At 45.5% G+C, this 144179-nt stretch overlaps 2 protein-coding genes and 2 non-coding genes across 14 annotated transcripts in view; 2 read left to right on the top strand and 2 right to left on the bottom strand.

Moving 5' to 3' along the window:
* Positions 1-3021, top strand: part of MAPKAP1 (mitogen-activated protein kinase associated protein 1) — a 233883-nt gene extending 230862 nt beyond the window's left edge. For 5 of the 6 annotated variants that reach the window (XM_027556277.1, XM_027556273.1, XM_027556274.1 and 2 more), the window contains one exon: positions 1474-3021. In XM_027556277.1, coding sequence (XP_027412078.1) covers positions 1474-1599 — 126 coding nt within the window. In that variant the 3' untranslated portion in view covers positions 1600-3021. The remainder of the gene's footprint in view (positions 1-1473) is intronic. The other variant, XM_027556275.1, reaches the window with a different exon arrangement.
* Positions 3022-16087: 13066 nt separating this feature from the next.
* LOC113901994 lies at positions 16088-16200 on the bottom strand. The gene has a single exon (XR_003513642.1). It is a non-coding gene; the product is annotated as a U5 spliceosomal RNA (small nuclear RNA).
* A 21123-nt stretch (positions 16201-37323) lies between these two features.
* LOC113902017 lies at positions 37324-37427 on the top strand. The gene has a single exon (XR_003513663.1). It is a non-coding gene; the product is annotated as a U6 spliceosomal RNA (small nuclear RNA).
* Positions 37428-66662: 29235 nt separating this feature from the next.
* Positions 66663-142854, bottom strand: GAPVD1 (GTPase activating protein and VPS9 domains 1). Of its 6 annotated transcripts, none has more exons than XM_027556266.1 (26): positions 142692-142844; positions 111215-111432; positions 109118-109961; positions 107302-107388; positions 106221-106355; positions 105882-106071; positions 103228-103388; positions 102639-102768; positions 101413-101538; positions 99490-99663; positions 97377-97517; positions 95903-96037; positions 95292-95411; positions 91345-91422; positions 90843-91216; positions 89113-89200; positions 88042-88122; positions 84574-84696; positions 83149-83278; positions 81035-81144; positions 79104-79263; positions 77302-77489; positions 76582-76795; positions 74557-74629; positions 73182-73379; positions 66663-71909 (listed from the first exon to the last, which is right to left on the bottom strand). In XM_027556266.1, exons 2-26 carry the CDS (start codon positions 111397-111399, stop codon positions 71769-71771), a joined length of 4386 nt encoding a protein of 1461 aa, XP_027412067.1. In that variant the 5' UTR covers positions 111400-111432; positions 142692-142844; the 3' UTR covers positions 66663-71768. The 6 variants fall into 6 exon arrangements, with proteins under 6 accessions (XP_027412067.1, XP_027412070.1, XP_027412071.1 ...); XM_027556269.1 differs by having other exon boundaries at positions 71396-71909; positions 102702-102768; positions 142692-142829; XM_027556270.1 differs by lacking the exon at positions 142692-142844 and adding an exon at positions 121476-121540 and having other exon boundaries at positions 71396-71909; positions 102702-102768.
* Between the last annotated feature and the right edge of the window lie 1325 nt (positions 142855-144179).

Genomic DNA, 144179 nt, shown 5'->3' with positions numbered 1-144179 from the left:
ACCCAAATTCTTACAAGCTCCGTAACCTCAAGTAAACGGCATTACCATTCTGAGCCTCGGTTTTCTCCTCTGTACAGTGGGGATAACAATAGCAGCCACCTCCTCCTAAGGCCGTTGTTGTTGTTTAGTCGCTAAGTCATGACCGACTCTTCGCGGCCCCATGGACTGCAGCACGCCAGGCCTCCCTGTCCCGCACCATCTCCTGGAGTTTGCCCAGGTCCACGTTCATTGAATCGGTGATGCCATTCAGCCACCTCATCCTCTGCCAGCCTCTTCTCCTAATGCTGTTGTGAGGGTTAAATGAGGTCATCCTTGAAAAGTGCTCCAGTCACTGCTGCTGCCCTGTGCCCCTGCCCAGCCAGGGGCTCACCCTCGCACCGGGCGCAGGTCTGATCACAGCACTGCTGCCCTTCCCTGGCTCCTCCCTGCCTCACTGTGTCTGGCCCCTCAGCTTCTGAATGGCCGTGAACACCCCCTTGCTGTGTCCCACTGTTGTGCCTCGATGCATGCTGGTTCTCCCTATCCCTTGTACACCCCAAACTCCTATTTATCCCTCAAACCCCAGCTCCTTTATCCCCTTGCCCCACATGTTCCCATTAGTTACTGTCCCCGTTCCTTTTTGCTCCTTCTGTATCTGTTGTCACGCTTGTTCTGTTGGTCACTCACTAGGCTGTGAGCTCCTTGGGTCAGGAACCAAGTCTTAATTTTCCCTCTGCAACGTGAGCCAAGCATGGGACGAGGCTCAGACAGGACAGGAACTCAGTGCCAGAGGTGATGGTGGCAGTGGCCACCCAGCATGGGGGGATCTGAAAAGAGCCCAGGAGACCTCAGGGGTAGCAGCAAGGTTGACACTTGGGAGGCAGCCCAGCTGTGCCCCTGCCCAGGGTTCCCACGGTGCCTGTGCCAACTTTGCCCGTGACCTCTTGGTAACCCAGGGCATCTCGGTCCCCTTCTCTGAGCCTCACTTTACTTTTTATCAAATGAGCCACAGCTAGTGGGGCGCTTTTGAGCTTGGAAGTACCCCAACTGCTGGGAGGCTGAACACAGAGCCTTATTTTGGTTTGGTTTTCATCCCTGTGATGTCTTGTCTTTCAGGCAAGCTAAGCGGGGCTCGGGGAAGTTGTGTGTGAGCCCAGGGCCGCACAGCAGGCGGGGACAGAACCAGGGAGGTTCTGGGAGGCAGCACATGGTAAGGAGGGAACTCAGGCTCAGGAATCAGAAAAGCTGCACCAGAGACTCAAAGGCCTGCACAGCCACGTGTCTTCTTCAGACCTGTTCCCCATCGTGCAGTGGGCTTCGAGCCCACCCTTCAGGGTCGTGGTGATGACCAGACTCTGTGCTCAGGGGAGCACCGGACCCAGGGGAGCACCGGACCCAGGGGCTGCCCAGCCCAGGGCCGGGCTCTTCCCTCGCTCGTCCTGGGTGAGCAGAGGGTGGCTGGAAGTGACTGGGCTGTGTCCTCTTGCTTTCTAGGTTAACTACATACTGGAATCGCGAGCAAGCACTGCCCGGGCTGACTATTTCGCTCAAAAACAAAGAAAACTGAACAGACGTACAAGCTTCAGCTTCCAGAAGGAAAAGAAATCAGGGCAGCAGTGACGGCGTTCTCCAGCTTCAGTCTGCTGCCGGAGCTCAGAGCTGCCTGCTGGGCCAGGTGGCTCTCGCCCATCCTGTGCCCTGCGGTCCTCGGGGGGGCCAGGCTCCCGGCTCACGGGGACAGGGCTGGTGGGCTCCAGGGGAAGGGGGGGCACCCCCTCGGACAGAGCTGGGGACGTTTCCACGGGACCGAAGCCTGAGTGACAGCGGCTTCGACGAGCAGTGCCCGGGGCCGGACGACACGGCACGGAGCCATGAGAGGCTCCGCCATCTTCACTGCCTGATGGCCCCGCGCGAGGATGTACATAGCTGCGCCCAGACGTGTCCTTGCAGCTTGATCAAATTTCCTAAAACAAGCAAAGAACAAAAGTGTACATTTCTGTTTTTTTTTCTTCTTCCTTTTAATAAACTCTTTATCATGGTTGGTATGACGGACCATTCTTTGGGGCAGGATTGATTATGTTATTCTCTTTAAAATCTGCTCCCCATATTGAACAGGCAGATTGGAAAAGCTATGGCTCGATTTTTCAGAAGAAATGTTTAGGGTTTAGTCAATAGTTTTAACTATGCCATTTGTTTAAATGAGCGTGTTGCTCTGAGGATAGCATCTTACTGAAGTTCGGGAGGGGACGTAGTGATGTGTGTCCAGGGCTGCGCCACCCACCCCTTCAGAAGCCTTCTCTCCTCAGCTTCTCCAGCACCTCTGACTTCAGGAAGGCAGGGCTGCGCGTCAAGCTCGGGGCGCGGGGAAACGGGGGTCACGCCGAGCTGCTGTTTCCTCAGTAGCCAGGCTGAGTTTGAGCCGACGGTCAGACCCGCACGTGGGCTTGCCCTGGACTCTGAAGACTCTTCTCTCTTCACAATGCCTGCCCCCTGGTCTCAGCGGCAGGAAAGCCACTGCTTTCACTTCATTGGAGGCCTCGGTGTGGGGGAGCTGCTGCCAGAGGTCCCACTCCCGGGGGTGGGGGCAAGGGAACGGGCGTCTGCTGACACCCACCTCTCAGGCCAGCCTGCTGCCTCGGTGGTCCCTCCCAGGGTGACGTCCGTTCGCTCAGTCCCCAGCCAGGGTGGCAGGACCGAGGTTTCACCGAGGAACTGCATTTCAAAAATATTTTTTTTTAACTGTCGAACAGGAAGCGACATGGCTGAAACAGCCTCTGACATTCGAGGGTCCATTTGCACAGGGGCGTCCTAGTGAATTCCGCCTTCATTCTGATATTTGTTCAGCCAACAGAAGCACCCTTTTCTAATGTCTTCCATTGCTACCCACCCCAGAAACAAAAGAAATATTATTTGTAGCTTGCTATCTGTATTTGAATTTTTAGCAATTTTATATTTAGATATCTTTGAAAAATATAAATGACTAATTTGGTCATTAAATCTTGTGACATATTCAATATTAAAATAAAAGTCATAAACACCTTCTTCTGCGTATTGCTTTGAATTCTTGAAGTCTCGAGCACATGTTGGTAAAGAACGGTGACCACCATGGATCACGCTGGGTGGTGACGTTTGCTGACAGTTGATGTACCAAGCGGCTCTGAAACGCTCCATGGGTCTCCTTTAATCCTGAGCAAGACAGGATGATCCTCTTCACTCAAGGCTGACATTGAAATCATCACCTCCTTCCATTACAGAAGCAACACCATTCTAGTATCATGGAATACAGCTCCGTACAGTTGGCACAGCACACACTTGAAGGAGTAATTTAAGAGAAACACAAACCACTGCCCAGGTCCACCGAGACTGGTAAAACTCAGTTTTTCCTCTGCTGCTCTCACAGCCCACACCTGGATTTTAAAGTAATTCTGTGAGCATCTCTTACCTGTCTCCCAGGCTTTACCAAGCAGCTTGGCACACCCGGGTTACACTCAAGTGACCCAACAGGCCCTGCCCCCGCCTTCCAGCGTGTCCCCTGACCTGGCCCCAGGTGCCCCTCACTAACCTGATGGTGACTCGGGACGGGGCCTTTACCGAGTCTGGATGGCTGACAGGCCCAAGCAGTGGTCCCTGGAGCCCCGGCCTCCACGGGTTACTGAGCGGCCCCCATCGTCAGGCAGGCTGTGTGCCGGCCCCTTGTGAATATGCACAGGCCCAGGCGACTGCAGCCAGCCTCAGGCAGGTTCTGTCACCACCACCATTCCAGGGATGAGGACTCGGGGCTCGGAAGGGTCTCGCCTTCCATCCAGGACACAAAAGCGGATGAACGGGAGCTGTGCCCTGAGACTCCGGGCCTGCCCTCCACGGCCACGGGCTGCAGATCTGCTGGGCGCTGCCTCCTAGGGCCTCAGTTTCCTCATCTGTTAGTGCAGGTGCTGGAGTAGGTGGTCCCTGCAGACCCTTCTGGAGAATGTCTTGAATGTCTCAGAATCACAGTGAGCCCAGACTTCCTTCCAGAGGTTTCTGTCCTGCACAACCTGCAGGAGCTGCACTGTGTCTGGACAAGAATCCTAAGAGCTGAGGCTCACTGAGCGCGCTCCATCCAGCCCCTCCCTGGAGCAGCAAGTGGACGGTCCCTCCCAGGCTGTGGTCCTCGGCCTGCAGACAGCACGCTGCCCTCAGGTCAGCACTTGCCCTCGGTGGCCTCTTCGGTCTCCCCTCCCCAGGACTCCTCAGCACCCCACGCCGGGCCTCTCTCCCCACCTGGAGCAGCGGCTCCTCCTGACCCCTCTCCTCCCTGGTCCCCGGGACCAGTGTCCCCACTGCCTTGGGAGGCCCCTCAGCTAGGTGGAGACCACGCTGATACCCCTCCGAGTCTTCTCTCCATGGGTTAAAAAACTGGAAGGGGCTTCCCTCCGCTGTCACGTCCCTCGAACCTGCCAGCTGCCCCCTGGGGTCCCCAGTTCCCCAGCTGAAGGACTGGGAGACCTCAGGATAGAAGGGAGCAGAGACCTGACCTGGTCATCATGACGCTCGCAGCCCGGTGAGGCCAAGGGATGGCGGGTGAACCCCCAGGCTGCCCCGCAGTGAGCACCGTGCGAGCCGCGTGGGGACCAGCCTGGGCCTGGCAGGTGCTAGTGGAGAGAAGAGCAGTGGGATCCACAGGGGGCTGGGGACCTGGGGACATGAGATGTGGGGGGCAGCAGACAGCGCCAGGCCAGGCCATCTCGTCAGGCCCCTTGGCAGCCCTGCTGAGCGGGACAGGGTTGGCTTCTTGAGCCGCTGCAGCTCCCAGGGGAGAAGGAAGCCCCTGCTTCCCAGTGTCCCCGGGAGGAGACGCGGTGGCTTCACCACCCGGCCCAGCGTCAGCAGCGTCTGAGCTTCCTCAACAGCGAGGATGGCGCCACCATGGGGGCCAGAGAAGGGGCCCTGAGACGGGAGAGGAGGCAAGGCGGGGAGGAGGGTCAGTGCCTCTGCCCCCCCCCCGCCCCCGGTCTGCTCCCTTTGCCCACATTGGCGCCCCGAGGGACCACCGCGGCCTCCTGGCAGCCCTGGCAGGACCGTCCCAGCTCCTGGCACGGCTCCCACCACCTCCTCTGGTGCTTCCTAGGCTGTGCGCCTCCTTCCAGGAGAAGCCGCAGGAAAGGAAGGAGAAAGCAGGGGCTTCCTGGCTCGGGGTCAGGGGGCAGAGCCGGGGTCAGAGGGCTCAGGGGGCAGAGCCAGGGGCAGATCCAGCCCCCACACCCGGGCCCGTGAGCTGAGCCTCCTCACTGGGCACAAGCAGCACACTCACCCCAGAGCCTTGCAGGGACCACGGGCCGGGTGTGGGCTGGGTCACAGGCTCCACAGCCTGGCCCCAAACCCGGCCCAAATCCCAGTCCTGTACCCCGCAGCCTCGCTCCTCCAGGTACGAGGCTGGGTCCTCTGTGCCCCGTCTGTATGGTGGGGTGAGACGCCCACTTGCAGCGCTGGAAGCAAGACAGTGAGATGGCACGTGCCCAGCGCATGGTGCGTGAACCCCTGATAAGTGGCCACACGATGTCGGCGTCCGTCATCTCACTTAGTCCAATTGCCCAGATGCCACGTTCTCCTCCAGCAGTGCCCTCCCTGAGAGGGGACCTGGCCAGGCCCGAGCTGTCCCCTCCTGGAGTTCCAGAGTCCAAAGAAGCTGCCATGACAAGTGCCAAGACCAGCTTCCTTGGTGTCTGGAAGGGGGCCACGCAGGAGCCGGGCTTTAGCCCTCTGCCCTGGGGACAGACAGCTGGATCTGGGGGCCCTGCTCTGCAGGCCTGCACCCTGCCCAAGTCCCAGAGCCAGCCCTGGGGGCCCTGCCCTCCTGTCCTTCCTTGCCAACTGATTCCGTGACATGAACGCTCACTGAGCGCCCTCCTATGAAAGCAGCCCCTGGGGTCAGGCAGACAGCGCTCAGATTTCAGTTGTCTCCTGGTCAGTGTGTCCTCGGATGAGCTGCTTTACTTCTTTGAGCCTCAGTCTTCTCTTCTGTAAAATGGGACAATAAAGCCTTCTTCAAAGGAGTCTTGTGAGGACTGGATGAGTTTACTAGGCCAGACGGGCTGGGCTACAGTGACACCAACAGCCCAAAGGCCCCAGTGGCTTTAACACAGCAAAGGCTTATTTCTCGTCAAACAGAGTATGGTCCCGCCATCCTTGGTCTTCCACTGAAGCCTGGGCAGGGGACAGAAGGGCTAGAGAAGGGCAGCAACAATGAGATGCTATGGGTCAAAAGCAACCCTTCCCACCTTCGCTCACATTTCATTGAACAGAATCAGCCACCTGGGGCTGCCTCCTTCAAGGGGACAGAGGGATGTGACCACCCAAGGATGGGGAGTCACAAGTGCTTATAAGCAATTGCAATGTCTGCCACCAAAGATGCCCATTCACAGGCCTCCCCCCAAGATTGCACCTCATCTGCAGTGAAATATTTTCCCTTTAAACTGATCCAGGCTAACACTGTTCTCTACCTTAAAGTGTTAGTTGCTCAGTCGTGTCCAACTCTTTGAGATCCCATGGACTGTAGTGTGCCAGGCTCCTCTATCCTGGGATTTCTCAGGCAAGAATACTGGAGTGGCCATACCCTTCTCCAAGGGATCTTCCCAATCCAGGGATCAATCCCAGGTTTCCCGCATTGCAGGCAGATTCTTGACTGCCTGAGCCACCAAGGAAGCCTTCTCCACCTTAAAGTGAAGGTTGCTCAGCCATGTCCGACTCTTTGTGACCCCATGGACTAAACAGTCCATAGAATTCTCCAGGCCAGAATACTGGAGTGGGTAGCCTTTCCCTTCTTCAGGGGATCTTCCCAACCCAGGAATTGAACATGGGTCTCCCGCATTGCAGATGGATTCTAGGGAAGCCCTAATAAAGCCAGGGAAGTTTCTCTACCTTAAACCTCATCCTGAACAAGAATGGCTGTGGAGTCATGGATTCGATGTGCAGCATGTATGCATGTTGGTGTACATTACAATAAAAACATAACTGGGACTCCCCTGGTGGTCCAGTGGCTAAGACTCCAGGCTCCCAGTGCAGGGGGCCCAGGTTCAATCCCTGGTCAGGAAACTAGATCCCACATGCTACAACTACAGATCCTGTGTGCCTCAACTAGGACCCAACACCACCAAATAAATAACTAAATAATCCATATACACATAACTGTTCAAACTGAAAAATCTCCCCGTACCTACCCCTGAAATCACATGTGGGACCACAGTCACGCCTCCCACGCTGATGAACATAAGCTAATTTCACACTTTGTCAGTGCCCGCCCCCTGCCTCTTATGAGGCTCTCGACCAAGGTTAGCTGCTATTTTATTCACCATTTCTGGGGTCTAGCCTCAGGCCCACCGAATCCCCATTTTCTAGATGAGGAAACTGAGGCAAAGAGAAGCCTCAGCTGAGGCCATGCAGTTGGAAAGTGATGGAGAGGTTTCCCCACCTCCCACCGACCCCGCTTGCTGTCCCCAGCCCTGTTGGGCCTCCATCTGACGCGGCCCAAGTACCCTGGATCCTGAAGTTTCCCCGAGGCCTCATGGAGAGGCCCCTGCTCTCTGGAAAGGCAGGCAGGAGATGGAAAGGGTTAAGCCTGTCACATTGTGTTCCCACCAAACACCTCTGCTTAAACGCAGAATCCCAACAGGGTGGTGTTTGCTGTAAAAGCCCTAAGAGTGATTTGTGAAGTCTCGAAGGCCCGTAATCTCGTCAGCGTAATGGGATTATATTTCAAATCACCACGGCCTGTTCATTACCCATTTAAACTCCTCTGACAGAGGAAAACTTACATAAAACGCACACGGCAGCCCTTGCCGACTTCCCCACTCTCCTTCCTGATTAGACAAACAGATGCTGAGGTCTGGAATGAAAAAATAATGTGCCCATTTATTCATTTTTCTGACAAGTCACAATAGATTTTTAACTGCCAATGAGTGACCTCCCGGAGGGGTGGCAGCTGGGAGGTGGCCGCCGGGCAGCAAGTGGTCATTTCCTGGCCTGGCTGGCGATGTCTCTCGGGATCACAGCTCAGCCAGGCTGAGCCCCATTCCTCGCCCTGTCCCAGTTGGGGTGGGGGACTGCCTGCTGGGCCGCTCAGCTGTCACCACCCAGAAGGGGCTGGGGAGCTCCTGAGGGCAACCAGGACCCAGCCATGGCCTGAAGTCACAGAGCCCAGGCAGGAATCCCAGCCCTGCCTTGATCAGCAGGGTGACTGAGGATACGTGTCATCTCTTGGAACCTCAGTGTTCCTGTCAATAAAATGGAGACAGCAAGACAGCTCATCTCAGAGGTGTGGGCTCTGGGTGCGTGGCTTCCCAGGGACGACATCCAGCTGGCACCGCCGGCTCTGCCTGGCCTGCCTCCACCGTGACCCCTGGCAGATGGGGCTTTGCTGTCACTTGCGGAGTCTGTGTCACTCTGCTCTGAGATGGTGCCTGGAGCAGAGGTGGGCGGGCGGAGGGGCAGCTGAGTCAGGGACCCACCTCTGTCTGCCCCCCTCCTCATTGAGAAGCCGGACGCTGTCTCTGAAGACTGGTGGCCGGGCGGCCACCAGCAAGATGGGACCCTATGGCAGTGAACGGAAAACGTCTCCCTTCCATCTGTCGTTCAAGGCCTCCCGCCCTCTCCCAGGACACTGTGGGCTCAGCCTCAGCTCGATGACCCTCAAGTCACCTGGTGTCTGGTCACTGGTGCCTGCCTCTCACCCTCCCCCAGCTCCTGTCTCCGATGCCCTGACCCCGCAGACCGGTGGGGAGGGCACCAGCGTGGCTAAACAATGTGCCCTTGAGACCCAGGTTCAATCCTGAAGCCTCACACACTTGAACTGTTAAAGGCACAGTCACATCTCCCAGCCCTCTTTTCCTGGCCCTCCAAAGACTCTTTCTGGAAAAAACTCAGTCACAGACTTTCTGAGGGCAAACCCCAGTACTAGGGGATAGGGTAGGCCTGAGTTATCTTTGGGTCCAGCCCAGGGCCTGGCCTGGAGGTGGTAGCAGCAAGCACTCGCTACGTGAACTGACCCTTTCAGCCCACAAACATCTGAGCCCAGGGCCTGGGCAGGGCCTGACCCTCAGGCTGCAGCAGAGACATAGGGGCTGACTCCTCCAAGCCCCCTCGCCTGGCAAGGAGGGTGCACTTTATCTGAGAGGCCTTGGACAGATGAGAGCCAGCAGCTGTAGTGGGAGTGGATTGCAGGCCAGGGCTGGGACCCAGGGAAGCCCTGCTCCACCCACTGGGAGCCACTGAGGGAGGGGGTGGCCAGGTGGGTGAGGGCCAGCCTCAAGACTGAGCTAAGAATCTGCAGAAGAAGGAATGAAAATCTGTTTTCTTGCTGTGTAACCTTGGACTCATGACTCAACCTCTCTGAGCCATCTTCTCATCTGCACAACTGGGACAAAATCTCATCTTCAGGGTCACTGACTTGGTGCACCGTAGGGGATGAGTAACAAGTAGCCAGTTGTCAACGGTCAGAGTTGGACCATTAAGAAAATTGAAAGATGAACTGATGCTTTCGAACTGTGGCACTGGGGAGTCCCTTGGACAGCAAGGCAATCAAACCAGTCAATCTTAAAGGAAATCAACCCTGAATATTTATTGGAAGGACTGATGCTGAAGCTCCAATACTGTGGCCACCTGATGCGAAGAGCCAGCTCATTGGAAAAGACCCTGATACTGGGAAAGATTGAGGGCAGGAGGAGAAGGTGGCGACAGAGGATGAGATGGTTCGATGGCATCACCGACTCAATGGACATGAGTTTGAACAATCTCTGGGAGATAGTGAAGGACAGGGAAGCCTGATGTGCTGCAGTCCATGATCTGCAAACACAGAGAGTCAAACACAACCTTCCAACTATACGACAACAGCAACAAGTAGCCATGGAGATGGTGCCAAGTCACGTACTGGGAACATGTGTGCCAAGGCCTCCCCCTGCCAGTAGGCCTCAGGGGGCATCTCCAGAACCCCAGGGAAGTCCCTTGACCCATCCAGCTGGGGGCCTAGGCCCCCTCCCAGGGCCCTACCACAAGCCCTCTCCCCTCACCGGCACTGCCTGCCTTGCTGAGTAGCCCCGGGCAGGGTTCATATCTTCATGCATTAACTCTATGAATACGTAAGAAATACTGTGAGGCTAATTCTTTTTAAAATGATAAAATTTGTCTATATTATAGCATTCCAGCCCCCAGCTTCCTGAAAGCTAAAAATATTTTAATGTCATATTCCCATGTAAATTTCAGTTTAGAATTTAATACCCTTTTAACATACATTAAATTTTTAGCATTCTTCAAGCCCTTGGTTCTTCTAAGGGCTTAGCTGCTGTGCGTTAGAGGAAAGGGCTGGGGAAGGCTGTAAATTAGGAGAGAAAGTTCTAGAATTAGGTTACCCCCAAACCTCTGTGCCCATCCCCATTGTGGGAGTTATTCCTCTGGGCTGAGGAGTATCTGAGTCAAACCCTGGAGTCCTGGGAGGTGTCAGAAGTCTCAGTTTCCTTGCTGGTGTGGCTGTGATTTTATCAAATAAACACAGGGGTGGCTTTATGGGAGGACTCCTCACAACAGCCCAGGTCAGGGTGCCAGATGGCCTGGAGCCGGCCACAGTTAGAAGCCTGAGCTCTGCAGTCCAGTTGCCCAGCTCAGACCCGACTTCCGCCACTTGCCTGCAGGTGACCTGGACGTGTTCTCTGTGCCTGTTTTCTGGCCCCAAGATGGGGCCATGTCGGAGTCAGTGCACAGACTATGTTATGAAAGGGGAGGTTATCAGCTTTGCAGAGGTGACCGCCAGGATGCACTGGCTGGCCTGGCTAAGGGCTCCAGGGTGATGACGTATGGGAGCCAGAGCAGATCATTTTAACTGATCTGTATCCCCACTCCAGCTCCTAGACTAAGACCTCATCCCCCAGCCATGGAGATGCCCAAGGGTGTCTCTGCAAAGACCCGTGATTGGCCCATGGGCTGTAGCTTCCCACTAGTCCCACCAGTTCCCTCTTGGAGCAAAGCCAAGGACAGCCAGGGGAGGCTCTGAAAATGACAGGGAGGAGTGTTCATGGCAGTCTGGGTGGAAAGCAGGGTGGGGACGTCATGCCTCCCTGGGCTCAAGGGCTGAGGGCTGCCTGGGGCACCCAGCCCACCAGCCTTGAACTCTGGGGTCTCGGGCTGCTCTGGCCTGCCCACACCCCCTGCCATGGGTCACCACGCCAGGCTCCTGAGTGAATCCCTCCATGTCTCTGAGCACCCATCTGTGAAATGGGGTCAGAAATAACAAAGCCTTCCTGGTGAGAAGACCCAGCACAGTAGGAGTCATCACCCACAACTCGATGTGTGGTGAAAGGCTCGCCTGGCCATCCGTCCAAGCAATCATTAACCAGAATGAGAAATTTACAGTATGAAGACCTGAAATCCAGTGAGATGATGGCTCTGCTTTCTAATCACTTTCAGGGGATGATATAATGCATTGATCGAAGGAGAGGAACCACACTTTGGGCTCCGACTGCAATGAAAGCAGTAGGCTTGTTAACCTAGATTTACAAAGTGCATCTCCAACCTGGTGAGAAGGAAGGCCTGGCGGGAGGAAGATGCTGCCAGTGTGTGATACTGGGAGGACCCGGGGTCCAGGTAGGGATCCCCCTTGAGCCTGCCCCAGAAGAGGCCCAAGGGATCCCTCTCCAAGCAGCCACCAATGAGTTGGCTTCCTGGTGCGGAGTGAGTTCCCCGACTCTGAGGAAGGTAAGTGCTCAACCTTCAGTCAGGAAGTGTCCGCCAGTGCCTACCTTGTGCCAAGCCCAGCTCCGGCCAGAAGGTACAGAGATGAGCTGACCCAGAGCCTCCCTTTGGGAACTTGTGGACAGCAGGGCCAAGAGAGTCCCTGGAGCGTGGGTGACCAGAAGTGGAACAAGAGTGGAGGCAGACACCTCCTTCCCCTCATAGAGCCCTTTGCAGCTGGGGGCTGGGAACACTCCTGGATCCGGTGGATCCAACTGGAAGATGGCAAGCTGGTGGACGCCGGGGGAGGTCAGATTCTGAGGTAAGAAACCCCAAGAGGAAGAAATCAAGCAAGTGGAAGGAGAGCAGCCAGAGAGTCCAACCCCATCCGTGTGGATCAGCGTGATTTAGAAAGGGCTCCTCGGGTCCCTGTGGGCTTAGGAGTCCTCGCTGCTGAGGCACCTTGAGGCCCGGGGACTCAGTGTGCACAAAGACCTCTGCCAAATGGCCGTGTTGATCATTACCCAATAAATCCTCCCTGTACTGTGGAAGGTAGGGCTCCTGAGGGCTTCTGCCCAGATCACTGTTCTCTCCCATCCGTGTTAGGAAAGGAAGCCTTTGTCTCTGGGGAGGGTCTAATCTGTGCCCCTCCCTAGGATGCTGTGAGGGGCTCTTGGGAACAGGACCGACGTCCTAGGCTCTCACAGAGCAGTGCTAAGATGACACTCGCCTCCCATAAGACCAGCCTTTCATCAGCGTGCGTGTCAGCAGCAGACAGACCTTCGGCCAATGCCTGCGTCACCCTGATCACCTGCAACTCTGCTGTCCCATGTCTGGACCTCACTCTCTGCCCCAAGAAGGGCATCCTCCAGGTCAGCTCCAGACTGTTCCAGGCTTTGGAACCTCAGAAGGAGGGACTTCTTATCCCCATGCATATACACAGGACAGGACAGGGGTCTGGTTGGCCTGACGGCAGCCACATTTTTATCCTTTGGCCAATCCCTGTGGCCGGGGGCGGGCCGCTGTGAATGGCAGCTCTCCCAGGACACGGGGATCGAGGCTGGACCCCAGTCACCAGAGCAGAGGAAGTGGGGCAGGTAGAGTCCATGGATCTCTTTAGCAGTTGCCGTGTACCAACCACTGTGCTAAATACCTACTCAAACAGTATTCTCAAAATTCCCCTGAAGCAGAAGCTCGTGGCATCCTTCCACAGTAACAAGACCTAAAGGCTAAAGAGGCTTTGCCCCGTGAGGAGGACCCACTTCTGACTCCAACCCCAGTGCTCCCCCTCGTGGGCCACCTCCTCCACATGGGCACGAGGGAGGCGAGGCTTCCCTCCAACCACAGCGTCTCTGGGGAATGGTGGGCTGTGTGAGGGTGTGTGTGTGTGGTGTGAGTGTGTGTGCAGTGCACGTGGTGTGTAAGGCGTGTGTGTGTGGTGCGAGTGAGTGTGGTGTGTGTAACATATGGTGTATGGTGTGTGTGGTGTGAGTGTCTGATGTGAGTGTGCGGGGTGAGTGTGGTGTGAGTGTGTGTGGTGTGTATAACAGGCAGTGAATCATGTGAGTGTGTGTGTGGTGTGGTATGACTGTGTAGTGTGTGTGGTGTTTGTGTATGGCGTGTGTGGCACGAGTTTCTGGTATGTGTGTGTGATATGAGTATGTGTGGTGTACAAGGTGTGTGTGGTATGTGTGGTGTGTACGTGTGTGAGCCGCCTGCCCCTGCCCATCCCTGCTCCCCCCGGGTAGGGCACGCGTCCTCACACACCTGTGCTCGGGGCACAGCAAGCCTGGCGGCGTCTGCTCTCGAAGGAGGCCGTGAGGGTCTCTAAGCAGCCCCTTCCCTACCGCCGAACAGCTGGCCACCATCTTGGCACACATTCGCCTGTCACATCTGATTTGCAAAGTCGTGTCTGTAACAGACCCACAGGAGCGTCCAGTTGGGGCTTTTTCAGGTCAAGGAATATTTTACAGAGTCTCTAGTTCTTCAGAGGAAAAAAAAAAGTGTGAACAGCCCTCCTTCTCCATTGCCAGATTGACACTCTTAGAGGTGGAACGGTCCTCCCAGCCACCCTGGGCTAAAGCCTTGAGAATCACCTGAGGTTCTGGCATGATCCCATTTTACAGATGAGGAAATCGAGGCTCAGAGGAGTCCTGTCATTTCCCCAAGGTCACATAGTGACTAAGAGCAGAGCCAGGATTTGAACAGGGCCCCTTTGGCCCCTCAAGCCACAGCTCATCGCCATCATGTCCACAGCCTCCCTGCAGATTCCTGAGCTGAGCTGTCCTTGCTGGTGTGACTCCAGGACCTCCTCCTCCAGGAAGCTTGCCTGAGCTGTCATGGTCCTCCTTGGCCCTTCGAGCTTTTACCACTGACTACAGTCTCTGTTTTCCAGAGCATTCTGGGAGGGGCCCACCAGAGCTGAGCACTTTGATCCCTTGAAGGCATCAACTTGGCCAAGGTGCTTCCACTGCCTGGAGCAGAAGCCCAGGAGGATGCAGGCTAAGCAGGTTCTTTTCCTGCAGGAACCCCCAGAGCCCTCAATGGGTACCATGTACCATGCGCCAGGAAGGACTGACATATGCAGTGTTTCCCAAACACCATTTTTTTTTTTTTTTTTTTTTTTGCCAGAGCCACATATGGGTCACTCAGAACTTAGAGTGACCATGCTGTTTCAGGCAGCTCAAGGTAAGCAGGGTCAGGTACAGCCTGAGAGCAGACCAACTCTGCCACCTCTTAGCTGTGTGGCCTTAGGCAAGTTGCTTTACCTCTCTGAGCCTGTTACTCTCTACACTTCCACGTGGCTCATCAGGGCCACTCCATCTTCATCCAGGCAGCCATCATCACCATCATCCAGCAAAAGCCTCTTCCCAGGCCTCTCTCGCTCCCGTCTGTCTCTCATTCCCAGGTGTGATCTCTGGGCCTGGAGGACTGAGTTTGCCTTGCTCTGCACTCACAGTAACTCCAGCACCAGAGCAAGCCTGGCACAAAATAATGTTTGTTTAATGGATGGAAGAATGAGTATTCCTACATGAGTGCTTTGAATTTAATACGAGGCAGGCATGGCCCGGCACAGCAGCCCACAGCCACGCCCCTCTCTGACCCCCATCCCTATCCTTCTACAGTTCAGTCTGCTCTGAACCTTAAAGGAAGTCCAAGTCTCATTCAGCAAACATTTATTCAATTTGAATAATTATATCCTGTTGGGAGTTGGCAGATGGCAAAAGATGACTGGGAGAAACTCTTTGTCTTCTAGTATAAAAAACAGCCTCTCTCTCTCTAGAGGAGATGAGAGGCTCCAAGCCTGGGCTCTGCGCCCCCAGGCTTCATGGGCTCCTTGCCTCTACACTACACCACCGTGGCAGGATCATAGCACCTGTGCCCATTGCACTGACGAGGAGAGTAAGACTCAGAGTTCTCAGTAAGTCGCCAAGGTCATACAGCTAGGGGGAAGTGGGGCAAAAAATTTGACCAGGTTTCATCTGATCCCAACCCTGCAATCTCAACCCTTCATAGTTCTTGACTGAGAGGCATGTGACACTGTAAATAATGCCATTCTGTCCTAGGTTGCCTAGCTCTGCTTCACTCCCTATTTTTGTGTGACACTAAGCCAGTCATTTCACCTTGATGAGCCTCAGTTTCCCCATCTGTAAAATGGGGCTAATAATCCCTCCTCTACAGAGTCATGACAATTACATGAGCTAGTAGATGGGAGCAAGATGTCAGAGGTAGAGCCAACTTTGTGACTGTGTATGGTCAGAGGGGCAGAAACAGCTGGGAAGTGTTTGCCTCAAAGATGAAGCTCTTGGCTGAGCCTGAGGAATCAGTGCCAGTGCAGTGGCCAGCATATAACAGGTGATTGATAAACTTTGATGGAATGAATGACTACCTTCTGCTGGTGCTGCCAACTGTCCTGGAACATGGACAGAGGCACAGAGCTTGAACAAGGGTTCCCTTGGCTAGACACTTAGAATACAGGGGATGCAATGGAGCAGGACAGCCAAGACCCATTCTCCAGCCTAGGCCAGGACAGCCTAGACCCATCTTCCAGCTTCATGGGCTCTGCGTGGGCACATGAGCCTCGGTACACATGGCCAAGACAAGTGCCACACAATCAAGATGGCTGCCTCAACACTCAAGATGGCCACCACACCTGAAAAGATGGCTGCCACACAGCTGCCACAGCTGCCCCAAAAACCAGTGTCCACGGGGTACCAAGAGCCCCACTGTGACTGGATTCAAAGCAAAAAAAGCATTAAGTGTTAAATTGTGACCAGACTCCAAATAGAGTGAGTCAAAACTCAGGCAGGGCAGCCTAAACTCTCTCAGGAATAAGAATCCAGTCAGCCCATCCCTGTGCCCCTGAGAATGCTGGGTAATTACTTTTTCCCTTTTGTCTGTTTTCTTTTCGCAGAACCACCAAGAAGCAGCCTCAAAAATCAGTTAAAGCTTCCAAAGTGCTTCTTTCCCCAGAAATCTTTTATAAAAGGTGAAAGATTTACAAGACCTGAAGAGCAAACCAAGCAGAATAATTGTTTTTGGAATGACCCCAATATTTTCACCCTGGCGACCCCGGCTGGGCATCTTGCCCCGTATTTATGGTTCCTGGTCCTCTGCGCACCACCGAGTGACCTTTCTGAGCCCCCTCTGTGAGCCCCCAGTCCCTTATCGGGCCTGTAACTCACCCTGACGCTATCTCTCGGGAGGGTCTTCTGCACTTTAATTTAACTCCCCTCATCGTTATTTCCCGGACTTCAAGGTTTTCTCTTTCGAATTGCCCTTCCTGGGACAAGCATAATCTGTTTGCCATCAAGCCCAATAAATATGTTTGTGCAGGAGATGGAACCATTTGGGGAGAGTGCTCAGGCCCAGGAAGCCGCCTCCGGCTCTCAGCCCCTTCTGGGCAGCGATGGCTGGCGTGTGTGTCCTTGAGCCTTGGTCCTGGCGGGAGCCACTGCCTCAATTCTGAGGCCGAGTGGCCGGCTGTAACAAATAAAGATATAAGACACCTGGTTAAATCGGAATTTCAGATAAACAATGAATTTTTTTAGTATAAGTATGCCCCCATTCAATATATGTTTTAAAAAAATTGTTCACTGTTTATCTGAAATTCCAATTTAACTGGGCATCTGGGTTTTATCTGGTATCAGCTTCTGGGGGCCATCTCTCTCACTCCCCTGAATGTAGATGAATACACTGGAGAGTGTTTATTTACCAGTGTTGCCATAACAAAGTACCAGAGACTGGGTGGCTTAAACAAAAGAAATTGTTTTTCTCATACCTCTGGGGGCTGGAAGTGCAAGATCCAGGTAGCCAAGCAGGGCTGGTTTCTTACAGAGTCTCTCTCCTTGGCTTGCAGATGGCCCCCTTCTCCCTGAGTTCTTACACGGTCCTCCCTCTGTGAGTGTCCTAATACCCCCTGCTGAAACAGTCCTGTTGGGTCAGAGCCCACCCTAGTGACCTCACTGTAACTTAATTACCTTTTCGAAGACCCTGCCTGCAAATAGTCATGTTCTAAGGTACAAGGTTTAGGCCTTCAACACATGAATTTTGTGGGGACACATTTCAGTCCACCACGAAGGGCATTTAACTCCCTCCCACCAGAAAGCTCCAGAGTCTGGGCTTACTTCAGGGCAGCCCTGGAAGCCAAGAACCTTGCCTGTCCATCCACCGTAGGTTCTGCAGAGCCTGCAGGGCCCTGGCTCAGAGCAGGCCCAGCACGAAATCTGTCAGGGTCCTATCAGATTCACCCCCACTCTCTCCTGACCTCATCATCCTGGCAGTACTGAGGGGTGCCCCCATGACCCTGCAAGCAGGCACCGTCAGTCAAGGAGTGCGGAGAAGGGATGAGGCACAGGAGCACAAAGGCAACTTGAAATTATTGAAATTATCCAGCCCTAAAGTGTTCTTGCCTGGAGAATCCTAGGGACAGGGGAGCCTGGTGGGCTGCCATCTATGGGGTCGCACAGAGTCGGACACGACTGAAGCGACTTAGCAGCAGCAGCAGCAAAGTTGTTCAAACCTGCCTACCCTGGTGTTTTGATACTGTATCACAGCCATGAAAGATATTACCTTTGGGGATAGCTTTGGGGGAACGGTATCCCAGACTCTTCATACTATTTCCCAATTTCCTGTAAGTCTATGAACAGTGAATAGTGCGACCCCATAGCCCAAGAATTGAACCAGGGTCTCCTGCGTTGCAGGCAGATTCTTTACCAGCTGAGCTATCAGGGAAGCCCCTGTAAGTCTACAATTAATGTCAAAAAATTTTTTTTTCATTTAGAAAAATTTTAAATGAGAAATGTGTTGAAGAAATCAGAGCCAAATCTATGTTTGCCTGTGTGCGAGCCAAGTCGCTTTGGTCGTGTACAATTCTTTGTGACCCTTTGGACAATAACCTTCCAGGCTTCTCTGTCCATAGGATTCTTCAGGCAAGAATACTGGAGCGGGTTGCCATGTCTTCCTCCAAGGGATCTTCCCAACCTAGGGATCGAACCCGCTTCTCTGATGTCTGCTGCACTGAGGCAGGTTCTTTACCACTAGCATCACCTGGAAAGCCAAATCTATGTTTACATGAAGTTTATTAAACCCCAGTGAGAACAGAAAACATTCTAATGATCCAGGTTGAACTATGAAAATATGATAGATACAATTTATAAACTCAAAGAACTTGAGTGGGAAAGTTAATACATAATAAGTGGGCCGTCTCTGGGGTCACACAGAGTTGGACACGACTGAAGTGACTTAGCAGCAGCAGCAGCAGCAGCAGTGTAAAAGAGGCAACACCAAAACAAAATAGGAAAAATGCATAAATATTGGCTAATTAATGGATACATAATAAAAAATAATTTAGTAAATAAGAAATAGATAATTGGATAAAGCAATCACCTCGTATCTTAATGCTGGCTGATTTTCTCTCCTAACCCCAAGACTGACAGATTTTCTTTGCCTTTATCCAGTCATGTCTCTCTTTGATGTGAAGGTTTATTTTTACTTATTTTTAGAATAGCCCATTAGCTTCTAATATTTCTAAATATTATTAAATTAGTGTCGGCTTCTGTACTAGATAATCCACAAGAAATAAAAAAACAAGTGGAAAAAAGAATGGAACTACGCCTTAGAGAAAATGGTACAAGAGCAGGAAAGTTTAATCAGGCAGTGTGATGAGACAAAGGCTTACCCCAGGAGGAGCGGCTGCCACACAGGAGGGCCTGTCTGTCTGTCTCCTCACCCTCTTATTCTCAGAGCCTGGCACAGAGAAGGCACGCAGTAAATATTTGTGGAGTGACTGACTGACTGAGTGACGTCTTGGTTGGTCGTCTGCTCATGGCTTCCCTGGCTGATGAGCCCCCACAAGCTGGGCCCCTGAGGCCTGGTCTCCAGAAGCAAAGTACAGCCGTTCCACTCCCACCAAGGCCCTGCCTGTGTCCTGCAGCCAGGGGCAGCCACCCCAGTCCCTTCCCCAGTGCCCTGGCACCTGAGCAACCACCTCTCTGGGTACCTGGCTGCAGCAAAGGGAGGGTGCCCAGGGCAGAGAGCCAGCCCGTGCCTGCCCAGGAGGCCCGGCCCAGCTGTTTGGGGAGGCCACGGGCCTGTAAAGACACAGTGCTTCCGCGAGGTTCTCCTGATACAATGAAAGATTATCAGCTAAATAAAACAAGGAGTGACTGGGGCCACTATGCCCTGTTGGATTGAAATCGTGTGAGCAAAGTGGTTTTCTCTGAGAGATTTATTTCCTGCACTGGCTTCAGGCAGCCAGCCCAGCCGGAAAGAACAGGGTTGGTCTCCCTCCATTGGGGTTGGTGGGGAGGACACGCGTTTTTATTTAATCTTCCAATGAGCTGGAACAGTGAAGACAGCGTGAATGGACATTAATTCTGAAACAAATTATTAAAGTGCGATCTGGGATTCCGGGAAAGCCATCTACCCCCTGCCTGTCTGCCATTTCCCCTTACCCAGGCCATAAAATCCCTCCCCTCCACTCAAACCCCAACACAGGGTTTCCCATCCAGAGAAGACAGGCCTGGAAGTGACCTGAGCCCAGGGCCAGTGGAGTATCGGCCTGGCGGGATGGCCTCTGCCCTCCAGCTGACACCATCTTCCTGCTGGGCCTTGGCCCCCCAGAGGGACTCCCTACATTTTGTTCCCTCATTACCTGTATCTGTGATCAAGGATGCCCCAGGCAGAGATAGCCACCACCTCCTTCTCATGGGCTCAACCTTCATCGGCCTCCACCAGCTCTGGCCCCCTTCCTCACACCCAGCCCAGCCCAGGCCAGCAAGGACCTCACTACCATCCTAAACTGTCTGGCATTCCACACTCCACTGCTGGGCACTGCCCGGGCCCTGCTCATCTGAGAGGAAAGTGATCTGGAATTCAAGGAGGGAGCCAGAAAGCATGAGCTGGGCGATCTAAGGCCTCTGGGTGGGTCATGGACACAGAAAATGTCAAGCCCAGCATCCCCTGGTGGCCAGTCTGGGAAAAGGGAGGCAGCCAGTACTGAGTAACCTCTGTGGAGAGGGTACACCAGGCCCAGGGTGGTAGACCAAGGGGCATCTCAAGTCAGTTGAGTGCTGGAGGAGTTCAGAGGGGCTTCCAGAGACAAGACCCCTGACCTGGGCATGGAAGGAGGAGGAGGGGTACAGCACCCAGACCCAGAGGAAGCAAAACTTCAGAAGGTCTGGAGGTAGAAAGAACATCTACTGCTGCATTCAAGACCTATTACAGTAATGATAATCACGATGGTTAAAATGCACGGAGCACTTCCTGTCTGCTGTGTCACATGCTTTACACGTGTTCTCAGATTCTAATCTTCCCAACAACCCTACAAGGATGCTATTGTTGTTTAGTCACTAAGTCTTCCCTGGTGGCTCAGTGGTAAAGAATCTGCCTGCCAAGCAGGAGAGGCAGGTTTCACCTGTGGGTCAGGAAGATCTCCGGGAGAAGGAAATGGCAACCAGTATTCTTGCCTGGGAAATCCCATGGACAGAGAAGCCTGGTGGGCTACAGTCCATGGGGTTGCAAAAGAGTCAGATATGACTTACTGACAAACAACAGGGAGGTAGGAACTACCAATATTCCCATTTTACAGATGAGGAGACTGAGGCTCAGAGAGGCCAGCTGCCCAAAATAGTATGTGGGAGAATTTGAACCTAGGTCTCTCTGACTCCAGAGACAAGGCCCTACCACACCCTGCCTCCCCTGGACCCCATGCAGGCTCCCCCCACTGGTCTATGTTGGGGTGGGCAGGGCAGCATGCAGATCAGCAGGCTTTGAAGCCATGTCTGCACCAGCAAGTCAGAGCATGGTCAAACCCACTTGGCCTGGTCTTCCCTCTTTCCTTCATCCCTTCCTGACTCTAACAACAGAGCCTGTGTCCGTGGGTGACAGGGGTTGGGTGGGAGTGAGAGATCCCGGCCAGGTAAGTTCTCCTGCCTGAACCCATCACAGCCATGTGCATAGACATACCTGCCCAAGACTCACCTTTTTTAATGATCACAAACACATTTTATCATTATTACTATTTTAGTTTTAATATATTTTTCAATTTTTTGGCCACAAGCAGCATACAGGATCTTAGTGCCCCAATCAAGGCTCAAACCCATGCCCCCTGCAGTGGAAGCTGCAGTGGAAGCCTCCAAGGAAGTCCCAGTAATCAGAAATCTCTTGAGGCCCACATAGCCACGTATCTGGGCTCCTGATTCCCAGAGCCTTGCATGGATCAGGGCTGAAGGTTCAGAGGGCTCCTTCAGGCCAGGCTGGGGGCCCCACCTTCTGTTCCTCCCAGCAGCAACGCCTCCATCCACTCAGCTGTACAAAGCTGGAAGGGCCTTCCCACCTCCCGTCCATCACCCCATAACCAATCCATCAGCAAGTGTCTGCGTTATGCTGTGCTTATTTGCTTGGTCGTGTCCGACTCTTTGCAACCCCATGGACTGTAGCCTGCCAGGCTCCTCTGTCCGTGGGATTCTCCAGGCAAGAATACTGGAGTGGATTGCCATGCCCTACTCCAGGGGATCTTCAACACCCCAACACAAAGCACACCCCCAGTCGGTCCACTTCTCCCTGCTCCACCACCTCCTCCCTGGGCCCAGCACCCCATCTCCCACCCTTCCATGACTCCCAACCACACCCTCCTCAGCAACATCTGATGGGTGTCAGCGATGGGATCGCAGACAGAAACGTTATGTGTGTGGAAAATAGATCATTCTCTTGTTCTCTGATGATGGGAAAAGGAGTACATTTTCTATCAGCCTAGACAACAAAAACGATGGAAACCAAGCATTCAGTAAGGATTTAGTTAACAATGACCCTTTAATCATGTCACCTCTCTCCAGCTAATGTCCTGCACACCCCTCTGCCCAAGCTGGTTTGCTCAGGTCAAATTTGCTCACTCAAGACTTAAATGTCTTCCTCCCTTTATCCAGGATGGGATGGGGAGTCTTTCTTGATCACTGCAATTATTTTGAAAATGCTGTCTCTTTATCCTCTGGGTCCCTCTCGGGGATATCTCAGCCCCCAGGGACCAGGTGCTCCATCCTCCCTTCCCCATCCGGTCAGAGCTTCTGGGAGGGGTAGCTGGACCCACAAGCAGCCCCCATGGGTGATGACAGCCCCGCCCCAAAGATTCCAGTCCTTCCACACTTATGGGAACAAAGCCTTGAGGGATGAGGGAAGAGGGGCAGCTAGTCTGGAGGGGAGACTTGGCAAGCCAGAGATTCCTGGAGGGCTGGGTTAAGAGGCTGGGATGACTTCCTTGCACAGACACTGATAATAATAATAATAGAAGCCTGCCATACACGGGTCTGGTCCTTTCCGGTGCTGGGCCCTGTGCTAACACTCTGCGTGCCCACACCTCCCCGCTGAGGTGGATAATTGTGTTATTTTCCTGTAGACTGGGAAGCTGAGATGCAGAGAGGGTGGGCACACAGCTAGCAGAGTCCTGATTCAAATCCCAAAGCCTGGCCCCTCACCACTGTGCTCCAGGCCTGGCGCTCAGCAGTTGGGAGAAGCCAGCACATAAGGATGGGGAGGAGGCCAGTGAGAGGGAAGTGGAGGGGCAGGCTGGGCCCTGAAGGTGGGCCCGGGACCAAGTCAGGACTCGGTCCAAGAGCAACAGGAATTCACGTTTGGGCTTTAAACCGGAGAGGTTCATGGTCCTGTTTGGGTTTGGGTTTAAAGGCTGCTTGACTGTCCTGTGTCAAGTGGATAAGAGAGAAAGAGACTGAGGCTGTGGGGGCAGGAAGGGGAGGGGAGAGAGAGGAGTGAGAGAGAGAAGGGGGAGGAGGGAGAAATGAACAGATCTCACGGATGCCACCACTGTAGTCACTGGAGGAGCTGGTGACCCGAGCTGGCAGGGGCTCTGGGTGTCTAAGGCTCAGAGCCCCCCTGCAGCTACTGCAGCACCCCACTTTACCCCCACCCCCCCACCACCAGTGTCCCCAGTCCAGCCCAGCAACTATTCAGCCTCCTCCTTCTTTCCTGCTGGATCCTCCAAGGGTCCTTGTCCCCCCTGACTCCAGGGAAACTGTCCAGAGTCCCTCAGGGAGAAGCTGCAGAGATGGGGACCCTGAGGTCTGTCTGACTCCCGACCTCAGCTCTTGCACCTGCTCCGTGTGGCTGCTGCCAAGAATGAAGCAACCTGCACACAAAGCAGCCCCTTTTGTATTTCTGAACTGCTCAGGACTTGCCCAATAGCAGAAATAGTGAAAATGCAAGCCTTCTAAAGTCAGTAACAGGTTCAAAAGCCAAGGCAAGAATAAGTGGTGACAATTCCTACAGCCTGTCCTGCGGGAAAGCCTCCGGCCAGGAGTGGGGTCCTGCGCCCATATATGAACCAGTCACAATGCCAGGACGGGGAACCGTGATGTGCTGGGCCTGGAGGGCACCTTCTTCCTTGTACTCAGTGGTGGGTGCTGGGTTTGCCACCACTGGGAAGGGGGAAATAGTGTGCGACCTCAAAATCAAGTTACTGCAAAGCCTGTTTCACGAACATCTCAGAGAGGTTAAGCAACCCGTCAAATCACCCAGCTTCCCCTTCCATTGCTCTGAACCTGTGTTCTGAATCCCCACCTGCAGGGGCGGGGCAGGTTTTGGAGTAGGGACAGGGCACATTGGTGGCCCCTGTGAGAGAAAATCCAGATTTCCTTTTTTCTGGCTCTAAGGTCCTGCGAGGCGACCCCACTTCTCGTTTCCCCCTCTGACCACATCCCTCCTACATGCGCTGCCAACCTTAAGTCCTACCGGCTCCGCTGGACTGCAATGACCTGGCGGGGGCGGGGCCTCAGTCCTCTCTAAATCTCCTCTCCCTTCCCTCACCTTTCCCAGGGCAGAGCCTGGCTCAGGACAAGTGCTTCTGAAAGGTTCTGTGTGGATTCTCAAACGTTCTGTGTGAATGAGCTGGAAAGGACCTATAGATAGTCCCTGGGCTCAAAACCTCCAGACACACAGCTCACCACCTCCAAGGCCCCCTGCTGTTGCTGGTTTCAATTCCACTTCCTCCCAAATCAAGTCTCCCTATCAAGTCTCCAAGTCAAGACTCCCTGGCAAGTCAATTCCATTCCCTCCCAAGGCTCAGGTCCCCACCAGGGCATGCCGGGGGTGAGCCTTCTCCCTGGGACCTGGAGTGATCGAATCCCTAGAGATCAAGAGCTTTCTCCGCCCAAGATTTATGGGTCAAGAGGATACCGGAACACACACACATACACAGCTCCATTTCTTCCAGGAGGAGAGGAAACTCCCATTCAGGTCTTCTCTTTGGGGAAGGAGGCCAGGGAACCTGGAGATGGGAAGGGGAAAGGGAGGAAGAGATCTCCTCCTTCATCTGCCTGCCCTTGTGACCGTCTCCCAGGCCTGCAGATTCCGGCCTGGGACCCCCACCCCTGCTCACCCCCTCCCGGCCTGTGGGGAGGAGGGGCGCCAACAAAGGAAGGGTCCCCAGCCCGCCAGGACCCGGCGCACCCAGCCCGCCACAGCAGGTCTCCCCAAGGACACACACGCTGGACGCGTTCCCGCCCGCGGCCGCTGTCACACGCGGTGGATCCGCAAGGGCTCACACACACACACCCCGGACCCCGCGCACACCCGCTGCCACGCGGAGCCGGACACACGCGGCGGGAAGGCCTTGCGGGGGCCACGGTGCACCGGGTGGGTCGACGATCGGATGCCTGCGCGTCCGTCTGGGCCTGGGCCTCGTTCGGCGGGGGCGCGACCCCAAGCGCCCCAAACACCCGCGGGGGTCCCGGCTGCCCGACGGCGGCGAGGCGGGAAGCTCGGGCTCGGGAGCGGCCGAAACTTCCGCCCCGGCCCCGCGCCGCCCCTCTCCGCCGGGCTGCGGCAGCCGCCAGGGAGGCCCAACCGCGGCCTCGTGGCGCCCCCTGCGGTCGGCACTACGCGGGCTCGGGCCGGGCGCCCGGGGGCGTCGGGGTGGATGGTGGCTTCTACTCTCCCGGGCTCCCCTGTGGCCTCAGACACTCTCCCGGAGCGGCCGCGTGGAAGGACCGGCGGCTGCCGCCGCGCCGGGGCCCGGAAGCCGGGCCAGAGCCCCGCGGCGGCTGCCTGCCCGGCCCGTCCGGCTCGCACCCCAACCCGGCCACGGGCGGGGGCTGCTTCCTCCTTTGACAGAGCGGGTGACCGAGGCGGTGCGCACAGCCGGGACGCGGGGAAACCTGGCTGGGACCTTGACTCTGGGGCATGTGAATGGGGGTCTCCGAACCCGGCCGGCCACCTCTGGGTCGTATTGGTCTCATCCCGGCACTGCCTGCCTCTGCCCGCCCCAGCTCTCCTCTGAGCCCACCCACCCACACCCTGCCCATCTGTCCAGGAACTGCCGGCACCCACTTAACACTCTCCTGGAGTCTTAAAATTAAAAAAATCACATGCGTGTGCGTGCCATGTCGCTTCAGTTGGGTCCGATTCTTTGCAACCCCATGGACTGGAGTGTGTTGCCTTGCTCTCCTCCAGGGGATCTTCCCCACCCAGGGATCAAACCTGCATCCCATGTCTCCTGCATTGGCAGGTGGGTTCTTTACTACTAGCTTTCTGGAGTCTTAAAAATCACACCAAGAAAAAACACCTTAGGAGCCCCAACCTCAGGGTCCACCTTGGGGCCAGGAAACCCATGAGAGCCCCTTAGCTTTGGCCTGGTCTCTGTGAGTCAGTCTGGTTGTCTAACTACACTGAGATCCTTTAGGACCCCCTCTGCCCCCTTCTGTGCCAGCAGGGAGGTGGCACCCAGATTTTTGCACTCATGACACATGTTCTGGGCCAGGCCCTGTGCACCTGTCCTGCGATCCTCACAGCAAATCGACCCTCTGGGGTGGTATTATTGTTACTGCATCCTACAGATGAGATCGAGGCCCATGGGGTGGGAGGCTTGCCTGAGCTCACACATAGCAGGTGAGTGGCAGAGCTGAGATTGCAGCCCTGATTCAAGACTCACTTCAGAGCTCTACAAGCCCCGTCTCCCGTTACCATGTGGAACCCATGCCAGGCACCACCACTGGCTCTTTGATGTGACCCACCCTGACATGGAGAGTGGCCACCCCATCACACCCACCACAAGAGTCACAATCACACTGGTAAGGCTCCAGACCAAGCCTGGCCCTCAGAGTCCCTAAGAGTCAGATGCCTCCAGACTGGCCCTCCCATTTTACAGATGGGCACACTGAGTCCACAGAGACACAGGGTCTTGCTCAGGATCACACAGAGCAGCTGTGGTCTAGGCTGCTCAATACCCCAGGCAAGAAAAGAGTTCAGGTCCCAGGATCTGACCCATCTGTGCTTCAGGGCCGCAGTCCTCATTGTAAGATCAACGGTTTAGCTGGAGTTCTGTCTGGAGGGAGGGATGAAGAGCAGGAGACAGACACTAACACAAAACAAGGACAAACCCAGAGATCAGAGCTGAGATGAGGGCTTGGCTGGGGTTTGGGGAAGCTCAAAGGAGAGACTGGACATGGGAGGGGTCAGTCAGGAAAGGATTCCCAAAAAAAGTGACGTCAAGTGGGCTTTAAAAGGATGCATAAGGGTTTGCCAATGGAAAAATGCAGGCAGAGATATTTCAGGAGAAGACGTGGGGCTCAGAGGCCTGTTCCACCTGGGCCTTGGTAGTGAAGAGTATGGGACTGGGTACTAGACAGTCCTGGGTTGGAGTCCCAGCCCCGCTGTGTGACTTAACCTTTCTGAGCCTCCATTTCCTAGGCTATAAAATGAGAGTGGGGATGATCTTCTCAGTAACGAGGCAGTTGCCGGGTGATCAAGGGGCACGGCACACAGGAAGACAGGGACTAGAGACTATTGTAGGGAGCAGTTGGGGACTGGAGGGAAGCAAGACATGGCTGAGGCGGTCATCTGTCTTCTGAGGACAGACATGTGAGGGACCTTGAATGTCAAGCTAAGGAGCGTGGCTTCGTTCCAAAGGCAGTGGAGAGACATGGAAGGGCTTTGAGTCAAGGAGTTACAACTGTGATTTGTGTTTCAGAGGATGCCCACCCGGAGGTGCTAGGGTGTCCTTGAAGCAGGACAGGGATGAGGCTCCTGATCGCTAAGCCCACCCATGTCCTGGCACCTGGGATCCCTCCAGCCTGCCGCCTTCTCCCTCCCTCAGCTCTACAAGGCTAAGAAGTTGCCCTGCCCCAATTCCAAGGCTGGTCCAGGGCCGAGGAGGCAGGCGGCCTGCAGCCCCTACCCTCACTGCCCTGTGGTCCCAGACACCCCTCCCCAGGAACCCACAGCCTATGTGACCAGTTCTCTGCTTTCCTCGAGCTGCCCTCCCCTCTACACACACACACACAGAGACACACACCACAGTCCCCATTACAGAGAAAGGACGGGCAGCACCGCCATAATTTCTATTTCCTTCTAAATAGATGCTCCCGGACCTGCTCCCACAAAACCAATTAAAGCACCTGCCGAGGACGGGGCTTTGTCAGCAAATTATTTCCAGGCTTCGAGACTCGGGAATAAATCTCAGAAGGATGAAGTGAATGGAATGAGTAGGGGAGCTAGAGATAGGGGGGCTGAGCAGGCGGGGGGAGGAGGGTCACTTTGGGTCCAAGCAACTGCAGGTGGAGTCTTCATTTCTGCCACCAGACCCTCAGCCCAGGTCCCAGTACTGGCTCCCTTTACAGTCCTACCAAAGAAGCGGCCTCTAAAGAGTCGGACATCCTGGCTCCAAGTCAGGAATTCCCCTGGAAAATTGCCTGGAAACAACTTCCAGAACCACGGGGTGGGTGGCATGGCTATCTTTATGTCCTTGTCCCCTCACTGCACCCCTTGGCTGTTTCCCCACCATAAAGGAAATGGTACCATAGCCTCGGTGGGGAAACAGTATGTCTGGGCTCCTAACTTGTCTGTGGGGACCTCAGACAAGTCCTTCTCTGATCTGAGCCTTTGTGTTTCTATCTGCAAAGTAGGGGTGGATGGAAGTTCAGCCAGCCCTCCAGCTTCAACTCTTCAGGTGCCCATGAAACTTCAGAAGGCCTCCTGGTTCAGGCCCAGCTGGCCTTCTGGGATGCCCGTGGACTCTCTCTTTGGGCAGGCAAAGGCCAGGGAGCAAGTAGAGTTCCATCCAATGCAGCCATCATGGCTCCCATCAGCTCTCAGACTGGCAGTGGGGAGCGAGGGGCTGAGTGAGCCCCTGGTGGGCCCACATCCAGCGCTATTACACCCTGCCCGTAGTGTGGCCTCAATAAATGTGGCCGTTCTTACTGTTACTATAGCAACACTTGCCTCTCTAGACTACCAGGTCCTTCGGCTCCAGGTCACATTCCCATCACTCCACCAACACCCACCTTGGTCCAATCAACAGTAAGGACTTGCAGGACTGAGACCTCGAGGTGGGTATCATCAGAACTACCATCTTACCTGAGGAGACAAAGCCTCAGAGAGGTTAAGCCACATGCTCAGAGTCACACAGCTTGCCCAGCAGGACATGATGCCAAAATGGAGCCCAAGCTAATTCCCCAGATGAATCTGAGTTGGGAATCTGAGTTGAACGCACAAAAGGGATCAGACCTGAGAGGTGGAGATGCCAGGCACCAGAGCTACAAGCTTACCAGGAGCCTGCCAACCATCCCAGATTAGAGGCCATTCATAAGGGTTACAAATTAATTAATTAATTCAGAAAAGAATGCCCTGGAGGTCCTGTGGTCAGGACTCTATGCTTCCACTGCAGGGCACCCGGGTTCCATCCCTGGTTGCCGAATTAAAAAATAATAATTAAGGGCTGCAGACTACTTGCCTTCACAGAAGTTAGCTCCACAGAAGTTAGGGTGCCCACCCGTCATCCCAGCACCTGGCCTGGGGCACCTGAGGAGCCCTGGAATCTGGCCTTATACTTCCATAGGCCACAAGGGACCCACTCAGGCCACAGATTGCTGGCAATAATAACAAAACATTAACAAAACAATAATTATAGGTGGTACCTGTCCTCTGGACCTTTGAATTAGTTGAAGGAACCCTGACAATACCCCCGGCATAGGGACTGAGATTACAGGTAAGAAAACTGAGGCCTGTGAGAAGTCACATGTCTGGGATCACTCTGCTAACAGCAGGAGCACAGTTTTCCTGGCCCCTATCATCAATGCCTGAGTGGGCAGTGGCCCATGGGCTCCCAGGAGCATTTTTCCTCTAATAGTTACACGTTTCACTTCATATGTGTCAGGAAAAAAATAGAACCAGCCCTTCAAGCCCAAATAGTTTATGGATATGAAAAATGGACATATTTTTTGAAACAAGAAAAATCCCAAGTCAATGAGAACAGGTGGTACTTGTCCTGGGCAAAGGTGGATCAGTAACTGAAACACAGCATCCACATCCCTCCTCTGCATCCGCACAGCTGGCCGAGGCCCCAGAGGAGGAGGAGATGCAGACACAAGAGCTGAATAGGCTTATCGGGGTGACTGCGCTCCAGGCTACCGGCAGCACTTTGACCACTGTGCAGTCACGTCACCGTTGCTGCCTGAGGTGTGTTCGTGCTGCCTCTTCGGGGATCTGACCTTTAAACTTGACTTCTCTCCCGTAATGAGGAGAGATCTGGGCTCAGAGAGGCTCATGCCCAGGGGCTCTGAGCTCCTAAGTTGAGGCCTGAGATTCCAGGACCAGTCTCTGTGCCGTCCAGGGGCTGAGAGAGGATGGATTTGCCTGAGGGAGTTTTCCAGGCCTGAAGGGCCAATCCAGATCCTCAGGATCTTGCCCAGGATTTGTTTCTTGTTGCTTGTCTTTAATGACTTTTCTTTCTAACTATACGTGCATTCTAAGTTGCTTCAGTCGTGCCCAACTCTTTGTGACCCTATGGACTGTAGCCCACCAGGCTCCTCTGTCCATGGGGTTTTCCTGGCAAGAATACTGGAATGGCTTGCCATTTCCTCCTGCAGGGGATCTTCCCAACCTAGGGATCGAACCCACATCTCTTGTGTCTCCTGCACTGACAGGCAGGTTGTTTACCATTAGCGCCGTCTGGGAAGCCTTCATTGTAACTAACGAGGTGACTGAACACAGCAGCTCAATAGTAAGAGCTCAAAGAGCTTCTGAGCATTGTGACAAGCTGTATGACTTTGGGGTGTGTTACTTAACTTCTCTGAGCATCAGCTTCCTCATTTGCAAAGTGAGGATCCTAATATCTCCCTCAGAGGGGCATTTTGAGAGTAAAATGAGATCATGTGCTTCCGTCAGCATTCAACCATGAAAACAGTACTTCAACAGGTGGAATTTGATACAGGCAATTAACTGCACAGGTAACCGAAATACTGAGATGCCAATAGAAATGGGACAGAGACCCAGAGATCACTGAAGCAGACAGCCACCTTGCCACTGTGTGGGCAGCACAAAAGGAGGAGATGGGGTTCACAAGGGGCCATGGGGGTGGAGCTGCAGAGACAGCATGGTCCCTATCAGAGGCTGCCAGGGCAGGACAACAGGGGGAGAAATACCCTGGCTTCTCCCTTCTCCTGCTCTCCTGTCTCCCCCAGGGCCTCCCACTGGCCATTTGAGGGGCCTGGGAAGCTCAGTTGCAGGGCAGGGCAGACCTTTGCAACACCAGGCAGGGCGGGAATAACCAGGCATGGGTCTGAAACATTTGCACAGGCCCGGGGCCGCACAGTATGCAGTGTCCTGCCCAGTCAGTAAATGACTGTGATCTCTATAGTGTTCACTATATTAGGACTATTTTGGTTCCAACAGAAATCCATTCAAGCCAGATTCAACAGGACAAAAACGGAATTTAACAGAACACTACAGTGAAATCTCCTAAAACCCAAGGGCAGGACCAGGAGAAGGCCTGGCAGGATTGTCAGGTGTCCCCAGAGCATCCCTGCTGTCTCCTGCTTCTCTTTGCGAGGGCTGCTCCGTACTCCTCGTGGCACACAGGTTCCTTAGTCCACTGGGCAGAGGATGCCCAGAAACAGTTACCAGATTCAGACAGCCCTGGGATTCCTTAGTCTCTTTTCCAAATTCCTGGGGCAGCCATTCTGATTGGCCCAGCTTGAGTACCTGTGTCCTCCTGATCCAATCAGCTGTGGCCAAAGGGGTGGAGTCACAGGTGGGGAGCACAGACCCTCCTACCAAACTGTGTAGGAATTACAGAGAGCCTTAAAATGCAATGTATTGTTTTATTTTCGGATTCTTCTATTTCGGTGTCCCTACTCTTATGTTTAGGGCTTCTCTTGTGGCTCAGCTGGTAAAGAATCCGCCTGCAATGCGGGAGACCTGGGTTCGATCCCTGGCTTGGAAAGACCCTCTGGAGAAGGGAAAGGCTACCCGCTCCAGTATTCTGGCCTGGAGAATTCCGTATAGTCCATAGGGTCGCAAAAAGTCGGACATGACCGAGTGACTTTCACTTTACTTTTATGTTTAACATAAATAATGCTGCAGCCCCACCCCCACATTTCTGCGGATGAATTCTTAAGGGTGACTCAGCTAATACCGAGAAGGCCCTTTACTGCCCCCTTCGCATAAATGCGCAGCAGCTGGTGGGACGTCTTTAAATGATTGTTCTTGAGGGTTTCAGAAGCAAAAGACAACCAGGCCCCACTGCAGGCCATCCCCTCCGAGGTTTTATTTGGCTTTCTTACATATTTGTTTAATTAATTATTATTTGATTATCGGATTAATTATTATTCCAGACTCCAGTAATCCATAATGCAAAATCATACAGATGCTGGACTTAATTAAATGGACTTTTTACCTCATTTGGGAGAAAAAGAGTTTATTTAACAAGAAAAGAAGGTAAAGCGGTTCAAGGCAGCCAGTTGGGACGATGTTTTTTCTTTCCAGTTTTTATTATGAGCTTTCAAAACAGGAAAGCTGAAAGGACTGCACACTGAACTCTTGCATGCCCTCCAGCAAGATTCAACAACGATTCATAATTTTCCCACTTATCTCTGTTTCTCTCTCTGGGTCTCTGTCTCCGTCTCCCTCATTCTCACTCTCTCTCTCTATATATATATGTACACACATATATATTATATATATATCATATATTATAAATTATACATATTAAAATATATAGCATTTATATATAAATATATATATGTGCTGAATTGCTTCAGTTGTGTACAACTCTTTGCAACCCTGTGGATTGTAGCCCTCTTTGACTGTGTGGATCACAATAAACTGTGAAAAATTCTGAAAGAGATGGAGACTACCTGACCTGCCTCTTGAGAAATTTGTATGCAGGTCAGGAAGCAACAGTTAGAACTGGACACGGAACAACAGACTGGTTCCAAATAGGAAAAGAAGTACGTCAAGGCTGTATATTGTCACCCTGCTTATTTAACTTATATGCAGAGTACATCATGAGAAATGATGGGCTGGAAGAAGCACAAGCTGGAATCAAGATTGCCAGGAGAAATATCAATAACCTCAGCTATGCAGATGACACCACCCTTATGGCAGAAAGTGAAAAGAAACTAAAAAGCCCCTTGATGAAGGTGAAAGAGGAGAGTGAAAAAGTTGACTTAAAGCTCAACATTCAGAAAACTAAGATCATGGCATCCAGTCCCATCACTTCATGGGATATAGATGGGGAAACAGTGTCAGACTTTATTTTGGGGGGCTCCAAAATCACTGCAGATGGTGACTGCAGCCATGAAATTAAAAGACGCTTACTTCTTGGAAGGAAAGTTATGACCAACCTAGATTGCATATTGAAAAGCAGAGACGTTACTTTGCCAACAAAGGTCTGTCTAGTCAAGGCTATGGTTTTTCCTGTGGCCATGTATGGATGTGAGAGTTGGACTGTGAAGAAGGCTGAGCGCTGAAGAATTGATGCTTTTGAAGTGTGGTGTTGGAGAAGACTCTTGAGAGTCCCTTGGACTGCAAGGAGATCCAACCAGTCCATTATGAAGGAGATCAGACCTGGGATTTCTTTGGAAGGAATGATGCTAAAGCTGTAACTCCAGTACTTTGGCCACCTCATGCGAAGAGTTGACTCTTTGGAAAAGACTCTGATGCTGGGAGGGATTGGGGGCAGGAGGAGAAGGGGACGACAGAGGATGAGATGGCTGGATGGCATCACTGACTCGATGGACGTGAGTCTGAGTGAACTCCAGGAGATGGTGATGGACAGGGAGGCCTGGCGTGCTGCGATTCATGGGGTCGCAAAGAGTCCGACACAACTGAGCGACTGAGCTGACTGAACTGAACTGAGGCTCCTCTGTCCATGGGATTCTCCAGACAAGACTGGGGTGGGTTGCCATTTCCTCCAGCAGGGGATCTTCCTGACCCAAGGATTGAACCCAAGTCTCTTATGTCTCCTGCACTGGCATGGCAAGTGGGTTCTTTACCACTAGCACCACCTGAGAGGAAAAAAAGAGTGTATATATAATATATGTAAATTACTTTCCTGGGCCATTTGCAAGCGAGGGACAGATATCATGACGTTTCACCCACAAATTTCTTTTCATCTCCTAAGAATAAGGACATTCTTCTACGTAACTACAATGCTATTATTATGCCAAGAAAATTAACAATGATTCCATAGTTCCATTAAACATTTCAGAAGGACTAATTCAAATTTCAGGGAGACTAATTGCCATTGATAAGCAATTTCAAGAAATAAATAATATATATAAAAGTACCCGACATAATGTCTGGCACACATAGGAACTTAGTAAATGTCAGCATCCCCTGCCCCCACCCCCTGCCCCCCACACACACGAATTTCCATCACCACCATTTTTAAAACCACTGAGTAACTACAAGCAGCATGGTTCAATGTGATGCGACATCAGAAGAGCATGATCAGACCACCGGAGCCCCAGATGGGGCTCCCCCAACTCTTCCCCGCAGACACTGAAAGCAAGAGGAAAATTGCTGGAGACAAAAGACAGAGTCACAGGGCGCTGAACTTGGTCTCACCAGCCTCCTAGTAATGGCGCCAGGGAGGGGATCGGTGCCAGCCAGTGCTGCTCAGCCACAACGTGGCAGACAGAGCTGGGCTCCTGGCCGGGGTCCCTCCACTTACCAAGGCAAGAGCGGGGTTTTTTTTTTAATTGTTTTCAAAACAGATTTCATGTGGTCCCAAAATGAGACCATGATTGTAAATTAAAGTGTAATTAGCCTTTACGCTTTTATATTCATTAACTCTTCTCTGTTAATGATGCTAGGCTGGAGCAGAAGCCCTGCATTACGAAACCACATCCAGGAAATAAAATAGTGATTTAGATAATGGCCACAATGCATTGCTACTTACACATAATTAAACAAATGCTCCATTTAAACTTGGAAACATGACTGAATGTTGATTAACCCTCGCCCAGCAATTCTGCTCGGAACTGGGGAAGGGGAGGCACCGTGAGCTCATCCATAACAAAGTGTCTGGACCAGTCACGTGTGCCCACTACACTGCCAGCCATGCCCACCAGCCCCACCTGTGCCGGCTGGGTGGCTACAGGTCTCATGCCAGGGACTGTGGCCGTGGATGGAGGTGACCGTGAAAGTTATCCCGGGACCACTTAAGAAACCACAACACTAAGTGAAACAAGCCAGACATAAAAAGACAAATATTGTATGATTCCAAATTTATAGAAACAGAAAGGAGAAAGGTGACCACCCAGGGGCAGAGGCTAGTGCTTAACAGATACAGCATTTCAGCTTGGGGTGGTGAAAGATGTTGAAAGATTCTGGAGATGGATGGTGGTGATGGTTACATAACAATGTGCACACACTTAATGCCACTTAACTGTATCCTTTAGAATGGTTAAATAGTAAATTTCATGTATAATTTACCACAATTTTTTAAAGCTTATTTAAAGCATTAGGAAAAAAGGGAAAAGTCACCACACCCCAACTCTACTGCCCACAAATACGAAAAGTCTGAATCTCACCTTCTCAGAGATCAATTCACATGGTTCATCACGACTCTGATAAGACCTGACTCAAAGTTAGGAAAATGGAAATTTTTTTAGGTTTTAAAAATTATAATGAAGTATTGCTTAACATATAAGCAATAATTCAGACATATAATTCAATAACATATAATTCAGACATGTATTGACTAAAAAGTAAAGTTTCTGATTCTCAAACCCACTCCCAAAAAAGAAGCACCCAATAATTTTTATGTTTGTCCTTTTTCTACATGTAGCTTTTCCACATAATGTGTTGCTCTGCTGGGTCCCCCAGAAGCAGACCCTGGGACAAGAAAGGGAGGGCAGGTGGGAGATGTGGGGGGTGATCCCAGGAGAAATAAGTAGGCAATAAGACAAGGAAAGAGAAGACTAAAAAGTGCATGACCCTATCTATTATTTATTGCTGCTAACAAGTTACTCCAAAATCTAGTCACTTCAAACAATCACCATTACTTGACTGTTGATTCCTGTGGGTCGGGAATGCAGACAGTAGGGAAGAATTGCCCCTACGCCACCAGGGTCTGAGGCCTCAAATGGAAAAGTTCAAGGCTGGGGCTGGAGTCATCACGAAGGATGCCTGCTCACACATCTGATCATTGATGCTGGTTCTCTTTGGGGGACCTAGCTGGGTGGGGAGCTGGAACACCCCAGGTAGCCTCTCCAGGTGGCCTGGGTTCCTGAAACATAGTGGCCAGGTTCTAAGAGCAACCACCATGCAAGTGAGAGAGAGAAAAGGGTGGGGGGCAGCGAGAGACAGAGAGAATGAAAGGCAGAAACCAGACTGTTAGGACCAGTCTTAGGAGTCACATTGTATCACCTCCACCACGTGTGATGAAGGTCTGCCCAGGCTCAAGCAGGCAGGAATGTCAATAACGCATTGTAACAAGAACATGCTGTTGTTTATTCTCTAAGTGGTGTCTGACTATGTTCAACCCCATGGACTGTAGCTCCTCTGTCCGTGCGATTCTCCAGGCAAGAATACTGCAATGGATTGCCATGCCCTCTTCCAGGGGATCCTTCCAACCAAGGGATCAAACCCACATTTTTATGTCTCCTGCATTGGGAAGCAGGGGTTCTTTACCACTAGCGCCACCTGGGAAGCCCAACGAGAGCATGTGGGAAATACGATCTGCCATGGCCAGGCTAAGTACATTTGCAGGCAACTGGTGCTTGATTCCAGTAGGGACCTCTGGGAGGTAGCCTGTCACCCTAATACTTATGGGGTGGTCACTATGGGTCAGGCTTCCCAGGTGGCTCAGTGGTAAAGAATCTGCCTACCAATGCCTGGGTGGGGAAGATCCCCTGGAGAAGGAACTGGCAACCCGCTCCAGTATTCTTGCCTGGGAAATGCCATGGACAAAGGAACCTGGCATGCTACACTCCATGGGGTCGCAGAGAGTCAGACACGACTTAGCAACTAAGCCACACCACCATGAGTCAGGACTGTGCTGAATGCACACACATTCTGTCATTTGCTGTGCAGTGGCTGCTGCCACTGCCCCATAATAAAGATAAGGCAACTGAGGCTCAGAGAACGCCAGGCAGAGACAGCCCATCCATCCACCAACTCCCATCTCTCCTGCTTCCCATACACACGGCTAGAGCACGTCTCCCGGTGTCCTCACGGTTAGGTGTGACCGTATGACTAAGCCGTCTGCAATGAAATATGGGCCAAAGTAAGGGGTACCCCGTCCTGGCCAGGGCCGTAGGTTGTCCCCCATGCGCCTGTGCGCTCTTTCTCCCATCTGGCCAGAATCAACATGCAGCCTTGGAAAAGCACCTGTTGAAGATGTCAGACTTTTTCTCAGTGTGGTTCCCTGAACCGCCTCCTGGAAGAGACCCCCCCCCCCCCATCATTTATCTCATCCCCCTTCAGCCTGTGTTAAGCAACAAACAAACCTCTGTTGTGTTTGCCCATTACATGCTCGGGTCTGTTTGTCACCACAGCGCAATCTAGTCTAACACAGGTGTGTAGTATGAGATGGAATCCTCTAAAACTGCCATGACAACTTTGTAAATCAACAATGGTCAAATGTTAGTAATTCCAGATAATCAACCTCACACACGCAGTTCTTTTCACTTGTTCACTCCTGCATAGTGTTCCACTTATTATTTAACCACTTATTTAACCACTCCCCCTTTGATGAACAGCTGTGTTTTTTCCAGGTATTGTCTTTACAAACAACACTGCAAGGACCATTCTTAAATATTTATCATTATGAGTTTTATGAAGCTGTCCATCAGACAGATTCCACAAAGTAGGACTGCTGAGCAGGTGCTGCACATTAAAAACTTTTATTTGTGTGTGCCCACTTTGGTAGCATAGATACTAAAACTGGAACAATACAGAGATTAGCATGGTCCCTGCGCGAGGAGGACACAAAAATTTGAGAAGCATTGCATATTTTTATCCTGTAATAAACCATGATAAAAGAATATGAAAAAGAATATATATGTATAATATATATTGTATAACTGAATACCTTTACTGTACATCAGAAACTAATACAGCATTGTAAATCCACTATGTTCAATAAAAAAATAAATCTTGGGACTTCCCTGGTAGTTTAATGGTTAAGACTCCAAGCTTCCGCTTTGGGGGCACAGGTTTGATCCCTGGTTTGGGAACTAAGATCCCACATGCCACACAGAGCAGTCAAAAAATAAATAAATAAAATATCTTTAAAAAATAAAATAATAGTCATGTGGCAGTTTAAATAAATAAATCTTAATGGATAACAAGGACCTACTGTATAGCACAGGGAACTCTGCTCGGTATTATGCAACAACCTAAATGGGAAAAGGATTTGAAAAAGGAAAGATACATGTATATGTATAACTCAATCACTTTGCTGTGGGCCTGAAACTATCGCAACATTGTTAACCAACTGTACTGCAATATAAAATAAAAAGTTTAAAACATAATAATATAGGACTTACTATGTGCTAGGCAGTGTTCTATGTTCTTGACAAATAGTACTTAATCCTTACCACAACCCTGTGAGGTAGATACTATTATTATCCCACTTTATGGATGGAGAAACAGGCCAAGAAAGCTAACTTGCTCAAGGTCATGCCCCTGGTACTCGGTGGAGCTGGGATTGGAGCCCAGGCACTGGGCTCTGAGCGGCTATTCAGAAGCACTAAGTCGTCTGCATGTGAGAGTGAGGCCCGCCCTGGAGAGGCCCCTCGGACTACAATGTGGCACCTGGGCCCGCCCAGGAGCCTGCACTCGTCCCTCTAAGGAAACGTGAGCAAACAGCAGCAGGGTCGCTGCTGCCGTGAACACTGGGCCTGCCCTGGGGAAAGGGCTGCACAGAAGTTTTTTTTTTTAATTGCTTAATCATGTCTGACTCTTTCTTTGCAACCCCACGGACTGTAGCCCACTCTCTGTCCATGGGATTCTCCAGGCAAGAATACTGGAGTGGGTTGCCATTCACTTCTCCAGGGGATCGTCCAATTGAACCTGGGTCTCCTGCACTGTAGACAGACTCTTTACCATCTGAGTCACCAGAGAAGCCCCGCATGTGCTTAATAGAAGACAGCTAATAACCTCAGATATGCGGATGACACCACCCTTATGGCAGAAAGCGAAGAAGAATAAAGAGCCTCTTGATAAAAGTGAAAGAGGAGAGTGAAAAAACTGGCTTAAAACTCAACATTCAGAAAACTAAGATCATGGCATCTGGTCCCATCACTTCATGGCAAATAGATGGGGAAACAGTGGAAACAGTGGCTGACTTTATTTTTGGGGGCTCCAAAATCACTGCAGATGGTGACTGCAGCCATGAAATTAAAAGATGCTTACTCCTTGGAAGAAAAGTTATGACCAAACTAGTCAGCAAAAAAAATGTGAGGTTTGGACTATAAAGAAAGCTAGGCACTGAGGAATTGATGTTTTTGAACTGTGGTGTTGGAGAAGACTCTTGAGAGTCCCTTGGACTGCAAGGAGATCAAACCAGTCCATCCTAAAGGAAATCAGTCCTGAATATTTATTGGAAGGACTGATGCTGAAGCTGAAGTTCCAATATTTTGGCCTCCTGATGCAAAGAACTGACTCTTTAGAAAAGACCCTGATGCTGGGTAAGATTGAAGGCGGGAGGAGAAGGGGATGACAGAGGATGAGATGGTTGGATGGCATCACCGACTCTATGGACAGGAGTTTGAGTAAACTCCGGGAGCTGATCATAGACAGGGAGGCCTGGCGTGCTGCAGCCCATGGGGTCACAAAGAGTTGGACATGACTGAGCGACTGAACTGAACTGAATTGAAATCTGAGTAACTCGCAGGAGTCCTCTCCCTGATTTTCTTTATTCTCACTCAGACTCCTGGCTTTATTTGTTTATCGGTCCCTGGAATTAGACCAAGCTGAGCATAGTCAGTAGCTTTGTGCCCTTCTCTGAGCCTTTGTTCTTTTGTCTAAAAAGTGGAGATAAAAAAAGTGGGGATAATAACAGAACTTACCTTAAAGTTTTCAAAAGTAACACAAGAACAAACTAAGTGAAACACCACAATTTCAGCCACTCACTCAAGGATTTCTAGAGCCCCTACTGTGTGCCCTGCAGAGCTGTGGGTCCCTCTACCCCACAGAGAAAAGCTCCCCACACCCCCACCGAGTCCAGCCAGGATAACAAGTTGCCCCAGGAGTCCAGCTCAGGCTGCTGAGCAGGGTTCCGTGGTGAACAGTGATGATCAGGGAGGCCTCTAATGTAACAAACATGATGACTAGTAAGTTGGGGAGTTCGAGGGGATCCCTGGTCCAGGCTGGGACAGGAGAGGCTGCTCTGAGGAGGCAGCATCTAAGGGGTGAGGAGTGTTCTGGGTGGGGGGCAGGGCAGCCCGTGGGAAGATCCAGAGGTGAGAGGATGACTTTGGACTCATCTTAAGGAGGCTGCATCATATCCCAAGGGCAATGGGAAGCCATGGAGGGATTTAGAGGTTTCCCTCTGGCCCCCTTGTAGAGTGTGGACCAGAGAGGCTGAGCTCGGAGACAGGAGTGAACTCAGGAACTAGGTTTCTGTTTGTGTCTCCTGTTTATACCATGAAGATTAATCTTAACATGAACAAGACCATCCTCTTTAACAGCAGAAGTCATCCGAGTGGCTGCACTGGTGGTCCGTGTGAATAAGACTCTGTGCTTGTGATGCAGGGGGTGCTGGTTTGATCCCTGGTCAGGAAACTAAGACCCCACATGCCACATGGCCAAGAGAAAAATGTTAATAAATACTTTTTAACAACTCAAAAAAAATTATCAGGAATCATTCTAGAAATCAAAACCTAGAAACAGCCTGAAGTGAGGGCAAAATAAAAACCTCACTCTCTCAGATGTGTGCCCTGGGTTCGCGTCTGCACAAGCCTTTTCCTCCCTCTGGAAGGCACACCTAACTCCACCTGTTTCAGTCCTCCCTGCTCAGCACCCCCTACAGGAAGTCCTCCAGGATTCACTGGCTGGCGGGGCCTCACTGCCTCTGAGCTCCCTGCTGGGTCTCTTCCTGGGTTCGTTCAAGGGTACTGGACACATTCACCCATGTGTGTTCTGGTCACTCACAGGTTAGCTCATCTCCACCTCCCTCCACCTCCAGCCTCTCCCCCGAGTCATGCAGAGTATAAGTACTCAGTACCGACGGCCGCAGCTAGCCTCCTCCCTGTCTGATTTTTTCTCCCAGCTTTCCTAGAACCCAGCAACTATCATTCATTCATTCGTTTATTCACTCACCCATTTGCAAACGTATATTGAGCGCCGCTCTGTTCCAAGCTTGTGCCAAGTGCTGGTCTGACCATGATGAGTCGGGAGACTCAGCCCAGCATCTCAGAGCTCACAGTCTGCTGGGGGAGGCGGGGCAGGCATCAGGCAGGTGTGGGAGGTGCTGGGACTGGGAAGCCTGGCCTGGGAGAAGGAGACAGGGGAGATGCAGGGATGGAGTGCGCTGATGGTGCTAACGGACGTTTCTCAGGATGCCTTCCTGTATGGTGTCTGTACATGAGGCCGGAAAGCAGAGGTGAAGCAGTGATCTTTACTCTCTCAAGGTCACAGTCGTCAGATGTGGAGACGGGCAGACCCAGAGTCCCGAGGGGTCCCGCTTGTCCTCACTCCCCTCATCTCTGTGTCTAGTTCCGTGTCCTGCCTGCTGGCCCTGCTGACCATCAGCAGCCCCCTGCCCACCTCCAGAGGCTCAGCCAGGAACCCCCAGAGGCCACAACTCCCAACAGGCTCTGGATGTGCCCAGCTTCTCAGATTGCCTGTGGAGGCTCTTTCTCTGACCCTCCAGTTCCCCCTCTGGACCTTCATCTGCCTAGCTCCTCCCACTGTCATGTCAAACCTAATCCCCATGATAAATCCATATCCCATAATACTCACAGAGCTCAGCCTCTCGACCCAGTGCTGCCTGATACAGTGATTAGCGATGGTGATACTTCCAGTGGAGCAGAACTGTAAGGAGGGGAGGCTGGCATCGATGCTCTAATCTGTCGATTTAGGGGCATTTTAAGTACCTGGCTTCTGGGGTAAAGGGGTCACTGGTGGTCCATGGCATGCAATGTGAAGCCGACACTTAAGTGATCACCTTTTGACTGTTGGGGTGATGACCTACAGAAGGCTCTGGGTGACCAAGCAGCTGCTGGCATAGAGCGTACCTGGAAATAAAGAGCATCAGGACCACGGGGCTGCTCCTTTGTTTCTAAGTGCACCAGAAAACTTAGAGGGAAAAGATGAGCTCAAGGGCTTCAATTCCCAAAGTCTGCGTAAAGAGCCAGAGGTTCTCTTTGTGCCTAGAGAAGCTCTAGTGGCCAAGGGATAATGCTTCTCAGACTTAAGACCCAGCAAGTTTCAGGGTATCAGGAACACAGTGTGACCCATGAGGAGGCGTGTGTGTGTGTGTGTGTGTGTGTGTGCTCACTGGCTCAGTTGTGTCTGACTCTTTGTGACCTCATAACTGGAGCCTGTCAGGCTCCTCTCTGTCCATGGGATTTCCCAGGCAAAAATACCGGAGTGGGTTGCCATTTCCTCCTTCAGGGGATCTTCCTGACCTAGGGATCAAAATTGCTTCTTCTGTGACTCCTGCACTGGCAGACGGATTCTTTACCACTGCGCCACCTGGGCAGCCCGGAGAAGGCATAGTACACACCAAAGAGCTGCAAGATGTCTCCAGTGTATATGAGCAGGGAAATGTGTCTGGGAATGGACACTAAGTAGCGCATTATAATGAAAGGAGTATCACGTGTTGAAGTGGGTGGATGCATTAATCATAGATCCTGCATTGCTCCTGTTAGCTCAAACAGCTGGGGATGGCTCTAAAACAGTGGTCCTCAGCATTTTTGGACCAGGGACAGGTTTCATGGAAGACCATTTTCCCATGGACTGGGGGTGGGGATGGTTTCAGGATGATTCCAGGGCATGACATTTATTGTGCACTTCGTTTCTATTATTATTACGTTGTGATATATAGTGAAACAATGATATAACTCACCATAATGCAGAATCAGTGGAAGCCCTGAGCTTGTTTTCTGTAACCAGACGATCCCATCTGGGGGTGCTGAGGGACCAATGGGGAGTGGCTGTAACATGGCCTGGGGCTTGCTCTAAAGGGTTGCTCGGTTGATTCATCGAAGGCTGGTCCCAAGGCAGCCTACACTGAGTGAAGCTGAGAGGCCAGGATTCCTTTAGTAGAGTGTAGAAGGAAGGGTCCAGAAGATTCCAGAGATTGCTCAAATGCTGAGTGGACTTTTTTTTTTTTACTGTGCCATTTGACTTACAGGATTCCCCACCAGGGATTGAACCCAGACCCTCGGCAGTAACAGTGCACCACCAGGGAATTCTCTGAATGAATTTATTTAATTTCTGCTCACCCACCTCACCACCTCACCATTGTTCTCCAGTTGTGGAGGGTGGAATGCAGGGGAATGGAATTATTAGTGATCGACTGATTGATCAACCAATTATGGTGCTCCCAAGACCAAAGTAAGTGGGCAGCCTAATAAAATCTTGATTTGCTGAAGCAGGAAAGTTCTAGGTCTGCTGAACAGAAGTCTGAACTAAAACAGTATAACAGAGAATGTGAGTCAGTGCCCACCCACGCCAGGACCAGGCATTTCATGGACACAGAGCCCCTTGAATGAAAGAGGAGGCTGGAGTCACTTGAGGAAGGACCCTACACAGCCAAGACTATTTACTATACATTCTCCTCCCAGTGTTCCCCTATGGGACCTGAGGCCTGAGTGACTGAGTGGGCTGGAGAAGGCGAAGTGCCAGCTATTTTAGAGATTACTGGATGCTGGTTCTGAGTTGACACTAGTTCCAGGAGACCCACCATGGTCCCGTCAGAGTAAGGGCTTCTGGAGGTATTGTGGACATCTTTTCTGAGTAACAAACCACAGACATTGTCTTATGCCCTATTATCTCATGGGTGAGGAGTTCAGGCAGGCCTCAGTGGGCATTCTCCTCCTTTGGGTGTCAGCTGAGATCACTCAGAGGCACTCAGCTGGCAATGGGCTCTTCTGGAGAGTCTGAGATAATATCTCACATACGCAGTGCTTTGGCTGCCATGGCTGGTGGGCAGGACTCAGCTGGGACTGTTGATGAGGCTTGGCGTGGTGGTCTCAGAGCGGTCGTGATTCTTACTCAGGGACTCTGGGTTCCATGAGCAACAGAACAAAGTCAGCAAACAAAGTGAGAGGTCCATGGCTCAGAGGCCTAGCCTTCAAGGTCCCATAGCAGCATTCCTTTATACTTTATTGGTCAAAGGAGCCGCGAGACCCCCAGGTTCAAGAGGAAGGGACACAGTCTGCACGTCTTGATGGGAGTAATGTTAAGAATGTATGACCGTGTTTTTGTATTGAGTTTGCATTTCTTGTTTCTTTATTTTTTAACAATTTTTATTGGAGTATAGTTGTACAATGTGTTAGTTTCAGGTGTACAGCAAGGTGAATCAGTTACACACACACATATACCCACCCTTTTTCAGATTCTCTTCCCACGTAGGTCATTACAGAGTATTAAGCAGAGGCCCCTGTGCTCTACAGCACTTCCTTATTAGTTACCCATTTGATATACAGTAGCGTGCATACGTCGACCCCAATCTCCCAATTCATCCCTCCCACCGTTCCCACTTGGTAACCCTGTTTATTTTCTACATCTGTGAATCTATTTCTGTTTTGTAAACAAGTTTGTTTGTACCATTCTTTTGGATTCCATACATAAGTGATATCACATGCTATATCTCTGGGTATGGTCATAATTTTAAAATACTCTTGGGTAACCAGGAGAGTTGGGTAACTAGGAGAGTCTTGTTCACATCCAGCTCATTTGGACCCAGTGGATCCCTGCACACAGCTCAGGGATCCTTCCCAGTTCTGAAAGCAGCTGGGAGGAAAGGTGCATTATGGGAGAAAGGCCAGATGGAAGCCCCTCCGAATCGGGTAAACCAGGAGCAGAGCACATTCCTGTTGGTGCCTCCATCGAGGACACCACGTCTCGAGGGGCTGTCCGTTCCTGTCACGTCCCCTTTCAGCTCACCTCCTGGGTCCGCACAGAAGACCTTGGAGAATGGCAGTGGACGATCATCAGCTCCATCACGTGGTGATTCCCACTGCAGCTATTGTTCTGACACCATTTCTTGGCTGGAGCTCACCATCAGTACATCTTGTACCTCTTCTTTTTCAAAAAATGTTTTTTATTTATTTGGCTGGGCCAGGTCTTAGCTGCAGCACCTGGGATCATCAGTCTTCGATGAGACACGCAGGATCTTTAGTTGCAGCGTATGAACTCTTAGTTGCAGCATGTGGGATCTAGTTCTCTGACCAGGGATCGAACCTGGGGCCACCTGCATTGGGAGCTCAGAGTCTTAGCCACTGGACCACCAGGGAAGTCCCTCTTAGCAGCAGTTGTTCACGTCCAGTGGGTGGGGCCAGTAATATACCTTCAGCTTTCCAGTCCTCTTCCATAGTCCAGACCACAGGAACCTTGACTGGCGTTTCTTCCCTAAACCATCACAATAGAGCTCATGCTATGACACCACTCCCCAAGGAGACCAGAGCACCCTGGTAGCAGACAGATTACAGAGCACACACTACCGTCATAGAAGGAGCAGCACTTCGTGCTTCTTGGCATAAACTTCTCCTGAGTATAGATTTGCTTTCCCAGCCCCAAATGCTCTGCTAAAACCACCACCCATGGACTTACAGAATGCCTCATCCACCAACATGGTATTCCACAAAGCTTTGCTTCAACCAGGACATTCACTTTGCAGCAAATCAAGCCTAGAAATTGGCCCATGGGATTCCCTGATCCATGTGGAATTCCCTATCCTGCTAAAGCAGCTGGCTTTGGAGAAGGGTGGGATGGGGCCTTCCCTGATGGTCCAGAGGCTAGGACTCCGAGCTCCCAATGCAGGTGGGTAGGAAGGATGGGATTCAGTCCCTGGTCAGGGAACCAGATCCCATAAGCCACAACTAAAGGTCCTGAATGCTGCAACTAAAGACCCCACATGCCACAACTAAAACCCAGCACAGCCAAATAAATAAATATTAAAAAAAAAAAAAGTGGGCTGATCTTCTGGAGACACTGTTTTTGACACTGGGCATGCGTGCTGTCACTTCAGTCATGTCTGACTCTTTGCGACCCCATGGACTATAGCCTGCCAGGCTTCTCTATGGAGTGTTCCAGGCAAGAATACTGGAGTGGGTTGCCATTTCCTCCTCCAGGGGATCTTCCCAACCCAGAGGTTGAACCCGCATCTCTTATGTCTCCTGCACTGGCAGGTGAGTTCTTTCCTGCTAGTGCCACCTGAGAAGCCTGAAAAATAAATTTTCACTTTTTGGCCTCATGGCATGTGGGCTCTGAGTTCCCCAACCGGAAATTGAACCCATGCCCCCTGCATTGAAAGCACTGAGTCTTAGCCACTGGGCCACTGGGGAAGGCACCAGTGTGGGGCAACACCTCACAGGCTGGGTCAGGATCCTCCAGGGTGCAGGCTGTGATCTGAGTCAGCATTCAGCACACAGGCCGTCTCTCTCACAGTCAGGATTCACGAGTGTAGGAGTCAACGCTGGATAGAAGAGGGAGTAGCTCTTATCATTTCCTCTCGTGGCCCACTAGCAAAGTGTTTGTTTCCCATCCCTGCGATTTTGAATTCCCAAAGGAGAAACATTCACACTGGCGGACATAACAATAGTTTCACTAAATCGCTGCTTCCTTCTGGCTATTTTGGGCTCGTTATGCTGCCAAATCAACAGCCAAAAGGGGGTGATTGGCCCTGTCTGGGGAAATAGGGCTGCTAGATACATAATGGGGGACTTCCCTGGTGGTTCAATTGTTAAGACTCTGTGCTTCCATAGCAGGGGATGCGGGTTGGATCCCCGGTCGGGGAACTAAGATTCTGCATGCCGTGTGGTACAGCCAGATACATGCGTATACATATATACATATTAATACGATGGGAGTGAGGAGGGATATACGCACTCCAGTATTCTTGCCTGGAGAATCCCCATGGACAGAGGTGCCTGACAAGTTGCAGTCCATGGGTCGAAAAAGAGTTGGACAGGACCGAGTGACTAAGCACACAGCGCAAGGAGGGATGTAGTTGGAATGGAAATTACAGCTCAGTATGGGCAGGAACACTGACACATCTTCAGGAGGAAAGGCCTGGCTCCCTCCACCAGTTAGGAACCGCAACCAGCTGGGTGCCTGATGCAGGCAGAGAGAATGTGGAACGGGTGACGGAAGAGGAATTAATGCCAACTGCAGCCCTGAGGCTTCTTGCAGAAACAAGGACTGCAGGAGCCACTGTTACGTCCCCCTTGTCCACCTATGAGCGTGTTGTTTTTGTTGTTCAGTCGCTCAGTTTCATCTGACTCTTTTGCGACCCCATGGTCTGTAGCCTGCCAGGTTCCTCTTGTCCATAGGATTTCCCAGGCAAAAATACTGGAGTAGGTTGTCATTTCCTTCTCCAGGGCATCTTCCTGACCTGGGGATTGAACCTGAGCCTCCTGTATTAGCAGGCAGGTTCTTTACTGCTGAGCCACCAAGGAAAACCACCTGTGAGTGTACTGCATAGGTAATCGATTCTTTTCCTTTTCCCTTTTCTTCCTCTCTCATTGCCCCTCACGTAACAGAGTGCACTAATAGCAGTTACACTTTCGTCAGTGCTCAAGTTCTAGGGTATCAAAGGACAAGTGTGACACAGTTGGGAGAGGAGTTAACAGCCCCTGAGATGGATGGAAGGGACTTTGTGTGCCTTGTGGGTACATGGCTGCAGAGCCAGAGAGGTGGGAGCTACATGCAGACTTCTGGGCACCTCCTTCCCAGTCAGGGGCTGGACGGCCGGCCGGACCTTCCTCCCCAGGTTGGCTGGTTGTGATTCTTGCTCTGATCCCCCAGTTCCTCCCTCAATCATCACTGTCCCAGCTCCTTCCACGACCCCATCAGACCTCATCCTAAACTACCCACCCCCATCCCACAGGACCTGGTGGCTCCAGATGGACACTGATTGGCACAAGGGGTACCTGTGCAAGGGCTTGGAGGTGACTGTGCAGGGGGAGTTCTATGGGTCCTGGAGTTGGGGGGCGGGCAGCAGGGAGTCACTCTAGGAGTGGCTGCAGACAGGAGGGTCTTGGTTCCCCCAGGCCTTGAAACCCACGCCAGTCAGCACATGCTACCAGAGGGAACGGACGAGACATGGCCTCTCACTGGCACAAAGCCCCCCAGCCCTACGGACCCAGGCCTGTCGTTCCTCTCTGTGTGGCCTTGGGACGGGCCTTGCCTGTCTCTGTGTCTGTTTCCCCAATTATACACATGGTGGGAGACTCATCTACGAAAGCTTTGCCAGCTTCCAGACTTGCTGAGTCTCTTACAGGAAGTACTGGTTTGGGAGAACAGTGCTGTTTTTAGTCGCTCAGTCGTGTCCAACTCTTTGAGACCCCGTGGACTGCAGTCCACCAGGCTTCTCTGTCCATGGGGCTTCTCCAGGCAAGAATACTGGAGTGGGTTGCCATTTCCTTCTCCAATTCATGAAAGTGAAAAGTGAGAGTGAAGTCGCTCAGTCGTGTCCAACTCTTCTCGACCCCATGGACTGCAGCCTACCAGGCTCCTCCGTCCATGGGATTTTCCAGGCAAGAGTACTGGAGTGGGGTGTCATCACCTTCTCCAATACCATACGCTAGGTGACTTAAAATCTAAATATACTGTCTCATAGTTTCAGGGGCCAAAAGCTTGAGGTCAAGGTGTCAGCAGGGTTGGTTCCTTTCCAGGGTTGTAAGGGAGAATCCATTCCTCACTTACAGTGGTTTGGGGACAACCTTTGTGTCCCTTGGCTCGTGAAAGCACCACCGCAATCTCTGTCTCCATCTTCACAGGCCATTTCCCTGTACACTCTCTGAGTCCAAATTTCTCCTTTTAATTGGATTCTAGGACTTACCAGGTGACTCAGATGGTAAAGAACCCGCCTACAATTCAGAAGACCTGAGTTCCATCCCTGGGTTGGAAAGATCCCCTGGAAGAGGGCATGGCAACCCACGCCAGTATTCTTGCCTGGAGAATCCCCATGGACAGAGGAGTCTGGAGGACTACAGTCCATGGAGTTACAAAGAGTGGGACAACTGAGCGACTAAGGATACCACACAGCATTAGATACTAGTCCCCACCAGGTGGCGCTAGTGGTAATAACTCACCTGCCAATGCAGGAGATAGAAAAGACATGGGTTGGATCCCTGCCTGAGTCAGGAACATTCCCTGGAGAGGAGAATGGCAACCCACTCCAGTGTTCTTGCCTGGAGAATCCCAGGGACGGGGGAGGCTGGTGGGCTGCCGTCTATGGGGTCGCACAGAGTCGGACACGACTGAAGCGACTTAACAGCAACAGCCGCAGGAAGGACTTCCTTATTTGAAGACAGGCTCTTTAGAGAGAGAATCAGGTTTTTAACTTTACAGAGACAAGGTTTTTGTTTGGTTGGCTTTTGGGGTTTTTCTTTTGCTGCGCGAAGCATGTGGGATCCTAGTTCCCCTATCAGGAACAGAACCCAGGGCCCTGCACTGGAAGTGCAGAGTCCCAACCTGTGGACCTCCAGGGAAGTCCCCAAGGCAATAAAATTTTTGAACTTGGGGTGATGTCCCATCACTCTGTGACTCTGGGGTGAGGCATAGATGAGGGTTGGGGTTTGCGTTGATGGGTAATGTGAGCCAGACTCCTTATTGATGAGTCAGGGATAAGGGGTCTCCAGCACTGGGGCACCCAGGTGTTGCTCATCCCTGACTCCCCTGCTCTGGCCCCTTAGATCATCCAAAATCCCGCAAGACCAGGCTTCCTTGGGGAAGAGTGGTCACAGCCGCAGGGCCTCAGGCCTGGTCCCGCCCTTCTCGAAGCTGCCCCAGGGGCTCAACCTGTCCCAGCCCAGCATTTCCCAACCCCTACCCACTCCACACTTACTTCTCCCTCCCACACACAAAAAGTGTTTTAACTTAATTACTACTGAAAGATCTTGTCTCCAGATGAAGTCACGTTCTGAGGTCCCGGGGGTTAGCACTTCCACATGTGGATTTGGTAAGGGGACAGGATTCAACTTTAACAGTGACTGAGGTTCGGATTTGCTAACCTGACCCTGCTCTGCTCCAAATCTCCCCAGGATGGTTCTCTTACTAAATTCATAGGACGCTGGTCTAACTTCCTTCAGGAGGCAGAGGGCCAGGTTGCCCTGCCTGGATGGAGTATAGTGAGCAGCCACGGGCACCCCCAGGGGGCCTGACAGACCAGCACAGCAACTTCTAGGAAAAGCGGACTCCTCTTCACCCAGCTCTGCCCTTGCCAATGGCCTGGCCCTGTGGGCACCTCACATATCCCCCCATTTGCCCCTCACAACCACCTGCAAGTTAGGGATAAACTATTCCCATTTTACAGATGAGAAAACTGAGGAGGGAATTCACCTCCCTATGGTGTCCCAGCTGATAAATGTCAACACCAGCCAACCTGGCCTCTGAGCCTGAACTCTCACACTCAGCCACACAAGTGGCTCCGTCCCCCTCCTGTGGATCTGCTGGCATGGAGTTGATCTTGGGTGGCCTCGGTCTGCAGTGACTTAAAGCAGGATTTCAGTTCCTGACCAGAGATTGAAGTCAGGCCGTGGCAGTGAGAGCGCTGAGTCATTGCCCTGGACCACCAGGGACTAGTGTCCAGCGACAAGTCCCTGGCCCATCGGCTTTGCAGAAATAAGTTCCACAGAGAGACAGAAATTAGTGAAACAAGTATAGTGTTTATTTAGAGGAAAAGGAGTACGTGTGAATAGGCACACACGAGCAGACTCAGCCAGCCAGGCCTCACAGTAGTTTGAATCACTCATATGGGCCATTTCTTCTGGGTTTCCTTTGGCCAATCATCCTGTTTCTCCTGGTTCTGAGTCCGTATTGGATTTTTCTCAGGGTCCTCCCTGTGTGTGTACATGCATCTCTTAGTCAAGATGGATTCCAGGAAAGAATCCAGGAGGTTGACATCACTCCCTTTTTGACCCCCAGGGAGCTTTTCTGCCCATGTACGGTGGGAAAGGTCTCCACCTCGAGAACAGGAAATATGTGGTCTCCATCTTTTCTCTGGGCAGGGCTCAGCTTCTCCAATTATCCTCCTGCTATTATCTTCATCTTGGAGTATCTGTCCACAGGGACAAACTGCAGCTGTTTAGCCGGGGGTCCATTTATCTCCTGCCTCAGGGTGGTGAGCAAGGTGGAGGGAAGCGGAGGCCCAGTGACTACAGCCCTGGCCACCAGCTCCAGGCAGGGCCCAGCTGCCAGAGGTACCTGGCAAGAGCTGGACCCGGGCCGGAACTGCCTCTGCAGTTCCTAGTGGGCTGGTCTTCCCAGCCAAGCTCAGGCTTGCTACTATACAGTGGAGACCGCAGTTCCCAATGTCTCAGGGGAGTCTCCAGCGAGAGCCACCAGGACAGCCCTATGTCCCAACAGGGCACGTGCTCCGTGTTGTCCCCTTCTGGGCCCAGGGGAGCCTGGCACACTGAAGGCACCGACAAACACACAACACCAGACTTGTGGTTTCCAGAAAGGTGAATAATTAGTCAAAACCCTCAAACTCTGGGTGTGGTATAGAAACACATCCTGGGCGCAGACCCTTAGACCTCACCTGCCATCAGGTGAGCGGCAGGGTCACCAAGATCCAGCTCCTGCCTGTAAAACAACAATGAATGCTCCTCCCCCAGCCAGGCTAACGAGGTGCAGCTAGAGGAGGGGCAAGGCCATGGAAGTTGCAGAGCCAAGTACAGTGGGCAGACCAGAAGCTGAGAGTGGAACAGACACAGAGAAAACTCCTGTGGCAAATCAAGCCCAACCCTTAAAACACAGAAACGCTGAAGGAATGTTAAGCAACCCAATTAAAAAATGGGCGAAAGATTTGAATAGACACTTCATCAAAGAAGATATGCATGCAATAAGAACATGAAATTGATGCTCAGTATTATTAGTGGAGAGGAACTCAAAAGCCTCTTGATGAAAGTGAAAGTGGAGAGTGAAAAAGTTGGCTCAAAGCTCAACATTCAGAAAATGAAGATCATGGCATCTGGTCCCATCACTTCATGGGAAATAGATGGGGAAACAGTGGAAACAGTGTCAGACTTTATTTTGGGGGGCTCCAAAATCACTGCAGATGGTGACTGCAGCCATGAAATTATAAGACGCTTACTCCTTGGAAGGAAAGTTATGACTGACCTAGATAGCATATTCAAAAGCAGAGACGTTACTTTGCCAACAAAGGTCCGTCTGGTCAAGGCTATGGTTTTTCCAGTGGTCATGTATGGATGTGAGAGTTGGACTGTGAAGAAGGCTGAGTGCTGAAGAATTGATGCTTTTGAACTGTGGTGTTGGAGAAGACTCTTGAGAGTCCCTTGGACTGCAAGGAGATCCAACCAGTCCATTCTGAAGGAGATCAGCCCTGGGATTTCTTTGGAGGGAATGATGCTAAAGCTGAAACTCCAGTACTTTGGCCACCTCATGCGAAGAGTTGACTCATTGGAAAAGACTCTGATGCTGGGAGGGATTGGGGGCAGGAGGAGAAGGGGACGACAGCTGGATGGCATCACTGACTCGATGGACGTGAGTGTGAGTGAACTCCAGGAGTTGGTGATGGACAGGGAGGCCTGGCGTGCTGCGATTCATGGGGTCACGAAGAGTCGGACACGACTGAGCGACTGAACTGAACTGAACTGAACTATTAGTGGAGCCAGTAATGCTAGAGGGATGTGAGGGTCGCCATAACAACATGACCCAAACTCAACTCAACTCCTGGTCAGAATGACTCAAATTCCAGAAGAAAGGCCTTGCAAAAGAGGAAATGTGTCCATTTCCAGATTAAATACCATTTACCAGATCAACAGCAATGGTGGAAAGCAGGAGACAATGGAATAAACTCTCAAAATTATCTGGGGATGTGACTTCCTACCTAGAATATCACACCCAGCCAAACCATCAATCACACAAGTGCATGGTGTAAAGCCATTTTCAGAATCACAAGATCTCTATTATACTGCATGGAAAACAGACTCCAGAGGCGTTAAAGAGTTGGGGAAGAATTAACAATTGGGACATTAAAAAAACTAATCAAACGAAAACATGAGGATCCAAAAAGCTACCAGAGAAAGGAAATGTGATCAAAATTTCTTACAAGGCCCAGATGTGAACAAGACTTACATAGATGCTGAGTCCTGATTTAATATTGTTATATACCTACACTGTGAGCAAGGAAAAGAGAAAGGTGAGGGCAGATGAGTAAGAGAATTAAATTTTCATGTTCCGTTGCAGGAAACGAGTAGAAAATGTCTGAAGCTGTTGGAATGAGAAATAGTGGTACAAACGAATTATTGACAAATATTAATTAAGTGCCTGTAAATTATTTAAGGTCTTCCCTTGTAGCTCATTTGGAGCAATTGCCTTTGGGGAAAGGGACTCGGGAAGGAGGCAGGAAGGGGTCAAGGGACAGCTGGCTTTTGTTAGGAGCTGTTAGTACTATTTGACTTTTTTTTTTAACTATGTGCTTATATACTTTGGGAGAAGGGGGATTGAAATAATTAAAATACAATGAAGAAAATGATGAGGTTGCACTGATTGGTCTCAGAAAGACTTTCCAGTTCTGCCAATCTGTGGTTCTACAACTGCCATGGAAAACGAGACCGTGAGGGCCATCAGATCTGGGCCAGCCCTTGACCTCAACATCTGAGAATCCACTCACAAATTCTGCCAATTGTACTAGTATTTGACTAATATTATCATTAATATTTTAATTACATGGATATATTTCAGAAGGTGTTATGGGTTCAAGTGTGTCCCCTAAGAAGGTATATAAATAAGGCTGAGCACCAAAGAATTGATGCTTTCAAACTGTGGTGCTAGAGAAGACTCTTGCTAGTCCCTTGAACAGCAAGAAGATCAAAGCAATCAATCCAAAAGGATATCAACCCTGAATATTCATTGGAAGAACTGATGCTGAAGATGAAGCTTCAATACTTTGGCCACCTAATGTGAAGAGCTGACTCTTTGGGAAAGACCCTGATGCTGGGAAAGATTGAGGGCAGGAGGAGAAGGGGACGACAGAGAATGAGATGGTTGGATGGTATCACTGACTCAATGGACATGAGTTTGAGCAAAATCCAGAAGACACTGGAGGACAGAGAAAGCTGGCATGCTGCAGTCCATGGGGTCGCAAAGAGTTGGACACAACTTAGCAACTGAACAACAGCAAGATACCCTGAAATCCTCTCAGCACTTGTGAATGTGGCATTTTTGGAAACAGTCTTTGCAGATGCAATCAAGTTAAGATGAAGTCATTAGTGTGGAACCTAATCCGATACGACTGATGTCCTTATAAGAAAAAGAGACACACAGAGAGAAGAAAGCCATGTGACAAGAGAGGCAGAGGCCAGAGTGATGAAGTTACAAGCACCACCAGAAGCTGAGAGGCCAGGAAGCATTGACCCAGAGTCTCAGAGGGAGTATGGCCCTGCTAACACCTTGATTTCAGACTTGCGTACTCCAGAACAATGGAACATGCTGAAGCTGAAACTCCGATACTTTGGCCACCTGATGCAAAGAGCCCACTCATTGGGAAAGAGCCTGATGCTTTGGGAAAGGAAAGATTGAAGGCAAGAGGAGCAGGGGGTGGCAGAAGATGAGTCACCGACTCAATGGACATGAATTTGAGCAAACTCTGGCAGATAGTGGAGGACAGAGGAACCCGGCATGCCGGAGCCCGTGGAATTGCAAAAAGTTGGACACGACTTAGCAACTGAACAACGACAATCTTCCAGAACTGTGAGAGGATACCCTTCTGTTGTTTTAAGGCCCCCAGTTTGTGGTACTTACTGATGGGAGCCTTAGGGAACTAATGCAGAAGAAACCAGAATATTAGCAGGAATTTGCCATTAAATCTAAGATCACTGTAGAAAGACTGTATTTTTACTGCAATGCTTATAACATCTGGCACCACAGAGCTTGTTCCTGGAAGTGGCTCAGTTTCCTGCCTTCTAGGCCATGCCTGGCTTTGGGAAACCTGAGGAACTGGGCTCACAAATGTGCCATTTCTTCAGACACTGTGCCACTGACAGGCTTGAATGTGCTCATTCTTTTCTTTTAAAAAAAAATATATACATGCATATATATTTTTTATGTATTTCTTTCTCTTTGGCTGTGCTGGGTCTTTGCTGAGTTTCAGCAAAGACCCTGCTTTCTCTAGTTTGGGCAAGCAGGGGCTATCCTGCAGTCACGGGCTTCTCATTAGGGTGGCTTCTCTCATGGATCAAGGGCTCTAGGGCACACAATCTTCAGGAGTTGCAGCTCATGGGCTCAGTAGTTGCAGTTCGAGCGTTCTAGTAGTGCACAGGCTCAAGAGTTGTGCTTCACGGGCTCAATTGCTCTGCAGCATGTTGGACCCTCCCAGACCAGGGATGGAACCCATGGAACCCATGTCTCCTGCACTGGCAGGTGGATTCTTTACCACTGAGCCACTAGGGAAGCCCTCTTTTTTTTTTAATTAATTTATTTGCAGCCTGTGGGATCAAACACAGGTTCCCTGCATTGGGAGCACAGAGTTTTAGCCACTGGACCATAAGGAAAGTCCCCAAAGAGTTCTTTCTGCTCAAGAACTCCTGCAGCTCAAGAGCTCTGCTCAAAGTGGGGCTCCCGCAGCTCTCAGCCCTGCTCTCTAAGTAGAAGGGCAAGATAAAGGTCAAGAGGGAGGCACTTTTGCAGCCCAAGCAACTGCACACGACCATAGGTTCAGTTCAGTTCAGTCACTCAGTCGTGTCTGACTCTTTGTGACCCCATGGACTGCAGCACGCCAGGCCTCCCTGTCCATCACCAGCTCCCAGAGTTTACTCAAACTCATATCCATTGAGTCAGTGATGCCATCCAACCATCTCATCCTCTGTCATCCCCTTCTCCTCCCACCTTCAATCTTTCCCAGCATCAGGGTCTTTTCCAAAGAGTCAGTTCTTCACATCAGATGGCTGAAGGATTGGAGTTTCAGCTTCAGCATTAGTCCTTCCAATGAACATTCAGGACTGATTTCCTTTAGGATGAAGTGTTGGATCTCCTTGCAGTCCAAGGGACTCTCAAGAGTCTTCTCCAACACCATAGTTCAAAAGCACCAATTCTTCAGTGCTCAACTTTCTTTATGGTCCAGCTCTCACATCCATACATGACTACTGGTAGACTCTCCCTTTATAAAATATATATATATTATTTTTTGGCTGTGCCATGTGGCATGTGGGGTCTCAGCTCCCCAACCAGAGATCAAACCCATGCCCCTAACAGTAACAGCACAGAATCTTAACCACTGGACCACCAGAGAAATCCCATAGGTAGGCTGTCCCTTGAAGAGGTTCTCTTCTCTGTCCCTCCCCCGCCTCCCCCCAGTGTCTTCTGGCCCCTATGCCTCTGATTCAGTGAAATGAGCTCATCTGTCTGGAAGGCAGGCTTACAGAGAGTTCCAGAGCAAGGGATGGTCTGGAAGAGGGTGCAGGCCAATAGGAAAATGGAGCCTGAGGTCATGAGTAGACTCTCTGGAACTTGGCCTGTGTGTGCGTGTGTGTGCATTTGCATGTGTGTCCTATGTGCATGTATGTGAGTGGTTATGTACGTGAGCGTGCATGCACATGTGATTAAGCACATGTCTGTGTGCATGTGCATCCATGCGCCTTGTCTGAGTGTATATCAGGCTGGAGCAGAGAAGCTCTGTAAATCAACCTAGGCCCACCCCAGATGGCTTTCCACTGCCAAACTTTTGGCCCAGGAAGTTCATTTAAACATTCTTCCACCTCCTTTCTTTCCCTCCATCACTATTGATCATGAAGATCCCACCCTCCAGGTCCTCCTTTTGGAAAGTCTTTTTCTGCCTGGTGCTCACCAGCTCGTGACCAACTTCCAGGTAGAGTAAAGGATTAAATGGAAGGCACAATAAGAAGTGAAACAATTAGAATTTCTGCCTCATTATCATGGTAATCTTATCAGTCGGATAATGAGGTATTAATGGAGATTTAATGTGCATCTCATAACAGAATCCCTTGGAGAAAACACACAGGGAAATTGCTGTAAATCCACTTAATGATGGAGAAGTCCCAAAACACCATATTCCAAAGGATGAAAAATGCAGGATGCAAATGAGAAAGAATCAAGGTCAATAACACCACGGGGACAGGCCTAATGGCAGATTTGGAGATATATGTAATAAAAATTGCATGTTGCTTTTAAACCTCACCCTCTGTTGTTTTCAAATGTGCATTCCTCGTAATGAAACACAGAAGTGCAGCCAGAATGATTTGTATGTTTTAGAAACCATAGGGGGGATGGAAACGCGTCTTGCAACCCATCAGTTCCCCTGTGGGGAGCCACGGGAGAAACGGGGTGCTTCACCAAGAGGCCTTGAGAGGAGGGCAGAGGGAGAGCCCCTTGCTTAGCGGAGGGGAAGCAGCCTGCCTGAGTTCAAGGTCATTTGGGAAACACTAACGGAGAGAGCCACATTTATTCATACTTCCACTCCTTCATTCAATCAGCATTTGTCGGGCGCCTGCTGCGTGGCTGACCACAAGCAGCTCAGAAAGCTGAAGGACACAACAGATACAGGCTGAAAATAAAAGCTCTAGTTTGAAGAGCACCTACTAAGAGCCAGGTATTACTGAAATGCCTGATACAAGGATGATCTCATTAATCCCAACAGCAACACCGGAACGGAGGAACTTAATTAAGAGCCCCATTTTCCTGATGAGACACTGAAGCTCAGAGATATTAAGTAAGTTGTCTCCAGTTGCTCATGGCCTGAACTTCACCGCTACTATCTGAGGTTGAACCCTAGGAAAATGATGATACTGGACTGTTGGGGATCCACAGAAAGACTATTTTCATATGGTTCAGGCTAACAGTTTACTTTCTGCCTAGGGACCCTTTCTGGATGTGGATGCCTCTAACAGAGGCAGGAGGGAGGAACAGAAACGTGACCTGAGTTGAGAGTGACAGAATTCAAGGAGCCTCACAAGGGACCGGTGCCCTCCTTTCTTAGCCCCTGATAGCCTGTGTTCCCATACCAGCCCTAGGGGCTCAAGCCGTGGACGCTGAGTAAGTGGAAAGGAAGCCCTGAAACACTCATCCTACAAATTAAAAGCAGTTTGTGGATTAAAAAACACTAAGCAAATGTTGGCTATTTGGTTCTTATAATTTATTGATGATAATAAATAACTCTTGGGCTTTCCACACGTTTGCAAGCATTGAAGGTAAAGTTAGCTCAATTTTTCATTTTAGGGAACTTGGAAAAGCAGAGTTTCATGGGACTTTGAGGGCAAACTGACGGTCCCTGTTTTAGTCCTAAAAAGCCCACATCCTGGGAACATCCTGGGCAAACTGAGACTGTCAGCCGCATCATCCCAGAGGGACACTGGGATGCCCGGGGTCGTGGACAGGAAACACCAGGCCAGTTCCACCCAGCGCTGGGCAAGCAGTCCCTATGTGCCAGGCTCTGTGCTGGGTCCCCATGGTAGCAGCAGATGCAGATTTGCCTTGTTCAGGGCTGTCTGGGGGACCCTGGGGCCTGCGTCTTAATGGCAGCCCAGAATGTAGGGGGTACAGAAGGAATCTTCACCATCCAGTTTCTGACTGGGGCCTAGAAGAGCCGCTGAACACCCATCCCAACAGCCAGAGGATCACAAACCCATTATACAGATGAAGAAACTGAGTCCTTGGTGCTGGTGCTGGCACTTGCTCAGAGTCACAAGCAGTCTGTGAGTGCATAATAGCTGAAGAAGGATGACAAGACCCCACTTGAGGGTAGAAATGGCCTCCAGAGAACAGGTCCGTCTGAGCTAGGACATAAAGGCGGATGGATATTAGGCAACATTTCTGGAGTCTTGCAGCTGTGTTTCGTTTAATCACAGACTGCAAATTGAATGAAGTGAAGACAGTGTTGCCTCTTTGAATTTCCCCCAGGCCCTGTTTAATGAATAAATAGGCATGATTTGTAATCAGCTGATCCGTTGTGCCAACGCTGCGAGAACACCTGAAGCGCGTTAAACATGCCCCCTGCAATCTGGCCGACAATATTAATACGCCCGGCAAACCTTCCCTCCTGGTCCACGGTGCATGTCACCCAATGATCACACGCATTGCTTTGAAGTGGACGTACTGAGGGAAAAAAGGGGGATTTTTTCAGCCTGGAAAGATGAAGACACAGGGTCCTCATGAGCCCTGCCTCCCCATGTGGAATTTTGGAAGCTACAAGTTCAATTTGTTGCCACCCGCAAGTGCTAGACAACCCACAAAGTCATCTCACCTCCGCACTCTCAGCCAGCCTTTCAGAACCCCACGGCTACTCTCAGGAAACCCTTCTGGGCAGGACCCCCTGGTCGAGGGGTCCACGGCTGGGCCGGGATCCTCAGCCGTGCGGGCTGCGTTTCTTTGTGCAAGCTGGCATCTGTTTGCAGGGGCCGTCTGATACCCACCCGCAGCCGCTGAGTCCACAGATTCCTGCCAAACTAACGGGCATCCTGTATCATTTATCCTCTAATTGGGGCTGCTTATCACGAGTTTTGCCTGCTTTCCGTACTAACCATGTGGCTGGTGCTGAAATTCCGAATCCTAACATTTCCCTGCACGGAGCTGGTAGGAGGGCCCCCGGCCCAGGTAGCGTCTTGATTGCCGCCACATTTTCCAGCAAAGGGGTTTCCATTCATCTTCATCATGGGCTCAATCTGTGCGCCGAAAGGAGGCGGCTGCCCCTGTGGGTCCTCTCCACCCAGTCACCTGGAGGCTCGCTCTCATCTGTTCCTCCGCGTTCACAGGCGCATTTATATTCCGCCCGCCCTGCTGCTTTCTCAGGGCCTGCGAGGGATCTCCCGCCACGAAGCCCTCTCCCTCTGGGCCCTGCGTGGGAGTCCAGGTGCCAGCCTATTGCAACCAAGGAGGCAGAGAAGGTCACCCCTTCCTCTGAACGAAGTGAATCAGGAGGCAGAGACTGACTATCCTTGCCTCGACCATGAACACTAGGAAGTGGACCTGGGCCTCGTGGGGATGGGTGCGGAAGTGGGCATTTCCCTGCTCCCCAGACTGCCCACTGGGTACCAGGCTCTGTGTTGGGCCCTGAGGATGCCATGAGCATCCAGCCCTGCCCTCAAAGGGCTCACACGCACAAAGGGAAGTGCACACCAGGAGCAGGATAATAATGCACTGTCAGGGGCCCCGTCCTCTACAGTTCGCAAAGCTCTCTCCACGCCTGCTTGATATGATTCTCCCATAATCCTATGGGGCTGATATGTTGCAGAGAAGCAGACAGGGTCCCCTAGTAGCTAAAAATAAGGACTCAGGGGATTTCCCTGGTGGTCCAGTGGCTAAGACTCCACACTCCCAATGCAGGGGACCCAGGTTCCATCCCTAGTCAGGGAACTAAATCCTACATGAGAGTGCATATTAAGTCGTTTCCAAGTTTGCCACCCCACAGACTGTAGCCCACCAGGCTCCCCTATCCATGTCCATGGGATTTTCAGGCAAGAATACTGGAGTGGGTTGCCATTTTCTCCTCCAGGGAATCTTCCCAACCCAGAATCAAACCCACATCTCCTACATTGGTATGGGTGCTAGTCGGAGGGATTCTTTACCTCTGAGCCACCTGGGAATCCCAGATCTCACCTGTGGCAACTGGAAAAGATCCCTCATGCCTCAACTAAAGATGCCCATGCCACAATGAAGATAGAAGATCTCACATGCCCCAACTAAGAACCAGCACAGCCAAATAAATAAAAATAAATATATATTTTTAAAGATTAATATATTAAAAAAAATAAGGATTTGTGAATCCTCCAGACCTGGATCAGATCCTGGCTCTGCCATTGATTTTCTGGGTGGCTTTAGATGAGCCACTTCACCTCTCTGAGCCTCAAATTCCTCACCTGTAACATGGGGCTCATAATGCTGCCCGGCTCACAGGTGAGGGTTCTGTGAGATACTGTAAAGCACACAGCTCTGTGCTCAGCACCAAAAAATGAACTCAAGGCATTCCTGTGGCCAATAATACTTCCACCCTTGGCAGCACCTCCCTGGACAGTGGGGTACACGACACCTGCGGCTCTCAGCCCTATGTCCGGCAGCATGCTGCAGCCTGACAAAGCTGGGCTCCAGTTCTGCTGTGGTTACTCAGGGCTGCTGCCTCATCTGCAAAATGGGAATAATAACCTGGTCATTGTGTGCTAGTCACTCAGTTGGGTCCAACTCTTTTCGACCCCATGAGGCTCTTTTGTCCATGGAATTCTCCAGGCAAGCATTCTGGAGTGGGTTGCCATTCCCTTCTCCAGGGAATCTTCCTGAGCCAAGGATCACCTGCATTGCAGGCAGATTCTTTACTGTCTAAGCCACCAGGTCACTAGCTTGCTATATAATGCTAATTTGCCCCAATAAGGGGTGGGCCAAGAGGAACCCAGTATATTCCTGTGTCTAGCTCAGGGGACCCAAGTGAGTTTGGGGGTCTGCCTGGGGCTGTCCTAGAAAAGAGTTCAGTGAAAGGGTGGGTGCAAGGGGGCTGGTTGCGGCTTCTGAGTCCGAGAGCCTCTGGCCTCCTCCAGAGGAGCCTGAGGGGGGCCTTCGTTCCGCAGCCTTTGCCGCCGCGGGTCTGTACCCGTCCTTGGCCACAAGATGTCGCCCAAGCAACAGCAAAACAGGGGCCTGGGCTAAACCGGCCAGTTCAGAGTCGACTCGGCGAACAGCGAGGTCCAGCCGCAGCCCTCTCCCACCGCCCCGCAGCTCTGGGACGCCTCAGGGGAGGAACCCCTGCTGCCTTGGGTTCAAATCCCAGGATTTCCTACCCAACACGATACTGCTGCCCCCAGAGAACACCGGTTTGTAGACCCCACCTAAAGTAATAAATAAATAGAGATAATAATTACTCCTACTCCTTCACGGTGTAGGATTAACCCGTGCCTGAGGAACAAGGAGGACCTGGAGGCGGTGCAAACAGACGACCACGTGGCCCGATTCGGGGCTGCAGCCGGGCGGCACTCCGCAGGGCACCGGAGACCCTCCATCCCCGCCCCGTGCCTCACGGGGGTGCGGAGCAGACACCGGACAGGCAACAGTGTGGCACGTCCTCGGACCCCGGGGCGGCCCCAGACGGCCCAGCAGGGCCCACACTTCTGCGTGGCGGCCACCTGGCACCGGGATCTGGGCCTCCAAGCGAGGGAGGCAGGGTGAGACCCCCGGGCTCGGCTCCCCGGAAGCAGCTTGGGCCCCGAGCGCAGCCCCGGGCGCTGGAAGAGCCGTCGAGGGCCGGCTGGAGCTGGAGAACCGCGTGCGTCCTGGACAGCCAGCCTGACCTCCCAAACTCTCCGCCGGCCGTCCGCCCGCCCGCCCTGGACTTGGCGCGGCTGTGCCGGCGCTTCGCTGGGTGGGGGGGCTCCTTATCCGACCCTCCATCAGCTCGAAGGACCACCTCGGTGAACCGGCCTCTCCCGCTGGGGATGCGCGGTCCCAGCAGGGTGAACCGGGGGCGGGCCTAGACACAGGCGCGCGCAGCGGGACGGGGCCGCTGGGAGCCTGTGCTCACCTCCGTCTCCCAGGTAGAGGTCCGGGGCTTGGGGCGCAGTGTCTTCCCCGAGGACAAGCAGAGCTTTCGGCCCCGGACCACGTGAAGGTGGGGGAGAGAGAGCCCCTGTCCCTGCACAGACTGAATCTGGGAGGAAAAAAGAGTGGAATCCCCGCACCCAGGGGCTACTGTCTGACTACCCTCCTCCCCGGCCCCCGACACTTGGGGACACCTGCCAGCTGGTGATCGGACAGTCCCTAAGGAGAGCTCAGGTTCCAGAGAGATCACTACTTCGTAGAGAAGTGTAGGGGGATGAGCCTCCTAGGAGAGGGAGGGAAGGATGGGGACATCTGGGGAGTTGCCCGCCCAGAAGAGCTGCAGAGCCTGCTTAGGGAGAGCACTGAAACCAGAGGGCCCTGCAAAGGCGGAGGCTTGGGGGCAGGTGTTGACTGGAAAAAAGTGCACAATCTGAGGGTTGTGAGTTGTTTTATTTGGGGTCAAATGAGGACTATAGCTTGAGAGATTGCATTTCAGATGGCTCTGAGAAACTGCTTCAAAGAGGGTGGGGTGGGGGGAGGGCAATATGTGATTTTATGCAGGGCAAGTACATGCAATCAGGCACATAATTTTTGCAGAACGTTTCTGCTAGCCACAAGGAGCAGAGGTCACCGTGAAGGAGAGGAGATGCAAGAATTGGGCTCATAAAATCATCTCCTGAAATTATCTGTCTGAAGACTCGTTCCGCCAGTTTTTCACAGAGCTCAGAGGGCCTCATTCCTCCTGATCTCCACCCTGAACTCCCTTCAGGGGGGTGTTGAAGGTCAGCAGCTGCAGTGGTTCATAATCTGATCCTTGCAGAGGTAGAGGGCCAGTGCCAATTTGTGGGTACTGCAGGTAAAGCATGATTTACTTTGAGGGGCAGGAGTGGAGCTAGACGGAAAAAAGGGACAGAGGCATGAGGATGAAAATGCAGGTTGGAAGCAAAATAGAAAATGTTCTGGAGAGAAGAGAAATCTGATCAGACTTGACTGACTCTAGGAGAAAGAAGGGAAGGGAGGCATGGAAATCCACCAGTTGTGATCATGGAGATGAAAAAAAAAGCACATTAGAGCTGTTTCCTAAGGAGACTCTTCAGGGGGTGTGAGTGATCCAGGGATTGGGGCAGTGAGGAATAGGAGAGGTGGGTGGACTAGAGCACTAAAGATTGAAATAGCCAAATGCAGAGAAGAACTGACAACTAAAAAGTCACTCGCCATCTGCTTTTAGGAGGGTTAGGTCATAGCCACTGCAGCTGCTGACCTTCAACACCCCCTGAAAGGAGTTCAGGGTGGAGATCAGGAATGAGGCACTCTTTCGTCTGGAAAAACTGGCAGAGAGATATTTTCAGGAGAAAATGTCTTGAACCCAATATCTTGCATCTCCTCACATCTAGAAAAATCACTAAAATCATTCATGGAGACACCTTCTCATGACTAGCAGAAACCTTTTAGTGAGATGTATGCTTCACTGCATGCACCACCTTCACCAAAATCACGTATGTATCAGCCTTCCCCTTCCTCCAGAGCAGGTCCTCAAAGCTGCTTGAGAACCATCTCCTCAGTAAGTCCCCAAATAAACTTGGACTCACAGCTCTTACGCTGCACTTTTTTTCCAGTCAACAGTATAAAGGGAAGTTTCAGAAGTTGTGTCAGTATTATTCATGACCACAGCAGCACAAGCTTAAGTGCACAAGGGAAGCTTTTAGTTAAAAACAGGTGGAGTGGTTTTTGTGTTCATAGGTCGTTCCGGTGTTCCTGGGATGTCACGACGCAGAACCAATGCTGCCCCTCGGCTCTGCTGGCTGATGTCAGAGAAAAGTGCTTCTCTAGGATTACCCAGCCTGTACCTGGTCACCCACAATACATCAGTCCTGGTTCAAGTTCATTAAACCAGATTAGAAAGAAGCTGGGTGCCTAAACTGGTGTTCACTGGCTGGAGCCTCAAGTCCCTCCTTGAATCAGCTCAGTGGGCAGCCTCTTCCATCAGGGCTTCCAAACACCCATGGTCCATGCTGGCAACCTCCGCAGTGTCACTGCACTCTACTACATCCCTCGGTTAAATGCTGGCACAGGAGAACTATTTCAAGACCATATAAATACACACACACACGTATACACATACACATGTATATACACACATTTATATACACCCACATATGTATATACACACATGCCTGCCTGCCTGCTAAGTTGCTTCAGTCACATCCGACTTTGCGACCCCCTGTAGTCCACCGGGCTCCTCCTCTGTCCATGGGATTCTCCAGGCAAGAATACTGGAGTGGGTTGCTGTACCCTCCTCCAGGGGATCTTCCTGACCCAAGGATCAAACCCTCATCTTCTGCGGCTCCTGCACTGCAGGAGCGGGTCCTTTACCACTGAGCCACTGGGGAAGCCCCATATACACATACATATATGCATATATATACATATTTGTATATCCATGTATAAGTCTGTGTATACATATATATTCACCAAGACTGGATGTCCAGGACCACTGAGGTAGTAGAGCCCAACTCAGGAAAAACCCTTCTAAGAGGTTTTCATTGGCCTTAGAATTGATTAGTGGCAGGTCTAAAACAAGAACCATTTTCAGGCTCCTGGACCTGACATTACAACCACATACCACTTGAAACCAGTGGCTTTCCAGGAAGTAGCAAGAATGATCTGGATGATCCCACTGGTGTGGCCCAGCTTTGCTGTGGAGGAGGTGTTTCGGGGCATCACTGTGACACTGTGCTGTGGGATGATGGCCTTAGCACCTCCCCTTCCTGTCATTTGTGACTTTCTTATGCGCCTGCCTCTGTCTCCCCCCACCCCACCAGGCTGGCTCACTCCCAGACTGCTGCTACCCCTAAGCTGCTGCAGAAAGAAAGTAAAAGTCGCTCAGTCACGTCCAACTCTGTGACCCCATGGGCTATACAGTCCATAGAATTCTCCAGGCCAGAATACTGAAGTAGGTAGCCTTTCCTTTCTCTAGGGGATCTTTCCAACCCAGGGATCGAACTTGGGTCTCCTGCATTGCAGGCAGATTCTTTACCAACTGAGCTATCAGGTAAGCCCAAGCTACAGCAGACACAGCCTCAACTGTCACCATCACAGCCACAAGAGAAGGAAAAGAATGTTGTTACTGATCAAAAAGTGAGAGAGAGAGAGGAAGGGGCTGGAACTCACGTATCGACTGAGAGGATCAGAAATAGGAGGGGAAGTGACTGCTTACAGGTTCTCTCACTTTCAGCAGAGGGCAGGCCAGGAAAAAAATCCAGTTGGGGGAAAAAATCCAGTTGGAAACTGGGGCTGCTAGAAACAATGCTGTTACTTAACACGGGACAGCAAAGGCAACAGAAACCAAACAGCCATTTTAAAAGCTAAAACAATGAGGAAGGAAGATTAGATGATACGTTTTCACTTAGAAATTCGAACACCGTGATTATCAAATGTCTAGCAATTTGAGGTTTGAGAAAGAAACCTTTTATATAACCAGAAAATTATCAGAAAACATTTGGATTTAAGCAAAATTTTAAAAAAAGAAAAAACTATCCTTAAAGGATATCAGCTTGGCTACTAGGTCCTTTATCCCTTTTTTTTTTTTTTGGCCATGCTGTGCAGCATGAAGGATCTTAGTTCCTTCATCAGAGACTGGACCTATGCCCCCAGCAGTGGAAGCGCAGAATCTTAACCACTGGACCACCAGGGAAGTCCCTGCCAGGCCCTGTATCCTTTAAAAGGGGCTCTACCCACCTTGGGGATGTGGAGCCAAAACTTGAGGAATTGAACACCTTTCACAGATCACACATTTTTTAGCATCAGAGAAGGGGAGTTTGCTAGGCATGCAGATTTTTTCTCTGTTCTTCCCCCAAAATTGATTCAATGTGCCCTGTGAGGAATAATGAATCAGCAGTTTATCGTCCCAGGTGGACAGTGCACGTGGTCCTCCAGCTCATTCTCTGTGAAATGCTGACTCATGGTGCTGCTCTAAGTCCCACAAAAATAAGTCACCTGGAGTTCTTGTTTAAAGATTCCTGTCCCATCCCCTATGCACGCTGATTTATCAGCAAGAGCACCAGGTGATTCTTAACAGTGAGGTTTGAAAACAATGTTTTACAGAACTACCTAGGGCACTTAAAAATGGACCTGTTTTGAGTACCACCCCCAGATTGTGGGCTCCCCTGGTGGTTCAGATGGTAAAGAATCTGCCTCTAATGCAGAAGACCTGGGTTTGATCCTTGGGTCAGGCAGATCCCCTGGAGAAGGACATGGCTACCCACTCCAGTATTCTTGCCTAGAGAATTCCATGGACAGAGGAGCCTAGTGGGTTACAGTCCACGGGGTCACAAAGTGTCAGACACAACTGAGCAACTAACATTTTCATTTTCCCAAAGATTGGTTTATTTGGTCAGTGAGTCAGATCAGACAGATATCTTGACTACATTCACTAGGAATTACTGATAAGAAACATCAGCAGTTATGTTTATTAACCAACAGTCTTGGTGACAAAAGTTCTGTCAAAACTGCAAATTAGTAGGGCTAAGGAGAGTTGAAGTAAAATGGTCCATGTTTAAAAATCACACTGGATACTCTTTTTTACAGGAGCATAAAATTTAATGATTTGGGCCAGCAATATGCTGAAATCCTAGTTAACAGAAATGAGATTACCATGGTTTTCATGTTCACTGTCCACAACAGGTTCAATGACAGAATTGAGAGCTTTTTCCATTTTAGCACAAAATGTGGAAGATGCTTCCTGGATCCTCATAACCAGATTTTCCTGCCTCTCTGATCAATGTTTTTCCCCCCTCAAGTCTTTGTACTGTATTTTGGTAGCCTAAGAAGATGGAATAGGGTTCTTCTGGAATGAAATGACTGACTCGAAAGCCCTTCAATGAATACTTAAATCTCTAGGTAGAGACGCATTTACAGCTAAGAGGAGCTTCTGACCTGATTTCACTTTCCAGGATCGTGACATATTTTACAGGCAGCACTGCAGGGAGGCCTAGCTAAACATCACTAGCTCTGCATCCTCAGGGAAAAGCCACAGAGCCGCTTACTTAGAGAGGGCTGAGCAGGCACAAATATAACAAGAGTCCAGGTGACATAGGGAATTCCAAATTGGCAAGAAAAGTTGAATTCTATTTTCAGTTCTAGGAAAGTCATAGCATTAATTTTAATAATGAACAGACTGAGTGAAAACTGAATCCTAATCCAGTTTTTAAATGTTTCCTACCAAGTTAAGTGCAATCAATATGAACAAAGTGCTTTTCCATCAGCAAGTAGAATGAGCTGGCCTCTGCAACAAGGGCTCCTTGGCTAATAGAAACTTCCCTCAACTGAGAGGATTAATCAAGGCTCCCGTGAATACCATGATTAGGACTTCTGCGCTCAGAACTAAGGCTGATGAATAGCTAACCAAATACAGGGTTCAGACAGGAACCGTGTTAAAGGAGTGAATGTGCACCATCTTATTAGCAACTGCTGGATGATTCCAATTCCTTCCTGTACTGTAGTTAACAAGTAGATGTTCAGATGAAAAGGACGAGTGTGAATTCATGGAGAACCTTAGTTACATCTGAGAAGTCAGAGAAATTTTCAGAAATGCTTCCAAATACAAAAGAGATGATGGAAACATAAAACCCAATGAATTCAACTGCTCTCCCTTTTTAATCAATTTTACACAATGATATTGTACATGAGTAATCACATTAGGAGACAGGATGGGTTTCCTGTACATATACAAGATGGTGCAAGCTCATTCACTGAGGCTTATAGGTTTTTATCAGTTTCAAGAGGAGAGGCAGTACAAAGCTTTTTCACACAGGTGAAACACAAGACGACGGAAGACAAGACAGAACATTAACTCAGCAGAGGTGAATTCTTAAGGCGTGTGGCTCCTGCCCACAGAGTCTGCCACGAACCAGGTGTAGAGGACTTTCTCTCCCGGGGATTTAACCTTTGATGAGCACAGGCCTGTGGGACATGCAGCTTTGTGGTGATGCCACAGCTCAACCACACCAACCTTGACACTGAAGCAAAGCGTATCTTCCTTTCTCCAAGTATTCTCAAGGGTAATAAAGCAATTCCTGGTCACCCTACTCCTTGGGTAACCCACATTCTAAAATATATGATTATTAATCTGGCAACATTCTCAAGTGTTTTGGCAAAGTACCTCAAACATCTCATCACTGTGCATCTACTCAACTAAAAATTCTTTGAGCTTCAAGATCTTTTCTGACTTCCCCCCTAAAGTTGGCAATTACATATAGAATAAACTTACTAGTTAAAAGAACTAAACAGAGGGCAGACTTTTCCTTACGAAATAAAGCAGGAATGGGAAGGGAGGAGAAAGTCTAGGACACACATCAACGGAGGAAGCTAAGTCCACTAACGACTCTATCACTTTGACACAACCCACTAACAATTCTGAGCAAGTGTGTTCCTACTTTCCTTTTTCACACCCAATCTCATCAGACACAGGAACTGTTAAATCTTCACGATGCTGATCTTCACTTGGCCACGGAATTCCCACGGCAGGCAATGGGGAACAGTGCCGACCGGCATGCACAGTCAGGTACAGCTTCTTGTGGCCAAAATTAGACCTTGTCACTGACTGGGACGGGTTTTAGTTCTCTTGCTTACGTACCTCAGGAACATGTAGGTTGAAAGTCTACATTAAACAAAGGCTTCCAGGACACAACAGGGAGAGAAAAACCCATGCATCTCATCCACATCTATTTTCCATCCTTCACAAAGCCCAACCCTCTTACAGTGATTTCATATCTGTATAAAATGGCTTTTATAAACAGGTTTTTAAAAAGAAAAAGGAGAAATCAGTTAACTGTGGCTGAGATTTGACCTAGAGAAAGAAAACAAAATGTTTACTCGATTTAAAAAATAACACTTTTACAAATAAAAGATAATCTTCAATCTGTAATTCTATTACTTAACCATCTCTGGAAGCAGAGTATTAATACAAAATAGGAACTGATTTTTTTCGTGAGATAATTCCACAGAATTTCAGTGAACATTTAACATTCATTTTCTTTGTAAATTCCATGTAATAATCAGTGGCTACTGAAGGTTTCCTACGTGTGATTTTGTATTTTTGCACACTCCTTCATATGACCTATGTCCTGGGAGGATCTGTGGTACGAAACAGCTGAAGGACAACTATTCCTTTCCTGAAAGAGTACAATCGGATTACTCCCTATCTCACGCCCACCGCTGCCACACACACAGGTGTTGTGTAGTCACTGAATTGTGTCTGACTCTACGTGACCCAATGGACTGTAGTCGGTCAGCCTCCTCTGTCCATGGGATTTCCCCGGCAAGAATACAGGGGCGGGTTGCCATGCCCTTCTCCTGACCCAGAGATCGAACCTGAGTTTCCTGTATTGGCACACAGAGGCTTTACTGCTGAGCCACCTGAGAAGCCCATGCAGACAGTTACCAATTCCTAAACTCAGAACTCAACACTACTAAACCCTGTTATGACGAAACTACCGATGACAGTTAATGCTGAAATAGTCCTTACTCCTGACCGGCTTCCTGAAGAAAACAGCTTAACCTTAAACAGCTGGGCTGTGCGCTTCTCTGCTGGCATCTGAGTCAAGACACAAGCACCCAGTGATGCCAAGTCTCTGAGGTCCTCCTCTCACAACTGTCTCAAGCCCTGCAGAGCCCTACCTCCTGCCTCTAGGAGATACAAACTCACCACCTTCTCCACAGAAAAGAGCCCCATGCAGTGTCCACATCTTCATATTTATTTCCATAGTAACAACATGGAAGTGAGTTAGGAACCACCACGGGGGTGAAAAACTGCATTGACTTCTGAGTTAAATCCCCAAACAATAAATTTCAACTATTTCAAGACTTCTGTTGACTTAACATTTATTGAATCAAATGCTGAACTGCCCCCCTCTGCCTTAGAAATCATGTTAAGACAGTTTGTTTGTCTTGTAAAGTATCTACGGTGGGATCTGACTTCTAAGACCTAAATGAGCTTGACCGTTACAGTCCATGAAGCATGACTGTACATAGATTTCTTGATCTAACATTCAAGAGGACATTTTTCAGTACTACTTTAATTTTGATCTGCCCCTAAAAGGCAGAAACCTCATCTCACAATCCTCTGCAACTTATCTCAGTATTTTAGAGTAAAGGAATGAGAAGAGGTCAAGGCATAAAGAAAACCCAGCTTCTTTAGGCACAGTGGAGCACAGAGCTCCTGGAGAGACAGCCTCTGTCCTTATCTGCTCAAGGTTGTTGGTCACAGTTCCCTTAAACATGCCTGGAAATGCTGCCAGCAACAAGAGACTCAAAGGAGGGGACCAATTTTCATAAAAGAAGTTAACACGTTTAGGAAACACACAGAGTGAAACCAGTCAGCAACGGCCTATGTGTAAGACTTGTGCTCAAAGCTTTGGTGGGCCTCCTTGGCCTGTTTCTCAGACACCAAAACTCATTCCTGATTAATCAGCAACACACGATCAAACCAAAATACAGAAAAACATACTTTTGTTCAGAAGAGGGAAACAAAGGCACAGAAACCTGCCAAAACAGATTTTTTCCCCCCCGTAAGAATAGTATGGTTGATTAAAATAGTTTATCACTAGTAAAACTTGTACCACTAAAGCAGACAATACAAATTAGTTTTTTAAAAAAATGACATTCACTGAATTCCTGGTCTGTGCATTCAATGTGAATCATCATTTCAAAAATATATTACAGTTAAAGGTTTGTAAGGAGTTCTGGCTGGGGTTTCTACACTATATTTAGCATTTCAGATGAGAAGTACCACAAGGGTGGGTTAGGTATCTACTGTCCCTTTGTATGCCACGTATGGTGATTAAACAGTCTATCTCCTACTGCAGGCTCAAAGACGTCCAGGGTGAGAAGGTCTAAGTGATATATTCAATAAGTTCTATACCCCTCATCAAAGGCAGCCCTGTGCATCAAATTCCATACCTAGAAAGTTCAATAAACTGTTACACTTTAATAAATACTTCTGCGTATTTGTTCACCTTCTGCTTTTAAGCTCAGCTTAAATGTTGTCAAGGAAACCATTTCACAAGAGGGTACATGACAACCTACCATCAGCAATATTCCTTGTTTATTAGAATCTGAAGATGTCCATATTACATCAAATATAAATATATATCATATTTACATTTCCTTCTTAGCTTTTCAATTTAGGTGAGTGTATTTATAGATAATGCCACTAATGTCACCACTATTTTAATCCTCAGTGCAACTGGTTATTTTCCTTCTGTTAGATGCTTCCAAGATTAGACAGCATCTTAAAAGAGGTGTACTGTTCTTTTTTTTTTTTTTTTAATGAAAAGAAAGAATGAGTATCCATAAACAGAGATCTAGGAATTTTCTAGATTTGGGTTGTGTTTTTTTTTGTATTTCAAAATACCTGAAAAATGTGGTCCCTTTTTGCAGTACTATTCTCTATGTGGGGACAAGAAATTAATGAAATATGCAACTCAGAAAGGAAAAGAACCCAAAGAAAAGAGAACCTGCTTGTTAGCTCATTAATCTGTTTAGTAAAGATCTGTTTTAAAAGGTCTGAACACTGTACAATATTATACAAAAACAATCTTCAGCCTTCAAAGCAGCTGGTACGTTTTCTGAGAGATCTGTGTGCCCTGCCAACAGTCCGCCGCCTTGCTGGGCCTTTGTCTCGGTCACTTTCGGTCATCGATAGTCTTAATGAATTCCACGGCCGCCGTGAACTGCATCCACCAATAGGACTCCTCTCCAGACAGACAGCTGGCATAAAAGCTACTGATGTACTGAACAGTGGACAGCAAACAGGGTGGATTTGCCTAGAGAAGTGAAAAACAAAGTCAACTACTCAGCCGGAAAAATCATTTATGGTAACATCTTTCAAATGTTTTCCTGTGAAAAAGAGATACCAGTCCTTTTCAAAATAATCCCCCAAATCCTTTTTGGAACTAATTTGTAAACCCAAGTTACTGTGAGGAGCAACAGTGTATTGGAAAGAAGACTCAGGTTCTAATCCTAGCTCGACTATCTAGAGCTTTCTAGCCTAACAAAGCACTTGACCTCACGGGTCCTTAGAGGGGCTGCACTAATCCCAGTGGCTTTACTCAACATCCCAAGATTCCAGATAAGGAAGGAAATGCTGCAGACAAATTGAGTTATATCTGTTTAGTAAGTAAGGATAGAGCAGAGAAAGAAAAAAACTAAAAAAAAAGAGTAGGCCCTCTGCTGCAGGAGGCAGCACAGAAACTCCTGCTTTTCACCTCCAGGCTCAAGTGTGTTAAATCAGGAGGGCAAGCTAAGGCCTGCTCCTTAAAAGGGGCTTAGACTGGCTCTGCATAGGGACTAAACACATCACCTGCGGAAGGGAGCTGAGCAACGGGCAATAGGAGGAGTGAAGCAGGCTCATCGCACACTGATTCAGAGTCAGGGTTCTGACTCTGAGCTAAGAGTTCAGGCTGCAGAAATACCGCAACATTAAGAATTAGTAAGCTATATGTCAAATACACTTTAGACATCACCAGAGGGCTGAGCTGACTGGAACACATACTGGCTGGCTGTTGTGCACCCAAACTGCAGGGTCCCCACCTCCAAACCAAAATGTTCAAAATAAACCATGTGAATGGTGACACTTTAAAGTCAAAAAAGGACAAGAGGTGTCAGTGCTTTTAAAAACAATATGGTACAATTAATAAAATGTGAGGTCAAAGAGGAGAAAGATGACAGGAAAATGTAGTAGTTTATGTGATAACCACTATGAAGAATTCAACATGAAAGAAGATGGTAAAAACATGACCAGAGAACCTGCCCTCATTCATTCATTCAGTAATTACCTACTGAGCTCCAAGCAAGACCTTCAGGCACTGCTTTAAAAAGCTGAAAATGTTCATCTAGGAATCTAGCTCTTCCTTTCTTTGGAAAACCCTAACTTCAGAACAGAACATAACTTGACGTTAACTACTTTCTTCCTGGGTATCACAGAGCTGGAAACTTGTAAAAGAGTCAAAGTCTGTTAACACCTGGCGACCCTCTGCACAACCCCCCGAATCAGGATGGCAAAGAAACTCTTCTCACGGGTGGTAGCGAGGACCTACCTTGATCAACACAAACACCAGCACAGGGACGAAGTCATCTGCCCCTGGGACGGAGTCCTCGTTGGCCAGGCTCAGGAGGTTCATGATCGTGGAGCACATTCTCAGGATGCACTGCACTTTGTCCCGGGGCGTCTTGTAAGCACTTATTGTCCTGATTTCTGACTGTGCCGAGGGCCACGGTGCCTCCTTAAGATAAACCTAAGCGAGACCACACACAGACTGTCATGCACGTGGGAAGCAGTGACCAGAGCAACCTCTACGTCAGGAGGCGGATGGGTGAAGCCGCTGCCTTTTCCCTTTTTCAGAAAAACCAAATTGCAATTCCTCCCCATCCTCCCACTTCAGGATTGAAGCCTAACTTTTAAGCTTTTAAATTATTTGCTTTGAATTTTAAAATAAAACCACCCAGAGAAATGCCCTGGCCGTTGAGTAGTTAGGACTCTGAGCTCTCACTGCCAGGGCCCCAGGTTCCATCCCCGGTCACTGGGGAACTAAGATCCCCAAGCTGCATGATGCGGCCCCAAAGGAAAAACAAACAAACACACAAACCCACCCAGAAATATAGTAATAGAGGCATCTGATAACACAGAACCTAGAATTCATAAATTTAAAACAATTATCTTTCTTAAAAGAGCTAGAATGGGACTTATCTATGTATTGCAGCTGATTCCAAAAGCACCGACAAGCTACTTTTACAATAGCTTAAAAATTAGTATGTACCTGTGTTGCAGCAGCTCTAGAAATCAAGGACAATTAAAAATTTTATGCCAATTAATATCCAGATTCTAATGAAACAACCAGAAAACTCATATACCTAAAACTTTCCTGTTTCCTGATTTTGTAAGAGGTGTAAGACAGGTAAAAATGTACTATTAGGAACTAAAAGGTAATTCTGAGGTCACATTCAGATTCAGTTCCCTCTTCTGGACAGGAGTTTCCACACTCTCTTTGAAGTTCCACCAGATCCTTTCATATGGGACATTCCTGCAGAATGTTCTGGAAAGAACACTGGCTATTGAGTGGTTAGGACTCCAAGGCTCTATATGATAATAAAAGCATCAGTGGAGTGTGTGGTTGCCGCAGGAGGAGTGAGCTGTGAGCAGGAAGCCCTGCCTACAGGGGGTGATGTCAGGGCGGGGGCTACCCCAGGCTGGCCCTCCACTCACCTCTCACTACTAAGGTCCTTTCTCAGGCTAGGGAATTTTAATCCACGGAAAGACCTTTGAGAATTTTATTGGCTGAAGGACATCCAGTGCAAGTGGTTTCTTTATAACTTACTATATTCTGCTTCCCTGAAAAATTGGTAACATGTACATAGCACACCAAGACACTTTTAATTGAATAATACCATCCATACTGTATAAACTGTTATTACCTCTGGTATCTGCAGAGCTCTGTGATTTGCAGTCACTACTTTAGACAATCTCTGAATATGTTCATGAAGAACCCTGAAAATGCCCCAAAACACATATGTAAATACATAATTCAGAAAAGAAGGTATGCAGGTAGTCATAATCGGTTTCCTCAAAACACATTTAAACCATTTTAGACTCACTTCCAAATACAGATTACCATTACAGTTGAGACTCTCTCTTAGCTATAAGTATTCTGTCCTGGTCAAAAACTCTCACGTTTAGGATCTGCTTAGAAAGGCTCAGGGAGCCAAGGGGATGCAGGAGGAAGAGTGGGAACCCCTCCTTTCTGGACCAGGGAAGTGTCCACAGGAGAAGTGAGGGGACTCCTTAGCCCGGAAGCTACCTGGACAAGCTAACTGGTGAACAGGCTAAGAAGAAGTGGAGGGGTCAAAGGCCAGAAACTGGAGAGCACAGACGCTTTGATGGAGAAGGGATGCTGAGGACGCTCACCTCTCATTTCAGAGATGACAATGATTAGGCCTAAAAGGTGAAGGATTTCCCTAAGGCCACACAGTGGTGAGTAGCTGAGGCTACGCCCAGTCTCCTGCCTTTGAGTGTCCTTTCCAGAACACAGTGCTAACTCTCTATAAACCTGCAAAGATGACACGGAGGGGACAGAGGCATACTCGGCTTCAAAGGTCCTCTCTGCAGTAAGCAGTTTGAATGTTCCCATTCCTCATCCCACCCTGGAAGCCAAAAACTGGGGCTCTGGAGAAAAAACAGAACCCAGTTGGCAAATTGCATACAGAAACTTGGGGAGGGGTAAAAAGCCCGAGTCTAGGAACAAGTGAGGGAGGCAGGTGGGAACGATCCTAACCCACTCAAAGGAAAGTGAGCTCTCTCAAATATACGAGAGATCTTAAAATTTCCATGAAAAAAGTGAATCTTACAGAAACCACCAGTGTCCCACCCTGAGGTCCTATTACATGGGCCCCTCAGGGCCGCTGGCACAGTGAGTCACTGTCACTGCTCGGGGCACACGGTGGCCACTGAGCAACACACTCGGGGACAGAAACCGGGTCATAAAATGCAGAAGAGGAAAAAATTAAAATGCTGAGTTTCACTACCCCCAAATAACCACTGTTACCCTTCTAGATTGTTTTTTTCAAGATCAGTATTTTTAGGATTGTTTTTAAAAATAGGCTTTACTGAGATTTAATTCATATGCCATACACTTTTTGATATTTTGATATTCAAATACATATCATTCCCAATAAATAAAAAGAACATATCAGAAGTCACACACTGTGCTTGATGCCCCAGTGGAGAGATGAATGAAGCGTTGTGTTCCTGGACTCAAGAAGGAACCATCCGGTGGAGGACAGAGGCGTTCATCAAACAATCACACAAACCAGTGATCCGGAACAGAGGGCGGTTCTGCCCCCAAGGGGCACTTGGCAGTGTCTGGAGACGGCGTGGTTCTCACAGCTGGTAGGGTACTACCAGCCAAGGCCAGCCATGACGCCACATGTCCCACAAGGCACAGGACAGCCTCCCACAGTAAAGAATCATCTGGCCCGAAATGTCAGCCATGCCAGCTTGAGAAACCATGACTCAAGTGTAAAACTGCAATGGTGGCAAGTGCTAAAGAAAGGTACCCAGGCCTGAGGCAGCCCTGCCCTGCCAGGGCATCTCACCCAGGCAGACAGGCTAGGAAAGGTTTCCCCCGAGGAAGTGAGGTCTGAGTCCTGATCTGAAGGGTAAGAGTAGGTAGAAGAAAGAAGGGAAGAATAGCTGCGGCAGAGTAAACAGCAGTGCCTTCCACAGCGGCCAGGCCAGTGTACACGACCCTCCAACCCAACTCCCAGCATCTCTGAGAACACAGCGCTTTCCTTCTTTCCGGTCTGGTAACTCTGAGAGATGCAAAAAGGAAACACGTATCTTTTCCTTTACTACTCAGATACCATGTCTCATGAATAGCTTGTCTAAACTATGGGGCTGGCTGGGATAGCCCTACTTAGTCCATCACAGGCAGGAGCACTCACTGGTCACGGAGTATGTCCCCGTCCTGATTTGGGTAGAAGGCAAGTTTGAAGATCCGGTTCATCACACTTCTCTCAATGGCCAGCTGAGCGTCCTGAAGCTGTTCCTCACTCGCGTTCTGCCATATGACGTCCTGGGCCATCGCGCCGTACAGGAACTGCAGAAAATCTTCCACTTGGGCGGTTTTATCATCAGCGGCTGTGAGTTTCTGAAAGTCTCCAATGCAAAATAATATGCTTTAAAATAGAGTATTTGAACGATTTTAAATAGGAAATTATTAGAAAGTAGTTAAAAATAGAAAACTATTAGAATCATAATCTACTACTGTGCCGCTACCATGCTCTCAAAGCCAGAAGTATCTGGGCATGGTTTCATTTGGGGAGAAAATACATCCAAATCATTAAAAACAGGGGAAAGGTAAGACACATGCAGAAGTTTAAGAACAAGAGGTTTGTTACAAAATGATATGCTTTGTTTAAAAAAAAATAAGAAAAATTGGGTGCATCCAAAACTTTGTTAATTTTGCCAACTTTTTAATAAACCATAGGTATTCAACCAGGATAAACACGACATTTATTGGTTGAATATCAAGGTTTAATTACTAAGAAATAACTGGGAATTTAAGGAACTGCTCTTAGACAGGTAGGTACTTAAAAAGTAGCAAAAGAAAACTTCCCAAATCTTCCCGCTAACATACGGCTTCACCGAGGGTCTCTGGTTACCTTGAATGAATTCCCTGATCTTCTTCTCTTTGCTCTCAAGCAGCAGCCTCACACAGACGGTGGTGAAGTATCGATTGGCCACCTCTTTGTCCCGCAGAACCCTCTGCAGTAGCCTTTCCAGGTGAGCCTGCGTGGTCTGCAGTCCTTGTCGACAGCGAGTGAGGTAAGCAATGTAGGGGGCCCGCTTCCTGAAAGGAAAGACGCTGCAGGACGCCAGACACACACAGCGCACACCTTCCTTGGAGATGAAGAGTCCTGACTTTTCTCCAAAGGAAAAGAACTACCCCAAAGACTCTGGTTTTACAGATGAGCCTATCGGGCTGCAGACAACCATCCTGAGAACTGACTATTTTGCCAGGTCAAGAAACAGAGTCAGGACTCCCCTAGCGGTCCAGTAGTTACAAGTCCGCCTGCCAAAGCAGGGAACATGGGCTCGATCCGCAGTGCGGGAAGGTGTCACATGCCGAGGGGCAAACCTGCGTGCCACAGCTACTGAGCCTGAGCTCTAGAGCCTGTGTGCTGCGACTCCTGAAGCCGGCACACCCTAGAGCCTGTGCTCTGCAACAAGAGAGGCCTGTGCTCTGCAACAAGAGAAGCCGCAGTGAGGAGCCCACACACCACATTAGAGAAAGCCCTCACGCAGCAATGAAGACCCAGTGCAGCCAAAAATTATGCAAGGGTAGAACGTACACTACAGAGAACAGACCCAACATTTTATAACGACTTTAACTGAAGTATAATGTTCAAAAAGCGCATCACTACGTTGTACACCTGAAACTAACACTGTAAATCAACTGTATTTCAATTAAAAAAAAAAAGAAAGAAACAGAACCATTTACTGGTCCGAACACTCAGCTCCCTAACTCCCTAAACACTACCAAATCTCTTCCCATCACTGGTCTGTTCTGCACTGGAGCACAGTCTCCATGCTGGTAGAACCTCGTACTTGACAGGAAGTTGACTGCTACAAAAGACTAAAATAACAACAAAATACAGGCTGATATATCACAAGATCACTAAATATACCACCAATTATCTGCTTATAGTCTAAACGCAACAATCACTAGAGCACCCATTCCCTAAGCCTCTTTACTTCCTAAGCTTCTCAACTTAAATGTCAGCAGTGATAGGCAACAGGCAAATGGTAACAATTCCTAGGACTCCTCCTGCTTCCCTGGTCCGTGGAAGTAGTCTTTTCTATCACCACTAAAAGAGGGAAATGACATCCTAGTTATCCTGGCCCCACCTCCACCAAAGATGCTTTTGGGCAAAGCTGAAGTCAACTGTACTCTGTTACTAAGATCTGAGTGAGTGAGTGAGTGAAAGGCGCTCAGTCGTGTCTGACTCTTTGTGACCCCATGGACTATACAGTCCATGGAATTCTCCAGGCCAGAATACTGGAGTGGGTAGCCTTTCCCTTCTCCAAGGGATCTTTCCAACCCAGGGATCAAATTGCACCACAGGCAGATTCTTTACCAGCTGAGCCACAAGAAGCCCAAGAATACTGGAGTGGGTAGCCTATTCCTTCTCCAGCAGATCTTCCCCACCCAGGAATTGAACTGAGGTCTGCTGTGTTGCAGGCAGATTCTTTACCAACTGAGCTATCAGAGAAGCCCTAGTAAGAGCTGCTCGCTTACAACTACACTTCCAGACTAAATATCCACATATGTTGCTTGGAAATCTACATCCAGGAAAGCCCAGCACTTTGCAGTGAGCCTAGATTCATTTCTGAAATAAGGGCTGAGAAGAAAATACTTGCAGCTGAAAACAGTTATACAAGTGAAACAGGCTGGGGATGTTACCTGTAGTCCTCGGCGATGGACGCCAGCAGCTTCCTACAGGTCCGGTTATCAAAGCGGCACACACAACGCATTGTTTCCTGAAGCTGAGCCATTAAGTTCTTATCTTGTAAGTTAATTGCTTCAGCTATTTGCACTTTTAAGAAGCAGACAATTTCATTGTCTAAATAAAAAAACATCAGAATTCTGTTACTGTTGAGAAGTTCCACAAGCTTTATATAAGCTGAAGGTCATCCCTCAGCCTGTGGGAAGTCAGTTATGTCTGTATCAGTAAAACTAAGCAGAACCAATCAGAGAACATTTTCACAAACCACGAGTAATCCAAGTGCCCTTCACTTCAGTTCAATTCAGTTCAGTCGCTCAGTTGTGTCCGACTCTTTGCAACCCCATGAATTGCAGCACGCCAGGCCTCCCTGTCCATCACCAACTCCTGGAGTTCACTCAAACTCACGTCCATCGAGTCAGTGATGCCATCCAGCCATCTCATCCTCCGTCGTCCCCTTCTCCTCCTGCCCCCAATCCCTCCCAGCATCAGAGTCTTTTCCAGTGAGTCAACTCTTCACATGAGGTGGCCAAAGTACTGGAGTTTCAGCTTTAGTATCATTCCTTCCAAAGAAATCCCAGGGCTGATCTCCTTCAGAATGGACTGGTTGGATCTCCTTGCATTCCAAGGGACTCTCAAGAGTCTTCTCCAACACCACAGTTCAAAAGCATCGATTCTTCAGTGCTCAGCCTTCTTCACAGTCCAACTCTCACATCCATACATGACCACAGGAAAAACCATAGCCTTGACTAGATGAACCTTTGTTGGCAAAGTAATGTCTCTGCTTTTGAATATGCTATCTAGGTTGGTCATAACTTTCCTTCCAAGGCGTAAGCGTCTTTTAATTTCATGGCTGCAGTCACCATCTGCAGTGATTTTGGAGCCCCAAAAAATAAAGTCTGACACTGTTTCCCCATCTATTTCCCATGAAGTGATGGGACCGGATGCCATGATCTTCATTTTCTGAATGTTGAGTTTTAAGCCAACTTTTTCACTCTCCACTTTCACTTTCATCATGAGGCATTTTAGTTCCTCTTCACTTTCTGCCATAAGGGTGGTGTCATCTGCATAGCTGAGGTTATTGATATTTCTCCCAGCAATCTTGATTCCAGCTTGTGTTTCTTCCAGTCCAGCATTTCTCATGATGTACTCTGCATATAAGTTAAATAAGCAGGGTGACAATATACAGCCTTGATGTACTCCTTTTCTTATTTGGAACCAGTCTGTTGTTCCATGTCCAGTTCTAATTGTTGCTTCCTGACCTGCATATAGGTTTCTCAAGCGGCAGATCAGGTGGTCTGGTATTCCCATCTCTTTCAGAATTTTCCACAGTTTCTTGTGATCCACACAGTCAAAGGCTTTGGCATAGTCAATAAAGCAGAAATAGATGTTTTTCTGGAACTCTCTTGCTTTTTCCATGATCCAGCAGATGTTGTCAATTTGATCTCTGGTTCCTCTGCCTTTTCTAAAACCAGCTTGAACATCAGGAAGTTCACAGTTCACGTATTGCTGAAGCCTGGCTTGGAGAATTTTGAGCATGACTTTACTAGCGAGTGAGGTGAGTGCAATTGTGCGGTAGTTTGAGCATTCTTTGGCATTGCCTTTCTTTGGGATTGGAATGAAAACTGACCTTTTCCAGTCCTGTGGCCTCTGCTGAGTTTTGCAAATTTGCTGGCATATTGAGTGCAGCACTTTCACCGCATCATCTTTCAGGATTTGAAAGAGCTCAACTGGAATTCCATCACCAAGTGCCCTTAACTGATGCTAATATAAATGTGTTACATTGAACTGCATGGAACTGCTGTATAGTTTAAACACAGTTGAATACTGGCAGTTTCATATGGTTCCTATAAAGCATAGGGAAAAAACAAACTCTCATGTAGCAACCTACCTTCTGGGTCTGTATGGTCTGGTAAACCGTTTCTTGTTGAGTGGGTTAGCACTGGGAAAGCCACAGAATCCGCAGAGCAAAGAGCGAGCCTCAGTTTCTTTTTTGCATCTCTAAAAAACAGATGAAAATACAGTCATTTCTTTGTCCAGATATGGTCACATTCTATAAACTATTATCTTATTTACTATACAAATTATTGGGCTTCCCAGGTGGTGCTCGTGGTAAAGAACCTGCCTGCCAATGCAGGAGACATAAGAAACATTTGATCCCTGGGTCGGGAAGATTCCCTGGAGGAGGTCATGGCAACCCACTCTAGTATTCTTGCCTGTAGAATCCCACGGACAGAGGAGCCTGGTGGGCTATGGTCCAGAGGGTTGCAAAGAGTCAAATACAACTGAAGCAACTTAGCACACACGCACATACACAAATTAATAGGCTAGCTCAGGACTCAAATGTTTCAAATGGTCATAAATAAAAGATAATTTTTAACTTACTGACACCTTGCTTAAGGAGTGGGCTTTCTGGTTACCTGAGAAGTAAGGTTGTAAAGGTGGCTCTGAGCAAGGACCATTTGGTAAAGTCACTAGAATCAAACAAATCCTTTCTGACGTTCCAACATCCACTGAATTCTATGCTAAACGTGATGACAAGTCAGAAAGCCAGATTTTGCCCATGCTGGGAAGGAATCAACAGAAGTCATCAGGACCATCTCAGCACTCAAACTAAGGAAGCCTTCCACCACATTTCTCAAGAAATGTTGATCCTGCCAGAAGACAAGCTTGTGACAAGAAGACCTTTCTGTTGCCTTGTTCATCAAAACTTTGTATTGAACCAAAACCCGCTCAACTTCTGACCACTGAACCTCCTGCTACCACCTGGCAGAGCACCCTTCAGCAAGACATCACCCTCCTCAGCAACGCAGTCCTTCATGCTGGGAGGGTCTTGGAGGGCAGGGATCAGAGCTTCTTCAGAATGGCTGAGGCTGCCTCCCAATAAAAGGAGTCAAAACACCTCTGAGAGCAAGCCAGAGTTTGCTCCTATTGCAGGATTATCACTTGTCCACCTCACCTGACTGGTTCTGAGACCCACCTTAATGGTTTGCTTCCTCGAAAATGAGTAACTTACGAATCGGCTCAATCAACTGTAATATTTGCCTACTTTGTAAAGACTCCGAAATATAAAGCAGTGACATCATGGCTGGAAAATAAAAATTGTCTCCCACTACACCCCATGCCGTTTTACCATAGGAAAAAAGTATAAAGCTCCATAATATTTAATGATAAAATGATATGTACAGCACAGGGAATATAGTCATTATTTTATGATAACTGTAAATGGAGTACAATCTTTTAAAATTGTGAATCACTATGTTGTACCCCTGAAACTTAAACAATATTATAAATCAACGATACCTCAATAAAAGTAAATAAAATGATATGCTATTAAGAGTTTACTTAAATTAAGTGGGGGAGGAAGTAAACATGAAACAATACTGGCCACGTATGAGTAACAGATCTGGGGAACGGGTACATCACTGTACTTTCCCGTTTTGTACAAGCTAGAAAGTTTCCAAAATAAAAAGTTTAAAAAGCTAGAAAGACAGAAACGGAGAGATGGACAGATAATTAATGCTTTAAAACTGATAATCCAGGGGCTTCCCTGGAGGCTCAGTAGGAAAGAATCTGCCTGCTAATGCAAGAGACAGGAGTTCAATCCTCGATCCGGGAAGATCCCACATGCCTTGGAGCAACTAAGCCCGTGCACAACTGTTCAGGCTCCTAAAGTCATTTTCTCAAACTGTGTTAGAAATCGAGGGAATGAGGAAGATGATAAACTGGGAGGGCTCCAGTAGGCTTACTGGGGAAGTGGGTTACTCAACAATATGTGGTCCCTGTGAGCCCATGAGGTTTGCTTGGCTTTTTCATTCTCTGAATTAAAGCCTTTGTATATGACATCCACAAGGCGAGCAAAGTCTTCTCAGTGCACAGCGTTTCGTTCTTACCTCCCTGCTCTACATGTTTATTAAGGGACTCAAAGAAACACCTGACTTGAAGTGACTGCAATAGTGATGACAAATTCAAACCCAAAGATTCTAAGTCGTATACAAGAAATACCTGTAAGAGAAGGCTGAATCCTGAGGGTGAGCCGCTTGGCTCGCAGAATCTGGGAGATCGTCAGCGGAGATGTTCTGCAGGGTTTCGTCACGAGGAGAGTCGTGTGCGCTTTCACCGTCACCCATGACTTCTAAACAAATCCCACCCCCGGCAAAAAGGATAAGCAAGTTAATCCGGAATATTCTAGTACTGGTAGGTATTCAGAGCAACTCAACGATAAATTAAGCTGTGCCCTCTGAAAAGAGTTCTTTGAGAGAGAAAGGGAAAAAAAAAAAAGAAACTTCAAACATATAAATAAACTGCCTGCAATGATAATATATCAAGAGAGCAATTGAGAATAATTTTACTTCTTATCCAATTATAATCCAAAACAATGAAAACCTTTATTAACTTAATAAAGATAATACTCTGTAACCACAATCACTGAACCACAGAACTAAAAGGGGGTCTCAGAAATCATTTTATATAACACTCTCGTTTTTCAGACGTGGAATCCTGCCCAGTCAGGAAGCAGCTGGCTGTGACCCTCTCGGCCAGGCCACACTGAGACCCCTCATCCTCACTCCAAGGGACACCCCCCCAATCCTCCCCACCTGAGAATGAGCTGGGGACAAACTCACAAATGCAGCCAGCACAGACCTATGGTGCCCCCACAGTTATTTTTATGTTTCTAATTTATCCATTTAGATAATACATGCATGTATACAATCAAAAGAAATGACAAGTTCCTTAGTGTAATAAAGATACTGTGCCTATGTGGAAAAAAAAATCTTTATTCTTAGGAGATCATTTCAAATACTTCAGGAAAAAAATACATATAGAAAATGTGGCAAAACATTAACAACTGGTAAGTCTAGGCAGATGGAATATAACAGACCTTCACTGTACTATTCCAACTTTTTTGTTATTTTAAAACTTAAAAAGAGTAGGTGGTTTTCTCAGGCTCCTGTGAGTCCCCCTTGAGCCAACTCATGTTCAGTTTGTCAGAGACTCTTCCAGAGACGCTCTAATATTAATCTTGGGGATTATACCATGGTTTTTTGACAACTGTTTACGGGAGCTACTAAAGGGCTACTTGGAAGAATGGATACGTGTGTACGTACGGCTACGTGTGTACGTATGGATATGCGTGTGTACGTATGGCTACGTGTGTACGTATGGCTACGTGTGTGTGTATGGATACGCGTGGGTACGTATGGATACGTGTGTACGTATGGCTACGTGTGTGTGTATGGCTACGTGTGTACGTATGGATACGTGTGTATGTGGCTGGGTTGCTCTGCTGTGCACCTGAAACTACACTGTCAATTGACTAACTCCAATATAAAAGAAAAAGTTAAAAAAGAAAGAGGCTACTTTCAGTTCAGACCACTTTCATGGCAGTGATATAAAAGTTCCTATTCCGTTCTTTATCAGGATGGTCACCTGCACTTTCGTAGTTTGCCAGAGCTCCCTCACTGGGGCTGGTGCGTTTGATGGCATTCCTGTATTTGTCCAGAATATCCTCAGCGACCTGAGCCTGTGCACTGAGTCTCGGGCTGGGATCATCTGCGGGAGGGAAAGGAGAGGAGAAGAATTAGTGCCCCTTGGTTTGCATCCACTCTGATGTTAGTACGACACCAGTAGCATAATCCCAAAGTCGGATTAGGAGGTAAGACTTTTTAGAGCACATATCTCAGTGTTACAAGAGGCACCATGCAGCTGCCTACTCATCCCAGGTCTAGGTCTGAGAGCCTTGCCAAGGCATGAAATTGGGACGAATAGCTCCACTTTCTCATCATCGTCAGATTTCTGCATGACACTGTCAAACAGTTCAGTGCAGACTGAATGGATGATGGGATCCTACAGTGTTTACACTCAAATCACTGTTATTAGCAATGCATGCTAACAGAACTTCCAACAAGGCGTTTTTATACTCAGGCTTCATTTATTCAGACATCTCTATGCTGAAGGAGGAAAAAAAACGTATTCAGACTTAAAACTTAACCCTTTTAAATACTTTTAAAATGCCTTCCTCCACTTTTCCTTCATGAATTTTTCTCTCTACACCGTATTTAAAACCTTCAGGTAATTCATATTCTATTTCACTGAATCTCACCATGACAGTTACAGGTGCTGGACTAGAGAGCACTTTTGTGCATGCAGTGGCGTCAGAGGCACTCCCAGAGAATCTAGACATTCTGGGAGAGTGCTTGAATTGTACCTGGCGTACACAGAGAAAAGGTTTACCACCATCACAGGTACTGACAGGCCCACTATCCTGTCAGCAAAATAAGCACATCAGTTATGTTTTCCTGGAGTCAGATGGCAATGTCACTAATTAACAGTTAACAAAGCAAAGAAGTGCTACAGATCTATGGGACAAAACATAGTTCCATGGTGAGATGTGAATTCCTGAGACAGATCTAGGCCAAGCAGGTAATATCCACACTCCGGTAGAATCCCATTTTTTTAAAAAGTCTTAAAACATATATTTTTAAAAAATCACTAGAATGTATATATTCCTATGTGTTAACTGCAGCTAGTGTGAATAGCAGCTGACATTTACTGAGCTTAGCACGTGCCAGGAACTGTGCTGAACAATAACCCTACAAGGGAGGTACCATTACCACCCCTATTTTCAAGAAAAGGAAATCTAAGTAGAAAGAGGTTAAGTGGCATGCTCACAGGCTCTTCTTCTCTTTCTACAAAAAACAATATTTAGTGTTTGTGTCTCTGTAAAATTGTGGTAAAACTGTAGGGAGAAACAACTGCCAAAATAATTTAATTTCTGCTATAATAATTTCAATGCATGGTAAGAAAGTCCTAAAAAAACATGATCTTCAAAATGAAAACTTACAAAACCTTTATTGTTACAAAATCTTCTTTCTGCTATTGGTTTTGAGTGCTGTTGAAAGCTCTGAAAAAAGGCTAAACATAGTGAAAGCAATAATGTTGCTTATAACCTTTATTTCTATAATGCCATTAAAAAAAAATTTATCTGAGGACAATAAACAACAAGAACAAATAACTAAAACATACAAAAAATGCTATATGTACAAGGGGATGAGTGTTCCAACTTATCTTAAGTAGTTTTTCATAGTAAAAAAATAAAATTGCATATGATTAAATATCCAAAAGCAAGAAAATGGTTTACATTGCCATAAAATCATGATAGATGATCCAAGAGCCAATAATGATTAAAAAACCACCTATGTCTAGGAGAAACTGGGAGAGGGTTTATGAAATAACGTGTGCTAAAAGGATACAACTCTGATTTAATCATGAAAAGCCGTGTCTAGGTATGGAAAGATTCAGAGAGAATATGAAAAAAAGAAAAGGTGGCGAGATGATGGACAGACTGTTAAGAAATTCATAACATTTCAAAAAATTGATTTAATGATACTTTTCCGTGAGTCATTAATTAAGAGTGTGTAGAAATTTCTGCACCAGTCGGGCAGCTAAACTGCTTGAATCAAACACAAACAAAATGGAATATTTTATGGGAAAAACTTAGTCAACTTAGCTTCTCCTTTAGGCACCAAGAACTAATAAAAATGTATTGCCTAAAGACACGAATAAAAAATAATTTAAAACTTCTCCAAAGTTACTAATTCAAACATTTTGAAAACCTGAGATTTCTTCATTGAGTATTCCACTCTGTAAATGGTGGTGGTGTTCTAAAACGAGGAGCATGGTAAGAAAACACGAAAATCTTGCCCAAACTATGCCTTTCCAATTCTTCTCAATCAGACTAAGTGCCAAGATTCATGTGTGATTTGACTTAACACACACAACCCTTAGCACAGTGCCTGGCATGAGTCAGATGTTCAACAAGTGTTTGCTGGTTGAATGAGGCCTGACTGCTCTCAGCAGGAAACCTGGCCTGAAAGCACAGCTACTGCTGATAAAAGCCCTTTATTCCAGGAAAGTCATTTCATTAAATAAACAGGAAGGGACGCCGGGACATAGAACCGTCTACATGTATTTCAGAGCTAGACATGATGGGGCTATGCGGTGAAATGGGATTCTACCTGTACTATGCTGAGCTCTTTGAGGAGGATGTTCTTTTGAAACTTATCCCATTTTTAAATAAAAACCTTCTTTTTACCTGAGTAGGATAACATAATTTAAAAATCAACACAAGAAAAAGAGAGACGAGGAATTAATTTCCCTCCAGATGCTCTGCAGTCACTGGAGACAGTACACAGCTATCAAACTCATGGTTGGCTTGTCAATACTACCTCTCATACTTTTTCCTTTCAGGGTGTTCATTCATAATATGCCAAAAAGAAGCTGCAAAAATACAAATGCTGCATGAGGTAAGAACCCAACCCCTAGTTATATATTCCTTGGGTCAGATAACAATGTTAACATGATTCAAGCTGTAAAAAAACTGGTCAAGTTTACAAATCTACTGATGTTGTTTGAACACTTCTCGGGGAAAAAAGGAAATGATTAGGTAAAACAGAATTTCAGTGATCCTAAATAATCAAGAACTATAGATGGAAATAAACTGAGACTTCTACAATCAACGTTAAAGGAAACTACCGTCAATGATCCAAAGATACGGCATGCACAGCGCTGAAACCGTCACCACACTTTCCTCAAAGGCATGGGAGGTCGTCATCCCACTAAGATGTCGGGTGCTAGGGCAGGCCCAGAGGCTCAGGGTCAGGGGCCTCATCATAAATGCAAGTTATGACAATGAGGATGATGATGGTGGTGGCGGTCTGCAGGAAGAGCACACTGTGGCCGCCAACTGGAAACCACAGAGCTATGAGAACATACTCCCCACTGTACACACACAGACACACTCGTCTAAAAAGGCAACGCTTATGGCACCCAAGAGAAAGTGTTATGAAATATGTGCTCTGGGAATGAAGGAGCCAGGAAGTCCATGAGTCTACAAACCTGTGAGTGTTGAGAATCTGTCAGGCCCCAGATCATCTTTGTCTTTTTCTTGTTTTTCTTTCTTTCTAAATGGTATAGGAGCTGGAAATTAAATAAAGTCAGTAGTGTGACATATAACATACTGCACTACTCGGCAGACAGCAGTCATTCTGGAGTTAACTGGTGTGCCAACATTTCTAAGTGGAAGGAAGGTGAAAAGTTTAAAAGCTAAGAAATCCCGAGTGTCCACTGATTATCATTCTTAACATAGCATTGAAGGTTCTTAAAGAAGTTTTCAGAATCTGCTTTGAGGTCATCTGCCACAGGAAGAAGGATTTAACAGGAATCTACTGGCACTGAATCAAAACCACTGCCTCTTAACCTCTGCTCAAAAAAACACAACACGTTCAAAGCTCTGAGCCTCATTCTCTCCTCCTCTAGTGGGCCTGAGTCTGGCGTGAGAGCAGTGCTCCTCAGCTCCTGAGCACCACAGTGCCGAGAAGCGGCCTTCGGAAGCAGCCCCTCCCTTTAGTCCTGGATAATCTCTCCTTCCTAGAAGAGATGCTTTTGCCAACTCAGATTTCAATACCTATTGGAATGATGCCAGGCTATTCACACAAAAAAAGCGAACAATGTACACAACTGCCTTCCAGAATAAACACTAATATTCAGGGTATTATCATTCTCAATGATTATAAACATAAGAAGCTTAAGTTTATTCCAAGAATGTAAAGAATGAATTTTCAATGTTTATTAATAGCATCCCTTTTCCCTGCAGTAATTATTAGCAATACATATGTCAAAAGTCCTACATGTTTAACTTCAATGGAATATAATATTTAAACAACTGTGGCCTGCCTGACTTTCATTTATGAAACCATTGCCACTTCCTGCAAAGAACAGGAACTATCACTTCTAAAGCTGTACCTTAGCATTCACCTGAGTGAAAGCATTTTCTATAACCTCAAAACAGCATGAAACTCAGGCCCCACAAGAACCTCCCAGAGGAGTTGAAATTTTAGCTCTCTGAAAGAGATTTGGGGGCTTTGCTTCTTGTTGCTATTATTGCATTCTGATATCTTATAAAATTACCTTTGGGCATGGCAGAAACAAAACGTTTTCTCCACCAAGGTCTGTTCCTGTCTGATTTCTCATCATCGCTATCTTTGCGTTCTTCAGTCTGCAGAAAAAGTTTGATGTTTTATTTGTAGTTGGACAGCAGGATAAATTACTATGAAAAGGATTTTAGTTAGTCTGTAAAATACAAAAACCACTCATTTGTCTTCAAAGCAAAACTGTTCTTATTGTGGTACAGGCAGCTTCTGGAACATAGACGTATACCTTTCAAGCACTAGACTGATTGATTACTTGAGGGCAGGCATTATCTCACTACTGTCAGTAAGCCAAAAGGGTAATAGAGTCCAGCATAGAGTAGGCACTCAATAAATACTCATAAGGGATGACTAAATGCAATGCAGATAAAATCTAGAGATTTGGAGAGAGGTAGCAGTAGTATTAATAATAAAACTAAGTATGTACTGTGTGCCAAACACTGAATGAAAAACATGTATTACCTCATTTAAACTTCACAGTAGCCTTGTGGGTGCTAAGTGGCTTCAGTCGTGTCTGACTCTTTGCAACCCCACGGACTATAGCCTGCAAGGCTCCTCTGTCCATGGGATTTTCCAGGCAAGAATTCTGGAATGGGTTGCCATACCCTCCTCCAGGGTATCTTCCTGACCCAGGGATCAAACCTGGGTCTCCTGCATTGCAGGCACATTCTTTACTGTCTGAGCTACCAGGGCAGCAAAAGGGCTTAACAATAATATTTATAGTCTCAGGAAATAAATATTACTAAGCCCTCTTTATAGATGAGAAATATGAGGCTAAAAAAGGTTATCTCCCCAGGTTCCCCAAAGTTATACAGACTGGATGTGGCACAGCTGCTCAAAGCTAGATGTGACCAATTGCGAAGTTGCTGCTTTGACCATCAATTATGAGTTATCATTAAGACTACATGTCAAAAGGCAGAGACTATAATTCCTTTACTAATCTATGATATGACCTTAGACAAATCATTTTATTTTTGTTTTCTCATCTACAAAATTGGAACTAAAAATACCTTCTCTGAGGGCATCCATGTGAATGGGATATCAGAACCTAAGAAGGGAAATGAGGGCACCCAGGGAGGGTTCAGTGGTGGGGGTGGGATATTCATTACGAGGGAGACTCATCAATTAAGTACCTACATGAAGAATCATGAAAGCAGGCTTCTCACTGCTGGAGAAGGGAATTGCAAACACAGAATGAGAGACATGAATTCTGCTGTTCTTGAACTGGAAATGTTTCTCTACATAGAAAGATAGAGAAATATGCACTGGAGCATCGGGTTGGCACCTAAGTCTCACAAGGCTGGGGGAGGGAGGCTCTTTGTGTCTCATTCCAACTTTTTTTAGTAACCCTGTGAGTGCTGAAAAATTAAAAATAACAACTTATTGGAAAAAGAAAAAAAGCAGTTCCTCTATCCATCTCTGAAGGAAACCGTGAGGTTTAAATGAGATACAAAATCACTTGTAGAAAAGTTAAAAGTATCATAAAAATGCAAGATACTACAAAACCAAAGTAGAGGGATTTTTTTAATGGGTTAAGGTGCTGGACATACCAGACTGACAAACCACCTTTAGACATGACTACTGTCCCTCCTTCACCCTAGATTTATATATTCCGCATTAATTTCAGGTATCAAGAGAACTAGGCAGATGGAACACTAACTGTAGCTGACCATAACGAGCAAGCTCTTCTGCATGGCCTGTGTCCCGTACCTCTCCTCTTGAGGAGTCCTTACTCGGGGATGAAGATGAAGAGTGAGGCGCAGCCACCAAAGAAGTAGCACCAATGGCTGCAGCTGGAGGGAGTTCTCGCTCTTCATTCCCTGGGCGTCGGTTCCAGCTGGGGTCGCTCATCGGGCGCCGGACAGAAGACACGACGTCGGAGCTCCTGCTGCGAACTAATCTCTCGGGGTACGAGTGCCTTTGCTTAAACGCCTCCATCTCAGCTGGAGTCAGGATATGGGAACCGAAGGTAGGCAACCTGGCCTCGTTTCCTCCCACAGCTCCTTCCAGGATCGGGGGGTCTGGGGGTGGGTGCGACGGCCGGGCATAGTGAACCTTCGGCCTTACCACAGCAGAAGCTCCCCCTGCAACACAGGAAAAACGTTCTCAGCTGAGACACAACTGGTCCCAAAAGGCATGAACAAAGGGGTTGTAGTTCTGCTCTTCTGGCCGTGATAGAACAGGAGCCAGAAAGTTCACCCGACTACTTTACCTTCGTGCGAAGACAATGGATCAAACATGGCAAGCAGAGACTCTGACTGAGACGGAGGAGAGGTCAGCTGGTGGGCACCTGAAAGACACGGGCAGACGGTGTGACCAACTCAGGAGTCATGACTCAGAGGCAGTCTCCACGCAGCGAAAAAGGCTCTCTCTTCCACAGGTTTCCTTTTTGACCAATCAGAACTTGAGGGGCATACCAGAAAAAGCAGTCTAATAAATAGTATATTCTGATTACGTCAAATTCACTTTAGGTTTTTATCTACATACATGGATTTTAATTATGTTTAAGTGGTCTAGTATCCATATGCCTATTACTTTTAATGGCCAAATTATATTGTGGTTATTGCAAAGAGCAGAGTCAGAAGATGAAAATCATCAAAACTTTCAGAATGTTTTAAGTTTCCTGAGTCCACTTTGCCTTCACCTATAAAAACAAATACTACCTACAGCAGGAGCATAAATTAAAAGTTCTAAAACTTGAAATTCACTATTGTTCTCAGCAACAGAGAACTCATAACAAAAGTGAGTCAAGCTACATTATACCACAAAACAAACTTGAACCTCTAAAATACGTTATTTTAAAGCTACAGAGTAAAAGATGATTCCTCTGAGCATGAGTGCTCAGTCGCTCAGTCATGTCCGACTCTTTGCGACCCCATGGACTGTAGCCCACCAGGCTCCTCTGTCCATGGAATTTTCCAGGCAAGAATACTGGGACAGGTTGCCATTTCCTAGTCTAGAGGATCTCCCCAACCCAGGGATTGAACCCATGTCTCTTGCATATCCTGCATTGGCAGGCAGATTCTTGACGCCTGTGCCACCTAGGAAGCCCCCTCTAAGCATATGTCTAAACAATCAAAATGAGAGACTATTAAAACACATAAGTATGCAGAGACTAAAACTCACAAATATATGAAAGAAACTGTTGCTCTAAACTTTCTAGTCTGAGTTCTTTTTTGATAATGAATGATAGTATGATTTTTCCATTTGATTTTCCTTTTATTCTGTCTTATAATTACTTTCCTTTCTAAAAACTACAGAAATAGTTTATCATTAGGAAAGATAGCTTAGAATTATCAGTTTTCAAGATTTTGGTCTTAGGTCATGTAAAACATGCTTAATTTCTTTAAATTATTTTTTTATATTTTGGCTGCACCACACAGCACGTGGTATCTTAGTTCTCCACCCAGGTTCCAACCCACATACCTGACAGTGGAAGTGTGGCGTCTCAACCACTGGGCTGCCAGGAAAGTCCCTTACAATTTCTTAACCCTAAAACCTTACTTATATGTAAGGTTATATATAATACTATAACTAATATAAGATATATTATAAGATATATAATAAGATATATCTTATATATCTCATATAAGGTTGGTTATATCTAATATAGTTAACCATACTAGCAATTAAAACTGAAAAGAATATATAAATAAAACACATTTAAACTTTTGATAAATTTTATATTAAAATGTTACATATATTAATTCAATTGAATACACTCATTAAATGGTAACACAAATAACCTTTTTAGGTGAAAAGTAACTGTATTTTCCAAAATAAAAAGCCAGAAGAGTGACACGTTTACATTTCTGCAAATTCCTTCACAGAACACAGCTAAATTCTCATATCTGCTTCTGCTTTCCATCTGTTGCACTGTGCTGTTGTGGTTGACGTATATAAGGAAAAGCTGATCACACAAAGATATGCAAGTAGAAAGGAGATAATATTTTAACAGCCTTTTCAGGAAACTGTGGATATTACTCTTCAAATACTATACCAAACCTTGGCAGTAGTAACTATTTTTTAAAGGTTAGCTACAATTTGGAAGCTGAAACCAGACCAACGAACTTTTTTGTACTGTTACATTAAAATTCAAGTGGTCTGTCTTGCACTTTGAAGGAATCTTTTACCCAAGCATGATTTTGTTACATCATGTGTTGGTCATCTGGAAAATACTGGTTCAACTAGATAAATGCAGATCTTCCAAATGTTGACACCATTCATCGTATAATATCCAGAAAAAATGACACTCTCAGTATCACCACCAATCTCACCAGAAAAGTTTTTAAATAGCAGTAATCTGTCATGCTCAGGGAGGTAGACACAAAGCTTTCAAAAATTCTGATTTCTATCTGAAAGCCTGAATTTTATCACTGGCAACAAACTCTACCCTGTAAGTTGTTTTCCTTGAAATAACAGGCTCATTTTGTTAATTTCAAGAAATGTCTGCCAAATACCCAAGTACCAATAACTACAGCTTATCATTCTTTCAAGTAAAAATGATGTTTCATGAAAAAACAAACAATGAAAAAAGAAAAAAAAAACAGCTACTTCAGCTCATAACTCAATCATATAAGCTTTTCCTTAGACATGCCATCATATTTCAGAATGCAGCAAAAATCCATTAGGGATATTTCCTGTGTCTTCAGAATATTAGACAGATGTGTACTCAAGGGTTGAGATATATAATTAAATAATTTTTACTGCTTTATCAAACACATTCATAAGTAAAACTTTTATTTTTTTTTAACTCTGAGAAAAGAATACAGTGACTGGTAGCCTGGTCCTGCTGTCCTGCTTTGTCCTAAAGGCCTCGGCAAATTTACCCATCTTTGCTTGTGTACTATCAGTGCAACGTCAGTATGGTACAAAGGACAATAACCTTTTATTATACGAAACCAGTTTTGACCTCATACCTCCCCAACCCCTTGAGAGGTCATAAGGGCCCTCAGTGGACCATGGACACGACACTCTGAAAACTGCTGGTTTAGAACAGTGGTTCTCAACTGGGGCTTACTGTACCACCGAAGTGATCATTTGGCAATGATTTTTGGTTGTTCCCCGATAGCTCAGTTGGTAAAGAAGCTGCCTGCAATGCAGGCAATCCCAGTTCAATTCCTGGGTTAGGAAGATCTGCTGGAGAAAGGATAGGCTACCTACCCACTCCAGTATTCTTGGGTTTCCCTTGTGGATCAGCTGGTAAAGAATCCGCTTGAAATGTGGGAGACCTGGGTTCAATCCCTGGGTTGGGAAGATGCCCTGGAGAAGGGAAAGGCTACCAACTCCAGTATTCTAGCCTGGAGAATTCCATGACTGTATAGTCCATAGGGTCACAAAGAGTCAGACACGACTGAGCAACTTTTACTTTTGGTTGTCATGACTGCACAAGAAGGGGATGGTACGCTTCCAACAGAGGCCAGAGATGCTGCTAAACATGCTGCAATGCACAGGACAGGCCCCACAGCAAAGAATCACCTGGCTCAAAATGCCATAGTGTTGAGGTAAGAAACCTTGGTTTAGAATAAACAAAAATGTAAAAATAAAAGTACTTCAAAACCCAGTACCCAAATCCTGTAAAGCAATTATCCTTCAATTAAAAAACAAATTAAAAAAAAAACCATTACACAGTATATAAAATCACTACTTACTAACACTCTGGTACTTCTTCCCAGTGCTTTCTTTAGGATAGGTTTTTTTTTTTTTTACATTTTATTATCTTATATATAAAATGCTTTAAGATAAAATTTCCAAGTGATATTATGTTCTAGGTATTTCTCCAAATTATTTCATATTCTTTAAAGTATTTAAAAAACAGCTGTGCAAGTTCTAATAAGTGGTTACTTCAAAATTCACTTAGCCATTCTATTTTTCAGTTTTTAGGTTGTTTTAAGTTTTCTGCCAATATAAATATTATGAAGAATATCTTGGTGCCTAAGACTTTCTCCATACATCAACTGTTTCCTTACGACTGATTCCTACAATGGATTAACTGAATGAAATTTAGTCTGTGAACCTTATTTTAAGGCCTTATACACATAACGCCCCAAAGATGTATAACAATTGATATCACCATCAGCACTGTGTTAAGGTTGACAGTTTCAGTCACGGATGTGATCATTTCTATTAATAAAAGTCATTCTCATTTCCCCTTCTTACCATGGGTGACTTCATCCATGTCTGGACTAGTGACAGAATCTTTACCCCCAAAATCAGAGCTGCACTCAGATCTCAGATCTTCAATCTTATTGGGAATATCCTCAGAGGTTGCACTTATGCCTTCAGAAAAAAAAAAAAAAATATATATATATATATATGGTAAAAAAATTAACAGCAAGAACAACAAAATAACCACACAAAAAGTATATGAAGTTTGGAGAAATGTATATAGTCTCACATTCTTTTGTGTCCCAGTTCTTTACAAGGGAGTTGTTTGGTATTATATCCTTTCTCGTACTATTGCTTAAATATATTTACTTTGATTTGTACAACATAATCAGAATTACCACACGACAGCTAAATACAGTAGCAGAGGCTACCAAGAACAGATAGTTATAGAGGGAACACACACAGACTGTCTATCAACCACTCTGACAAGTTCTATAAAGGCACATAGTAACTTCTCACAGATGTCAGATCCCGAAGAAATAACTGTTTCCTGGGAGTTACTCAGATCTTAAACAAAATATATATCTTTGCTATTGACTTTATAAAGGGGGAAGTGGGAACACACCTTCAAGTCCTTATTCCTTAAAACAAGACAGACATACCCGACACAACACTGAGGCCTGGTGTGCTGGGGCGGGAACTGACCTCCCTGACATCCGTATCATCAGATGTGCTACCCAGTCCAGAACAGCTCTCCAGTTCCTGCAGTCGCTCTTCCTGCTTTAGATCTGGGGCCTCTAAGCAGAAGAAGTGAGGTACCACATTAGTGATTCTGCTAGCACATCACAGTTTCAGCTTTTGTGACCCAGATGAAGAAAGCTACTGGGGCATGAACAGACTCAGTGCAAACAGACTTCCAAGTCTGGGCCAGTTAGCAAAGCCAGTTAGATCAAGTGTTAAAGAAGTCAAGGTTGTGGTTTTTATCCTGATACAGGCCAGTTCACTGTGAACAGATGAAAACTCTGCTTCCAGATCACTAATCTCAGAGTATTTCTTCTTCTGGTTAAGTAAACTAAAGAATACAGGCGAGCCTGCCATTAAATCAACCACTTTCTAAAAAAATAACTCCAATGGTGGCTCAGATGGTAAAGCACATGTCTGCAATGCAGGAGACCCGCGTTCGATCCCTGGGTTGGGAAGATCCCCCGGAGAAAGAAATGGCAGTCCACTCCAGTAGTCTTGCCTGGAAAACCCACGGACAGAGGAGCCTGGTAGGCTACAGTCCATGGGGTCATTAAGAGTCGGACACGACTGAGCGACTTCACTTTCACTTTCCTGGATGCTTGGCAGTGAGCTAATCCTACCGTCTCCTTATGGACAGGTCAGCATGTCTGAATGTGGTAAGGTTAAAAAACACATATCAAAATCACTTCATATTTTTGAGCCAAGCAGATGAAACAGAATGTAATTCAGATACCCAGTTGCTTATATTTGCATCCTGGTAGTTGATACTTAGTTGAAGCCAAGGATTTAAATTCATAAGCAGAAAAAAAGCAGAAATGCAATACATAAGAGAAAGTACAAAATACACCTAGCAGGCTACAGTCCATGGGGCTGCAAGAGTTGGACAGGACTGAGCAACTAAACCACCGCCACGTTTATAATAACCCTGCACAAAAGAATTCTTGGGATTCCAGAGTCTCAATTTCAATGCATTTCAAAAATACATTCGGTATCTTTGGGTTAAATTCTCCAAATCTAAACATGCTTATTACCAGGTATTCAACCACTCAAGGTTCAAGCTGTGCTGCTATTCTTCTCTTGCAGTAAGTTAGTGAGAGACATTGAACTCAATGTCCCACATAGAATCCTGATGAGTTACTAACAACTGCTTTCAAGATAAATGAACCAAGTCAGAAAGCACCTGTTATCAGCCTCTGCCATCCAACACTACATTTTTTCTTGATGGATGCAAAACATCCTAAACTAATTTATCATTTGAAGTTTTTAGCAATGTTATTGCCTCATACTTGTCAAACGTATATCTGACAAAAGGTATACATAATATAGAAATTAGGATGCCTTACATTTAAAACTTCTGTGCAAATCAAAAGCAAACAATGACAGCATACTAACCTGAGTCACTTGGCAATACCTCTACACTCCAAGCTTCGCTTGTTGTCTCTGATATGGTGGAACCAGTGCAGGGGTCAAGAAGCACTGACCCCGAACCTGGCAGGCACAGTAAACTGCCTAACATGTTCTCTGCTGCTGCACCTGCATAACCAACGGGGAGCAAAGGGTTAACAAAGATCCTCAGGGAAAGAGCAGTGATGAAGGAAAAAGGGCAAACACGAAGCTAACAACATCTCTCTACTCACAAGAAAAAGGCCAAGGTAAGAGTAATTTCAATCAATAAAACCACTAAAAACACACATTTCCCACTTGGGTCACAACAGCACGAATGCCTTTTCATCAGTTTCCTACTATTCACCTTGGTCTCCACTGAGAAAACACAGTTCATTAGGTCAAGTCATTGCAACGAGCTTTCACTCTTGTTTTTCAGCAAATTTTGTGTGTCCTCAGCACTTCTCTAATAATTATAGTCCTTCAGGGATTAAAAACACTCAGAGACATTTAACCACAGAAAGTTATACTGGCCAAACGTTTTTTTCTGGCACATTAACCACATATTCAGAGCAATAAAGTATATTTGCAGGAAAATACACATCTCCTTTGTAGCATTCACTCAACTGCAAATACAACTTATTGCCCAAATACAGTTCACCTACAGGAAAAATATCACTTTGACATCTGGAACAAAATAATGCAAAACCAATTGGGAAATCTATTTATAGGTCTTAAAAATACAAACAGAAAGATTAAACATTGTTGTACATCTGTGTTAAAAATAGTCAAGTTCAGAACACTCCACTACTTCTGATTAAACCTAATAAACTTCTCACTTTGACATCTGGAACAAAATAATGCAAAACCAATTGGGAAATCTATTTAAACGTCTTAAAAATACAAACAGAAAGATTAAACATTGTTGTACATCTGTGTTAAAAATAGTCAAATTCAGAACGCTCCACTACTTCTGATTAAACCTAATAAACTTCTATTTCAGTAGATGAAGAACTTTTGGAAAAAGGTTACTGGCAAAAGTTACCTTTTAAAGATACGTCACAGTTACCAAGGGGAAAAGATGGGGGGCAGGGATGGATAAGTTAAGAGTTTGAGATTGGCATATGCACACTACCATATATGGAATATATGGTCATTAGGGACCTATCATATAGCACAGGGAACTCTGCTCAATGTTCTGTAATAATCTCCATGGGAAAAGAATCTAGAAAAGAGTAGACAGATGTGTATGTGTAACTGAATCACAACTAACACAACACTGTAAATCAACTATACCCTGATGTAAAATTTAAAATTTTTTAAATGAAAGATATGTCATGAAATAATCACAAATAAAATAATGTCTGGAACATGCCTAAACCTAATCACATAATCAGGAGAGGGGATGAAAAGGTGGGAGAAGAGATGAAACAACTGGCCAGGTGTGTATGTGTACTGTTGCATCTGGGTGACGGGTAATGGTGCTCAGTGTACTGTTCTCTCCTGTATTTGTTTGAAATGGTCCATGATTTAAAAAGAAAATAAAGATGGTGATTACAAGACTGTGTGACTCTTTCAGAAGGGACAGAACACTATCCTTAAAAAGGTAACTTTTAACATATGGAAACTGTATCTCGATAAACCTGATACTAGAAAAACAGAAAAAGAGAAAACTGTTCCTTCCTTGGAGCAGAATTAAACCTTCCAGAAGTGAATTCAGGTTTTAGAGAATCTCAATATATTACTCTGAAAGGCTTTACGGCTATAACCCATAAGAATTTTCATTTTAAGGCAAAGTGTTTAGTTTCAAAAGAATATGCTAATCATAGACTAAGAACATATCCTAGGCTCTGTAAACAAGAATTGACAAGAAGATAATTCAAAAGATTGGTTCTTCTTTTTTGTATGGGGAAGAACCCTTAAATGCAGACAGAGAAAACACTACCTATATTTCAATAAAGAGAAAAAAAAAATACACAAATGCCTTGTCACATACAATTATCTCAGTTTTCCAGTTATTAACATACACACCATGTTAGAGCACGGAAGCTCCCTCCCATGAGGGGTGGGTGGATACGAATAACCGAACAGCAATCTTCCAGAGACATTCACCAGCAGTTACCTGCGATTTCTTGCAAGCGATCTTCGTCAATGTTAGGGTCAAAATCACTTCCCAAGACATCCGTACTCCACGTCTCACTCACTGTTTCTGATATATCCCTGTCATCCGTCAGTCCCATCATGTCACGGATTTCAAACTTCCGGAGCTTATCATCAAGATTATCCTGCGTGGTAGCTAGCAAAAGCAAAATTAAGCACTTTAAAACTCACAGCATAGCTACCATTTTTAAAATCAACTTTAAAGAACTTTATGTGTTTGAACTCCAAGTTATGTATTTGAACACGAACATTCAGCACACAGTACCAAAACACGGAATTATTCCCTCATGGATGTACTCTTTCCCTCTCTGAACCAAGCTCAACATATGTCCTCCCCCTTCTGGTCAGTTACTGTCTCCACGTCCTCAGTAGTGTGACACTGTTCAAGAATTGGGATATATGCCCCCTTCTTCGAATTTGGACGGGCCTGGTAACTTGCTCTGTCTGAAAGGATAAAGAGGAAGTGAGCCAGTTGCGAGGTTAGGCTTCAAGAGATCTCACAAGCATCTGCTCTCTCTCATCCTTGCTTCTGCCCCGAGGACAAGCTGAAACCAGCTTTTTAGGGGAGCAGGAACCACACGGAACAAAGGAAAGGTCATCCTAGACTAGCCAGCTCCCCACTGACCAATAGACGCCCAGCTAAAATTAGCAGAGCTCCCTACTTTGACTACAAGTGATCCAAGATGCATGAGGGTCCAGATTCGATCAGGGAACTGCATCCCACAAGCTGTAACTAAGGGTCCTTCGTGCTGCAACCAAGACCTGGCATAGCCAAATAAATATTTTTTAAAAAGAATACCAGAATCACCTAAAAGGTTTGTTAAAGAAGTGATATTCTTTCAACTTCCATCTTAAGCTAATATTATTTTAGGTTTCTGCTTTTTGCAGAAAATTTAATCCTAAATAACACAGTGACAAACTGATTCAGTAAAACTCAGCCTTACTTTTATTCAACCCACATGTAACCTGACTGGCAACCCTCTTTTCCCTTCTAAAAAGAGATGAAACCATGATTTCTAGAAATGAGACATGGGAAATGCCTTTTCTTTTTTTTTCCTTTTTTCCTAACTCCTCAGGTGATTTTTACACCCACTGAAGTCATTGCCTCAAATCCAGTTGAGGGCAATAAACATTCCCATAAAATCCACCAGTGATCTTTTTCTACAAGGACAACAGGGATCCATCTGCTTTTCATCCTAACCTCACATTATCACCCTACTTGACAGTTCCTGAGAGAGTACTATGGTTTCCCAGCTTGCTTATACTATTAATATTACTTTACCTAGAGTATCTCTAGTTTCAGCCAATGCCAATGCCAGCCAGGCTTCAAGGCTAGTATTTTCTCCCTATAAGCTTTTCCCTACACTTTGAACCACATGTATTTCTTACCCAGAACTGCCAATGCACTTTTATGATCATTTTAATCATTTGCGTACCATTTTCTCCCTATTCTAAGTTCCTTGAGCCCTCAGAATTTATCTTAGCACCGCTTAAAATTGTAATACTACAGAACTGAAATACCAAGTATCACACAATTCAAGCAATTCATTTTAGTTCTTCTATGTAATTTAAGCCTAAATAATCCACTTAGCAACTAAACACTTTTTTTTTTCTGACTCCACCATGCAGCTTACAGGATCTGAGTTCCCCGACCAGGGATTAAAGCAGGCCATCACAGTGAAAGTGCCAAGTCCTAACTGCTGGGCTGCCAGGGAATTCCCAACCAAACACATTTTTAAGAAATGTAGGAACTATGAATAAATGCCAGTTTAATGGTCATTATATAATCAACTGAACACAGCCAACTCACAGGAAAACAGATTGCTTATTCTGTGACCAGGTAAATTCTCTGCTACTTGAGCAACTGAATTCAACCTCACTTTACCTTGCTCATGCTCTAACAGCTGTAGAGCTTCAACTCCATTACTCCCAGAAGGTCCTGCTCCAAGCTCTGACACAGATTCCCCCTCCAGGTCTAGTGAGGACACTGAATTAGAACGATTTGAAGGACCTAGAGAGACGTTTATACTGTGAGTGAACTTTACAAGACAGTCATGAGCTGCCATGTACTGTTTCATGCCTTGATAAGAAAATAAAAGACTGATTAAAGTGCTTTTAATGCTGTTACACCCTAAAAATAAACACACCCTTTAGCCAGAAATTCTGCTTTTAGACATTTATCCTAAGGAACTAATCAAACTCCATCTAAGGTTGCTTGTTGCAGGACTTCTTATAATGTCTAAAAAGTGGAAACAATCTACTTGTGTAGTCACAGAAGAAAGTTTAAATATATTATGAGAAATGCCCATTTGAAGTTAAAGAAAGTAGCCATTAAAAACTATGTTATTTAAGAATGTTCAATTACAAAGGGAAATGTTATTGTTACACTGTTAAACCAAAAAAGCTGCAAAACAGCATAAGCCTAATTTTGCTGTAAATAAACCAAAATGTTAACTGTTATTAATAGAAAGATAAGGTTACAGATGGTTCAATTTTTTCCCTTCATTTCATTCTCTAGAATGAATGTACATTACTTACATTTTTAAAAGTGAGGGGGGAAAAAGGAAAAGTTATTACTGTTTATGTTATCCTAAAATGTTAATCAACTTGAAACTCTTCCATTAATAAAGCTTGTCCTTGCACATGGAATTACATATTCTCACTTTACAATCTTGCCTTTTTATTTCCTTTTTAATTCCTATCCTATTTCCATTGTATCTTTCCGCTTCATTAAAAGGTTAAAAGTATACACAATGTCCTGAAATATTATGAGTCCATTTTTTCCATTTACACATGCATTAATCCCTCTAAAGGAGCTCTATAAGCTTTGGTATATTTTAATACTAGTGAAATAAAACTCGGTATTATTCAAGTCTCAATAAAGACATACATCTTCTCTACTTTATATGACCAAAGGTCTCTTGCCATCTTAATTTTATTCAGAGAAATCATCTTTACAGCCAACTGTTCGAGATCATTAGAGGAAAACTTCATTACTCTCCTCAGTGAGAGGCACAGATGGCATAATTATAATTTATAAGGCTCCTTTAAAGAACAGAAAACAAAATATTACTTGAATCACACAACTCCTTGAATGAAGTAACCCTTCACCTTCAGATATTCCTTCCAGATTATCACTGCACAGGGAGAAGCGCAAGGTTTTATCAGGTTTACCGTGGAGTTTGTTTTCATCAACAGGGACGTCTCCTTGTCCTCCATCCGAAAGCTGCATGTTGAGGACCTGAAAAATAAAACGCCATTAGTTTATCACAATGGAAAGATTGCTGATAAGAAAAACAAACCATGGCAAATGCATATTTAATTTCTTCTTAACATTAAATAATCGTTTTTTAACTAAAAACCCATTTACAGGGTCTAAGTGCCCCTGGGATGAAAGTACATCAAGAAGAACTGAAGAACTGAACCTATGCCTTTCCATGACCCCACTGATGTCAGTGACTCAAAAGGCAATCAGCTGCCAATGGGCAGTTCAGGGCTGCAGGAATCCGAGGCTTCAGGGTCAGCGGTCTGTCCCTGATGGTTCAGAGGTTAAGACTCCCAGCTTCCATTGCAGCGGGAGTGGGTTCAATCTCAGGTTGGAGAACCAAAATCCCTCATGCTACACAGCATAGCCAAGAAAAAAAAAATCTAAATTTCTTAAGGTTAATAGCTACAAGTGTGTGTAACAATACAATCATACCTCATTTTCTGACATCATCCCTGGAGTAAGCTGGGGACCTGTTCCTAAGGAAATGACCAACACCTCTTCCGGCTGCACCTCCTGGATGGTTTCTTGAGCTGACCCTTCATGGTCCATATGCAAGTCCATTAGCACGTTCGTGCGACTTCTGCTCCGAGTTGCTAACAAAAAAATTCAAGTATGATAATTTACAGAAAAAACAAAATGAAGAAAACGGCACATTAATACAAAAATATATTTTCTATTAATGTAGAACACTTGCACATGCACAAAAAAAGACTGGTGAGAATGTGAATAAGAAAAAAATATATATGTCCTCCCAGGTACTCATCTAGTGACTGACACAAACTCTCCTTCAAAACTGATCCACAGAAACAATGATCCATGTTCACCTGACAGGGAGTGACAGATTACACCTGCAGAACAGCAAACACGCCTCCATCACTTTAAGACTTGGGGGTGACAAGAAAAGCATTATTTTATTCTTTTACCTTTTCAAGGTATCTTCAACTACTTCTACAGCATAATGACTTAACTGCCACAGGTCTCCCATACTCCTAACTACACTCACAAGCATTAGAAAATTTCGTATGGAAATCTGATAGCCATACAAAGTTATACGCATTAATTAGGCAACTGTTAATAAAACAGAATCAAAACATTGTTTTTTCTGAACTGTATTAACCTCTTTTCAAAGATACAGAAGAGTTCTCTGTTTGAATACACATTTCCTTTCTGCTTTATGGGAACAGTCTGAACTAACAAAGGATCTAATTATTTTGTGGTGCTTTTTCCCCTGTCTATAAGTAAATAAGTAATAGCTTTAGAAAGTATTCCATCCTACAGATCTTGTAAGAACTTTGGAAACTGAAAGATTTAGATGGTTTGTGACAAATTCTCTATGAGTTTCAGTCCTCTGTGATAAGCTTCAGTTTTCTTTCAGAGGCCATTACAATTCGATACAACTAGAATACTAAATAGATACTCTTTCTGTACAAAATAAAAAACACAGACAAAGCCAAAACACTCAATAATAACAAAAGCCTTTCACCTTCAGTTTGAGTGAAAGCTGACCTACTTGAAGACAGAAATATAAACAATCATGTTCTCTCCACAATGCTGTAGATCACTTCATCAATCACTCGAACTTTCAAAAACTCAAAGTACACACCAACTTCCACAAGTCTAAAACAGGTTTCACTCACACCTTTCTTCGCTGACTCTGTCTTCTCTCGAATTGTAAGCTTAAATTCAGCTTTATGAACAACTACATGAAATCTTACGGAATAAACTTTACAATTTGTAAAAATGCAAGTAATCAAAGTTCATGTAGCAATTTACATAAAGCAAAAGCAACATGCACATGGAGCACGATTTCATAAACTATTTCTTAAATAAAAGTTGTGTAAGAAGAGGAACAGCCTATTACCCACCAAACGGGGTTACTAGAGTAATATGAGCAGTAAGACTGGTGGCTGAGGAATCCCAGGCAGTGATGGCTGCTAACTGTTGTCCTGGGTTGCGAAGGCATTAAACAGAAAGAAAATCGACCCTCTGAATAACGGACATATCTCTTACAATAGGAAGTAAGTTCAACGACCAGGTCACACAACTGTACAAAATCACAACGGGCAAACATTTGAAGTTTACTTTCCATGATACTTTTCCTTTTATATAATGACACTTCTGAATGACAAGAAATTAAAGAACTAATGTACACGAGTGAATCATGGAAGAAAAAAAAATCTCTGGTTTACCAAACACCACTTGTTTCTTAATGCTAAAAAAAAAACCCCGCAAATAAGACTATAATACTGAATGTCAAGTTTTACTTTTTTCTTTCTCTAGTTCTGAAAATTGACATTTTGGGATGACGAAAGCCAAAGACTTGAAGAATATGATGCCACATTCCTACTGATGTGTATGCTCAGTTTTGTCTGATTCTTTGTGACCCCGTGGACTGTAGCCCACCAGGTTCCTCTGTCTATGGAATTTTCCAGGCAAGGATACTGGAGTGGGTTACCATTTCCTACTCCAGGGGATCTTCCTGACCCAGGGATTGAATCCACGTCTCCTGTGTCTCCTGCATTACAGGTGGATTCTTTACCACTAAGCCATCTGGGAAGCCCAGTTCTTAATATGCTTGACAAAATAAAATGAAAGTTTTGCCTTATTTCATAAAATAGCAAAGATTTTAACTCAGTCATAAAAGACTGACTATTACTAATAATGAAAAATAGTAACTATATATTTTCAACTTTACCAACAGAAAACTTCTAAAATAATATTATTTTATTATATTATTTAGAACTTTATGGAAAGAAGAGGTCTACCTAATTCAAATAATGACCACTTAGAGCAAATCACATTTTCAAAATTGTCCAAGACACTGAAATATAAGTATACTGTAAGGGCCATGATTCCAATCAATTATGAAAAGTATGTCTAGATAAAGCTAAAGCCTACTGATGAACTTTAACTAATCTGGTGCAATATTTTTTTAATGTTAAAACCTGAATTACTCCCAGTAAAAATGAAGAGAAGAGCTTCTCCAAATTACTGAAAACTATACCCCCAATCACTAAGCAATAGCCTAGCCTAATAAAGAAACATTCAATTTAAAGGAAAGCCTCAATGTGAGAAATTCTCTTTACCTATAGGCAACCGATTCTTTTTATTTGCTGGAGTGGCTGCTGGAGACAGCTGAGGAGTACTGTAGGGGGTCATTTCCAGACTGCTGCTTTTTCCCGGCTTTGCCTGGGGTAGATTTGCCAGTAAGTTGTCAAGAGCCATTCTATCTTCTCTCAGTTGATCTCCAGACATCACACTCTTCATAAAATTCACCTGGCAAAAGTAAAAAGGACATTAGCTTGTGAGATCAATTTTTCAAACAGTGTATATTTCTCACACAATGTACTCATCCATGGGTCTGCCCACGTTTAGATAAATGACTTCTGAGGAAAAAAAATTCTATTACAGAATAAAGCCATTACCAGAGTAATAAGCTGACTGTAGGTTATATAAACCACAGTTCTGCTCAACCCTTCCAGGAGATTAACGGAGGACATTGGCGGGGTCTCCACTGCACGGCCTCCAATCACAACATCAAGGAAAGCAGCAACACAGCTCTGTTCAAACAGGAGAAAAAAACCACTGTGAAACACTCTCCCTTTAAAGTAAGGGAACAGATGGGGACACATGTACACCCGTGGCGGACTCATGTCAATGTATGGCAAAACCAACACAACACTGTAATTAGCCTCCAATTAAAATAAATAAATTTAAAACAATAAAGGGAACAAAATTTCTGATTAAGACAAAGAAGCACGTAGAAAGCTTTTCTTCTTGAAAATTATATTAAACCCAATATTTGAAAAAATTAAACTCTATAAATTGATATAAAATAATCAACAAGATAGTCTGGTATGTGAAATAAACATGAGGCACACAGTACACACAGTCCTACCACTTGTAATTAGGAAAAGATATTCCTAAAAATATATTAGGAATATACACATAGACTTCTTGAAGGACGAACAGAAGATTGATAATATAAAGAACCTTTAGAAGAGGAAATGAAGGTTAGAGATCAGAGGTGGAAGGGAAACTTCACTACATAACCTTTGAATTTTAATCTAGGTTGAATGTACAGCCTACTAAAAATATGATAAATTTTTATTTAGTTAAATCAACTGAACAATGCCACGTTAACTTATGAAATCCATTTAAAATTATCAATCATTGCTGATTCATATATTCATAGACTTAATTTTGTAACAATTTTTAAAAATCGAACTTTAAAAAATAATCTTAACAGCTGTTTGGCTCTCATTACAATGGCATCGCCTCAACATTTCAGCAAGTGAGCATTAGTAATCTTTGATGACATCTTCCTTTAAATGCTACTGATCCAACACTGTATCCTCTACAGCCAAACCAAGCATAATTAAAAAGAATATTTAATTTATACATCACTGAGAGATAAGATTTAATAAAGAGAACAGTTAGGTTCACTAATATTTTAGCAGAACTTTCCATACAGAGTCCTTCACATGACATAGGATCCACTCTTACTTTGTCAAATTTTCCAAGGCTGCTCTTTGTCCGGGGATCTCCCTCTTCAGAGCCAGTCATTGCTAATTGCTGCAAAAGGCGGCCAACCTGCAACCCAGAACAGAGGTGGGAAGACGCAGGCTGGAGAGACAGTCCCCACTGTGAAACCATCTCCATTCTACTCTAAAAATCTGTTTCATAAGAATATTCACATCACCTAACCAAGCATACAAAATGGGATCCCCAATAAAATATGCATCTTGACTCTGTCAGCTTTTACTATATTTTAAGGACTTCTGTTTTTTACATTTTTATTTATTTATTTATTTTTGGCTAGACTGCGTCTTCATTGCCGCACAGGCTTTTTCGCTAGTTGCAATGAGCCGAGGCTTCTCTTGAGTTGCAGTGCGGTGGCTTCTCTGGAGGCAGAGCACAGGCTCTAGAGTGCAAGGGCTCAGTAGTTGAGGTGCACGCATCCAGCTGCTTCCCAGCAAGTGGGATCTTCCCAGACCAGGGATCAAACCCGTGTCTCCTACACTGGCAGGCAGATTCTTTACCACTGAGCCACCAGGGAAGCCCACTGTATTTTATTATGTTTATACTGAGCTATAATGAATAAGTAGAAAATTTTGCTTTGTCTTTAATGCATATTATATCGACAATAGGAAATGAAGGTACATGATCTTTGTTTCTGCTGCTGTACTTACCGTATCTTTAAAAACTTAATTTGTAAAAGCTGACAAACTATCTCAAGTTATTATTAAGTACTTTTTTCTATAGTTCATAAAGTACTCAAGGTAAAACATTTTTTCTAGACTTGAAAGCAAATAATTCCTACAGAGCATAAGCTGTTTTGAAAGTAAATATTAACTCTCAGAGCCAGATCCTTACTGCAAAAAGTGAACTGTTAATCTACTCTCTAAAGATATTTTGCTGAAAGTTATCATATAGCATCATCTTCAAATCTGGGACAATCCCTCTTTTTACTCATTTTGAAAGCATGTGATTCTATCTCTACTGGAATGACAAAAATAAAACTATAATGATGTTATCGTAAGAATAAATTTAGTGTTTCAGAGATGACAAAGAAATTCTAATTTTATTTTAGGGATGTCTATGTAATTTCTAAACACCCCAAAATGACAGAACTAATCATGAAAAAAAAGCTTATCATTAAAAAAATAATCATCCAAAGATAAGATATATGGTATTCCAAATAAACTCTATCTTCTTCACAGTATTTTTGGGAATAACATATAATTAAAAGAATCCCTTAAGAAATAAAAACATGATTTCAGTAGTTTAGATGATTAGGGGGGAAAAAAGTGCTAACATAGATCCAAAAATCTTCTTTTGAAAACGTTTAGGTCCAGAAGAGTTTCAGATTTCAAAATCTGGAGATTTTAGAAAGGCTGGTAACATACATACGTAACATGCCCAGTATTTAGGGTGGCATCCTATAATCAGATACATTAACATTCCCGCAGCAAAACACAAATACTCATTAACACGAAATGGACTATAAACAGCCTCTTGTTAGTTCAGGATAGGTTTTGCTACCAAAGGAAGTATAAAAGACCACCTCAGTTTTTAATCATTCTGAATTGTGAAATCATGGGAAAGGGATGGTGGCCTTGTTCTAGAAAATGGAATCATCTAAATATTTAAAGTGTGTGAGGACTCCATTTAAAAATGAACACAAAACTTAAGAAGCAAATATTTGGGACACTTTGGGGAAAAGAATGTTAAGAATATACGAACAATGTCATCATACTTTCCGTTCCCACCCCAATGCCCAATCAACTGGTTTCACACTGAATGCCCAGGAAAAGCATACCTGCATCAGGTTAAATCTCGCCACCTCATTAATGGGAGCGTCGGAGATTATTCCATACTGTTCTGGATTGACGACTGCAGGACAAATGAAGCAGGCCAACAGGAGGTCAGTGCACATGGCCCTGACCTCCCCAACTTCCAGTCTGTCTACACAGGAGAGAGTTTTGTACATCTGTGACACAATCCACCTCAGACTATGTGGGAAGCAGTAAGTGTTCTGTTTGAGATAACCAATAAATTTGTTCACCAAGGCCACAAGTTTGGCCTCATTGGAATCCACCATCTCTTGAACCTTCTGCCTAAACCTGTCTGAGCCTTTCTCTCCAAAGAGTTTTTCCTGTTGAGCTGGGGAGAACCTTTCAATCAGCTTGTTTGGGTCTGTCTCCAGGTGATCTTCGTCTTCAACAAGCAGTTGCATGATCGGCTCATGTAAAGTAGCTGTGAGGAAAAGTTTGGCAGAAAACAGTCCTTCAGAAAAAAGTTTAAATAAGATGCTGAAGGCACAGGTTCCTCTCCTCAAAAGTCGTCTGGGGTTGTCACTTTCTTTAAGTTCAAATTCAATCAAGTATCTCAACACCTGAAGGAGGTAGCTTTCATCTTCTTGCATAATGCAGTTGCCATAGAGAGAGGTAAAAACTGTGTAAATGACACTCTGTGTGTTCTCCTGATTAAGTTTCTCTCCAGCAACCAAGGAGGAGGCAATAAGACGAGGATTTTCCCTTAGTCGACTCAAGAATTCTCCATAAGCAGTCTCCTGAAATCCCAGTTGCTTATACCCATCAACAAACTGTGTGTCTTCCAAAATCTTAGCATGTTGGCAACATTCAGCAGGGGAAGCTTCAGCACTAAAAAAAAAAGAGCAAACAAGCAAAATAATAAAATTAACAACAATAATAATGTAACACATATACTATACTGAAGCATGGAAACGTGAGTTGGTTACAGTCTCACCAATGAGATCACTAGGAATTGCTAAAATCTTTTAGACCACCAGCACCTGAATATGTCAAGAAAGTCAAAACCAAAAAGTACAAAGGAGAACAGATTTCTCATATTAAATCAGGTTCCATGAAAAATATTGAGAAATAACCGTTATTCTGATTTCTATCATTGAAGGTTGTTGTTGTTGTTCAGTCGCTCAGTCATGTCCAACTCTTTGCGACCCCCATGGACTACGGCATGTCAGGCTTCCCTGTCCTTCACCATCTCCCAGAGTTTGCTCAAACTCATGTCCACTGAGTCAGTGATGCCATCCAACCGTCTCATCTTCTGTCGTCCCCTTCTCCTCCTGCCTTCTATCTTTCCCAGCACCAGGGTCTTTTCCAATGAGTCAGCTCTTTGCATCAGTATTGGAGCTTCAGCTTCAGAATCAGTCCTTCCAATGAATATTCAGGGTTGATTTCCTTTAGGAGTGAAGATTAGTCCTGCATTTTTTTGAATTTCATATTTATGGAATCATAGAGTATGTACTCTTTTATGTCTGTCTTCTTTTCTAGACAGTATACCACAGCATCAGTATTTCTAAACTTAAAAACCGCTTCTTGAGGGACTTCCCTGGTGGTCCAGTGGTTAAGAATCCACACTTCCACTGCAGGGGGCATGAGTGCAATCCCTGGTTGGGGAACTAAGATCCCACATGCCCTGTGGTGCAGCCAAAAAAAAAAAATTGCTTCTTGGAACAATAGAATAATGAAGTATTAACACAGTGAAAAATGAGGTTTCTAAAACTGCAAAGTAGATACACAATAGCAAAACATGAAAATGTATATTTTAAATAATATTAGGAGAAAAGTAGGAAACAAGATAACTTACTCTCTATACAAATAAAATGTTATATAATGCCAATGTACAAAATTAAACGCTGTGGTATAAAATATTAATGCTGAAGTTGTAATTCTCTACAACAGTGCTTAGGTCAATACATTAATTAATAAACAAAATAAGCAAAGACTCACCATTGGGATGCTGATTTAAGTTATCTTAAACGATGCACTTTGTTAGAAATATATTTGTTTATTTGCAGTTAGCAGTTATGTAACTGCCATAAGCAGAATTATAGCGGTTTATAAAATTTCTGAACTCAAAACCTTTTCTTTACCTGGTGATGATAAGCCGATCCAAATTAATTCTCTGCTGCTTAGCAATCCATGCTGTACGATACAACTTTTCGGCTGTCTTAAGTACATCTGCATTAAGCCTCTGAATGAGCTGTTTCTCAGAGTTCACGTATAAGCGTTCCTGCTTGAGGTGATGGGCCAGAGTATGAATATCTAGCTTCACCATCTTCAAACGTGGAGAAGGTACAAAGGCTGATCACTAAGAGTAAAAAAGAAAAAAAAATTATTTTTATTTTCGGGTCTCTCTGCTCAAATGTCTATTGAGAAAGCTCTTCTAAAACAACTCATTCTGAAACAGAGAAAATCACTTCTTACTTTCTCTTCTGACCTTTTATTAAGCATTTGCCCCTACTCAGCATATATTACATGCATGTTCAAGATGCTTAGAGTGGGGCTTCCCCACTGAAAGGCAAGGACTGCCAAGACCAAGGCTTGTCTGCTTTGTCGACTTACAGCTGTAATTTCGGGGCTAAGGAGAGGGCTTGGCTCACGCCAGGAGGTAAAGAAGTATTTGCCACAGGAATGAATGAAATCACACAATTCTTGTTCATCTAGTAGCTAAACAAACTGATAAAAATAGCACACATATTTTAGAGCATTATTATTTAAGCTATACCCTTGAAGTTAGAATGCCTGCCAGACCACAAATGTTTTCTATCAGCAATAGAAGCGTTTGTGGCCCAGATAGCAGAATACAACGTTGTGTCCAGACAGCAGTCATTAAGTTAGAAAAATGCTCCTCATTAAGAATTAAACAGTAGTGGTGGGGAAGAGAAGGACTGGGAGTTCGGGATCAGCAGATGCAAACTGTTACATACAGGATGAATAAACAAGGTCCCACTGTATAGCACAGGGAACGATATTCAATGCCCTGCGATAAACCGTAATGGGAAAGAATACTTATATCTGAGTTACTTCAAAACACTGTACATCAATGCGGAATTTACACTTGAATATGTTGAATTTACATTTAAATCAATGTTGAATCTAAACCTGAATAAAAATTTTTTTCAAGAATTAAACATTAAGATTGTATACTTAAAAGCTGCTATGAGAGTAAAGCTTTAAATGATCTCATCATAATAACAAGAAAATGGTAATTACATGAGGTGAAGGATGCATTAACTAACTTCACTGTGGCAAACTTTTGCAATATATGTGTACCAAATCATTATTATATAACTTAAACTTACACAATGCTATGTCAATTATACTTCAATAAAGTTGTGGGGACAGCTGTCCCCCTCCAAATAAAAACAAATTTAAAGAAAAGAAATATATTAAAAATCTTTTTAAAAATGTCCCAACCAAACAAATTCATAATGGATTTATTTGGAATTGATAAACCATAATTTGCAGTGAATTCAGCTTTGGAAAGAGGAACATAGCCCACAGAACTCTCCATATGTTTACAGACCCAATGAAAATATGTTTATATATATGAAATAAGTATTTTTGTGCTAAGACTTAAAAAAATACCAAGAATTAAACATTATGAGAATCAATGGAAATATATTTAAAGACACTTTTAAATTTAAAAAATGAAACAGATTCAACAATTTTTAAAATAAGTTTGATTTCAGAAATTTTTAACCTTTATTTTAATGAACTACTGATTTCTAGGGAAGTTTCTGGTATTATCATCTAACCTGAGTTTAACTGCTTTCAAAAAAACACTTTCTTGTACTTTATCAATTACCTAGCAAACTATTTTGGAGAAGGAAACGGCACCCCATTCCACTGCTCTTGTCTGGAAAATCCCATGGACGGAGGAGCCTGGTGGGCTGCGGTCCATGGGGTCACTGAGGGTCGGACACGACTGAGCGACTTCACTTTCACTTTTCACTTTCATGCATTGGAGAAGGAAATGGCAACCCACTCCAGTGTTCTTGCCTGGAGAATCCCAGGGACGGGGGAGCCTGGTGGGCTGCCGTCTATGGGGTCGCACAGAGTCGGACACGACTGAAGTGACTTAGCAGCAGCAGCAGCAAACTAATTCAAGTCGCCTGTATTAAGTCCCTCAGACTGCTTTCCTCTCAAAGATTTTAAATATATCTACTTCACCAAGATGATTCGTTATTAAGTCACAAAAATATCCATGTACATTCAAAAAAACTGGTGCCAAACATACATAATCTTATTAACTCAGTCTAAAGAAAACACACATGACTTTGTAATCTTCCATGAGGGAATTCTGGAGAAGGCAATGGCACCCCACTCCAGTTCTCTTGCCTGGAAAATCCCATGGATGGAGGAGCCTGGTGGGCTGCAGTCCATGGGGTCACTGAGGGTCGGACACGACTGAGCAACTTCACTTTCACTTTTCACTTTCATGCATTGGAGAAGGAAATGGCAACCCACTCCAGTGTTCTTGCCTGGAGAAACCCAGGAATGGGGGAGCCTGGTGGGCTGCCGTCTATGGGGTCGCACAGAGTCGGACACGACTGAAGCGACTTAGAAGTAGTAGTTGTAGTATGAGGGAATTCTAACATCCTCTAGGGGGCTCTAAATCCACAGACTAAGAACAGAATCACTGAACAAATGGTTGTAATTATGAGAAGTATTATAGTTAATGAAAATAAAACTGAAATGGGCTCTTAAAGATATCTATGTTTCATTAATAGTTCTGTTACCTTGGGTACATAATGCATATTCTCTAAACTTCAGGCTTTTTTCTCCTAAAACGTGGACACAATACCTATATTTATTTTGTGCCTGGCATGAGCAACACATTAGGTACAAGGGATACAAAAAAAAAAGATAAAACCTAGTCCTCAAGGACTTTCTAATTTAATAGAACCCCCATTCTATTAGACATGCAAGTTAGTGGCTGCCCCAAAATATGGATTATATGCTGAAGGCTGTACAACGTAGAGCAGGGACAAAAGAGAAGGAGTGACGGAGAAGTTAGGTACCCGAGTCTGGTCTTCAAAGACAAGTATTTGGGCGGGGAGGCAGGGGTGGGATAAGAATTTGCCAGACAAAAAGAGGATTTCCTCAGCGATCAATGCAAAGAAATAGAGGAAAACAACAGAATGGGAAAGACTAGAGCTCTCTTCAAGAAAATTAGAGATACCAAGGGAACATTTCATGCAAGGATGGGCTCGATAAAGGACAGAAATGGTATGGACCTAACAGAAGCAGAAGATATTAAGAAGAGGTGGCAGGAATACACAGAAGAACTGTACAAAAAAAATCTTCACAACCCAGAAAACCACGATGGTGTGATCACTCACCTAGGGCCAGAGATTCTGGAATGTGAAGTTAAGTGGGCCTTAGAAAGCATCACTACAAACAAAGCTAATAGAGGTGATGGAATTCCAGTTGAGCTATTTCAAATCCTGAAAGATTACGTGGTGAAAGTGCTGCACTCAATATGCCAGCAAATTTGCAAAACTCAGCAGTGGCCACAGGACTGGAAAAGGTCAGTTTTCATTCCAATCCCAAAGAAAGGCAATGCCAAAGAATGCTCAAACTACCACACAATTGCACTCATCTCACACGCTAGTACAGTAATGCTCAAAATTCTCCAAGGCAGGCTTCAGCAATACATGAACTGTGAACTTCCTGATGTTCAAGCTGGTTTTAGAAAAGGCAGAGGAACCAGGGATCAAATTGCCAACATCCACTGGATCATGGAAAAAGCAAGAGAGTTCCAGAAAAACATCTATTTCTGCTTTATTGACTATGCCAAAGCCTTTGACTGTGTGGATCACAATAAACTGTGGAAAATTGTGAAAGAGATGGGAATATCAGACCACCTGATCTGCCTCTTGAGAAATCTGTATGAAGGTCAGGAAGCAACAGTTCAAATGGACATGGAACAACAGACTGGTTCCAAATAGGAAAAGGAGTACTTCAAGGCTGTATACTGTCACCCTGCTTATTTAACTTATATGCAGAGTACATCATGAGAAACGCTGGGCTGGAAGAAGCACAAGCTGGAATCAAGATTGCCTGGAGAAATATCAATAACCTCAGATATGCAGATGACACCACCCTTATGGCAGAAAGTGAAGAGGTACTAAAAAGCCTCTTGATGAAAGTGAAAGTGGAGAGTGAAAAAGCTGGCTTAAAGCTCCACATTCAGAAAAAGAAGATCATGGCATCTGGTCCCATCACTTCATGGGAAATAGATGGAGAAACAGTGGAAACAGGGTCAGACTTTATTTTTGGGGGCTCCAAAATCACTGTAGATGGTGACTGCAGCCATGAAATTAAAAGACGCTTACTCCTTGGAAGGAAAGTTATGACCAACCTAGATTGCATATTCAAAGCAGAGACATTACGTTGCCAACAAAGGTCTGTCTAATCAAGGCTATGGTTTTTCCTGTGGTCATGTATGGATGTGAGAGTTGGACTGTGAAGAAGGCTGAGCACCGAAGAATTCATGCTTTTGAACTGTAGTGTTGGAGAAGACTCTTGAGAGTCCCTTGGACTGCAAGGAGATCCAACCAGTTCATTCTGAAGGAGATCAGCCCTGGGATTTCTTTGGAAGGAATGATGCTAAAGCTGAAACTCCAGTAACTTTAGCCACCTCATGCGAAGAGTTGACTCACTGGAAAAGACTCTGATGCTGGGAGGGATTGGGGGCAGGAGGAGAAGGGGATGACAGCATGAGATGGCTGATGGCATCACTGACTCGATGGACGTGAGTCTGAGTGAACTCCGGGAGTTGGTGATGGACAGGGAGGCCTGGCGTGCTGCGATTCATGGGGTTGCGAAGAGTCGGACACGACTGAGTGACTGAACTGAACTGACTTCCAGATACACAGAGCCAATCAAGCAAAAGCACAGAGGTGTGTGATATTCAGAGAACTACACAGGACTTCCTACAGTTTGGGGACATGTGTATTTGTGTGTGTTAAGAGTGAGGCTGGAGGCAGAGGACTCAATGTATAATGACTGCACACAGAACCCAGTGTTAAGAAATTGGACAGTTAAAAAAAAAAAGAAAAGAAAAGAAAAAGAAACTGGACTGTAGGAGATGGGGAAAGAGTTTAAATGGATTAACATGATTAAATTTATATTTGAGAACATAAACGCTGGCAGTAAGGAGAAAGAAGAGGAGATAGGGATGGAACTAGATGAAGAAACACTACAAACTTGATAGGCAAGAAATACTGCAGTGGCAGTGGAAAGAATCGGACAGATGTGACAATCACTGGAGGCAGAAAATCCCTGCCTGCTGACACTTGTACATGGAGATGGTGAGGCAGGTGTTTCCAACTCCGGTGACAAGGGTTGGCTGTGGCGGTATACACCAGAATTGAGTATTATGTCAGAAAACCACTTTATAAACTGAAAATTGTGCCTGGTGTGGTTCTAAGAACTTTACACACTTCATCCTCACAACATCCCTCTGAGATAGGAACTTCGCAGCAAAGCGAATTAAGGCTCAGGGACGTTAAGTAACTTGCATCAGGCCAAGTGGGTGAGAGGTGACACAGCCAGTACATTTTACTATTTCCCTGATCTCTACAAGAATGGCTCAAAAAAATCCTGTGGTTACACAGGAGAACACTGTATTTTTCAGAGATGCACGCTCAGGTATGTAGAAGTGAAGTGTCAGGATATCTGGAACTCACTTGTACATGGTCAAAAAAAAAATTAAAAGATTTGTAAAACACTGCAAAATATAAACACTGTTGAATGAATCTGGTTGGTGGGTATACGGTGATCAATGTACTACTCTTCAACAGTTTCTTTATGTTAGAAGCTTTTCATAATAAAATGATAGAGGAAAATATTTTGGCGATTCTCAAACTGTACCTTTCTTGCTGCCTTAATACAGCTTAACAAAATATCTTATCAACTATTGTGGGAACCTAGCCAGGCCCCCTAATCTCAAGGAGCTCACAGTCCAATTAGAACTGAAATTCTGTTCAAGATAGGACGCGTAAAATGTTTCCAACGACATAGCAAAATGTGAACGAATCTATGCAATTTAGAAACCAAAACCTTCAAGCAAACCCTCACTTAAAAAAATTAACACATGTCCGCAACTGAGACCCAGCATGGCCAAATAAATAAATATTTAAAAATAAAAAATCACATGAAGGTAATGCTTCAAATATCTGAACAAGAACTCACCTTCTAAAACCCTTCGATAGCCCAAAATGTCTTCAAAGACATTTCTGTGAACATATTTTAAATAAATCCAGAACACTAGGTAAACTTGCTAAGCATTTTCTTTCAAGTTCATCAGACTATATGACCTACTATTACCCACCCTTACTGCTATCATGTACTACAGTCTCTCTCCTTCCCCTACAACACTCAAACTCCAATGATCATTTGACCCCACCAAGAATTTCAAGCCATTAAGCCTATTTTATATATATATATATATATATTTTTTTTTTTTTTAAACTAACCTTCAGCCTCCTCCTGTCCCTGCTTCCCTCCTTACCCAACTAGCATAAACCCCATAGTCAATCATTATGATCACTTGCCGAATGCACTCTCAACTTGCTCCGTGCACGCATGCTAAGTTCTTTAGTCGTGTCCGACTCTTTGTGACCCTATGGACTGTAGCCTGCCAGGCTCCTCTGTCCATGGGATTCTCCAGGCAAAAATACTGGAGTGGATTGTGCTCCTCCAGGGGATCTTCCCGACCCAGGGATCGAACCTGCATCTAGTACATCTCCCTGCACTGGCAGGCAGGTTCTTTATCACTAGCGCTGCCTGGGAAGCCCGCAATTTGCCCTCACTTGACTAACCCTCAATTCCAGTTGAATCTAATGCTCTCCCAACTCCTACTTTATACCTGTGAATGAGAAAACCGACATACACAACCATGCTAGCATCACTTCAAACTCACGATCACAAACCCTACACGGGCCCTCACTGACGCATGGCACACGCACTGGTACTCCCCCAAGTCCCTCCACCACTCCCCAATCCCCCAGGCAATGAATCCATACCATCCTCTCTCCTCAGATCTCCAACTTCTTCCCCTCTCCTTATTCTGAGCCCCTTGCCTCCTACTTCACTGAGAAAACCGAAGCATCGGAAGCGATTTTCCACAGGCTCCCTGCTTCGGTCTTTGCTCTCGGCCTATTCTCAACACAGTGAGCCTAAGTGAAAGCCTGTGAAAGCCTAAGTCAAATAACATCATTGTACTTAAAATCCGCCAAAAGCTTCTTTTCTTGGCTCTCCGTGGTCTACCTCTATTCCCCTTTAGCTCTGACTTCACCTCCTATTACCAGACCACAGAACTTACCGTCCAAACTGGGACACTACTGGGAATGAAAGCAGACACTGTTAATAATTTCATCAAGACACACAAAGAAGGACATTAGATCACTCTCCTATCAACCCCCACATTCATTCTGTTTCAGCCCAATTCTCAAACCTGCCGGGCATACTTCCACTCCAGTATCTTTGCACCTGCTTCCCACCCGGGTCTCTTACTTCCTTTGGGTCTTAGAGTCATCTTCAGTGAAGTCTTTCTCGTCCACCCTACCTAAATTCCAACCCTCACTCAGTCACATGCTCATTTTATGTCTCCCTGATTTCATTTTTCTTGTTCAGTTCAGTCACTCAGTCGTGTCCAACGCTTTGCAAACCCCATGGACTGGAGCACACCAGACTTCCCTGATCATCACCAACTCCTGGAGCTTGCTCAAACTCACGTCTCTTGAATTGGTGATGCCATCCAATCATCTCAACCTCTGCTGTCCCCTACCCCTCCTGCCTTCAATCTTTCCCAGCATCAGGGTCTTTTCCAATGAGACAGTTCTTCGCATCAGGTGGCCAAAGTACTGGAGCTTCAGCTTCAGCATCAGTCCTCCCAATGAATATTCAGGACTGATCTCAGGATTGACTTGTTAGCACTGGTTACTATACATTTCACTTATCTATCTTATGTATTCACCATCTCCCCAAGAAAATATACACTCCCTAAGAGGAGGGATTTATGCCCAATTTGTTTCCAGTTCTGTTCGCACTGACTAGAATCCATCACATCATGCACATCAGTACACATCTGCTAATGAATATATGAATGAAAAAGAGGCATTTCAGTAACATATTCATGTTAGAAACCTCGTAAGCAGAGGTAGAAATAACATAGGAAGAACAAGCATGTAGTCTCTGATGGACAGGAAAAGAGGAGAGGTAAATACTATGAAAAGCATCAATACATGTTAACTACAATATACTGAACTGTACTGAAAACATTAAAAATACTACACGCTCAAAATTAACATTTATTCCTTACTTTTAGAGTATTATTTGTCTATACAAACCCTCGTATGCCTCTTCATTTTTATTTTCAACTCACCTTCATCCTTTGCTCCTTTACATTTTCAAGGCCTAGCTCAATGAAATCTTCCTTCCCAACCATGCAGTTTGCCCCACTGATAAATTCCAACTTTGAACTCCTAAAGCAGTGCTTATTCACACCATTACATTGGAACCGTTATTTTTTGTTTTCATCTTTAATGTCCATTTTCCTTCCAGCAAGAATGAAGGGTCCCCTCAAAGGATGAGAATTCTCTCTTAGACCTCTGTATGCCCAGCCCCCAATACCACAGCCGAACACAGAAGTTCTCATACAGGTTTGCTAACGGCATTATCACAAGTCGCTCTGAGAAAAAGAACTTAAGTAAAAATCAAAGAATTTTTAAATTAACTTTAGGTATACCTCACAGTAACAAACTGTTTTTTTCCCCCTGAAAGCTGCAAGCATTTTCAAAGTTGCTACTGCTAAGTCGCTTCAGTCGTGTCCAACTCTGCGACCCCATGGAGTGCAGCCTACCAGGCTTCTCCGTCCATGGGATTCTCCAGGCAAGAACACTGGAGTGGGCTGCCATTTCCTTCTCAAAGTTAGATAATTTCTTTTTGGAGGGGTCAATAATTAAACTTTGAAAATCTATATTAACCTCAGTTCCACTTAACCACATTTTCTACAAAAATAAAATCAATTATACCTATGCGTCACACAAGGCAATGGCACCCCACTCCAGTTGTCTTGCCTGGAAAATTCCATGGACGGAGGAGCCTAGTGGGCTGCAGTCCATGGCGTCGCTAAGAGTCGGACACGACTGAGCGACTTCACTTTCACTTTTCACTTTCATGCATTGGAGAAGGAAATGGCAACCCACTCCAGTGTTCTTGCCTGGAGAAACCCAGGAATGGGGGAGCCTGGTGGGCTGCCGTCTATGGGGTCGCACAGAGTCGGACACGACTGAAGCGACTTAGAGTAGTAGTTGTAGTATGAGGGAATTCTAACATCCTCTAGGGGGCTCTAAATCCACAGACTAAGAACAGAATCACTGAACAAATGGTTGTAATTATGAGAAGTATTATAGTTAATGAAAATAAAACTGAAATGGGCTCTTAAAGATATCTATGTTTCATTAATAGTTCTGTTACCTTGGGTACATAATGCATATTCTCTAAACTTCAGGCTTTTTTCTCCTAAAACGTGGACACAATACCTATATTTATTTTGTGCCTGGCATGAGCAACACATTAGGTACAAGGGATACAAAAAAAAAAAAGATAAAACCTAGTCCTCAAGGACTTTCTAATTTAATAGAACCCCCATTCTATTAGACATGCAAGTTAGTGGCTGCCCCAAAATATGGATTATATGCTGAAGGCTGTACAACGTAGAGCAGGGACAAAAGAGAAGGAGTGACGGAGAAGTTAGGTACCCGAGTCTGGTCTTCAAAGACAAGTATTTGGGCGGGGAGGCAGGGGTGGTATAAGAATTTGCCAGACAAAAAGAGGATTTCCTCAAGATCAATGCAAAGAAATAGAGGAAAACAACAGAATGGGAAAGACTAGAGCTCTCTTCAAGAAAATTAGAGATACCAAGGGAACATTTCATGCAAGGATGGGCTCAATAAAGGACAGAAATGGTATGGACCTAACAGAAACAGAAGATATTAAGAAGAGGTGGCAAGAATACACAGAACTGTACAAAAAAGATCCTCACGACCCAGAAAACCACGATGGTGTGATCACTCACCTAGGGCCAGAGATCCTGGAATGTGAAGTCAAGTGGGCCTTAGAAAGCATCACTACAAACAAAGCTAGTGGAGGTGATGGAATTCCAGTTGAGCTCTTTCAAATCCTGAAAGATGATGCTGTGAAAGTGCTGCACTCAATATGCCAGCAAATTTGGAAAACTCAGCAGTGGCCACAGGACTGGAAAAGGTCAGTTTTCCTTCCAATCCCAAAGAAAGGCAATGCCAAAGAATGCTCAAACTACCGCACAATTGCACTCACCTCACACGCTAGTAAAGTAATGTTCAAAATTCTCCAAGCCAGGCTTTAGCAATACGTGAACTGTGAATTTCCTGATGTTCAAGCTGGTTTTAAAAAGGCAGAGGAACCAGAGATCAAATTGCCAACATCCGCTGGATTATGGAAAAAGCAAGAGAGTTCCAGAAAAACGTCTATTTCTGTTTTATTGACTACGCTAAAGCCTTTGACTGTGTGGATCACAATAAACTGTGGAAAATTCTGAAAGAGATGGAATACCAGACCACCTGACCTGCCTCTTAAGAAATCTGTATGCAGGTCAGGAAGCAACAGTTCGAACTGGACATGGAACAACAGACTGGTTCCAATAGGAAAAGGAGTACTTCAAGGCTGTATATTGTCACCCTGCTTATTTAACTTATATGCAGAGACATCATGAGAAATGGTAGACGGGGAGAAACACAAGCTGGAATCAAGATTGCTGGGAGAAATATCAATAACCTGAGATATGCAGCTGACACCACCCTTATGGCAGAAAGTGAAGAGGAACTAAAAAGCCTCTTGATGAAAGTGAAAGTGGAGAGTGAAAAAGTTGGCTTAAAGCTCCACATTCAGAAAACGAAGATCATGGCATCTGGTCCCATCACTTCATGGGAAATAGATGGGGAAACAGTGGAAATAATCTCAGACTTTATTTTTGGGGGCTCCAAAATCAGTGAAGATGGTGACTGCAGCCATGAAATTAAAAGACTCTTACTCCTTGGAAGGAAAGTTATGACCAACCTAGATAACATATTGAAAAGCAGAGACAGTACGTTGCCAACAAAGGTCCGTCTACTCAGGGCTATGGTTTTCCTGTGGTCATGTATGGATGTGAGAGTTGGACTGTGAAGAAGGCTGAGTGCCAAATAACTGATGCTTTTGAACTGTGGTGCTGGAGAAGACTCTTGAGAGTCCCTTGGACTGCAAGGAGATCCAACCAGTCCATTCTGAAGGAGATCAGCCCTGGGATTTCTTTGGAGGGAATGATGCTGAAGCTGATACTCCAGTACTTTGGCCACCTCATGCAAAGAGTTGACTCATTGGAAAACACTCTGATGCTCGGCGGGATTGGGGGCAGGAGGAGAAGGGGACGACAGAGGATGAGATGGCTGGATGGCATCACTGACTCGATGGACGTGAGTCTGAGTGAACTCCGGGAGTTGTTGATGGACAGGGAGGCCTGGCGTGTTGCGATTCATGAGGTTGCGAAGAATCGGACACGACTGAGTGACTGAACTGAACTGAACTGACTTCCAGATACACAGAGCCAATCAAGCAAAAGCACAGAGGTGTGTGATATTCAGAGAACTACACATGACTTCCTACAGTTTGGGGACATGTGTGTTTGTGTGTGTTAAGAGTGAGGCTGGAGGCAGAGGACTCAATGTATAATGAGATAAGGCTACAGACAGACTGCACACAGAACCCAGTGTTAAGAAATTGGACTGTAAAAAAAAAGAAAAGAAAAGAAAAAGAAACTGGACTGTAGGAGATGGGGAAAGAGTTTAAATGGATTAACATGATTAAATTTATATTTGAGAACATAAACTCTGGCAGTAAGGAGAAAGAAGAGGAGATAGGGATGGAACTAGATGAAGAAACACTACAAACTTGATAGGCAAGAAATACTGCAGTGGCAGTGGAAAGAATCGGACAGATGTGACAGACACTGGAGGCAGAAAATCCCAGCTTGCTGACACTTATACATGGCGATGGCGAGGCAGGTGTTTCCAACTCCGGTGACAAGGGTTGGCTGTGGCGGTATACACCAGAATTGAGTATTATGTCAGAAAACCACTTTATAAACTGAAAATTGTGCCTGGTGTGGTTCTAAGAACTTTACACACTTCATCCTCACAACATCCCTCTGAGATAGGAACTTCGCAGCAAAGCGAATTAAGGCTCAGGGACGTTAAGTAACTTGCACGAGGCCAAGTGGGTGACAGGTGACAGAGCCGGTACATTTTACTATTTCCCTGATCTACAAGAATGGCTCAGAAAAATCCTGTGGTTACACAGGAGAACACTGTATTTTTCAGAGATGCACGCTCAGGTATGTAGAAGTGAAGTGTCAGGATATCTGGAACTCACTTGTACATGGTCAAAAAAAAAATTAAAAGATTTGTAAAACACTGCAAAATATAAACACTGTTGAATGAATCTGGTTGGTGGGTATACGGTGATCAATGTACTACTCTTCAACAGTTTCTTTATGTTAGAAGCTTTTCATAATAAAATGATAGAGGAAAATATTTTGGCGATTCTCAAACTGTACCTTTCTTGCTGCCTTAATACAGCTTAACAAAATATCTTATCAACTATTGTGGGAACCTAGCCAGGCCCCCTAATCTCAAGGAGCTCACAGTCCAATTAGAACTGAAATTCTGTTCAAGATAGGACGCGTAAAATGTTTCCAACGACATAGCAAAATGTGAACGAATCTATGCAATTTAGAAACCAAAACCTTCAAGCAAACCCTCACTTAAAAAAATTAACACATGTCCGCAACTGAGACCCAGCATGGCCAAATAAATAAATATTTAAAAATAAAAAATCACATGAAGGTAATGCTTCAAATATCTGAACAAGAACTCACCTTCTAAACCCTTCGATAGCCCAAAATGTCTTCAAAGACATTTCTGTGAACATATTTTAAATAAATCCAGAACACTAGGTAAACTTGCTAAGCATTTTCTTTCAAGTTCATCAGACTATATGACCTACTATTACCCACCCTTACTGCTATCATGTACTACAGTCTCTCTCCTTCCCCTACAACACTCAAACTCCAATGATCATTTGACCCCACCAAGAATTTCAAGCCATTAAGCCTATTTTATATATATATATATATATATATATTTTTTTTTTTTAAACTAACCTTCAGCCTCCTCCTGTCCCTGCTTCCCTCCTTACCCAACTAGCATAAACCCCATAGTCAATCATTATGATCACTTGCCGAATGCACTCTCAACTTGCTCCGTGCACGCATGCTAAGTTCTTTAGTCGTGTCCGACTCTTTGTGACCCTATGGACTGTAGCCTGCCAGGCTCCTCTGTCCATGGGATTCTCCAGGCAAAAATACTGGAGTGGATTGTGCTCCTCCAGGGGATCTTCCCGACCCAGGGATCGAACCTGCATCTAGTACATCTCCCTGCACTGGCAGGCAGGTTCTTTATCACTAGCGCTGCCTGGGAAGCCCGCAATTTGCCCTCACTTGACTAACCCTCAATTCCAGTTGAATCTAATGCTCTCCCAACTCCTACTTTATACCTGTGAATGAGAAAACCGACATACACAACCATGCTAGCATCACTTCAAACTCACGATCACAAACCCTACACGGGCCCTCACTGACGCATGGCACACGCACTGGTACTCCCCCAAGTCCCTCCACCACTCCCCAATCCCCCAGGCAATGAATCCATACCATCCTCTCTCCTCAGATCTCCAACTTCTTCCCCTCTCCTTATTCTGAGCCCCTTGCCTCCTACTTCACTGAGAAAACCGAAGCATCGGAAGCGATTTTCCACAGGCTCCCTGCTTCGGTCTTTGCTCTCGGCCTATTCTCAACACAGTGAGCCTAAGTGAAAGCCTGTGAAAGCCTAAGTCAAATAACATCATTGTACTTAAAATCCGCCAAAAGCTTCTTTTCTTGGCTCTCCGTGGTCTACCTCTATTCCCCTTTAGCTCTGACTTCACCTCCTATTACCAGACCACAGAACTTACCGTCCAAACTGGGACACTACTGGGAATGAAAGCAGACACTGTTAATAATTTCATCAAGACACACAAAGAAGGACATTAGATCACTCTCCTATCAACCCCCACATTCATTCTGTTTCAGCCCAATTCTCAAACCTGCCGGGCATACTTCCACTCCAGTATCTTTGCACCTGCTTCCCACCCGGGTCTCTTACTTCCTTTGGGTCTTAGAGTCATCTTCAGTGAAGTCTTTCTCGTCCACCCTACCTAAATTCCAACCCTCACTCAGTCACATGCTCATTTTATGTCTCCCTGATTTCATTTTTCTTGTTCAGTTCAGTCACTCAGTCGTGTCCAACGCTTTGCAAACCCCATGGACTGGAGCACACCAGACTTCCCTGATCATCACCAACTCCTGGAGCTTGCTCAAACTCACGTCTCTTGAATTGGTGATGCCATCCAATCATCTCAACCTCTGCTGTCCCCTACCCCTCCTGCCTTCAATCTTTCCCAGCATCAGGGTCTTTTCCAATGAGACAGTTCTTCGCATCAGGTGGCCAAAGTACTGGAGCTTCAGCTTCAGCATCAGTCCTCCCAATGAATATTCAGGACTGATCTCAGGATTGACTTGTTAGCACTGGTTACTATACATTTCACTTATCTATCTTATGTATTCACCATCTCCCCAAGAAAATATACACTCCCTAAGAGGAGGGATTTATGCCCAATTTGTTTCCAGTTCTGTTCGCACTGACTAGAATCCATCACATCATGCACATCAGTACACATCTGCTAATGAATATATGAATGAAAAAGAGGCATTTCAGTAACATATTCATGTTAGAAACCTCGTAAGCAGAGGTAGAAATAACATAGGAAGAACAAGCATGTAGTCTCTGATGGACAGGAAAAGAGGAGAGGTAAATACTATGAAAAGCATCAATACATGTTAACTACAATAAGCACACTGTACTGAAAACATTAAAAATACTACACGCTCAAAATTAACGTTTATTCCTTACTTTTAGAGTATTATTTGTCTATACAAACCCTCGTATGCCTCTTCATTTTTATTTTCAACTCACCTTCATCCTATTTGCTCCTTTACATTTTCAAGGCCTAGCTCAATGAAATCTTCCTTCCCAACCATGCAGTTTGCCCCACTGATAAATTCCAACTTTGAACTCCTAAAGCAGTGCTTATTCACACCATTACATTGGAACCGTTATTTTTTGTTTTCATCTTTAATGTCCATTTTCCTTCCAGCAAGAATGAAGGGTCCCCTCAAAGGATGAGAATTCTCTCTTAGACCTATGTATGTCCAGCCCCCAATACCACAGCCGAACACAGAAGTTCTCATACAGGTTTGCTAACGGCATTATCACAAGTCGCTCTGAGAAAAAGAACTTAAGTAAAAATCAAAGAATTTTTAAATTAACTTTAGGTATATCTCACAGTAACAAACTGTTTTTTGCCCCCTGAAAGCTGCAAGCATTTTCAAAGTTAGATAATCTCTTTTTGGAGGGGTCAATAACTGAACTTTGAAAATCTATATTAACCTCAGTTCCACTTACCCACATTTTCTACAAAAATAAAGTCAATTATACCTATGCATCAGAGAAGGCAATGGCACCTCACTTCAATACTCTTGCCTGGAAATCCCATGGATGGAGGGCCTGGTAGGCTGCAGTCCATGGGGTCGTGAAGAGTTGGACACGACTGAGCAACTTCACTCTCACTTTTCACTTTCTTACATTGGAGAAGGAAATGACAACCCACTCCAGTGTTCTTGCCTGGAGAATCCCAGGGACGGGGGAGCCTGGTGGGCTGCCGTCTATGGGGTCACAGAGTCGGACACGACTGAAGCGACTTAGTAGCAGCAGCAGCAGCATACCTGTGCGTGTTAAGTCAGATTTTAACCTTTTCAACTCATGTTAGGAAGACTTATCACTGAGAGCCCAGAGGGAGATTTTAGTTGGAAGAATGAAGCACACTGGGCTTTTGTATCGTTCCTACAATTGTGTAGAGGAGAGGCTGCCAAACTACAGCCTGTGGGTCAAATTCAACCAGTTGCCTACTTGTACAAATAAAGTTTTACCAGAACACAGCCATGCACATTTGTTTATATATTATCATTGGCTGTTCTCAGGCTACAACAGCAGAGCTGAATAGTTGCCAGAGTCACCAGAGTCCATATGCCACAAAGCCTAAAACGTTCACTATCTGGCCTAAAAAGCCTGTCAACTCCTGATAAGCACGCATACCTACTCTAACACAGAGCATGGGGAAGGAAGCACAACCAGATAAAGTGAAATTCGTGGATTAGAAAATGCATTCAAAGTTCCAGGGAGGAAACGCGTATCACACATGTCAGCAACTATGCCTGAACTCCCGTGACTCAAGGACTCAAAAGTAGGGGGAAATCATTTCAAATGTTTTATGGAATGAGAATCATGTCTGATTATTTCACTGATGAAAATTTCTAATCAGAAGCATCCCAAGTTAATGATATGCAGCTAAGAGTTTTAAACTTATAAGTAACAGCGAGAGTTTATCTAATCATCTCTCTCTTGTTGTTCAGTTGCTCGGCTCTTTGAGATCCCATGGACTGTAGCACGCCAGGCTTCAGGAATTTAATAAACTCAAGATCAACTCTATAAGTCAGTAACACAAAAACACTCACTACTTTATCATTTTTTATAGAAATTATTTCATACAAGACAACAGAAAGGATATTAAAAAAAAAAACAAACAAACAACTACAGTAAGAAAATCTGAGGGATTTAAGACTGGGCTCTGCCTTCTACTGGCACCGTGATCTGTAGCTAGTGATTTCAGCTAAGTTTCTGCTTCCCCATCTTCAAAACTGGGATAATGCTCTTACCTCTTACCTACTTCATATGCTCAATAGTATAGTTCACATGAGAAGATTGTGAAGTATAAATAATCTATGATGTAGGACATCACTATTCTTATCAATTAAGAGGTAGGGCAGGGAATTTCCTGGTGGTCCAGTGGTTAGGACTCTCTACTTTCACAGCCAAGGGCCTCGGTCCAATCCCTGGTCAATGAGGTAAAATCCCACAGGCCACGTGGCACAGCTTGTGGGATCTTAGTTCCTCCACAAAAAAGAGGCAGAGTAATTTTTATCATTTCGCTAGGACACAATGAGACATACTCCATGTCCTTCACATGACAGAGGCGACCAAAATGAACCTTTCCATGAAAGTAAGCGTGAAATATCAAACAGTTTGCGTTAGGAGGTTTCTGTGTTTTGTTTCCGATCACAGTGAACTGAAAGAAAAAATATTCTTACCTTTTTAGTTAAAAGGTAAGACAGACTACTTGCTAACATGATGAAACCTATACTAATAAAGGCTTATTAAAGGTGAACTAGCTTCAAGCAAAGAGCATTTTTAGTAACATAATATGCCACACATAGGTATGGCTTTGAATTTTGAGAATAAAGCATGTTTTGCAAACAAATAATTTGGTTAATTAAAATGATCCAATCAAAAATTACAGAGATAATAACAACTAAATGTAACATATCCTGAATGAGATCCTGGAACAGAAAAAGGACATCAGGTAAAGACTAAAGAAATCTGAATAAAGTATGAACTTTAATTAATAATAATTATCAATACTGGTTCACTAATTATAGCAAATGTGCCATATCAACAGGAACTTGATACTGGGTGTATGGCAACTCCTTGTACCATCATCTAGGTTTTTCTGTAAATTAAACTGTTCTAAAAAGTAAAGTCTTTAATTTTTTGTTGTATAAATAACATAATTCTAAATCTAAGCATACAATTTGGCAACTTCTCTCAGTAAGAAAAAGTATACGAATTTGAGAACTGCACATGAACACTGTAATTTATCATCAACTGATGTCACAGAACCCACTAACATCTGGTAACATACTGCACTGTTTAAACTATCATTCTAAGAATATTTTTTCTTTCAGTTCACTGTGATCGGAAACAAAACACAGAAACCTCCTAACGCAAAAGTTCCACAGGTGTATTAACATTTTGCACTAATTCCTAGTCAAAAGAAGCAAGGCAAATCAGCCAGAATTGTTTAGGAAAAGTCAGTTTTCATATTAATTTCCACTTAATAGCAAAATTTTTAAAAAGCCATTATAAGTAGTAGTGGTTGAGCTTGAAGAGGAGAGTTTTGGCTGGTGGTAGTAAAGTGTACGTGTGCCTAGGAAACAAAAACAATAATAACCACTGGGCCTTTCAGGATTGTCATTCAGTTCAGTTCAGTCGCTCAGTCGTGTCTGACTCTTCGAGACCCCATGAATCGCAGCACGCCAGGCCTCCCTGTCCATCACCAACTCCTGGAGTTCACTCAGACTCACGTCCATCGAGTCAGTGATGCCATCCAGCCATCTCATCCTCTATCGTCCCCTTCTCCTCCTGCCCCCAATCCGTCCCAGCATCAAAGTCTTTCCCAAGGAGTCAACTCTTCCCATGAGGTGGCCAAAGTACTGGAGTTTCAGCTTTAGCATCATTCCCTCCAAAGAAATCCCAGGGCTGATCTCCTTCATAATGGACTGGTTGGATCTCCTTGCAGTCCAAGGGACTCTCAAGAGTCTTCTCCAACACCACAGTTCAAAAGCATCAATTCTTCGGCACTCAGCCTTCTTCACAGTCCAATTCTCACATCCATTCATGACCATGGGAAAGACCATAGCCTTGACTAGACGGACCTTTGTTGGCAAAGTAATGTCTCCACTTTTGAATACGCTATCTAGGTTGGTCATAACTTTCCTTCCAAGGAGTAAGCGTCTTTTAATTTCATGGCTGCAGTCACCATCTGCAGTGATTTTGGAGCCCCCAAAAATAAAGTCTGACACTGTTTCCACTGTTTCCCCATCTATTTCCCATGAAGTGATGGGACCAGATACCATGATCTTCGTTTTCTGAATGTGGAGCTTTAAGCCAACTTTTTCACTCTCCACTTTCACTTTCATCAAGAGGCTTTTTAGTTCCTCTTCACTTTCTGCCATAAGGGTGGTGTCAGCTGCATATCTGAGGTTATTGATATTTCTCCCAGCAATCTTGATTCCAGCTTGTGTTTCTGGAATGTGAGGTCAAGTGGGCCTTAGAAAGCATCACTATGAACAAAGCTAGTGGAGGTGATGGAATTCCAGTTGAGCTCTTTCAAATCCTGAAAGATGATGCTGTGAAAGTGCTGCACTCAATATGCCAGCAAATTTGGAAAACTCAGTAGTGGCCACAGGACTAGAAAAGGTCAGTTTTCATTCCAATCCCAAAGAAAGGCAATGCCAAAGAACGCTTAAACTACCACACAATTGCACTCATCTCACACGCTAGTAAAGTAATGCTCAAAATTCTCCAAGCCAGGCTCAGCAATACATGAACCGTGAACTTTCTGATGTTCAAACTGGTTTTAAAAAGGCAGAGGAACCAGAGATCAAATTGCCAATATCCTCCGGATCATGGAAAAGGCAAGAGAGTTCCAGAAAAACATCTATTTCTGCTTTATTGACTATGCCAAAGCCTTTGACTGTGTGGATCACAAGAAACTGTGGAAAATTGTGAAAGAGATGGGAATACCAGACCACCTGATCTGCCTCTTGAGAAATCTGTACGCAGGTCAGGAAGCAACAGTTCGAACTGGACATGGAACAACAGACTGGTTCCAAATAGGAAAAGGAGTACGTCAAGGCTGTATATTATCACCCTGCTTATTTAACTTCTATGCAGAGTACATCATGAGAAACGCTGGACTGGAAGAAACACAAACTGGAATCAAGATTGCCAGGAGGATTGTCATTGCTAGGGACTAACTAGGTACTTTATATGGAAATTTGCATTTCATCTGTGTAACATTCCTGAAAGGTATTCGTACCCACCTTTTACTGATGAAGAAATTAAATATTCTGCCCAAGGTCAAATCAGTAACTAGCAAAGCTAAGACTAGAATCCAAGTGTACCTGGCTTACACAGATTTTAACCACCATGCCATGTGCCTCCCAAAAATGAGTGCTTTAATTCACCATCAAGGTCACTTCTTCTACTCACCCCACTCTTCCAACTATTAATATGTCAGTCAGTAGCTGGACAACTCCCCTCTTCTTCGAAAGTTTCAAACTGTCTGACAAAGTTAAGTTTAGTTGGACTTCAGGACTAAATAACCTAAATCCTACTAAACAAATGGTATATGAAAGTTTTGAAAAAGTTACTAGGGACTAACCTAGATTCAGTTCAGTCACTCAGTCGTGTCCGACTCTTTTGCAACCCCGTGAACTGCAGCACGACAGGCCTCCCTGTCCATCACCAACTGCCGGAGTCTACCGAAACCCATGTCCATTGAGTCGGTGATGCCATCCAACCATCTCATCCTCTGTCATCCCCTTCTCCTGCCCTCAATCTTTCCCAGCATCAGGGTCTTTTCAAATGAGTCAGCTCTTCGTATCAGGTGGTCAGTCCTTCCAATGAACATCCAGGACTGATCTGCTTTAGGATGGACTTGTTGGATCTTCTTGCAGTCCAAGGGACTCTCAAGAGTCTTCTCCAACACCACAGTTCAAAAGCATCAATTCTTCCTTAAGTGGCACCAGAACATCTTGGTCACTTCACTCTCTTTCTCTAGAAGCTAACTGGGATTTCCTGTGGGCAAGTGACCTCAGAGAGTAATCAATATTGTCAAAGTGAGCTATGCTCTGAGTGTATCTTCTGCCTTCTTCCAATGTGAGAGAACAGAAAATCAAAATGGCCCTTTATTGGGAAAGGTTAGGAAAATTCAAGATTATCATCTTCCTCCAGTCAACCCTTCAGACTATGAAGAGTCTCATCATCTGAGTAGTCTCATTCCTGGACTCTCCTCCCTACTGCAGGAGAGACACAGGAGACATGGGTTCAATCCCTTGAGTCGGGAAGATCCCCTGACGGAGGAAATGGTAACCTGCTCCAGTTTCCTTGCCTGAAAAAAATCCCATGGACAGAAGAGCCTGGCAGGCTATAGTCAACGGGGTCGCAAAGAGTCGGACACAGCTGAGCATCCACATGCACACACGCACATATGCACACACACGAAGCCTATATCCTCCCTATCTTTAAGTGAACTCAAATTTCTCCTTTGAGGCCCAGCCCCCAAATCTCTTCCCACTGCTAAGTGCTGGGGGAACTGCCTCTAACAAATAGGGTTCGTCCTTCCTCCCTTATGACACTGAGTGGGAAAGTTACTCCATCTTAAAGTCTCTTTCAGTTCTCCTATTCACATCATGGAGAAAACCTAAGCAAGGCCCCAGTTTGTCTTCAACATTTCCCTAACACTTGCTGTGCTGTGCTTAGTCGCTCAGTGGTGTCTGACTCTTTGTGACCCCATGGACTGTAGCCTGTCAGACTCCTCTGTCCATGGGGATTCTCCGGGCAAGAATACTGGACAGGGTTGCCATGCCCTCCTCCAGGGGATCTTCCCAACCCAGGGATCAAACCCAGGTCTCCTGCATTGCAGGCAGATTCTTTACCAGCTGAGCTACCAGGGAAGCCCAACACCTGCTAATCTCTCCTTTCATTAAAGGACAGCAGATCTCAAACTCAGTACTCTTCTACAAACAGCAGTAAGCAAAGTTTTATAACACTGCCGTGTTTTTATTATATTTAATTTGGTTTCTATTTAGGGCAAGAGATAGTAGCCTCTCATTATGGTAAGAACATAAAGCTTCTTTAAAAATATTTTTAAGGGGTCCCCAAAAAAGACATTTCAAATAAACAACAGTAAAGCAGTGTGCAGATTCAGGAAAAGTTCTGATGTTACTTGAGAATCAAGCATGGTAAACAGTGATATACTACTGCCTAGACCTTGACAGAACTGTCAGTTACTTTTTTTGTTCACTATATACGTACATTTCATCATAATATTCATGTACTATTTATACTAATGTGAAAAGGCAAAAAAATGACCGTCATTTTTAATGACCTACTACAATGTTAGCTGTATAGGATTTTAAATACCCACCACTTTTCAGGGATGTATCCAACCCATACCAGAGATGGGTGTTCACTGCAAATTTTTTTTTTAAATAAATATAATCATGTTGAATTACAATGATTTGTCTGCATGTGTTTCCCTTTGCAAGACTTACCTCTTTCGATGCAGGAATAGCTTCTTACTCATTTTATGTTTCTTTAAATTAACATACTCTAAACATCATCAGGTATTAAAAATAATGAACTCAGCTCTTTCCAAAAAATGGACAGACAAGGACAGTAAGGCTTTATTTAACACACTCGTTTCACTCACCCAGTCAACAAATGTTTACTAAACACCTATGAAGTGCAAGGCGCTGATGAACATGACAGGTTAAGGTCTGCTCTTGAGGGACCCGCATTCTCACAGGGATACATGACATTCTGATGACAATTTTGAGTCACTGTCAGAGACTGGATTTCTACACGCCCTCTGTTTAGAATCCTCTGCCTACTCCTCTTAGTGGCCAATTAAGTCCCACTCAGGCAGCGGGGCCCAGCCCAAACTGAGAAGCCTTTACCAGCCTCTTGAGTCAGACATTTTCTCATAGACTATTTGCAACAGAACATTGTTTCCTCAACAAAACTTCAAGTGCCCTGAAACAGGGACACAGTCATCTTGGTATCTCCATTACTTGGCAGAGGAACTGGTGTTTAGCAGGTACTGAATCAACATATAAATTTATAAATAATTAATAAACAAGCGACTGAATGATGAAGAGCAATGTTCCAGTTAGGAATCAGCCAAGCTGCTGCTAACTCAGTTCCAAAATGATTAAAGAACAGCAACCAAATTTAAGTTGGAGACACCTATTAACTTCCCAATGAGTATGTCTGAAATAACTATTAAGGTACCAAAAAAAAGGACATTTCTTCACAATGAAGAAACGTATATCATGAGGGAAAAATATGGAAACGACTGATACTTTCTAAGATCTTTGGTTGACATTTTTGAAACAAAAGTAAAACATTGTTTAAAAAAATAGACTTGGTACCAACTATTCCTGGCACGAGCACAAGGAACTGAAAGACACACAGCTCTGAAGACGTAAGTACCTAATTCAAAGTCAGATAGTACCCAAAATTCAGAGTACAGCACTTTGTGTTATGACACCAAAACTCCAAACCCTACCAAAAGTAAATAAAATCCAAAGGTCAATTTTACCCCCCCCCCCAGATCTATTAATTAATTTTCCAGAGCTAAAAAAGAAAAACCATGAAAACAATGAAATCCAATGCATAACAAACAGCTTGTGGATTAAGCTCAAGTTTTATTAGACCACACAACTGACAAAATAAAACACCTGGACAGCTAATATGCATTACTTAGTAAATACTAATGTAGACTCACTATTTTCATTTAAAAATCTTGACTTTTTAAAATCTTACTTGAAATCATTACTAATGGGATAGTTAAACAAGATGAAGCATGAAAGACATTAAGTAAATTATGGTAACGCCTTCCATGGACTTGCATAGTTGCTAAGTCATGTTCTTTTGTGACCCCTATCAACTGTAGCCTGCCAGGCTCCTCTGTTCACGGGATTTCCCAGGCAAGAATACTGGGATGGGTTGCCATTTCCTTCTCCATGAGATGTTCTTGACTCAGGCATCGAACCTGCGTCTCTTCTCCTGCATTGTCAGGCAGATTCTGTACCGCTGAGCCACCAGGGAAGCGGCTTTCCATGTACTACCACATCATTACTAAGAAGGAGGTAGAGGTTCATGGGACGATGCCTATCAGGTTCCACCAAGTGAAAAAAAGCAAACTGCAGGATGATATGCAAGGTAAGATCCCAGAGGCAGTCCAAGGTTAAAAGGCAAATCCCAGAGCAAGACTTCTTGAGCTCAAATCTCGGTTTTGCTGCTCACTAGTTACGCAGCCTTTTGGAGAAGGCAATGGCACCCCACTCCAGTACTCTCGCCTGGAAAATCCCATGGGCAGAGGAGCCTGGTAGGCTGCAGTCCTTGGGGTCACTACGAGTCGGACACGACTGAGCGACTTCACTTTCACTTTTCACTTTCATGCACTGGAGAAGGAAATGGCAACCCACTCCAGTGTTCTTGCCTGAAGAATCCCAGGGACAGGGGAGCCTGGTGGGCTGCCATCTATGGGGCTGCACAGAGTCGGACACGACTGAAGCGATTTAGCAGTAGCAGTAGCAGTTATGCAGCCTTTGGCTAATTACTTTTCCTTGCCTCAGTTTCTTCATATGCAAATGGATGTAAAACTGAACCTTTGACAGGTATGTTCATAAGGTTTAGAGGGTTTAATGGGTTAACATATGTAAAGCACTTAACAAGAACAAGTGTTAACTATAATTCTGGGGGAAAAAAAATTCCAAATCATATAGCATGTGCATATACAGGTAGGGAAAAAATTTTTCATTTCTGCATTGTTTTTAGTTTTGTTTTTTAAACAAAGAATATTTATTACTTAAGTAATTCAAAAAAAATTTTAAGGAAAACATAATAAAAACTTGGCACTAAAAGCTCCCCTGCTTAAAGATCTGCTAGTACAATTACTTAAACACTCAGGACCAGACAAATTTTGTGAATAATTAAAACTGTGAAATTTTCCAGTCCAACAAAAAGGACACAGTACTTAATTTCTTGGTACATCTGAACAATAACACACTACACACTAATAAGCAGAATTTCAATGGTATTAAAATTATATCCCCTTTTCCTCCAAAGGCAGTAAGTAACACAAAAAATATCCACCTGATCTAGAAATGTATCAGGAACTTCCATGTTATGTAAGCCTTAATTAATTTCATTAGTCCAAAGTTATATATCACCAAATCTAATTTCCTCCTATTCACCAATCTCTAACGACAACTCACTAAGACATACAGAAATCTGTAGATCAAGGCAAACTAGTGAAAAAAATCCTAAAACCCTTAGAACACTCTACAAACCTCTGAGAGAGAGATTTCACCACCCACATGCTTTGAGGAAGCTTTCGTCCCCAGCATAAACTTAAGTTTCTTCCCTAAATACAGTGGGTGCACAAAACTACCAGATAGAAGAGCAGAAAGAGAACTTTGGGCTTCAGCTGCATTTTTGCTGAGCTGTAATACTGGTAAAGCCTGTTTCAAGATCCAAGAGTACACCCTCAAATTTAAGGAAAGCATGTAAACAGCAGACTGACATGTCTGTGTCATCACATTTACCAAAACGGTACTTCATAAAATTACAAACACTATCAAACTTCAAACAGTATTATTATCACTGTGTTCTACCTAAAAGGAACATTCTGGAGCACAAAAAAAAAAAAAAAAAATCTCATTAGTCAAACGGCTTTTCAAAAATAAATGAACCATTAAGATGCCTCCATAGAATTATGGAACTTTTAACTTTAGTTTACATAATGCCTACAAAAAAAGAAGTCAATAAATGTTAGGTATTGTTGTCATTATTGCTATCATGATGTTTTGCAATGATGGAATAAAAACTTTACATGAATTTGAGCAAACTCTGGGAGTTGGTGGAGGACAGAGGAGCCTGGCCTGCTGCAGTCCATGGGGTTGAAAAGAGTCAGACTTAGCAACTGAACAGCAACAAACAGAAACTTAGAGGAAAGCTTACTTAATAAGTTACTTTCCATCAGAATCCACGTTGGCCCACCAGGCCCTTGAATAATTCGATATTAAAAAGCACTTTGTTTTAGAGAAATCAAAGTTAGATTCCTTGAGTTCTAAAGAAGGTAAAGATGAAATAAATTCTGTAAAAAGAACTAATCTATTCTTCCCTAAGCCTTTTGGACACAGAAATCCATATTTGTAAACATTTTGCAATTCTGCCATAAGTGCTATGACTTTCAGACCTAATGTATTTTTGTCAGGTAGTCAGGATTTATAAACAGTGGAAGTAAAATTAAGACATGGGTCAGAGTTCTCCATTAGAAAGTGAAAGGAGATAGTTCAGAGTGGGCTGAAAATAGATGACTTTACCCTAAGTCCTAAAAACTTTTAAAATAGATGTACTTAGATAAAATTTGAATTGCTTGGGAAGATAATTTGATTCTGATCCTGAAAAAAAGGGAATAGGTTAACATCCCTTGATTAAATATTCTGTCTTTTAAATTTCCCAATATTAATCCTTTCAAAGACTCAGAGAAAATAAATTGAAAGTATAAATTAGGAAGAGAAAAAAATAGAACCGAACACGTTTGATGACTAGTCTCCAGCGTGGGTGTACAGGCGTTACATGGGAGCAAGACCAAGCAGGCACCCTTTCAGACAGACATCTTAAATTAATGAGCAGACATCTTGCCTGTTTATACAGTTACAGTCTGCTTAAAGCCTTGTATTGTTTATCATCATTTTATTGAAGTATAGTTGATTACAATATTGTGTTAATGTCAGGTATACAGCAAAGTGACTCAGATATGTATATCTATCTATCTTTTATCTATTGGCAAAGAATCCACCTGCCAATGCAGGAGACCCAGGGTTTGATCCCTGGGTGGGAAAGATCCCCTGGAGTAGGAAATGGCAATCTGATCCAGTATTTCTGCCTGGAAAATTCCATGGGCAAGAGGAGCTTGGTGGGCTACAGTCCTTGGGGTCATGAAGAGTCAGACACAATTGAGCACACACACAAGTAGATACATACATATAGAAATCTATCTATATATTGATAGATATCTTTTTTAAGATTATTTTCCATTATAGGTTATTATAAGACACTGGTTATAATTCCCTGTGCCATACAGTAAATCCTTGTTGCTTATCTATTTTATGTACAGCAGTCTGTATCTGTCGATCCAATATTCCTAATTTATCCCACCAACCCCCTACCCCCTTTCCCCTTTGATAACCATAGGTTTATTTTCTATGTCTATGTTTTGTTTTGAATATAAAGTCATTTGCATTATTTTTAGATTCCACATATAAGTGATATCATATATTTGTCTTTCTCTGACTTACTAAGTACAATATTTTCTAGGTCCACTCAAGTTACTGCAAATGGCAACATTTCATTCTTTTTTATGTAGTCTTGTCTTTTTTAAACGGTTTACAGAAAAGGTGAATACAAAGATAATTTTGGCTTAATATATACAATTTAATTACACTGTTAGCATTAAGTTATATTTTCCTTTTGGGTATACATACTTAACAAGTATTTAGTTTATCTTCAAACTTAGAAAAGAAAAAAGACATTATAAAGACCCTTAGGAAGTCTGTATTTTCTTAAACATTTGCTCAACCATTTATTTATTAAATATGAGAACTTGAAGTATCAATAGATATTCATCACTTTTTTTGACCTTTGAATTGCAGAGTTCAAAACTGGGTTTCAGCTTAGAAACAGTGAAGAACTTCCCTTTTGAAAATATTTTTACAAAATCGTAATACATACTGAAACATAATCCAAAAAATAAGAAAATATAGGTAAACACAAAGAAGGAAATTTTAATTATCTATAATTTTACAAGCCACAAGTCAAACAATTTGTGTCAAAAGCTTTTTCTGTACACAATACAGAAACTGTTCCTTTACAAATGAAAATATCTTGATTAGGATTTAAGAGTTAAAGCCACAAATAATTCTATGCAAACATATAGAATTTGTGTTCTATGCAGTTCAAATGTAAAAAATCAAAAACACAGCTAAAATCCTTTCTTACCTAAGAAAACATTAACTACAGAGAAGGAAAGCTGAAGGGGAAATTTTAATTAATCACTTGAGAAGAAATTGTTCTTCAATTATTTTTGGTCTTTCCTAAGCAAGTAAAAAGGATTCCACTTATTTTTTAAAATTTATTTTTAATTGGAGGATAATTGCTTTATAATGTCATGCTGGTTTCTGCTATACAACACTGTAACTCTGCCCTAAGTACACATATATCCCCTCCCTCTTGAACATCCCTTCCATGCCCCCAATCCACCCCAAGGATCCCACTTATATCAGACTTTTTTATTTTAAATTTATCAGACTTTTAACACCTCAAAAAAATCATACTTTATCCTGGAGAATGTGTAACCAACGCCCCAATACACTCACTACTAAAAATAATAATAACAAATAAAAGTGAAACATCTTACAATTGGGAATGTATCTACTTTCCTGCTGCAATTTTCTGCAAATATCAGGGGCAATTTTTCCAAATAAACTAATCTAAACTGAAGCACATTCCATTTAAAGAGTGGCAAATTTTGTATTGTTAGGGGCACCCAACAAAAGTTAATACATATTGTTGCCATTTCCAGAATGCCATTCTCAGGCAGTATCACCTTGTATGGTGCTAAGTGTCACCACTGGAAAATTGCTCACAAACTCACAGTAAAGCCGACTGGGTGAAGTGGGAAGTGACATCACTGTGACAGTGCCCGAGAAGGCACCAGAGAGCAGTGGCTGTTTTAAGGTCAGGGACGTGGCATGAAGGTGGAAAAGGGTGAAAGCACGTTGAAAGTTGGAATGCCAAAAGATAACTAGCAATTACTGAGTGAAAGCCATGTTCCTGAAGTTACTTCTGGGGTTAATCCTATATGACAGCTATTTATCACCTCCATTATACAGATGAGGAAATAGCTTTAGAGAAGTCAAATAACTTACTGCCTAATCATCCAGCTATTATGCAGCAGACAAGGAATTCAAGACTAGATCTGTTTGACTCCACACCCCACACTCTTCATTTCCCCAGGCTGCCTCTCTGGTTCTTCAGCATAGAGACTTCAAGTTCCCTGTGAGCAATGTCACTGTGGTGGGCTCTAGGAGGGAGAGATCCATCTGGAGGCAAATGGTCACATACTTTCATGGGGAGCCTAGATTTCTCAGCCTCTGTTCATCCCAAACTGCCTTTATACATAATCTTTTCTTCCAGTTTTCCTGTTACAGACCTAACGCGCTGGTTGGATGGATGGATGGATGGGAGTGAGGTGGGGGCGAGCTGTTGATTTAGATGTTTATTTGATTTACAAACTCCTCTGTCCTTGTCTTTGTTCAAGTTGTTCCCTGTACCCAAAGCCTTTCTCCAGTATCCCTGTAGCTAATCACATCTACGACTGAATGTCCAGTTCAAATGACATATCCACACAGCATTCCCCAATCTCCACTCTCCCATTTAGTAGTAGTAGCTCCAATCTAAATTCTCTTCATCTTTTAGGTATAAATATATACAAATATACAAATAATACGATGCCAGATAGGTACACGCTATAAATAAAATAAAGGGGCAGGGGAGAAAGAATGACGAAAGAGGCAGTGTAAGGTCACAGAAAGATCTGGCAAGACCTCCCCAAGGCAGTGATTTTAATATGGTGTGTTTAAGTCAACACAAACTATTTCAGCACCAACATCTATTTCACAAAAGACTCTTCCTCAGCTTTCCATACCCTCCCCTAATCCTTTCTAGAAAAAGTCTGCTGCACTAGTTTTTCATTATAGCTATTATTTTAGAGGGGAAAATATCTCACACAAGATGCTGACAGGTGCTTTACAAACAGGTGCAAACTTCCAGTCACACATATTCTGAAAAAATGTTAACAGTGATTTGTCAGTGAGAAGTCTGAGGCCAAAAAGAAGCTGAACTACAAGAATTTAAAATGAAATTTCAAGAAAAAGACTTAGTAACTCTTCAACTCTAAGCTGTACTTTACTGTCTGTCATGTATGAAAAGAACGGCAACAGGAAAACAGACTCGAAGAGAGATCCTGCAGTTTTTCTCTTAATGACAGAAAAATTAGTCTGGGGAATTCCCTGGCAGTCAGTACTCTCACCGCCAGGGTCCGCGTTTGATCCCTGGTCACAGAACTAAGATCCCACAATCCTCACGGTGTGGCCCACCACCCCGCATCCCCAAAAAGATAGAAAAATTAGAATATCCTCCCCCCCTTTAAAAGTCACACTACCTACATGACTTAAAGAAAAACAGCACACACTAAAATTTTCTTTCACGGACTTACACAAGAGTTTGGAGGGCTCAATTCCTTTAATCACTTAGAACCAGGAGGTGCCTTTATACAAAAATCTAAGGGCCAAAGTACTCACTTCCCTTTCTTCCTCAGATTATTTTGCTGATTCCTCAGTACCTTGAGTGAAATATCTGTGGTCCATACTATTTTTCAAAACTATTACTCTGATTACAGTCAGATTTTTTTATTTCCCTGAATACAAAAATTCCCTCTTTCATCTACACTATTGTCGTATCTGCTTTGACTTTTTTCTTATCTAATGATTCAAATATTCTTGAAAGCCAAATTACAGATCCCCAAAACTTACTTCTGCTTCAGAAATTCTTAGTCTTTTTGAGCCGTGGGTCTCTTTGGTAGTCTGGTGAAGCCTACGGACCCCCCTTTCAGATTGCTTTTAAATGCATAATTAACTATATGCGACTACAAAAGAAACTAATTATACTGAACTATTAGCAAAAGAATGAAAAAAAAACCCTGATATTGTAATATATGTGCACCTTTATTATCAAATTAAATAACAAGGTCTAACAGTGGGTCTGATAATACCATAATCCAAAGAAATTATAAGCATAAATGATACTTTTTTTACTGGAGTGTATCATAAATGATATTTTGAGATACCCGCAACACCTGTAAACATGACACAAAAATACCTATTATTTACATTGGTGACAAAGTCACAGGCATCGCTAACTCTACTGTGGTTTGTTGCTTATATTCGTAAGTGAAGGAAATGACAATACAGTCATCAGATAATAAAGACGCGTTTTGTTCTCATTCTAGTTCAAGGAGCTCCTGAATTCTATCCACCAACTGGTGAATCCCAGGTTTAAAATCCTTTCTAGTTTAAAGCCTCGATCAAACTGATTTTTAGCACAAATTTAAAAATAAAAACACTGAGTTCTCCTTTGACTAACCTCTCATCTGAACGGACCACCACGCCTTCCTGTTTTTACGCAGATTTACAGACAGAACTACCTGTTTATTTCTCTTCTTTGCTTAGCCAGCACTCGTTTACATTTTGCCAGTCAATGAAAGACGAAGTTGAAGGAAAGGCGATGGAAGCAACCGACAGCTTCATATTTACAGACCTCCAACAGGAAGTGGAAAGATGCCAAGTATGGTGTGTATGTTTCTGGTAGGTGGGCTGCCCCTCCACCCCCAGACCCTTGAGTCCAGCTTGTCAAGAGTCTCCGAACCAAGACATCTTCACCAGCGGCACTCAGAGGACACTGCACCTTCTCGACTCCCATTCTCAGTTCTCCAGCTGCCAGGTCGCTCGCCTCTGGCTCTCCTTTCCCATCCCATCCCCCACGCGTCCCTCCCTCTTGTCCGCCCCAGGCTGCCTGGTCCCCAGCGCGCCGCCTCCTCTCCCCTCGGACCGAACCGTGTGCCCCCGGCACCACGTTTCCCCTCGCTAGAGGGAAAGGCCCAGGGCCCAGGGGTCAGCTGGACCCGGTGGCCCGCCGTCAGGCGCAGGCTGCGGCCCTAGGCCGGAGCAGCACCGCCGCCAGGCAAGGAGCCCGCGCACTGGGCGCGGGGTGATCGGGGACGTGCACTTACCGAGAAGATCATGCGGAGGAAGGCACCGAGGTGTGCGTCGGACCGTCACTCGGCCTCGGAGCCGTCGCTCTCGCCGCGAACTGCCACCGCCGCTGCCCCTGCCGCCGCCACTCGTTAGTTGGCTTCCCTGCGTCCTGCGGCGGCGCTGCCGCCAAGTCATCGCGCTTGCGCAGAGCCGCGGGGACCTCTGGGACTAGTAGTTCGGACCCGCGACCAGCGGCGCCTCTTCCGCTTTTACCCCCCACCCCCCGACCCCGAGTCCGCCGCGGGCTGGAGCCGTCTTCAGCGGCTGGGTTACCGCGAAAGGGCTTCCAGAGACTTGTTCGCCAAAGACTCCCTCTTGCTTTCGCGTAGGGTACCGCTGAATGTTAAAAAATCCTTCTGAGCAAGTATGTGTAAAGTAAAACAATTTATAGCAGTTATGTTTTAGGTGACAAGTGTCACTTGACCAGAACACATCATTCCAAACCCATATAGCTCTCTCTTCTTCCTTTCTGTTAAAAGTGTCACTAATTGCCTTTAATGACATCTGGGTTTTCAGTCTTAAACCTGATTTCCCACTATGTTTATCAAACTTTACTTACTGTAAACTTGACCATACAGTTTTTAGGTCGATTGACAATTTAATACAATTTTTAAAAAATAACAATTCACATATATTCAAATGTCAGGTTAACTGAACACTCCTATAAACCTTGGAATTGGAAGACAGCTTAAAAGTCATTAGTCCAACTTCCTCCGGGCATGAATTCCCTCTTGTACACTCCCACCAGATAGGCGTCCGACTTCTATTTCAACAGTTCAAATTTCAGAGCGCTCACTTACTTAAGTAAGACAGCCTGCTCAACTGTTGGGCAGTGTTTAATGTTAGAAAGTTCTCCTGCTGAACCAAAATCTATTTCCCTTTTACTTCCTTCCACTTCTAGTAGTTATGCTGCTTAGAGCAATATAGAATGTTTTCCCCTTGAGTCTTTCAAAAACTTGAACACAGTAATTATATCTTCCAACACTAGGCGTCTCCAGACCAAAAAAAAAAAAAAAAAAGTGATAATTGTCAGTTTTGCAGCAACTTAAATATGATTCAGCTCCCAGACTGCTTTCCATTTAGTCATTCTCCTTGATGTATTATCTTTAGAAATTGTCAAAATTTGCCTCGGATTTATTGCCTCTGTTTTTTTTTTTAAATCACAAGAGCATTCTGTGGTAAGCTCATCAGGTATTATTGCTATCATATTGCCATTCAGCTGACTCAAGAATTAGAGATTATTCCACAGATGTATTATAAAACATTGTCCAAAGCAACCAGAGGCTTCCCTTGTGGCTCAGATGCTAGCTGCTGCTGTTAAGTCGCTTCAGTCGTGTCCGACTCTGAGCAACCCCAGGGACGGCAGCCCACCAGGCTCTGCTGTCCCTGGGATTCTCCAGGCAAGAACACTGGAGTGGGTTGCCATTTCCTTCTCCAATGCATGAAAGTGAAGTCACTCAGTC

Source organism: Bos indicus x Bos taurus, chromosome 11 (genome assembly GCF_003369695.1).
Source record: "Bos indicus x Bos taurus breed Angus x Brahman F1 hybrid chromosome 11, Bos_hybrid_MaternalHap_v2.0, whole genome shotgun sequence".
In the NCBI taxonomy this organism is placed as follows: Eukaryota; Metazoa; Chordata; class Mammalia; order Artiodactyla; family Bovidae; genus Bos; species Bos indicus x Bos taurus.
This window is presented reverse-complemented; position numbering and strand designations above follow the sequence as displayed.

Coding starts and splice junctions, on each gene's coding strand:
- GAPVD1 (XM_027556266.1), bottom strand. CDS start 111,399: ATGGTGAAGCTAGATATTCATACTCTGGCCCATCACCTCAAGCAGGAA. Junction 95,412..95,902: donor AGGCCTCAGTGTTGTGTCGG/GTATGTCTGTCT, acceptor TTTTTTCTGAAG/GCATAAGTGCAACCTCTGAG. Junction 81,145..83,148: donor GATTCAGCCTTCTCTTACAG/GTATTTCTTGTA, acceptor TCTGTTTTTTAG/AGATGCAAAAAAGAAACTGA.